The sequence below is a fragment of the Saccoglossus kowalevskii genome, chromosome 16, assembly GCF_978046115.1.
Source record: "Saccoglossus kowalevskii chromosome 16, keSacKowa6.1, whole genome shotgun sequence".
NCBI lineage: Eukaryota > Metazoa > Hemichordata > Enteropneusta > Harrimaniidae > Saccoglossus > Saccoglossus kowalevskii.
Window position 1 is genome coordinate 4,056,198 of NC_140656.1, and position 144,179 is coordinate 4,200,376.

Below are 144,179 nucleotides of genomic sequence, written 5' to 3' on the forward strand. Positions count from 1 at the left end.
ACAGACATCTGAAAAAATTGACAACAAACTGCTTACAAAGTTGTGAAAAGCGACTGCGAAGTTGCTAGTTTTATTCGGGATTGTTAACGTGAAATAATATAAACAAGTCCCATACTTAAAAACTCAAATATATGAACAAATATCTCTTAAAGTCCTGTTAAATTACCGTAGTGTTAGTCCAAGTATGTGGAGGTCATAGGTCAATTCTTGAAAGTACTTGTGCGAGCGATTTTGAAACATCAAAAAAACATGAAATAGCCAATAATTTGGCTTAATTTTAAATATTCCAGGCAGCTGTGTGGTTAGATGAACGGGACATATTTAAAGTAAAGCACAATCCGACGTGGTGAGTACTTGCATGGGAGACTCCCTGAGTAAACGAGATGTTAATTTTTTTGTTTTTGTTTCATTACGCACATGGAAAAGATCTAATGCAATGTTCCTTTACTATTTCTTTCTGTGATGTCAAACATTTATAGTACAAAATCGTGCAATTTTCGTAACTTTTTTAATGAATGGGAAGTTTTCAAATCCCTTCTAGTTTTCTATAACATGTTGTTTATTCTGTCGGAACGTAGTGTGATTTAAGCTGTTAACGCAACGTGCAAAGTTGTTCAAAGTTATTGCAAAGTTGTGGAAAGTTATTGCAAAGTTGGTAGATGTATTTGTATATATGAGCTGAGTTGTTTGCATATAAAACGGTGCCGGTGTAAAGTCGACAAATTTAATAAAAGTCAATTGAAAGCAGCCTATAGATGTTCGCATCAGTTGACTGTGAAATGTTAGAAAACAGCGTGCAAAGTTGGAAGAAAACGAAGGAAATGTTGGCGGAGTTGTTTGTATGTTTAGCCTATGTCATTATCATGACAGCCTCGCAGTTAAATTCGTAAATATTAAGTAAATGTTCCGAGAATGCCATATATATAACCAGACTATCACAACAGACATCTGAAAAAAATGACAACAAACTGCTTACAAAGTTGTGAAAAGCGACTGCGAAGTTGCTAGTTTTATTCGGGATTGTTATTGTGAAATAATATAAACAAGTCCCATACTTAAAAATTCAAATATATGAACAAATATCTCATAAAGTCCTGTTAAATTACCGTAGTGTTAGTCCAAGTATGTAGAGGTCATAGGTCAATTCTTGAAAGTATTTGTGCGAGCGATTTTGAAACATCAAAAAAACATGAAATAGCCAATAATTTGGCTTAATTTTAAATATTCCAGGCAGCTGTGTGGTTAGATGAACGGGACATATTTAAAGTAAAGCACAATCGGGCGTGGTGTGTACTTGCATGGGAGACTCCCTGAGTAAAGGAGATGTTAATTTTTTTGTTTTTGTTTCATTACGCACATGGAAAAGATATAATGCAATGTTCCTTTACTATTTCTTTCTGTGATGTCAAACATTTATAGTACAAAATCGTGGAATTGTGGTAACTTTTTTAATCAATGGCAAGTTTTCAAATCCCTTCTAGTTTTCAATAACAAGTTGTTTATTCTGTCGGAACGTAGTGTGATTTAAGCTGTTAACGCAACGTGCAAAGTTGTTCAAAGTTATTGCAAAGTTGTGGAAAGTTATTGCAAAGTTGGTAGATGTATTTGTATATATGACCTGAGTTGTTTGCATATAAAACGGTGCCGGTGTAAAGTCGACAAATTTAATAAAAGTCAATTGAAAGCAGCCTATAGATGTTCGCATCAGTTGACTGTGAAATGTTAGACAACAGCGTGCAAAGTTGGAAAAAAACGAAGGAAATGTTGGCGGAGTTGTTTGTATGTTTAGCCTATGTCATTATCATGACTGCCCCGCAGTTAAATTCGTAAATATTAATAAATGTTCCGAGAATGCCATATATATAACCAGACTATCACAACAGACATCTGAAAAAATTGACAACAAACTGCTTACAAAGTTGTGAAAAGCGACTGCGAAGTTGCTAGTTTTATTCGGGATTGTTAACGTGAAATAATATAAACAAGTCCCATACTTAAAAATTCAAATATATGAACAAATATCTCTTAAAGTCCTGTTAAATTACCGTAGTGTTAGTCCAAGTATGTGGAGGTCATAGGTCAATTCTTGAAAGTACTTGTGCGAGCGATTTTGAAACATCAAAAAAACATGAAATAGCCAATAATTTGGCTTAATTTTAAATATTCCAGGCAGCTGTGTGGTTAGATGAACGGGACATATTTAAAGTAAAGCACAATCCGACGTGGTGAGTACTTGCATGGGAGACTCCCTGAGTAAACGAGATGTTAATTTTTTTGTTTTTGTTTCATTACGCACATGGAAAAGATCTAATGCAATGTTCCTTTACTATTTCTTTCTGTGATGTCAAACATTTATAGTACAAAATCGTGCAATTTTCGTAACTTTTTTAATGAATGGGAAGTTTTCAAATCCCTTCTAGTTTTCTATAACATGTTGTTTATTCTGTCGGAACGTAGTGTGATTTAAGCTGTTAACGCAACGTGCAAAGTTGTTCAAAGTTATTGCAAAGTTGTGGAAAGTTATTGCAAAGTTGGTAGATGTATTTGTATATATGAGCTGAGTTGTTTGCATATAAAACGGTGCCGGTGTAAAGTCGACAAATTTAATAAAAGTCAATTGAAAGCAGCCTATAGATGTTCGCATCAGTTGACTGTGAAATGTTAGAAAACAGCGTGCAAAGTTGGAAGAAAACGAAGGAAATGTTGGCGGAGTTGTTTGTATGTTTAGCCTATGTCATTATCATGACAGCCTCGCAGTTAAATTCGTAAATATTAAGTAAATGTTCCGAGAATGCCATATATATAACCAGACTATCACAACAGACATCTGAAAAAAATGACAACAAACTGCTTACAAAGTTGTGAAAAGCGACTGCGAAGTTGCTAGTTTTATTCGGGATTGTTATTGTGAAATAATATAAACAAGTCCCATACTTAAAAATTCAAATATATGAACAAATATCTCATAAAGTCCTGTTAAATTACCGTAGTGTTAGTCCAAGTATGTAGAGGTCATAGGTCAATTCTTGAAAGTATTTGTGCGAGCGATTTTGAAACATCAAAAAAACATGAAATAGCCAATAATTTGGCTTAATTTTAAATATTCCAGGCAGCTGTGTGGTTAGATGAACGGGACATATTTAAAGTAAAGCACAATCGGGCGTGGTGTGTACTTGCATGGGAGACTCCCTGAGTAAAGGAGATGTTAATTTTTTTGTTTTTGTTTCATTACGCACATGGAAAAGATATAATGCAATGTTCCTTTACTATTTCTTTCTGTGATGTCAAACATTTATAGTACAAAATCGTGGAATTGTGGTAACTTTTTTAATCAATGGCAAGTTTTCAAATCCCTTCTAGTTTTCAATAACAAGTTGTTTATTCTGTCGGAACGTAGTGTGATTTAAGCTGTTAACGCAACGTGCAAAGTTGTTCAAAGTTATTGCAAAGTTGTGGAAAGTTATTGCAAAGTTGGTAGATGTATTTGTATATATGACCTGAGTTGTTTGCATATAAAACGGTGCCGGTGTAAAGTCGACAAATTTAATAAAAGTCAATTGAAAGCAGCCTATAGATGTTCGCATCAGTTGACTGTGAAATGTTAGACAACAGCGTGCAAAGTTGGAAAAAAACGAAGGAAATGTTGGCGGAGTTGTTTGTATGTTTAGCCTATGTCATTATCATGACTGCCCCGCAGTTAAATTCGTAAATATTAAGTAAATGTTCCGAGAATGCCATATATATAACCAGACTATCACAACAGACATCTGAAAAAATTGACAACAAACTGCTTACAAAGTTGTGAAAAGCGACTGCGAAGTTGCTAGTTTTATTCGGGATTGTTAACGTGAAATAATATAAACAAGTCCCATACTTAAAAATTCAAATATATGAACAAATATCTCATAAAGTCCTGTTAAATTACCGTAGTGTTAGTCCAAGTATGTGGAGGTCATAGGTCAATTCTTGAAAGTACTTGTGCGAGCGATTTTGAAACATCAAAAAAACATGAAATAGCCAATAATTTGGCTTAATTTTAAATATTCCAGGCAGCTGTGTGGTTAGATGAACGGGACATATTTAAAGTAAAGCACAATCGGACGTGGTGAGTACTTGCATGGGAGACTCCCTGAGTAAACGAGATGTTAATTTTTTTGTTTTTGTTTCATTACGCACATGGAAAAGATCTAATGCAATGTTCCTTTACTATTTCTTTCTGTGATGTCAAACATTTATAGTACAAAATCGTGGAATTGTGGTAACTTTTTTAATGAATGGGAAGTTTTCAAATCCCTTCTAGTTTTCTATAACATGTTGTTTATTCTGTCGGAACGTAGTGTGATTTAAGCTGTTAACGCAACGTGCAAAGTTGTTCAAAGTTATTGCAAAGTTGTGGAAAGTTATTGCAAAGTTGGTAGATGTATTTGTATATATGACCTGAGTTGTTTGCATATAAAACGGTGCCGGTGTAAAGTCGACAAATTTAATAAAAGTCAATTGAAAGCAGCCTATAGATGTTCGCATCAGTTGACTGTGAAATGTTAGAAAACAGCGTGCAAAGTTGGAAAAAAACGAAGGAAATGTTGGCGGAGTTGTTTGTATGTTTAGCCTATGTCATTATCATGACAGCCCCGCAGTTAAATTCGTAAATATTAAGTAAATGTTCCGAGAATGCCATGTATATAACCAGACTATCACAACAGACATCTGAAAAAATTGACAACAAACTGTTTACAAAGTTGTGAAAAGCGACTTCGAAGTTGCTAGTTTTATTCGGGATTGTTAACGTGAAATAATATAAACAAGTCCCATACTTAAAAATTCAACTGTATGAACAAATATCTCATAAAGTCCTGTTAAATTACCGTAGTGTTAGTCCAAGTATGTGGAGGTCATAGGTCAATTCTTGAAAGAACTTGTGCGAGCGATTTTGAAACATCAAAAAAACATGAAATAGCCAATAATTTGGCTTAATTTTAAATATTCCAGGCAGCTGTGTGGTTAGATGAACGGGACATATTTAAAGTAAAGCACAATCGGACGTGGTGAGTACTTGCATGGGAGACTCCCTGAGTAAACGAGATGTTAATTTTTTTGTTTTTGTTTCATTACGCACATGGAAAAGATCTAATGCAATGTTCCTTTACTATTTCTTTCTGTGATGTCAAACATTTATAGTACAAAATCGTGGAATTGTGGTAACTTTTTTAATCAATGGGAAGTTTTCAAATCCCTTCTAGTTTTCTATAACATGTTGTTTATTCTGTCGGAACGTAGTGTGATTTAAGCTGTTAACGCAACGTGCAAAGTTGTTCAAAGTTATTGCAAAGTTGTGGAAAGTTATTGCAAAGTTGGTAGATGTATTTGTATATATGACCTGAGTTGTTTGCATATAAAACGGTGCCGGTGTAAAGTCGACAAATTTAATAAAAGTCAATTGAAAGCAGCCTATAGATGTTCGCATCAGTTGACTGTGAAATGTTAGAAAACAGCGTGCAAAGTTGGAAAAAAACGAAGGAAATGTTGGCGGAGTTGTTTGTATGTTTAGCCTATGTCATTATCATGACAGCCCCACAGTTAAATTCGTAAATATTAAGTAAATGTTCCGAGAATGCCATGTATATAACCAGACTATCACAACAGACATCTGAAAAAATTGACAACAAACTGTTTACAAAGTTGTGAAAAGCGACTTCGAAGTTGCTAGTTTTATTCGGGATTGTTAACGTGAAATAATATAAACAAGTCCCATACTTAAAAATTCAACTGTATGAACAAATATCTCATAAAGTCCTGTTAAATTACCGTAGTGTTAGTCCAAGTATGTGGAGGTCATAGGTCAATTCTTGAAAGAACTTGTGCGAGCGATTTTGAAACAACAAAAAAACATGAAATAGCCAATAATTTGGCTTAATTTTAAATATTCCAGGCAGCTGTGTGGTTAGATGAACGGGACATATTTAAAGTAAAGCACAATCGGACGTGGTGAGTACTTGCATGGGAGACTCCCTGAGTAAACGAGATGTTAATTTTTTTGTTTTTGTTTCATTACGCATAAGGAAAAGATCTAATGCAATGTTCCTTTACTATTTCTTTCTGTGATGTCAAACATTTATAGTACAAAATCGTGGAATTGTGGTAACTTTTTTAATGAATGGGAAGTTTTCAAATCCCTTCTAGTTTTCTATAACATGTTGTTTATTCTGTCGGAACGTAGTGTGATTTAAGCTGTTAACGCAACGTGCAAAGTTGTTCAAAGTTATTGCAAAGTTGTGGAAAGTTATTGCAAAGTTGGTAGATGTATTTGTATATATGACCTGAGTTGTTTGCATATAAAACGGTGCCGGTGTAAAGTCGACAAATTTAATAAAAGTCAATTGAAAGCAGCCTATAGATGTTCGCATCAGTTGACTGTGAAATGTTAGAAAACAGCGTGCAAAGTTGGAAAAAAACGAAGGAAATGTTGGCGGAGTTGTTTGTATGTTTAGCCTATGTCATTATCATGACAGCCCCGCAGTTAAATTCGTAAATATTAAGTAAATGTTCCGAGAATGCCATGTATATAACCAGACTATCACAACAGACATCTGAAAAAATTGACAACAAACTGTTTACAAAGTTGTGAAAAGCGACTTCGAAGTTGCTAGTTTTATTCGGGATTGTTAACGTGAAATAATATAAACAAGTCCCATACTTAAAAATTCAACTGTATGAACAAATATCTCATAAAGTCCTGTTAAATTACCGTAGTGTTAGTCCAAGTATGTGGAGGTCATAGGTCAATTCTTGAAAGAACTTGTGCGAGCGATTTTGAAACATCAAAAAAACATGAAATAGCCAATAATTTGGCTTAATTTTAAATATTCCAGGCAGCTGTGTGGTTAGATGAACGGGACATATTTAAAGTAAAGCACAATCGGACGTGGTGAGTACTTGCATGGGAGACTCCCTGAGTAAACGAGATGTTAATTTTTTTGTTTTTGTTTCATTACACACATGGAAAAGATCTAATGCAATGTTCCTTTACTATTTCTTTCTGTGATGTCAAACATTTATAGTACAAAATCGTGGAATTGTGGTAACTTTTTTAATGAATGGGAAGTTTTCAAATCCCTTCTAGTTTTCTATAACATGTTGTTTATTCTGTCGGAACGTAGTGTGATTTAAGCTGTTAACGCAACGTGCAAAGTTGTTCAAAGTTATTGCAAAGTTGTGGAAAGTTATTGCAAAGTTGGTAGATGTATTTGTATATATGACCTGAGTTGTTTGCATATAAAACGGTGCCGGTGTAAAGTCGACAAATTTAATAAAAGTCAATTGAAAGCAGCCTATAGATGTTCGCATCAGTTGACTGTGAAATGTTAGAAAACAGCGTGCAAAGTTGGAAAAAAACGAAGGAAATGTTGGCGGAGTTGTTTGTATGTTTAGCCTATGTCATTATCATGACAGCCCCGCAGTTAAATTCGTAAATATTAAGTAAATGTTCCGAGAATGCCATGTATATAACCAGACTATCACAACAGACATCTGAAAAAATTGACAACAAACTGTTTACAAAGTTGTGAAAAGCGACTTCGAAGTTGCTAGTTTTATTCGGGATTGTTAACGTGAAATAATATAAACAAGTCCCATACTCAAAAATTCAACTGTATAAACAAATATCTCATAAAGTCCTGTTAAATTACCGTAGTGTTAGTCCAAGTATGTGGAGGTCATAGGTCAATTCTTGAAAGAACTTGTGCGAGCGATTTTGAAACATCAAAAAAACATGAAATAGCCAATAATTTGGCTTAATTTTAAATATTCCAGGCAGCTGTGTGGTTAGATGAACGGGACATATTTAAAGTAAAGCACAATCGGACGTGGTGAGTACTTGCATGGGAGACTCCCTGAGTAAACGAGATGTTAATTTTTTTGTTTTTGTTTCATTACACACATGGAAAAGATCTAATGCAATGTTCCTTTACTATTTCTTTCTGTGATGTCAAACATTTATAGTACAAAATCGTGGAATTGTGGTAACTTTTTTAATGAATGGGAAGTTTTCAAATCCCTTCTAGTTTTCTATAACATGTTGTTTATTCTGTCGGAACGTAGTGTGATTTAAGCTGTTAACGCAACGTGCAAAGTTGTTCAAAGTTATTGCAAAGTTGTGGAAAGTTATTGCAAAGTTGGTAGATGTATTTGTATATATGACCTGAGTTGTTTGCATATAAAACGGTGCCGGTGTAAAGTCGACAAATTTAATAAAAGTCAATTGAAAGCAGCCTATAGATGTTCGCATCAGTTGACTGTGAAATGTTAGAAAACAGCGTGCAAAGTTGGAAAAAAACGAAGGAAATGTTGGCGGAGTTGTTTGTATGTTTAGCCTATGTCATTATCATGACAGCCCCGCAGTTAAATTCGTAAATATTAAGTAAATGTTCCGAGAATGCCATGTATATAACCAGACTATCACAACAGACATCTGAAAAAATTGACAACAAACTGTTTACAAAGTTGTGAAAAGCGACTTCGAAGTTGCTAGTTTTATTCGGGATTGTTAACGTGAAATAATATAAACAAGTCCCATACTTAAAAATTCAACTGTATGAACAAATATCTCATAAAGTCCTGTTAAATTACCGTAGTGTTAGTCCAAGTATGTGGAGGTCATAGGTCAATTCTTGAAAGAACTTGTGCGAGCGATTTTGAAACATCAAAAAAACATGAAATAGCCAATAATTTGGCTTAATTTTAAATATTCCAGGCAGCTGTGTGGTTAGATGAACGGGACATATTTAAAGTAAAGCACAATCGGACGTGGTGAGTACTTGCATGGGAGACTCCCTGAGTAAACGAGATGTTAATTTTTTTGTTTTTGTTTCATTACACACATGGAAATGATCTAATGCAATGTTCCTTTACTATTTCTTTCTGTGATGTCAAACATTTATAGTACAAAATCGTGCAATTTTCGTAACTTTTTTAATGAATGGGAAGTTTTCAAATCCCTTCTAGTTTTCTATAACATGTTGTTTATTCTGTCGGAACGTAGTGTGATTTAAGCTGTTAACGCAACGTGCAAAGTTGTTCAAAGTTATTGCAAAGTTGTGGAAAGTTATTGCAAAGTTGGTAGATGTATTTGTATATATGACCTGAGTTGTTTGCATTTAAAACGGTGCCGGTGTAAAGTCGACAAATTTAATGAAAGTCAATTGAAAGCAGCCTATAGATGTTCGCATCAGTTGACTGTGAAATGTTAGAAAACAGCGTGCAGAGTTGGAAAAAAACGAAGGAAATGTTGGCGGAGTTGTTTGTATGTTTAGCCTATGTCATTATCATGACAGCCCCGCAGTTAAATTCGTAAATATTAAGTAAATGTTCCGAGAATGCCATGTATATAACCAGACTATCACAACAGACATCTGAAAAAATTGACAACAAACTGCTTACAAAGTTGTGATAAGCGACTTCGAAGTTCCTAGTTTTATTCGGGATTGTTAACGTGAAATAATATAAACAAGTCCCATACTTAAAAATCCAACTATATGAACAAATATCTCATAAAGTCCTGTTAAATTACCGTAGTGTTAGTCCAAGTATGTGGAGGTCATAGGTCAATTCTTGAAAGTACTTGTGCGAGCGATTTTGAAACATCAAAAAAACATGAAATAGCCAATAATTTGGCTTAATTTTAAATATTCCAGGCAGCTGTGTGGTTAGATGAACGGGACATATTTAAAGTAAAGCACAATCGGGCGTGGTGTGTACTTACATGGGAGACTCCCTGAGTAAAGGAGATGTTAATTTTTTTGTTTTTGTTTCATTACGCACATGGAAAATATCTAATGCAATGTTCCTTTACTATTTCTTTCTGTGATGTCAAACATTTATAGTACAAAATCGTGCAATTGTGGTAACTTTTTTAATCAATGGGAAGTTTTCAAATCCCTTCTAGTTTTCAATAACAAGTTGTTTGTTCTGTCGGAACGTAGTGTGATTTAAGCTGTTAACGCAACGTGCAAAGTTGTTCAAAGTTATTGCAAAGTTGTGGAAAGTTATTGCAAAGTTGGTAGATGTATTTGTATATATGACCTGAGTTGTTTGCATATAAAACGGTGCCGGTGTAAAGTCGACAAATTTAATAAAAGTCAATTGAAAGCAGCCTATAGATGTTCGCGTCAGTTGACTGTGAAATGTTAGAAAACAGCGTGCAAAGTTGGAAAAAAACGAAGGAAATGTTGGCGGAGTTGTTTGTATGTTTAGCCTATGTCATTATCATGACTGCCCCGCAGTTAAATTCGTAAATATTAAGTAAATGTTCCGAGAATGCCATATATATAACCGGACTATCACAACAGACATCTGAAAAAATTGACAACAAACTGCTTACAAAGTTGTGAAAAGCGACTGCGAAGTTGCTAGTTTTATTCGGGATTGTTAACGTGAAATAATATAAACAAGTCCCATACTTAAAAATTCAAATATATGAACAAATATCTCATAAAGTCCTGTTAAATTACCGTAGTGTTAGTCCAAGTATGTAGAGGTCATAGGTCAATTCTTGAAAGTACTTGTGCGAGCGATTTTGAAACATCAAAAAACATGAAATAGCCAATAATTTGGCTTAATTTTAAATATTCCATGCAACTGTGTGGTTAGATGAACGGGACATATTTAAAGTAAAGCACAATCGGGCGTGGTGAGTACTTGCATGGGAGGCTCCCTGAGTAAAGGAGCTGTTATTTTTTTTTGTTTCATTACGCTCATGGAAAATATCTAAGGCAACGTTCCTTTACTATTTCTTACTGTGATGTCAAACATTTATAGTACAAAATCGTGCAATTTTCGTAACTTTTTTAATGAATAGGAAGTTTTCAAATCCCTTCTAGTTTTCTATAACATGTTGTTTATTCTGTCGGAACGTAGTGTGATTTAAGCTGTTAACGCAACGTGCAAAGTTGTTCAAAGTTATTGCAAAGTTGTGGAAAGTTAATGCAAAGTTGGTAGATGTATTTGTATATATGACCTGAGTTGTTTGCATATAAAACGGTGCCGGTGTAAAGTCGACAAATTTAATAAAAGTCAATTGAAAGCAGCCTATAGATGTTCGCATCAGTTGACTGTGAAATGTTAGAAAACAGCGTGCAAAGTTGGAAAAAAACGAAGGAAATGTTGGCGGAGTTGTTTGTATGTTTAGCCTATGTCATTATCATGACTGCCCCGCAGTTAAATTCGTAAATATTAAGTAAATGTTCCGAGAATGCCATAATATAACCAGACTATCACAACAGACATCTGAAAAAATTGACAACAAACTGCTTACAAAGTTGTGAAAAGCGACTGCGAAGTTGCTAGTTTTATTCGGGATTGTTAACGTGAAATAATATAAACAAGTCCCATACTTAAAAATTCAATTATATGAACAAATATATCATAAAGTCCAGTTAAATTACCGTAGTGTTAGTCCAAGTATGTAGAGGTCATAGGTCAATTCTTGAAAGTACTTGTGCGAGCGATTTTGAAACATCAAAAAAACATGAAATAGCCAATAATTTGGCTTAATTCTAAATATTCCAGGCAGCTGTGTGGTTAGATGAACGGGACATATTTAAAGTAAAGCACAATCGGGCGTGGTGAGTACTTGCATGGGAGACTCCTTGAGTAAACGAGCTGTTACTTTTTTTTGTTTCATTAGGCTCATGGAAAATATCTAAGGCAACGTTCCTTTACTATTTCTTACTGTGATGTCAAACATTTATAGTACAAAATCGTGCAATTTTCGTAACTTTTTTAATGAATAGGAAGTTTTCAAATCCCTTCTAGTTTTCTATAACATGTTGTTTATTCTGTCGGAACCTAGTGTGATTTAAGCTGTTAACGCAACGTGCAAAGTTGTTCAAAGTTATTGCAAAGTTGTGGAAAGTTAATGCAAAGTTGGTAGATGTATTTGTATATATGACCTGAGTTGTTTGCATATAAAACGGTGCCGGTGTAAAGTCGACAAATTTAATAAAAGTCAATTGAAAGCAGCCTATAGATGTTCGCATCAGTTGACTGTGAAATGTTAGAAAACAGCGTGCAAAGTTGGAAAAAAACGAAGGAAATGTTGGCGGAGTTGTTTGTATGTTTAGCCTATGTCATTATCATGACTGCCCCGCAGTTAAATTCGTAAATATTAAGTAAATGTTCCGAGAATGCCATAATATAACCAGACTATCACAACAGACATCTGAAAAAATTGACAACAAACTGCTTACAAAGTTGTGAAAAGCGACTGCGAAGTTGCTAGTTTTATTCGGGATTGTTAACGTGAAATAATATAAACAAGTCCCATACTTAAAAATTCAATTATATGAACAAATATATCATAAAGTCCAGTTAAATTACCGTAGTGTTAGTCCAAGTATGTAGAGGTCATAGGTCAATTCTTGAAAGTACTTGTGCGAGCGATTTTGAAACATCAAAAAAACATGAAATAGCCAATAATTTGGCTTAATTCTAAATATTCCAGGCAGCTGTGTGGTTAGATGAACGGGACATATTTAAAGTAAAGCACAATCGGGCGTGGTGAGTACTTGCATGGGAGACTCCTTGAGTAAACGAGCTGTTACTTTTTTTGTTTCATTAGGCTCATGGAAAATATCTAAGGCAACGTTCCTTTACTATTTCTTACTGTGATGTCAAACATTTATAGTACAAAATCGTGCAATTTTCGTAACTTTTTTAATGAATGGGAAGTTTTCAAATCCTTTCTAGTTTTCTATAACATGTTGTTTATTCTGTTGGAACGTAGTGTGATTTAAGCTGTTAACACAATGTGCAAAGTTGTTCAAAGTTATTGCAAAGTTGGTAGATGTATTTGTATATATGACCTGAGTTGTTTGCATATAAAACGGTGCCGGTGTAAAGTCGACAAATTTAATAAAAGTCAATTGAAAGCAGCCTATAGATGTTCGCATCAGTTGACTGTGAAATGTTAGAAAACAGCGTGCAAAGTTGGAAAAAAACGAAGGAAATGTTGGCGGAGTTATTTGTATGTTTAGCCTATGTCATTATCATGACAGCCCCGCAGTTAAATTCGTAAATATTAAGTAAATGTTCCGAGAATGCCATGTATATAACCAGACTATCACAACAGATATCTGAAAAAATTGACAACAAACTGCTTACAAAGTTGTGAAAAGCGACTTCGAAGTTGCTAGTTTTATTCGGGATTGTTAACGTGAAATAATATAAACAAGTCCCATACTTAAAAATTCAACTATATGAACAAATATCTTATAAAGTCCTGTTAAATTACCGTAGTGTTAGTCCAAGTATGTGGAGGTCATAGGTCAATTCTTGAAAGTACTTGTGCGAGCGATTTTGAAACATCAAAAAAACATGAAATAGCCAATAATTTGGCTTAATTTTAAATATTCCAGGCAGCTGTGTGGTTAGATGAACGGGACATATTTAAAGTAAAGCACAATCGGACGTGGTGAGTACTTGCATGGGAGACTCCCTGAGTAAACGAGATGTTAATTTTTTTGTTTTTGTTTCATTACGCACATGGAAAAGATCTAATGCAATGTTCCTTTACTATTTCTTTCTGTGATGTCAAACATTTATAGTACAAAATCGTGCAATTTTCGTAACTTTTTTAATGAATGGGAAGTTTTCAAATCCCTTCTAGTTTTCTATAACATGTTGTTTATTCTGTCGGAACGTAGTGTGATTTAAGCTGTTAACGCAACGTGCAAAGTTGTTCAAAGTTATTGCAAAGTTGTGGAAAGTTATTGCAAAGCTGGTAGATGTATTTGTATATATGACCTGAGTTGTTTGCATATAAAACGGTGCCGGTGTAAAGTCGACAAATTTCATTAAATTCAATTGAAAGCAGCCTATAGATGTTCGCATCAGTTGACTGTGAAATGTTAGAAAACAGCGTGCAAAGTTGGAAAAAAACGAAGGAAATGTTGGCGGAGTTGTTTGTATGTTTAGCCTATGTCATTATCATGACAGCCCCGCAGTTAAATTCGTAAATATTAAGTAAATGTTCCGAGAATGCCATGTATATAACCAGACTATCACAACAGACATCTGAAAAAATTGACAACAAACTGCTTACAAAGTTGTGAAAAGCGACTTCGAAGTTCCTAGTTTTATTCGGGATTGTTAACGTGAAATAATATAAACAAGTCCCATACTTAAAAATTAAACTATATGAACAAATATCTCATAAAGTCCTGTTAAATTACCGTAGTGTTAGTCCAAGTATGTGGAGGTCATAGGTCAATTCTTGAAAGTACTTGTGCGAGCGATTTTGAAACATCAAAAAAACATGAAATAGCCAATAATTTGGCTTAATTTTAAATATTCCAGGCAGCTGTGTGGTTAGATGAACGGGACATATTTAAAGTAAAGCACAATCGGGCGTGGTGTGTACTTGCATGGGAGACTCCCTGAGTAAAGGAGATGTTAATTTTTTTGTTTTTGTTTCATTACGCACATGGAAAAGATCTAATGCAATGTTACTTTACTATTTCTTTCTGTGATGTCAAACATTTATAGTACAAAATCGTGGAATTGTGGTAACTTTTTTAATCAATGGGAAGTTTTCAAATCCCTTCTAGTTTTCTATAACATGTTGTTTATTCTGTCGGAACGTAGTGTGATTTAAGCTGTTAACGCAACGTGCAAAGTTGTTCAAAGTTATTGCAAAGTTGTGGAAAGTTATTGCAAAGTTGGTAGATGTATTTGTATATATGACCTGAGTTGTTTGCATATAAAACGGTGCCGGTGTAAAGTCGACAAATTTAATAAAAGTCAATTGAAAGCAGCCTATAGATGTTCGCATCAGTTGACTGTGAAATGTTAGAAAACAGCGTGCAAAGTTGGAAAAAAACGAAGGAAATGTTGGCGGAGTTGTTTGTATGTTTAGCCTATGTCATTATCATGACTGCCCCGCAGTTAAATTCGTAAATATTAAGTAAATGTTCCGAGAATGCCATGTATATAACCAGACTATCACAACAGATATCTGAAAAAATTGACAACAAACTGCTTACAAAGTTGTGAAAAGCGACTTCGAAGTTACTAGTTTTATTCGGGATTGTTAACGTGAAATAATATAAACAAGTCCCATACTTAAAAATTCAACTATATGAACAAATATCTCATAAAGTCCTGTTAAATTACCGTAGTGTTAGTCCAAGTATGTGGAGGTCATATGTCAATTCTCGAAAGTACTTGTGTGAGCGATTTTGAAACATCAAAAAAACATGAAATAGCCAATAATTTGGCTTAATTTTAAATATTCCAGGCAGCTGTGTGGTTAGATGAACGGGACATATTTAAAGTAAAGCACAATCGGACGTGGTGAGTACTTGCATGGGAGACTCCCTGAGTAAACGAGATGTTAATTTTTTTGTTTTTGTTTCATTACGCACATGGAAAAGATCTAATGCAATGTTCCTTTACTATTTCTTTCTGTGATGTCAAACATTTATAGTACAAAATCGTGCAATTTTCGTAACTTTTTAATGAATGGGAAGTTTTCAAATCCCTTCTAGTTTTCTATAACATGTTGTTTATTCTATCGGAACGTAGTGTGATTTAAGCTGTTAACGCAACGTGCAAAGTTGTTCAAAGTTATTGCAAAGTTGTGGAAAGTTAATGCAAAGTTGGTAGATGTATTTGTATATATGACCTGAGTTGTTTGCATATAAAACGGTGCCGGTGTAAAGTCGACAAATTTAATAAAAGTCAATTGAAAGCAGCCTATAGATGTTCGCATCAGTTGACTGTGAAATGTTAGAAAACAGCGTGCAAAGTTGGAAAAAAACGAAGGAAATGTTGGCGGAGTTGTTTGTATGTTTAGCCTATGTCATTATCATGACTGCCCCGCAGTTAAATTCGTAAATATTAAGTAAATGTTCCGAGAATGCCATAATATAACCAGACTATCACAACAGACATCTGAAAAAATTGACAACAAACTGCTTACAAAGTTGTGAAAAGCGACTGCGAAGTTGCTAGTTTTATTCGGGATTGTTAACGTGAAATAATATAAACAAGTCCCATACTTAAAAATTCAATTATATGAACAAATATATCATAAAGTCCAGTTAAATTACCGTAGTGTTAGTCCAAGTATGTAGAGGTCATAGGTCAATTCTTGAAAGTACTTGTGCGAGCGATTTTGAAACATCAAAAAAACATGAAATAGCCAATAATTTGGCTTAATTCTAAATATTCCAGGCAGCTGTGTGGTTAGATGAACGGGACATATTTAAAGTAAAGCACAATCGGGCGTGGTGAGTACTTGCATGGGAGACTCCTTGAGTAAACGAGCTGTTACTTTTTTTTGTTTCATTAGGCTCATGGAAAATATCTAAGGCAACGTTCCTTTACTATTTCTTACTGTGATGTCAAACATTTATAGTACAAAATCGTGCAATTTTCGTAACTTTTTTAATGAATAGGAAGTTTTCAAATCCCTTCTAGTTTTCTATAACATGTTGTTTATTCTGTCGGAACCTAGTGTGATTTAAGCTGTTAACGCAACGTGCAAAGTTGTTCAAAGTTATTGCAAAGTTGTGGAAAGTTAATGCAAAGTTGGTAGATGTATTTGTATATATGACCTGAGTTGTTTGCATATAAAACGGTGCCGGTGTAAAGTCGACAAATTTAATAAAAGTCAATTGAAAGCAGCCTATAGATGTTCGCATCAGTTGACTGTGAAATGTTAGAAAACAGCGTGCAAAGTTGGAAAAAAACGAAGGAAATGTTGGCGGAGTTGTTTGTATGTTTAGCCTATATCATTATCATGACTGCCCCGCAGTTAAATTCGTAAATATTAAGTAAATGTTCCGAGAATGCCATAATATAACCAGACTATCACAACAGACATCTGAAAAAATTGACAACAAACTGCTTACAAAGTTGTGAAAAGCGACTGCGAAGTTGCTAGTTTTATTCGGGATTGTTAACGTGAAATAATATAAACAAGTCCCATACTTAAAAATTCAATTATATGAACAAATATATCATAAAGTCCAGTTAAATTACCGTAGTGTTAGTCCAAGTATGTAGAGGTCATAGGTCAATTCTTGAAAGTACTTGTGCGAGCGATTTTGAAACATCAAAAAAACATGAAATAGCCAATAATTTGGCTTAATTCTAAATATTCCAGGCAGCTGTGTGGTTAGATGAACGGGACATATTTAAAGTAAAGCACAATCGGGCGTGGTGAGTACTTGCATGGGAGACTCCTTGAGTAAACGAGCTGTTACTTTTTTTGTTTCATTAGGCTCATGGAAAATATCTAAGGCAACGTTCCTTTACTATTTCTTACTGTGATGTCAAACATTTATAGTACAAAATCGTGCAATTTTCGTAACTTTTTTAATGAATGGGAAGTTTTCAAATCCTTTCTAGTTTTCTATAACATGTTGTTTATTCTGTCGGAACGTAGTGTGATTTAAGCTGTTAACACAATGTGCAAAGTTGTTCAAAGTTATTGCAAAGTTGGTAGATGTATTTGTATATATGACCTGAGTTGTTTGCATATAAAACGGTGCCGGTGTAAAGTCGACAAATTTAATAAAAGTCAATTGAAAGCAGCCTATAGATGTTCGCATCAGTTGACTGTGAAATGTTAGAAAACAGCGTGCAAAGTTGGAAAAAAACGAAGGAAATGTTGGCGGAGTTATTTGTATGTTTAGCCTATGTCATTATCATGACAGCCCCGCAGTTAAATTCGTAAATATTAAGTAAATGTTCCGAGAATGCCATGTATATAACCAGACTATCACAACAGATATCTGAAAAAATTGACAACAAACTGCTTACAAAGTTGTGAAAAGCGACTTCGAAGTTGCTAGTTTTATTCGGGATTGTTAACGTGAAATAATATAAACAAGTCCCATACTTAAAAATTCAACTATATGAACAAATATCTCATAAAGTCCTGTTAAATTACCGTAGTGTTAGTCCAAGTATGTGGAGGTCATAGGTCAATTCTTGAAAGTACTTGTGCGAGCGATTTTGAAACATCAAAAAAACATGAAATAGCCAATAATTTGGCTTAATTTTAAATATTCCAGGCAGCTGTGTGGTTAGATGAACGGGACATATTTAAAGTAAAGCACAATCGGACGTGGTGAGTACTTGCATGGGAGACTCCCTGAGTAAACGAGATGTTAATTTTTTTGTTTTTGTTTCATTACGCACATGGAAAAGATCTAATGCAATGTTCCTTTACTATTTCTTTCTGTGATGTCAAACATTTATAGTACAAAATCGTGCAATTTTCGTAACTTTTTTAATGAATGGGAAGTTTTCAAATCCCTTCTAGTTTTCTATAACATGTTGTTTATTCTGTCGGAACGTAGTGTGATTTAAGCTGTTAACGCAACGTGCAAAGTTGTTCAAAGTTATTGCAAAGTTGTGGAAAGTTATTGCAAAGCTGGTAGATGTATTTGTATATATGACCTGAGTTGTTTGCATATAAAACGGTGCCGGTGTAAAGTCGACAAATTTCATTAAATTCAATTGAAAGCAGCCTATAGATGTTCGCATCAGTTGACTGTGAAATGTTAGAAAACAGCGTGCAAAGTTGGAAAAAAACGAAGGAAATGTTGGCGGAGTTGTTTGTATGTTTAGCCTATGTCATTATCATGACAGCCCCGCAGTTAAATTCGTAAATATTAAGTAAATGTTCCGAGAATGCCATGTATATAACCAGACTATCACAACAGACATCTGAAAAAATTGACAACAAACTGCTTACAAAGTTGTGAAAAGCGACTTCGAAGTTCCTAGTTTTATTCGGGATTGTTAACGTGAAATAATATAAACAAGTCCCATACTTAAAAATTAAACTATATGAACAAATATCTCATAAAGTCCTGTTAAATTACCGTAGTGTTAGTCCAAGTATGTGGAGGTCATAGGTCAATTCTTGAAAGTACTTGTGCGAGCGATTTTGAAACATCAAAAAAACATGAAATAGCCAATAATTTGGCTTAATTTTAAATATTCCAGGCAGCTGTGTGGTTAGATGAACGGGACATATTTAAAGTAAAGCACAATCGGGCGTGGTGTGTACTTGCATGGGAGACTCCCTGAGTAAAGGAGATGTTAATTTTTTTGTTTTTGTTTCATTACGCACATGGAAAAGATCTAATGCAATGTTACTTTACTATTTCTTTCTGTGATGTCAAACATTTATAGTACAAAATCGTGGAATTGTGGTAACTTTTTTAATCAATGGGAAGTTTTCAAATCCCTTCTAGTTTTCTATAACATGTTGTTTATTCTGTCGGAACGTAGTGTGATTTAAGCTGTTAACGCAACGTGCAAAGTTGTTCAAAGTTATTGCAAAGTTGTGGAAAGTTATTGCAAAGTTGGTAGATGTATTTGTATATATGACCTGAGTTGTTTGCATATAAAACGGTGCCGGTGTAAAGTCGACAAATTTAATAAAAGTCAATTGAAAGCAGCCTATAGATGTTCGCATCAGTTGACTGTGAAATGTTAGAAAACAGCGTGCAAAGTTGGAAAAAAACGAAGGAAATGTTGGCGGAGTTGTTTGTATGTTTAGCCTATGTCATTATCATGACTGCCCCGCAGTTAAATTCGTAAATATTAAGTAAATGTTCCGAGAATGCCATGTATATAACCAGACTATCACAACAGATATCTGAAAAAATTGACAACAAACTGCTTACAAAGTTGTGAAAAGCGACTTCGAAGTTACTAGTTTTATTCGGGATTGTTAACGTGAAATAATATAAACAAGTCCCATACTTAAAAATTCAACTATATGAACAAATATCTCATAAAGTCCTGTTAAATTACCGTAGTGTTAGTCCAAGTATGTGGAGGTCATATGTCAATTCTCGAAAGTACTTGTGTGAGCGATTTTGAAACATCAAAAAAACATGAAATAGCCAATAATTTGGCTTAATTTTAAATATTCCAGGCAGCTGTGTGGTTAGATGAACGGGACATATTTAAAGTAAAGCACAATCGGACGTGGTGAGTACTTGCATGGGAGACTCCCTGAGTAAACGAGATGTTAATTTTTTTGTTTTTGTTTCATTACGCACATGGAAAAGATCTAATGCAATGTTCCTTTACTATTTCTTTCTGTGATGTCAAACATTTATAGTACAAAATCGTGCAATTTTCGTAACTTTTTAATGAATGGGAAGTTTTCAAATCCCTTCTAGTTTTCTATAACATGTTGTTTATTCTATCGGAACGTAGTGTGATTTAAGCTGTTAACGCAACGTGCAAAGTTGTTCAAAGTTATTGCAAAGTTGTGGAAAGTTATTGCAAAGTTGGTAGATGTATTTGTATATATGACCTGAGTTGTTTGCATATAAAACGGTGCCGGTGTAAAGTCGACAAATTTAATAAAAGTCAATTGAAAGCAGCCTATAGATGTTCGCATCAGTTGACTGTGAAATGTTAGAAAACAGCGTGCAAAGTTGGAAAAAAACGAAGGAAATGTTGGCGGAGTTGTTTGTATGTTTAGCCTATGTCATTATCATGACTGCCCCGCAGTTAAATTCGTAAATATTAAGTAAATGTTCCGAGAATGCCATATATATATCCAGACTATCACAACAGACATCTGAAAAAATTGACAACAAACTGCTTACAATGTTGTGAAAAGCGACTGCGAAGTTGCTAGTTTTATTCGGGATTGTTAACGTGAAATAATATAAACAAGTCCCATACTTAAAAATTCAAATATATGAACAAATATCTCATAAAGTCCTGTTAAATTACCGTAGTGTTAGTCCAAGTATGTAGAGGTCATAGGTCAATTCTTGAAAGTACATGTGCGAGCGATTTTGAAACATCAAAAAAACATGAAATAGCCAATAATTTGGCTTAATTCTAAATATTCCAGGCAGCTGTGTAGTTAGATGAACGGGACATATTTAAAGTAAAGCACAATCGGGCGTGGTGAGTACTTGCATGGGAGACTCCTTGAGTAAACGAGCTGTTATTTTTTTTTGTTTCATTACGCTCATGGAAAATATCTAAGGCAACGTTCCTTTACTATTTCTTACTGTGATGTCAAACATTTATAGTACAAAATCGTGCAATTTTGGTAACTTTTTTAATGAATGGGAAGTTTTCAAATCCCTTCTAGTTTTCTATAACATGTTGTTTATTCTGTCGGAACGTAGTGTGATTTAAGCTGTTAACGCAACGTGCAAAGTTGTTCAAAGTTATTGCAAAGTTGTGGAAAGTTATTGCAAAGTTGGTAGATGTATTTGTATATATGACCTGAGTTGTTTGCATATAAAACGGTGCCGGTGTAAAGTCGACAAATTTAATAAAATTCAATTGAAAACAGCCTATATATGTTCGCATCAGTTGACTGTGAAATGTTAGAAAACAGCGTGCAAAGTTGGAAAAAAACGAAGGAAATGTTGGCGGAGTTGTTTGTATGTTTAGCCTATGTCATTATCATGACAGCCCCGCAGTTAAATTCGTAAATATTAAGTAAATGTTCCGAGAATGCCATGTATATAACCAGACTATCACAACAGATATCTGAAAAAATTGACAACAAACTGCTTACAAAGTTGTGAAAAGCGACTTCGAAGTTGCTAGTTTTATTCGGGATTGTTAACGTGAAATAATATAAACAAGTCCCATACTTAAAAATTCAACTATATGAACAAATATCTCATAAAGTCCTGTTAAATTACCGTAGTGTTAGTCCAAGTATGTGGAGGTCATTGATCAATTCTTGAAAGTACTTGTGCGAGCGATTTTGAAACATCAAAAAACATGAAATAGCCAATAATTTGGCTTAATTTTAAATATTCCAGGCAGCTGTGTGGTTAGATGAACGGGACATATTTAAAGTAAAGCACAATCGGACGTGGTGAGTACTTGCATGGGAGACTCCCTGAGTAAACGAGATGTTAATTTTTTTGTTTTTGTTTCATTACGCACATGGAAAAGATCTAATGCAATGTTCCTTTACTATTTCTTTCTGTGATGTCAAACATTTATAGTACAAAATCGTGCAATTTTCGTAACTTTTTTAATGAATGGGAAGTTTTCAAATCCCTTCTAGTTTTCTATAACATGTTGTTTATTCTGTCGGAACGTAGTGTGATTTAAGCTGTTAACGCAACGTGCAAAGTTGTTCAAAGTTATTGCAAAGTTGTGGAAAGTTATTGCAAAGTTGGTAGATGTATTTGTATATATGACCTGAGTTGTTTGCATATAAAACGGTGCCGGTGTAAAGTCGACAAATTTAATAAAAGTCAATTGAAAGCAGCCTATAGATGTTCGCATCAGTTGACTGTGAAATGTTAGAAAACAGCGTGCACACTTGGAAAAAACGAAGGAAATGTTGGCGGAGTTGTTTGTATGTTTAGCCTATGTCATTATCATGACAGCCCCGCAGTTAAATTCGTAAATATTAAGTAAATGTTCCGAGAATGCCATGTATATAACCAGACTATCACAACAGATATCTGAAAAAATTGACAACAAACTGCTTACAAAGTTGTGAAAAGCGACTTCGAAGTTGCTAGTTTTATTCGGGATTGTTAACGTGAAATAATATAAACAAGTCCCATACTTAAAAATTCAACTATATGAACAAATATCTCATAAAGTCCTGTTAAATTACCGTAGTGTTAATCCAAGTATGTAGAGGTCATAGGTCAATTCTTGAAAGTACTTGTGCGAGCGATTTTGAAACATCAAAAAAACATGAAATAGCCAATAATTTGGCTTAATTTTAAATATTCTAGGCAGCTGTGTGGTTAGATGAACGGGACATATTTAAAGTAAAGCACAATCGGGCGTGGTGTGTACTTGCATGGGAGACTCACTGAGTAAAGGAGATGTTAATGTTTTTGTTTTTGTTTCATTACGCACATGGAAAAGAACTAATGCAATGTTCCTTACTATTTCTTTCTGTGATGTCAAACATTTATAATACAAAATCGTGGAATTGTGGTAACTTTTTTAATCAATGGGAAGTTTTCAAATCCCTTCTAGTTTTCAATAACAAGTTGTTTATTCTGTCGGAACGTAGTGTGATTTAAGCTGTTAACGCAACGTGCAAAGTTGTTCAAAGTTATTGCAAAGTTGTGGAAAGTTATTGCAAAGTTGGTAGATGTATTTGTATATATGACCTGAGTTGTTTGCATATAAAACGGTGCCGGTGTAAAGTCGACAAATTTAATAAAAGTCAATTGAAAGCAGCCTATAGATGTTCGCATCAGTTGACTGTGAAATGTTAGAAAACAGCGTGCAAAGTTGGAAAAAAACGAAGGAAATGTTGGCGGAGTTGTTTGTATGTTTAGCCTATGTCATTATCATGACAGCCCCGCAGTTAAATTCGTAAATATTAAGTAAATGTTCCGAGAATGCCATGTATATAACCAGACTATCATAACAGACATCTGAAAAAATTGACAACAAACTGCTTACAAAGTTGTGAAAAGCGACTTCGAAGTTCCTAGTTTTATTCGGGATTGTTAACGTAAAATAATATAAACAAGTCCCATACTTAAAAATTCAAATATATGAACAAATATCTCATAAAGTCCTGTTAAATTACCGTAGTGTTAGTCCAAGTATGTGGAGGTCATAGGTCAATTCTCGAAAGTACTTGTGTGAGCGATTTTGAAACATCAAAAAAACATGAAATAGCCAATAATTTGGCTTAATTCTAAATATTCCAGGCAGCTGTGTGGTTAGATGAACGGGACATATTTAAAGTAAAGCACAATCGGGCGTGGTGAGTACTTGCATGGGAGACTCCTTGAGTAAACGAGCTGTTATTTTTTTTTTGTTTCATTACGCTCATGGAAAATAGCTAAGGCAACGTTCCTTTACTATTTCTTACTGTGATGTCAAACATTTATAGTACAAAGTCGTGCAATTTTCGTAACTTTTTTAATGAATGGGAAGTTTTCAAATCCCTTCTAGTTTTCTATAACATGTTGTTTATTCTGTCGGAACGTAGTGTGATTTAAGCTGTTAACGCAACGTGCAAAGTTGTGGAAAGTTAATGCAAAGTTGGTAGATGTATTTGTATATATGACCTGAGTTGTTTGCATATAAAACGGTGCCGGTGTAAAGTCGACAAATTTAATAAAAGTCAATTGAAAGCAGTCTATAGATGTTCGCATAAGTTGACTGTGAAATGTTAGAAAACAGCGTGCAAAGTTGGAAAAAAATGAAGGAAATGTTGGCGGAGTTATTTGTATGTTTAGCCTATGTCATTATCATGACAGCCCCGCAGTTAAATTCGTAAATATTAAGTAAATGTTCCGAGAATGCCATGTATATAACCAGACTATCACAACAGATATCTGAAAAAATTGACAACAAACTGCTTACAAAGTTGTGAAAAGCGACTTCGAAGTTGCTAGTTTTATTCGGGATTGTTAACGTGAAATAATATGAACAAGTCCCATACTTAAAAATTCAACTATATGAACAAATATCTCATAAAGTCCTGTTAAATTACCGTAGTGTTAATCCAAGTATGTAGAGGTCATAGGTAAATTCTTGAAAGTACTTGTGCGAGCGATTTTGAAACATCAAAAAAACATGAAATAGCCAATAATTTGGCTTAATTTTAAATATTCTAGGCAGCTGTGTGGTTAGATGAACGGGACATATTTAAAGTAAAGCACAATCGGGCGTGGTGTGTACTTGCATGGGAGACTCACTGAGTAAAGGAGATGTTAATGTTTTTGTTTTTGTTTCATTACGCACATGGAAAAGAACTAATGCAATGTTCCTTACTATTTCTTTCTGTGATGTCAAACATTTATAATACAAAATCGTGGAATTGTGGTAACTTTTTTAATCAATGGGAAGTTTTCAAATCCCTTCTAGTTTTCAATAACAAGTTGTTTATTCTGTCGGAACGTAGTGTGATTTAAGCTGTTAACGCAACGTGCAAAGTTGTTCAAAGTTATTGCAAAGTTGTGGAAAGTTATTGCAAAGTTGGTAGATGTATTTGTATATATGACCTGAGTTATTTGCATATAAAACGGTGCCGGTGTAAAGTCGACAAATTTAATAAAAGTCAATTGAAAGCAGCCTATAGATGTTCGCATCAGTTGACTGTGAAATGTTAGAAAACAGCGTGCACACTTGGAAAAAACGAAGGAAATGTTGGCGGAGTTGTTTGTATGTTTAGCCTATGTCATTATCATGACAGCCCCGCAGTTAAATTCGTAAATATTAAGTAAATGTTCCGAGAATGCCATGTATATAACCAGACTATCACAACAGATATCTGAAAAAATTGACAACAAACTGCTTACAAAGTTGTGAAAAGCGACTCCGAAGTTGCTAGTTTTATTCGGGATTGTTAACGTGAAATAATATAAACAAGTCCCATACTTAAAAATTCAACTATATGAACAAATATCTCATAAAGTCCTGTTAAATTACCGTAGTGTTAGTCCAAGTATGTGGAGGTCATAGGTCAATTCTTGAAAGTACTTGTGCGAGCGATTTTGAAACATCAAAAAAACATGAAATAGCCAATAATTTGGCTTAATTTTAAATATTCCAGGCAGCTGTGTGGTTAGATGAACGGGACATATTTAAAGTAAAGCACAATCGGGCGTGGTGTGTACTTGCATGGGAGACTCCCTGAGTAAAGGAGATGTTAATTTTTTTGTTTTTGTTTCATTACGCACATGGAAAAGATCTAATGCAATGTTACTTTACTATTTCTTTCTGTGATGTCAAACATTTATAGTACAAAATCGTGGAATTGTGGTAACTTTTTTAATCAATGGGAAGTTTTCAAATCCCTTCTAGTTTTCAATAAAAGTTGTTTATTCTGTCGGAACGTAGTGTGATTTAAGCTGTTAACGCAACGTGCAAAGTTGTTCAAAGTTATTGCAAAGTTGTGGAAAGTTATTGCAAAGTTGGTAGATGTATTTGTATATATGACCTGAGTTGTTTGCATATAAAACGGTGCCGGTGTAAAGTCGACAAATTTAATAAAAGTCAATTAAAAGCAGCCTATAGATGTTCGCATCAGTTTACTGTGAAATGTTAGAAAACAGCGTGCAAAGTTGGAAAAAAACGAAGGAAATGTTGGCGGAGTTGTTTGTATGTTTAGCCTATGTCATTATCATGACAGCCCCGCAGTTAAATTCGTAAATATTAAGTAAATGTTCCGAGAATGCCATGTATATAACTAGACTATCACAACAGATATCTGAAAAAATTGACAACAAACTGCTTACAAAGTTGTGAAAAGCGACTTCGAAGTTGCTAGTTTTATTCGGGATTGTTAACGTGAAATAATATAAACAAGTCCCATACTTTAAAAATTCAACTATATGAACAAATATCTCATAAAGTCCTGTTAAATTACCGTAGTGTTAGTCCAAGTATGTGGAGGTCATAGGTCAGTTCTTGAAAGTACTTGTGCGAGCGATTTTGAAACATCAAAAAAACATGAAATAGCCAATAATTTGGCTTAATTTTAAATATTCCGGGCAGCTGTGTGGTTAGATGAACGGGACATATTTAAAATAAAGCACAATCGGACGTGGTGAGTACTTGCATGGGAGACTCCCTGAGTAAACGAGATGTTAATTTTTTTGTTTTTGTTTCATTACGCACATGGAAAAGATCTAATGCAATGTTCCTTTACTATTTCTTTCTGTGATATCAAACATTTATAGTACAAAATCGTGCAATTTTTGTAACTTTTTTAATGAATGGGAAGTTTTCAAATCCCTTCTAGTTTTCTATAACATGTTGTTTATTCTGTCGGAACGTTGTGTGATTTAAGCTTTTAACGCAACGTGCAAAGTTGTTCAAAGTTATTGCAAAGTTGTGGAAAGTTATTGCAAAGTTGGTAGATGTATTTGTATATATGACCTGAGTTGTTTGCATATAAAACGGTGCCGGTGTAAAGTCGACAAATTTAATAAAAGTCAATTGAAAGCAGCCTATAGATGTTCGCATCAGTTGACTGTGAAATGTTAGAAAACAGCGTGCAAAGTTGGAAAAAAACGAAGGAAATGTTGGCGGAGTTGTTTGTATGTTTAGCCTATGTCATTATCATGACAGCCCCGCAGTTAAATTCGTAAATATTAAGTAAATGTTCCGAGAATGCCATGTATATAACCAGACTATCACAACAGACATCTGAAAAAATTGACAACAAACTGCTTACAAAGTTGTGAAAAGCGACTTCGAAGTTGCTAGTTTTATTCGGGATTGTTAACGTGAAATAATATAAACAAGTCCCATACTTAAAAATTCAACTATATGAACAAATATCTCATAAAGTCCTGTTAAATTACCGTAGTGTTAGTCCAAGTATGTGGAGGTCATACGTCAATTCTTGAAAGTACTTGTGCGAGCGATTTTGAAACATCAAAAAAACATGAAATAGCCAATAATTTGGCTTAATTTTAAATATTCCATGCAGCTGTGTGGTTAGATGAACGGGACATATTTAAAGTAAAGCACAATCGGGCGTGGTGGGTACTTGCATGGGAGACTCCCTGAGTAAAGGAGCTGTTATTTTTTTTTGTTTCATTACGCTCATGGAAAATATCTAAGGCAACGTTCCTTTACTATTTCTTACTGTGATGTCAAACATTTATAGTACAAAATCGTGCAATTGTGGTAACTTTTTTAATCAATGGGAAGTTTTCAAATCCCTTCTAGTTTTCAATAACAAGTTGTTTATTCTGTCGGAACGTAGTGTGATTTAAGCTGTTAACGCAACGTGCAAAGTTGTTCAAAGTTATTGCAAAGTTGTGGAAAGTTATTGCAAAGTTGGTAGATGTATTTGTATATATGACCTGAGTTGTTTGCATATAAAACGGTGCCGGTGTAAAGTCGACAAATTTAATAAAAGTCAATTGAAAGCAGCCTATAGATGTTCGCATCAGTTGACTGTGAAATGTTAGAAAACAGCGGGCAAAGTTGGAAAAAAATGAAGGAAATGTTGGCGGAGTTGTTTGTATGTTTAGCCTATGTCATTATCATGACTGCCCCGCAGTTAAATTCGTAAATATTCAGTAAATGTTCCGTGAATGCCATGTATATAACCAGACTATCACAACAGACATCTGAAAAAATTGACAACAAACTGCTTACAAAGTTATGAAAAGCGACTGCGAAGTTGCTAGTTTTATTCGGGATTGTTAACGTGAAATAATATAAACAAGTCCCATACTTAATAATTCAAATATATGAACAAATATCTCATGAAGTCCTGTTAAATTACCGTAGTGTTAGTCCAAGTATGTAGAGGTCATAGGTCAATTCTTGAAAGTACTTGTGCGAGCGATTTTGAAACATCAAAAAAACATGAAATAGCCAATAATTTGGCTTAATTTTAAATATTCCAGGCAGCTGTGTGGTTAGATGAACGGTACATATTTAAAGTAAAGCACAATCGGGCGTGGTGAGTACTTGCATGGGAGACTCACTGAGTAAACGAGATGTTACATTTTTGTTTTTGTTTCATTACGCTCATGGAAAATATCTAAGGCAACGTTCCTTTACTATTTCTTACTGTGATGTCAAACATTTATAGTACAAAATCGTGCAATTTTCGTAACTTTTTTAATGAATGGGAAGTTTTCAAATCCTTTCTAGTTTTCTATAACAAGTTGTTTATTCTGTCGGAACGTTGTGTGATTTAAGCTGTTAACGCAACGTGCAAAGTTGTTCAAAGTTATTGCAAAGTTGTGGAAAGTTATTGCAAAGTTGGTAGATGTATTTGTATATATGACCTGAGTTGTTTGCATATAAAACGGTGCCGGTGTAAAGTCGACAAATTTAATAAAAGTCAATTGAAAGCAGCCTATAGATGTTCGCATCAGTTGACTGTGAAATGTTAGAAAACAGCGTGCAAAGTTGGAAAAAAACGAAGGAAATGTTGGCGGAGTTGTTTGCATGTTTAGCCTATGTCATTATCATGACAGCCCCGCAGTTAAATTCGTAAATATTAAGTAAATGTTCCGAGAATGCCATGTATATAACCAGACTATCACAACAGACATCTGAAAAAATTGACAACAAACTGCTTACAAAGTTGTGAAAAGCGACTTCGAAGTTCCTAGTTTTATTCGGGATTGTTAACGTGAAATAATATAAACAAGTCCCATACTTACAAATTCAACTATATGAACAAATATCTCATAAAGTCCTGTTAAATTACCGTAGTGTTAGTCCAAGTATGTGGAGGTCATACGTCAATTCTTGAAAGTACTTGTGCGAGCGATTTTGAAACATCAAAAAAACATGAAATAGCCAATAATTTGGCTTAATTTTAAATATTCCATGCAGCTGTGTGGTTAGATGAACGGGACATATTTAAAGTAAAGCACAATCGGGCGTGGTGGGTACTTGCATGGGAGACTCCCTGAGTAAAGGAGCTGTTATTTTTTTTTGTTTCATTACGCTCATGGAAAATATCTAAGGCAACGTTCCTTTACTATTTCTTACTGTGATGTCAAACATTTATAGTACAAAATCGTGCAATTGTGGTAACTTTTTTAATCAATGGGAAGTTTTCAAATCCCTTCTAGTTTTCAATAACAAGTTGTTTATTCTGTCGGAACGTAGTGTGATTTAAGCTGTTAACGCAACGTGCAAAGTTGTTCAAAGTTATTGCAAAGTTGTGGAAAGTTATTGCAAAGTTGGTAGATGTATTTGTATATATGACCTGAGTTGTTTGCATATAAAACGGTGCCGGTGTAAAGTCGACAAATTTAATAAAAGTCAATTGAAAGCAGCCTATAGATGTTCGCATCAGTTGACTGTGAAATGTTAGAAAACAGCGGGCAAAGTTGGAAAAAAATGAAGGAAATGTTGGCGGAGTTGTTTGTATGTTTAGCCTATGTCATTATCATGACTGCCCCGCAGTTAAATTCGTAAATATTCAGTAAATGTTCCGTGAATGCCATGTATATAACCAGACTATCACAACAGACATCTGAAAAAATTGACAACAAACTGCTTCCAAAGTTATGAAAAGCGACTGCGAAGTTGCTAGTTTTATTCGGGATTGTTAACGTGAAATAATATAAACAAGTCCCATACTTAATAATTCAAATATATGAACAAATATCTCATAAAGTCCTGTTAAATTACCGTAGTGTTAGTCCAAGTATGTAGAGGTCATAGGTCAATTCTTGAAAGTACTTGTGCGAGCGATTTTGAAACATCAAAAAAACATGAAATAGCCAATAATTTGGCTTAATTTAAAATATTCCAGGCAGCTGTGTGGTTAGATGAACGGTACATATTTAAAGTAAAGCACAATCGGGCGTGGTGAGTACTTGCATGGGAGACTCACTGAGTAAACGAGATGTTACATTTTTGTTTTTGTTTCATTACGCTCATGGAAAATATCTAAGGCAACGTTCCTTTACTATTTCTTACTGTGATGTCAAACATTTATAGTACAAAATCGTGCAATTTTCGTAACTTTTTTAATGAATGGGAAGTTTTCAAATCCTTTCTAGTTTTCTATAACATGTTGTTTATTCTGTCGGAACGTAGTGTGATTTAAGCTGTTAACGCAACGTGCAAAGTTGTTCAAAGTTATTGCAAAGTTGTGGAAAGTTATTGCAAAGTTGGTAGATGTATTTGTATATATGACCTCAGTTATTTGCATATAAAACGGTGCCGGTGTAAAGTCGACAAATTTAATAAAAGTCAATTGAAAGCAGCCTATAGATGTTCGCATCAGTTGACTGAGAAATGTTAGAAAACAGCGTGCAAAGTTGGAAAAAAACGAAGGAAATGTTGGCGGAGTTGTTTGTATGTTTAGCCTATGTCATTATCATGACAGCCCCGCAGTTAAATTCGTAAATATTAAGTAAATGTTCCGAGAATGCCATGTATATAACCAGACTATCACAACAGATATCTGAAAAAATTGACAACAAACTGCTTACAAAGTTGTGAAAAGCGACTTCGAAGTTGCTAGTTTTATTCGGGATTGTTAACGTGAAATAATATAAACAAGTCCCAAACTTAAAAATTCAACTATATGAACAAATATCTCATAAAGTCCTGTTAAATTACCGTAGTGTTAGTCCAAGTATGTGGAGGTCATAGGTCAATTCTTGAAAGAACTTGTGCGAGCGATTTTGAAACATCAAAAAAACATGAAATAGCCAATAATTTGGCTTAATTTTAAATATTCCAGGCAGCTGTGTGGTTAGATGAACGGGACATATTTAAAGTAAAGCACAATCGGGCGTGGTGTGTACTTGCATGGGAGACTCCCTGAGTAAAGGAGATGTTAATGTTTTTGTTTTTGTTTCATTACGCACATGGAAAAGATCTAATGCAATGTTACTTTACTATTTCTTTCTGTGATGTCAAACATTTATAATACAAAATCGTGGAATTGTGGTAACTTTTTTAATCAATGGGAAGTTTTCAAATCCCTTCTAGTTTTCAATAACAAGTTGTTTATTCTGTCGGAACGTTGTGTGATTTAAGCTTTTAACGCAACGTGCAAAGTTGTTCAAAGTTATTGCAAAGTTGTGGAAAGTTATTGCAAAGTTGGTAGATGTATTTGTATATATGACCTGAGTTGTTTGCATATAAAACGGTGCCGGTGTAAAGTCGACAAATTTAATAAAAGTCAATTGAAAGCAGCCTATGGATGTTCGCATCAGTTGACTGTGAAATGTTAGAAAACAGCGTGCAAAGTTGGAAAAAAACGAAGGAAATGTTGGCGGAGTTGTTTGTATGTTTAGCCTATGTCATTATCATGACAGCCCCGCAGTTAAATTCGTAAATATTAAGTAAATGTTCCGAGAATGCCATGTATATAACCAGACTATCACAACAGACATCTGAAAAAATTGACAACAAACTGCTTACAAAGTTGTGAAAAGCGACTTCGAAGTTCCTAGTTTTATTCGGGATTGTTAACGTGAAATAATATAAACAAGTCCCATACTTAAAAATTCAACTATATGAACAAATATCTCATAAAGTCCTGTTAAATTACCGTAGTGTTAGTCCAAGTATGTGGAGGTCATAGGTCAATTCTTGAAAGTACTTGTGCGAGCTATTTTGAAACATCAAAAAAACATGAAATAGCCAATATTTTGGCTTAATTTTAAATATTCCATGCAGCTGTGTGGTTAGATGAACGGGACATATTTAAAGTAAAGCACAATCGGGCGTGGTGAGTACTTGCATGGGAGACTCCCTGAGTAAAGGAGCTGTTATTTTTTTTTGTTTCATTACGCTCATGGAAAATATCTAAGGCAACGTTCCTTTACTATTTCTTACTGTGATGTCAAACATTTATAGTACAAAATCGTGCAATTGTGGTAACTTTTTTAATCAATGGGAAGTTTTCAAATCCCTTCTAGTTTTCAATAACAAGTTGTTTATTCTGTCGGAACGTAGTGCGATTTAAGCTGTTAACGCAACGTGCAAAGTTGTTCAAAGTTATTGCAAAGTTGTGGAAAGTTATTGCAAAGTTGGTAGATGTATTTGTATATATGACCTGAGTTGTTTGCATATAAAACGGTGCCGGTGTAAAGTCGACAAATTTAATAAAAGTCAATTGAAAGCAGCCTATAGATGTTCGCATCAGTTGACTGTGAAATGTTAGAAAACAGCGTGCAAAGTTGGAAAAAAACGAAGGAAATGTTGGCGGAGTTGTTTGTATGTTTAGCCTATGTCATTATCATGACTGCCCCGCAGTTAAATTCGTAAATATTCAGTAAATGTTCCGTGAATGCCATGTATATAACCAGACTATCACAACAGACATCTGAAAAAATTGACAACAAACTGCTTACAAAGTTATGAAAAGCGACTGCGAAGTTGCTAGTTTTATTCGGGATTGTTAACGTGAAATAATATAAACAAGTCCCATACTTAAAAATTCAAATATATGAACAAATATCTCATAAAGTCCTGTTAAATTACCGTAGTGTTAGTCCAAGTATGTAGAGGTCATAGGTCAATTCTTGAAAGTACTTGTGCGAGCGATTTTGAAACATCAAAAAAACATGAAATAGCCAATAATTTGGCTTAATTTTAAATATTCCAGGCAGCTGTGTGGTTAGATGAACGGTACATATTTAAAGTAAAGCACAATCGGGCGTGGTGAGTACTTGCATGGGAGACTCACTTGAGTAAACGAGATGTTACATTTTTGTTTTTGTTTCATTACGCTCATGGAAAATATCTAAGGCAACGTTCCTTTACTATTTCTTACTGTGATGTCAAACATTTATAGTACAAAATCGTGGAATTGTGGTAACTTTTTTAATCAATGGGAAGTTTTCAAATCCCTTCTAGTTTTCAATAACAAGTTGTTTATTCTGTCGGAACGTAGTGTGATTTAAGCTGTTAACGCAACGTGCAAAGTTGTTCAAAGTTATTGCAAAGTTGTGGAAAGTTATTGCAAAGTTGGTAGATTTATTTGTATATATGACCTGAGTTGTTTGCATATAAAACGGTGCCGGTGTAAAGTCGACAAATTTAATAAAAGTCAATTGAAAGCAGCCTATAGATGTTCGCATCAGTTTACTGTGAAATGTTAGAAAACAGCGTGCAAAGTTGGAAAAAAACGAAGGAAATGTTGGCGGAGTTGTTTGTATGTTTAGCCTATGTCATTATCATGACAGCCCCGCAGTTAAATTCGTAAATATTAAGTAAATGTTCCGAGAATGCCATGTATATAACCAGACTATCACAACAGATATCTGAAAAAATTGACAACAAACTGCTTTACAAAGTTGTGAAAAGCGACTTCGAAGTTGCTAGTTTTATTCGGGATTGTTAACGTGAAATAATATAAACAAGTCCCATACTTAAAAATTCAACTATATGAACAAATATCTCACAAAGTCCTGTTAAATTACCGTAGTGTTAGTCCAAGTATGTGGAGGTCATAGGTCAATTCTTGAAAGTACTTGTGCGAGCGATTTTGAAACATCAAAAAAACATGAAATAGCCAATAATTTGGCTTAATTTTAAATATTCCAGGCAGCTGTGTGGTTAGATGAACGGGACATATTTAAAGTAAAGCACAATCGGGCGTGGTGAGTACTTGCATGGGAGACTCCCTGAGTAAACGAGCTGTTATTTTTTTGTTTTTGTTTCATTACGCTCATGGAAAATATCTAAGGCAACGTTCCTTTACTATTTCTTACTGTGATGTCAAACATTTATAGTACAAAATCGTGCAATTTTCGTAACTTTTTTAATGAATGGGAAGTTTTCAAATCCCTTCTAGTTTTCTATAACATGTTGTTTATTCTGTCGGAACGTAGTGTGATTTAAGCTGTTAACGCAACGTGCAAAGTTGTTCAAAGTTATTGCAAAGTTGTGGAAAGTTATTGCAAAGTTGGTAGATGTATTTGTATATATGACCTGAGTTGTTTGCATATAAAACGGTGCCGGTGTAAAGTCGACAAATTTAATAAAAGTCAATTGAAAGCAGCCTATAGATGTTCGCATCAGTTGACTGTGAAATGTTAGAAAACAGAGTGCACAGTTGGAAAAAAACGAAGGAAATGTTGGCGGAGTTGTTTGTATGTTTAGCCTATGTCATTATCATGACAACCCCGCAGTTAAATTCGTAAATATTAAGTAAATGTTCCGAGAATGCCATGTATATAACCAGACTATCACAACAGATATCTGAAAAAATTGACAACAAACTGCTTACAAAGTTGTGAAAAGCGACTTCGAAGTTGCTAGTTTTATTCGGGATTGTTAACGTGAAATAATATAAACAAGTCCCATACTTAAAAATTCAACTATATGAACAAATATCTCATAAAGTCCTGTTAAATTACCGTAGTGTTCATCCAAGTATGTAGAGGTCAAAGGTCAATTCTTGAAAGTACTTGTGCGAGCGATTTTGAAACATCAAAAAAACATGAAATAGCCAATAATTTGGCTTAATTTTAAATATTCTAGGCAGCTGTGTGGTTAGATGAACGGGACATATTTAAAATAAAGCACAATCGGGCGTGGTGTGTACTTGCATGGGAGACTCACTGAGTAAAGGAGATGTTAATTTTTTTGTTTTTGTTTCATTACGCACATGGAAAAGATCTAATGCAATGTTCCTTACTATTTCTTTCTGTCATGTCAAACATTTATAGTACGAAATCGTGCAATTTTCGTAACTTTTTTAATGAATGAGAAGTTTTCAAATCCTTTCTAGTTTTCTATAACATGTTGTTTATTCTGTCGGAACGTAGTGTGATTTAAGCTGTTAACGCAACGTGCAAAGTTGTTCAAAGTTATTGCAAAGTTGTGGAAAGTTATTGCAAAGTTGGTAGATGTATTTGTATCTATGACCTGAGTTATTTGCATATAAAACGGTGCCGGTGTAAAGTCGACAAATTTAATAAAAGTCAATTGAAAGCAGCCTATAGATGTTCGCATCAGTTGACTGTGAAATGTTAGAAAACAGCGTGCAAAGTTGGAAAAAAACGAAGGAAATGTTGGCGGAGTTGTTTGTATGTTTAGCCGATGTCATTATCATGACAGCCCCGCAGTTAAATTCGTAAATATTAAGTAAATGTTCCGAGAATGCCATGTATATAACCAGACTATCACAACAGATATCTGAAAAAATTGACAACAAACTGCTTACAAAGTTGTGAAAAGCGACTTCGAAGTTGCTAGTTTTATTCGGGATTGTTAACGTGAAATAATATAAACAAGTCCCATACTTAAAAATTCAACTATATGAACAAATATCTCATAAAGTCCTGTTAAATTACCGTAGTGTTAGTCCAAGTATGTGGAGGTCATAGGTCAATTCTTGAAAGTACTTGTGCGAGCGATTTTGAAACATCAAAAAAACATGAAATAGCCAATAATTTGGCTTAATTTTAAATATTCTAGGCAGCTGTATGGTTAGATGAACGGGACATATTTAAAGTAAAGCACAGTCGGACGTGGTGAGTACTTGCATGGGAGACTCCCTGAGTAAACGAGCTGTTATTTTTTTGTTTTTGTTTCATTACGATCATGGAAAATATCTAAGGCAATGTTCCTTTACTATTTCTTACTGTGATGTCAAACATTTATAGTACAAAATCGTGCAATTTTCGTAACTTTTTTAATGAATGGGAAGTTTTCAAATCCCTTCTAGTTTTCTATAACATGTTGTTTATTCTGTCGGAACGTAGTGTGATTTAAGCTGTTAACGCAACGTGCAAAGTTGTTCAAAGTTATTGCAAAGTTGTGGAAAGTTATTGCAAAGTTGGTAGATGTATTTGTATATATGACCTGAGTTGTTTGCATATAAAACGGTGCCGGTGTAAAGTCGACAAATTTAATAAAAGTCAATTGAAAGCAGCCTATAGATGTTCGCATAAGTTGACTGTGAAATGTTAGAAAACAGCGTGCAAAGTTGGAAAAAAACGAAGGAAATGTTGGAGGAGTCGTTTGTATGTTTAGCCTATGTCATTATCATGACAGCCCCGCAGTTAAATTCGTAAATATTAAGTAAATGTTCCGAGAATGCCATATATATAACCAGACTATCACAACAGACATCTGAAAAAATTGACAACAAACTGCTTACAAAGTTGTGAAAAGCGACTGCGAAGTTGCTAGTTTTATTCGGGATTGTTACCGTGAAATAATATAAACAAGTCCCATACTTAAAAATTCAAATATATGTACAAATATCTCATAAAGTCCTGTTAAATTACCGTAGTGTTAGTCCAAGTATGTAGAGGTCATAGGTCAATTCTTGAAAGTACTTGTGCGAGCGATTTTGAAACATCAAAAAACATGAAATAGCCGCTAATTTGGCTTAATTTTAATTATTCCAGGCAACTGTGTGGTTAGATGAACGGGACAAATTTAAAGTAAAGCACAATCGGGCGTGGTGAGTACTTGCATGGGAGACGCCCTGAGTAAACGAGCTGTTATTTTTTTGTTTTTGTTTCATTACGCTCATGGAAAATATCTAAGGCAACGTTCCTTTACTATTTCTTACTGTGATGTCAAACATTTATAGTACAAAATCGTGCAATTTTCGTAACTTTTTTAATGAATGGGAAGTTTTCAAATCCCTTCTAGTTTTCTATAACATGTTGTTTATTCTGTCGGAACGTAGTGTGATTTAAGCTGTTAACGCAACGTGCAAAGTTGTTCAAAGTTATTGCAAAGTTGTAGAAAGTTATTGCAAAGTTGGTAGATGTATTTGTATATATGACCTGAGTTGTTTGCATATAAAACGGTGCCGGTGTAAAGTCGACAAATTTAATAAAAGTCAATTGAAAGCAGCCTATAGATGTTCGCATCAGTTGACTGTGAAATGTTAGAAAACAGCGTGCAAAGTTGGAAAAAAACGAAGGAAATGTTGGCGGAGTTGTTTGTATGTTTAGCCTATGTCATTATCATGACAGCCCCGCAGTTAAATTCGTAAATATTAATTAAATGTTCCGAGAATGCCATATATATAACCAGACTATCACAACATACATCTGAAAAAATTGACAACAAACTGCTTACAAAGTTGTGAAAAGCGACTGCGAAGTTGCTAGTTTTATTCGGGATTGTTAACGTGAAATAATATAAACAAGTCCCATACTTAAAAATTCAAGTATATGAACAAATATCTCGTAAAGTTCTGTTAAATTACCGTAGTGTTAGTCCAAGTATGTAGAGGTCATAGGTCAATTCTTGAAAGTACTTGTGCGAGCGATTTTGAAACATCAAAAAAACATGAAATAGCCAATAATTTGGCCTAATTTTAAATATTCCAGGCAGCTGTGTGGTTAGATGAACGGGACATATTTAAAGTAAAGCACAATCGGGCGTGGTGAGTACTTGCATGGGAGACTCCCTGAGTAAACGAGCTGTTATTTTTTTGTTTTTGTTTCATTATGCTCATGGAAAATATCTAAGGCAACGTTCCTTTACTATTTCTTACTGTGATGTCAAACATTTATAGTACAAAATCGTGCAATTTTCGTAACTTTTTTAATGAATGGGAAGTTTTCAAATCCCTTCTAGTTTTCTATAACATATTGTTTATTCTGTCGGAACGTAGTGTGATTTAAGCTGTTAACGCAACGTGCAAAGTTGTTCAAAGTTATTGCAAAGTTGTAGAAAGTTATTGCAAAGTTGGTAGATGTATTTGTATATATGACCTGAGTTGTTTGCATATAAAACGGTGCCGGTGTAAAGTCGACAAATTTAATAAAAGTCAATTGAAAGCAGCCTATAGATGTTCGCATCAGTTGACTGTGAAATGTTAGAAAACAGCGTGCAAAGTTGGAAAAAAACGAAGGAAATGTTGGCGGAGTTGTTTGTATGTTTAGCCTATGTCATTATCATGACAGCCCCGCAGTTAAATTCGTAAATATTAATTAAATGTTCCGAGAATGCCATATATATAACCAGACTATCACAACAGACATCTGAAAAAATTGACAACAAACTGCTTACAAAGTTGTGAAAAGCGACTGCGAAGTTGCTAGTTTTATTCGGGATTGTTAACGTGAAATAATATAAACAAGTCCCATACTTAAAAATTCAAGTATATGAACAAATATCTCGTAAAGTTCTGTTAAATTACCGTAGTGTTAGTCCAAGTATGTAGAGGTCATAGGTCAATTCTTGAAAGTACTTGTGCGAGCGATTTTGAAACATCAAAAAAACATGAAATAGCCAATAATTTGGCATAATTTTAAATATTCCAGGCAGCTGTGTGGTTAGATGAACGGGATATATTTAAAGTAAAGCACAATCGGGCGTGGTGAGTACTTGCATGGGAGACGCCCTGAGTAAACGAGCTGTTATTTTTTTGTTTTTGTTTCATTACGCTCATGGAAAATATCTAAGGCAACGTTCCTTTACTATTTCTTACTGTGATGTCAAACATTTATAGTACAAAATCGTGCAATTTTCGTAACTTTTTTAATGAATGGGAAGTTTTCAAATCCCTTCTAGTTTTCTATAACATGTTGTTTATTCTGTCGGAACGTAGTGTGATTTAAGCTGTTAACGCAACGTGCAAAGTTGTTCAAAGTTATTGCAAAGTTGTAGAAAGTTATTGCAAAGTTGGTAGATGTATTTGTATATATGACCTGAGTTGTTTGCATATAAAACGGTGCCGGTGTAAAGTCGACAAATTTAATAAAAGTCAATTGAAAGCAGCCTATAGATGTTCGCATCAGTTGACTGTGAAATGTTAGAAAACAGCGTGCAAAGTTGGAAAAAAACGAAGGAAATGTTGGCGGAGTTGTTTGTATGTTTAGCCTATGTCATTATCATGACAGCCCCGCAGTTAAATTCGTAAATATTAATTAAATGTTCCGAGAATGCCATATATATAACCAGACTATCACAACAGACATCTGAAAAAATTGACAACAAACTGCTTACAAAGTTGTGAAAAGCGACTGCGAAGTTGCTAGTTTTATTCGGGATTGTTAACGTGAAATAATATAAACAAGTCCCATACTTAAAAATTCAAGTATATGAACAAATATCTCGTAAAGTTCTGTTAAATTACCGTAGTGTTAGTCCAAGTATGTAGAGGTCATAGGTCAATTCTTGAAAGTACTTGTGCGAGCGATTTTGAAACATCAAAAAAACATGAAATAGCCAATAATTTGGCTTAATTTTAAATATTCCAGGCAGCTGTGTGGTTAGATGAACGGGACATATTTAAAGTAAAGCACAATCGGGCGTGGTGAGTACTTGCATGGGAGACTTCCTGAGTAAACGAGCTGTTATTTTTTTGTTTTTGTTTCATTATGCTCATGGAAAATATCTAAGGCAACGTTCCTTTACTATTTCTTACTGTGATGTCAAACATTTATAGTACAAAATCGTGCAATTTTCGTAACTTTTTTAATGAATGGGAAGTTTTCAAATCCCTTCTAGTTTTCTATAACATATTGTTTATTCTGTCGGAACGTAGTGTGATTTAAGCTGTTAACGCAACGTGCAAAGTTGTTCAAAGTTATTGCAAAGTTGTAGAAAGTTATTGCAAAGTTGGTAGATGTATTTGTATATATGACCTGAGTTGTTTGCATATAAAACGGTGCCGGTGTAAAGTCGACAAATTTAATAAAAGTCAATTGAAAGCAGCCTATAGATGTTCGCATCAGTTGACTGTGAAATGTTAGAAAACAGCGTGCAAAGTTGGAAAAAAACGAAGGAAATGTTGGCGGAGTTGTTTGTATGTTTAGCCTATGTCATTATCATGACAGCCCCGCAGTTAAATTCGTAAATATTAATTAAATGTTCCGAGAATGCCATATATATAACCAGACTATCACAACAGACATCTGAAAAAATTGACAACAAACTGCTTACAAAGTTGTGAAAAGCGACTGCGAAGTTGCTAGTTTTATTCGGGATTGTTAACGTGAAATAATATAAACAAGTCCCATACTTAAAAATTCAAGTATATGAACAAATATCTCGTAAAGTTCTGTTAAATTACCGTAGTGTTAGTCCAAGTATGTAGAGGTCATAGGTCAATTCTTGAAAGTACTTGTGCGAGCGATTTTGAAACATCAAAAAAACATGAAATAGCCAATAATTTGGCATAATTTTAAATATTCCAGGCAGCTGTGTGGTTAGATGAACGGGATATATTTAAAGTAAAGCACAATCGGGCGTGGTGAGTACTTGCATGGGAGACGCCCTGAGTAAACGAGCTGTTATTTTTTTGTTTTTGTTTCATTACGCTCATGGAAAATATCTAAGGCAACGTTCCTTTACTATTTCTTACTGTGATGTCAAACATTTATAGTACAAAATCGTGCAATTTTCGTAACTTTTTTAATGAATGGGAAGTTTTCAAATCCCTTCTAGTTTTCTATAACATGTTGTTTATTCTGTCGGAACGTAGTGTGATTTAAGCTGTTAACGCAACGTGCAAAGTTGTTCAAAGTTATTGCAAAGTTGTAGAAAGTTATTGCAAAGTTGGTAGATGTATTTGTATATATGACCTGAGTTGTTTGCATATAAAACGGTGCCGGTGTAAAGTCGACAAATTTAATAAAAGTCAATTGAAAGCAGCCTATAGATGTTCGCATCAGTTGACTGTGAAATGTTAGAAAACAGCGTGCAAAGTTGGAAAAAAACGAAGGAAATGTTGGCGGAGTTGTTTGTATGTTTAGCCTATGTCATTATCATGACAGCCCCGCAGTTAAATTCGTAAATATTAATTAAATGTTCCGAGAATGCCATATATATAACCAGACTATCACAACAGACATCTGAAAAAATTGACAACAAACTGCTTACAAAGTTGTGAAAAGCGACTGCGAAGTTGCTAGTTTTATTCGGGATTGTTAACGTGAAATAATATAAACAAGTCCCATACTTAAAAATTCAAGTATATGAACAAATATCTCGTAAAGTTCTGTTAAATTACCGTAGTGTTAGTCCAAGTATGTAGAGGTCATAGGTCAATTCTTGAAAGTACTTGTGCGAGCGATTTTGAAACATCAAAAAAACATGAAATAGCCAATAATTTGGCTTAATTTTAAATATTCCAGGCAGCTGTGTGGTTAGATGAACGGGACATATTTAAAGTAAAGCACAATCGGGCGTGGTGAGTACTTGCATGGGAGACTCCCTGAGTAAACGAGCTGTTATTTTTTTGTTTTTGTTTCATTATGCTCATGGAAAATATCTAAGGCAACGTTCCTTTACTATTTCTTACTGTGATGTCAAACATTTATAGTACAAAATCGTGCAATTTTCGTAACTTTTTTAATGAATGGGAAGTTTTCAAATCCCTTCTAGTTTTCTATAACATATTGTTTATTCTGTCGGAACGTAGTGTGATTTAAGCTGTTAACGCAACGTGCAAAGTTGTTCAAAGTTATTGCAAAGTTGTAGAAAGTTATTGCAAAGTTGGTAGATGTATTTGTATATATGACCTGAGTTGTTTGCATATAAAACGGTGCCGGTGTAAAGTCGACAAATTTAATAAAAGTCAATTGAAAGCAGCCTATAGATGTTCGCATCAGTTGACTGTGAAATGTTAGAAAACAGCGTGCAAAGTTGGAAAAAAACGAAGGAAATGTTGGCGGAGTTGTTTGTATGTTTAGCCTATGTCATTATCATGACAGCCCCGCAGTTAAATTCGTAAATATTAATTAAATGTTCCGAGAATGCCATATATATAACCAGACTATCACAACAGACATCTGAAAAAATTGACAACAAACTGCTTACAAAGTTGTGAAAAGCGACTGCGAAGTTGCTAGTTTTATTCGGGATTGTTAACGTGAAATAATATAAACAAGTCCCATACTTAAAAATTCAAGTATATGAACAAATATCTCGTAAAGTTCTGTTAAATTACCGTAGTGTTAGTCCAAGTATGTAGAGGTCATAGGTCAATTCTTGAAAGTACTTGTGCGAGCGATTTTGAAACATCAAAAAAACATGAAATAGCCAATAATTTGGCATAATTTTAAATATTCCAGGCAGCTGTGTGGTTAGATGAACGGGATATATTTAAAGTAAAGCACAATCGGGCGTGGTGAGTACTTGCATGGGAGACGCCCTGAGTAAACGAGCTGTTATTTTTTTGTTTTTGTTTCATTACGCTCATGGAAAATATCTAAGGCAACGTTCCTTTACTATTTCTTACTGTGATGTCAAACATTTATAGTACAAAATCGTGCAATTTTCGTAACTTTTTTAATGAATGGGAAGTTTTCAAATCCCTTCTAGTTTTCTATAACATGTTGTTTATTCTGTCGGAACGTAGTGTGATTTAAGCTGTTAACGCAACGTGCAAAGTTGTTCAAAGTTATTGCAAAGTTGTAGAAAGTTATTGCAAAGTTGGTAGATGTATTTGTATATATGACCTGAGTTGTTTGCATATAAAACGGTGCCGGTGTAAAGTCGACAAATTTAATAAAAGTCAATTGAAAGCAGCCTATAGATGTTCGCATCAGTTGACTGTGAAATGTTAGAAAACAGCGTGCAAAGTTGGAAAAAAACGAAGGAAATGTTGGCGGAGTTGTTTGTATGTTTAGCCTATGTCATTATCATGACAGCCCCGCAGTTAAATTCGTAAATATTAATTAAATGTTCCGAGAATGCCATATATATAACCAGACTATCACAACAGACATCTGAAAAAATTGACAACAAACTGCTTACAAAGTTGTGAAAAGCGACTGCGAAGTTGCTAGTTTTATTCGGGATTGTTAACGTGAAATAATATAAACAAGTCCCATACTTAAAAATTCAAGTATATGAACAAATATCTCGTAAAGTTCTGTTAAATTACCGTAGTGTTAGTCCAAGTATGTAGAGGTCATAGGTCAATTCTTGAAAGTACTTGTGCGAGCGATTTTGAAACATCAAAAAAACATGAAATAGCCAATAATTTGGCTTAATTTTAAATATTCCAGGCAGCTGTGTGGTTAGATGAACGGGACATATTTAAAGTAAAGCACAATCGGGCGTGGTGAGTACTTGCATGGGAGACTCCCTGAGTAAACGAGCTGTTATTTTTTTGTTTTTGTTTCATTATGCTCATGGAAAATATCTAAGGCAACGTTCCTTTACTATTTCTTACTGTGATGTCAAACATTTATAGTACAAAATCGTGCAATTTTCGTAACTTTTTTAATGAATGGGAAGTTTTCAAATCCCTTCTAGTTTTCTATAACATATTGTTTATTCTGTCGGAACGTAGTGTGATTTAAGCTGTTAACGCAACGTGCAAAGTTGTTCAAAGTTATTGCAAAGTTGTAGAAAGTTATTGCAAAGTTGGTAGATGTATTTGTATATATGACCTGAGTTGTTTGCATATAAAACGGTGCCGGTGTAAAGTCGACAAATTTAATAAAAGTCAATTGAAAGCAGCCTATAGATGTTCGCATCAGTTGACTGTGAAATGTTAGAAAACAGCGTGCAAAGTTGGAAAAAAACGAAGGAAATGTTGGCGGAGTTGTTTGTATGTTTAGCCTATGTCATTATCATGACAGCCCCGCAGTTAAATTCGTAAATATTAATTAAATGTTCCGAGAATGCCATATATATAACCAGACTATCACAACAGACATCTGAAAAAATTGACAACAAACTGCTTACAAAGTTGTGAAAAGCGACTGCGAAGTTGCTAGTTTTATTCGGGATTGTTAACGTGAAATAATATAAACAAGTCCCATACTTAAAAATTCAAGTATATGAACAAATATCTCGTAAAGTTCTGTTAAATTACCGTAGTGTTAGTCCAAGTATGTAGAGGTCATAGGTCAATTCTTGAAAGTACTTGTGCGAGCGATTTTGAAACATCAAAAAAACATGAAATAGCCAATAATTTGGCATAATTTTAAATATTCCAGGCAGCTGTGTGGTTAGATGAACGGGATATATTTAAAGTAAAGCACAATCGGGCGTGGTGAGTACTTGCATGGGAGACGCCCTGAGTAAACGAGCTGTTATTTTTTTGTTTTTGTTTCATTACGCTCATGGAAAATATCTAAGGCAACGTTCCTTTACTATTTCTTACTGTGATGTCAAACATTTATAGTACAAAATCGTGCAATTTTCGTAACTTTTTTAATGAATGGGAAGTTTTCAAATCCCTTCTAGTTTTCTATAACATGTTGTTTATTCTGTCGGAACGTAGTGTGATTTAAGCTGTTAACGCAACGTGCAAAGTTGTTCAAAGTTATTGCAAAGTTGTAGAAAGTTATTGCAAAGTTGGTAGATGTATTTGTATATATGACCTGAGTTGTTTGCATATAAAACGGTGCCGGTGTAAAGTCGACAAATTTAATAAAAGTCAATTGAAAGCAGCCTATAGATGTTCGCATCAGTTGACTGTGAAATGTTAGAAAACAGCGTGCAAAGTTGGAAAAAAACGAAGGAAATGTTGGCGGAGTTGTTTGTATGTTTAGCCTATGTCATTATCATGACAGCCCCGCAGTTAAATTCGTAAATATTAATTAAATGTTCCGAGAATGCCATATATATAACCAGACTAGCACAACAGACATCTGAAAAAATTGACAACAAACTGCTTACAAAGTTGTGAAAAGCGACTGCGAAGTTGCTAGTTTTATTCGGGATTGTTAACGTGAAATAATATAAACAAGTCCCATACTTAAAAATTCAAGTATATGAACAAATATCTCGTAAAGTTCTGTTAAATTACCGTAGTGTTAGTCCAAGTATGTAGAGGTCATAGGTCAATTCTTGAAAGTACTTGTGCGAGCGATTTTGAAACATCAAAAAAACATGAAATAGCCAATAATTTGGCTTAATTTTAAATATTCCAGGCAGCTGTGTGGTTAGATGAACGGGATATATTTAAAGTAAAGCACAATCGGGCGTGGTGAGTACTTGCATGGGAGACGCCCTGAGTAAACGAGCTGTTATTTTTTTGTTTTTGTTTCATTACGCTCATGGAAAATATCTAAGGCAACGTTCCTTTACTATTTCTTACTGTGATGTCAAACATTTATAGTACAAAATCGTGCAATTTTCGTAACTTTTTTAATGAATGGGAAGTTTTCAAATCCCTTCTAGTTTTCTATAACATGTTGTTTATTCTGTCGGAACGTAGTGTGATTTAAGCTGTTAACGCAACGTGCAAAGTTGTTCAAAGTTATTGCAAAGTTGTAGAAAGTTATTGCAAAGTTGGTAGATGTATTTGTATATATGACCTGAGTTGTTTGCATATAAAACGGTGCCGGTGTAAAGTCGACAAATTTAATAAAAGTCAATTGAAAGCAGCCTATAGATGTTCGCATCAGTTGACTGTGAAATGTTAGAAAACAGCGTGCAAAGTTGGAAAAAAAACGAAGGAAATGTTGGCGGAGTTGTTTGTATGTTTAGCCTATGTCATTATCATGACAGCCCCGCAGTTAAATTCGTAAATATTAATTAAATGTTCCGAGAATGCCATATATATAACCAGACTATCACAACAGACATCTGAAAAAATTGACAACAAACTGCTTACAAAGTTGTGAAAAGCGACTGCGAAGTTGCTAGTTTTATTCGGGATTGTTAACGTGAAATAATATAAACAAGTCCCATACTTAAAAATTCAAGTATATGAACAAATATCTCGTAAAGTTCTGTTAAATTACCGTAGTGTTAGTCCAAGTATGTAGAGGTCATAGGTCAATTCTTGAAAGTACTTGTGCGAGCGATTTTGAAACATCAAAAAAACATGAAATAGCCAATAATTTGGCTTAATTTTAAATATTCCAGGCAGCTGTGTGGTTAGATGAACGGGACATATTTAAAGTAAAGCACAATCGGGCGTGGTGAGTACTTGCATGGGAGACTCCCTGAGTAAACGAGCTGTTATTTTTTTGTTTTTGTTTCATTATGCTCATGGAAAATATCTAAGGCAACGTTCCTTTACTATTTCTTACTGTGATGTCAAACATTTATAGTACAAAATCGTGCAATTTTCGTAACTTTTTTAATGAATGGGAAGTTTTCAAATCCCTTCTAGTTTTCTATAACATATTGTTTATTCTGTCGGAACGTAGTGTGATTTAAGCTGTTAACGCAACGTGCAAAGTTGTTCAAAGTTATTGCAAAGTTGTAGAAAGTTATTGCAAAGTTGGTAGATGTATTTGTATATATGACCTGAGTTGTTTGCATATAAAACGGTGCCGGTGTAAAGTCGACAAATTTAATAAAAGTCAATTGAAAGCAGCCTATAGATGTTCGCATCAGTTGACTGTGAAATGTTAGAAAACAGCGTGCAAAGTTGGAAAAAAACGAAGGAAATGTTGGCGGAGTTGTTTGTATGTTTAGCCTATGTCATTATCATGACAGCCCCGCAGTTAAATTCGTAAATATTAATTAAATGTTCCGAGAATGCCATATATATAACCAGACTATCACAACAGACATCTGAAAAAATTGACAACAAACTGCTTACAAAGTTGTGAAAAGCGACTGCGAAGTTGCTAGTTTTATTCGGGATTGTTAACGTGAAATAATATAAACAAGTCCCATACTTAAAAATTCAAGTATATGAACAAATATCTCGTAAAGTTCTGTTAAATTACCGTAGTGTTAGTCCAAGTATGTAGAGGTCATAGGTCAATTCTTGAAAGTACTTGTGCGAGCGATTTTGAAACATCAAAAAAACATGAAATAGCCAATAATTTGGCATAATTTTAAATATTCCAGGCAGCTGTGTGGTTAGATGAACGGGATATATTTAAAGTAAAGCACAATCGGGCGTGGTGAGTACTTGCATGGGAGACGCCCTGAGTAAACGAGCTGTTATTTTTTTGTTTTTGTTTCATTACGCTCATGGAAAATATCTAAGGCAACGTTCCTTTACTATTTCTTACTGTGATGTCAAACATTTATAGTACAAAATCGTGCAATTTTCGTAACTTTTTTAATGAATGGGAAGTTTTCAAATCCCTTCTAGTTTTCTATAACATGTTGTTTATTCTGTCGGAACGTAGTGTGATTTAAGCTGTTAACGCAACGTGCAAAGTTGTTCAAAGTTATTGCAAAGTTGTAGAAAGTTATTGCAAAGTTGGTAGATGTATTTGTATATATGACCTGAGTTGTTTGCATATAAAACGGTGCCGGTGTAAAGTCGACAAATTTAATAAAAGTCAATTGAAAGCAGCCTATAGATGTTCGCATCAGTTGACTGTGAAATGTTAGAAAACAGCGTGCAAAGTTGGAAAAAAACGAAGGAAATGTTGGCGGAGTTGTTTGTATGTTTAGCCTATGTCATTATCATGACAGCCCCGCAGTTAAATTCGTAAATATTAATTAAATGTTCCGAGAATGCCATATATATAACCAGACTAGCACAACAGACATCTGAAAAAATTGACAACAAACTGCTTACAAAGTTGTGAAAAGCGACTGCGAAGTTGCTAGTTTTATTCGGGATTGTTAACGTGAAATAATATAAACAAGTCCCATACTTAAAAATTCAAGTATATGAACAAATATCTCGTAAAGTTCTGTTAAATTACCGTAGTGTTAGTCCAAGTATGTAGAGGTCATAGGTCAATTCTTGAAAGTACTTGTGCGAGCGATTTTGAAACATCAAAAAAACATGAAATAGCCAATAATTTGGCTTAATTTTAAATATTCCAGGCAGCTGTGTGGTTAGATGAACGGGATATATTTAAAGTAAAGCACAATCGGGCGTGGTGAGTACTTGCATGGGAGACGCCCTGAGTAAACGAGCTGTTATTTTTTTGTTTTTGTTTCATTACGCTCATGGAAAATATCTAAGGCAACGTTCCTTTACTATTTCTTACTGTGATGTCAAACATTTATAGTACAAAATCGTGCAATTTTCGTAACTTTTTTAATGAATGGGAAGTTTTCAAATCCCTTCTAGTTTTCTATAACATGTTGTTTATTCTGTCGGAACGTAATGTGATTTAAGCTGTTAACGCAACGTGCAAAGTTGTTCAAAGTTATTGCAAAGTTGTAGAAAGTTATTGCAAAGTTGGTAGATGTATTTGTATATATGACCTGAGTTGTTTGCATATAAAACGGTGCCGGTGTAAAGTCGACAAATTTAATAAAAGTCAATTGAAAGCAGCCTATAGATGTTCGCATCAGTTGACTGTGAAATGTTAGAAAACAGCGTGCAAAGTTGGAAAAAAACGAAGGAAATGTTGGCGGAGTTGTTTGTATGTTTAGCCTATGTCATTATCATGACAGCCCCGCAGTTAAATTCGTAAATATTAATTAAATGTTCCGAGAATGCCATATATATAACCAGACTATCACAACAGACATCTGAAAAAATTGACAACAAACTGCTTACAAAGTTGCGAAAAGCGACTGCGAAGTTGCTAGTTTTATTCGGGATTGTTAACGTGAAATAATATAAACAAGTCCCATACTTAAAAATTCAAGTATATGAACAAATATCTCGTAAAGTTCTGTTAAATTACCGTAGTGTTAGTCCAAGTATGTAGAGGTCATAGGTCAATTCTTGAAAGTACTTGTGCGAGCGATTTTGAAACATCAAAAAAACATGAAATAGCCAATAATTTGGCTTAATTTTAAATATTCCAGGCAGCTGTGTGGTTAGATGAACGGGACATATTTAAAGTAAAGCACAATCGGGCGTGGTGAGTACTTGCATGGGAGACTCCCTGAGTAAACGAGCTGTTATTTTTTTGTTTTTGTTTCATTATGCTCATGGAAAATATCTAAGGCAACGTTCCTTTACTATTTCTTACTGTGATGTCAAACATTTATAGTACAAAATCGTGCAATTTTCGTAACTTTTTTAATGAATGGGAAGTTTTCAAATCCCTTCTAGTTTTCTATAACATATTGTTTATTCTGTCGGAACGTAGTGTGATTTAAGCTGTTAACGCAACGTGCAAAGTTGTTCAAAGTTATTGCAAAGTTGTGGAAAGTTATTGCAAAGTTGGTAGATGTATTTGTATATATGACCTGAGTTGTTTGCATATAAAACGGTGCCGGTGTAAAGTCGACAAATTTAATAAAAGTCAATTGAAAGCAGCCTATAGATGTTCGCATCAGTTGACTGTGAAATGTTAGAAAACAGCGTGCAAAGTTGGAAAAAAACGAAGGAAATGTTGGCGGAGTTGTATGTATGTTTAGCCTATGTCATTATCATGACTGCCCCGCAGTTAAATTCGTAAATATTAAGTAAATGTTCCGAGAATGCCATATATATAACCAGACTATCACAACAGACATCTGAAAAAATTGACAACAAACTGCTTACAAAGTTGTGAAAAGCGACTGCGAAGTTGCTAGTTTTATTCGGGATTGTTAACGTGAAATAATATAAACAAGTCCCATACTTAAAAATTCAACTATATGAACAAATATCTCATAAAGTCCTGTTAAATTACCGTAGTGTTAGTCCAAGTATGTAGAGGTCATAGGTCAATTCTTGAAAGTACTTGTGCGAGCGATTTTGAAACATCAAAAAAACATGAAATAGCCAATAATTTGGCATAATTTTAAATATTCCAGGCAGCTGTGTGGTTAGATGAACGGGATATATTTAAAGTAAAGCACAATCGGGCGTGGTGAGTACTTGCATGGGAGACGCCCTGAGTAAACGAGCTGTTATTTTTTTGTTTTTGTTTCATTACGCTCATGGAAAATATCTAAGGCAACGTTCCTTTACTATTTCTTACTGTGATGTCAAACATTTATAGTACAAAATCGTGCAATTTTCGTAACTTTTTTAATGAATGGGAAGTTTTCAAATCCCTTCTAGTTTTCTATAACATGTTGTTTATTCTGTCGGAACGTAGTGTGATTTAAGCTGTTAACGCAACGTGCAAAGTTGTTCAAAGTTATTGCAAAGTTGTAGAAAGTTATTGCAAAGTTGGTAGATGTATTTGTATATATGACCTGAGTTGTTTGCATATAAAACGGTGCCGGTGTAAAGTCGACAAATTTAATAAAAGTCAATTGAAAGCAGCCTATAGATGTTCGCATCAGTTGTCTGTGAAATGTTAGAAAACAGCGTGCAAAGTTGGAAAAAAACGAAGGAAATGTTGGCGGAGTTGTTTGTATGTTTAGCCTATGTCATTATCATGACAGCCCCGCAGTTAAATTCGTAAATATTAATTAAATGTTCCGAGAATGCCATATATATAACCAGACTATCACAACAGACATCTGAAAAAATTGACAACAAACTGCTTACAAAGTTGTGAAAAGCGACTGCGAAGTTGCTAGTTTTATTCGGGATTGTTAACGTGAAATAATATAAACAAGTCCCATACTTAAAAATTCAAGTATATGAACAAATATCTCGTAAAGTTCTGTTAAATTACCGTAGTGTTAGTCCAAGTATGTAGAGGTCATAGGTCAATTCTTGAAAGTACTTGTGCGAGCGATTTTGAAACATCAAAAAAACATGAAATAGCCAATAATTTGGCTTAATTTTAAATATTCCAGGCAGCTGTGTGGTTAGATGAACCGGACATATTTAAAGTAAAGCACAATCGGGCGTGGTGAGTACTTGCATGGGAGACTCCCTGAGTAAACGAGCTGTTATTTTTTTGTTTTTGTTTCATTATGCTCATGGAAAATATCTAAGGCAACGTTCCTTTACTATTTCTTACTGTGATGTCAAACATTTATAGTACAAAATCGTGCAATTTTCGTAACTTTTTTAATGAATGGGAAGTTTTCAAATCCCTTCTAGTTTTCTATAACATATTGTTTATTCTGTCGGAACGTAGTGTGATTTAAGCTGTTAACGCAACGTGCAAAGTTGTTCAAAGTTATTGCAAAGTTGTGGAAAGTTATTGCAAAGTTGGTAGATGTATTTGTATATATGACCTGAGTTGTTTGCATATAAAACGGTGCCGGTGTAAAGTCGACAAATTTAATAAAAGTCAATTGAAAGCAGCCTATAGATGTTCGCATCAGTTGACTGTGAAATGTTAGAAAACAGCGTGCAAAGTTGGAAAAAAACGAAGGAAATGTTGGCGGAGTTGTATGTATGTTTAGCCAATGTCATTATCATGACTGCCCCGCAGTTAAATTCGTAAATATTAAGTAAATGTTCCGAGAATGCCATATATATAACCAGACTATCACAACAGACATCTGAAAAAATTGACAACAAACTGCTTACAAAGTTGTGAAAAGCGACTGCGAAGTTGCTAGTTTTATTCGGTATTGTTAACGTGAAATAATATAAACAAGTCCCATACTTAAAAATTCAACTATATGAACAAATATCTCATAAAGTCCTGTTAAATTACCGTAGTGTTAGTCCAAGTATGTAGAGGTCATAGGTCAATTCTTGAAAGTACTTGTGCGAGCGATTTTGAAACATCAAAAAAACATGAAATAGCCAATAATTTGGCTTAATTTTAAATATTCAAGGCAGCTGTGTGGTTAGATGAACGGACATATTTAAAGTAAAGCACAATCGGGCGTGGTGAGTACTTTCATGGGAGACTCCCTGAGTAAACGAGCTGTTATTTTTTTGTTTTTGTTTCATTACGCTCATGGAAAATATCTAAGGCAACGTTCCTTTACTATTTCTTACTGTGATGTCAAACATTTATAGTACAAAATCGTGCAATTTCCGTAACTTTTTTAATGAATGGGAAGTTTTCAAACCCCTTCTAGTTTTCTATAACATATTGTTTATTCTGTCGGAACGTAGTGTGATTTAAGCTGTTAACGCAACATGCAAAGTTGTTCAAAGTTATTGCAAAGTTGTGGAAAGTTATTGCAAAGTTGGTAGATGTATTTGTATATATGACCCGAGTTGCTTGCATATAAAACGGTGCCGGTGTAAAGTCGACAAATTTAATAAAAGTCAATTGAAAGCAGCCTATAGATGTTCCCATCAGTTGACTGTGAAATGTTAGAAAATAGCGTGCAAAGTTGGTAAAAAACGAAGGAAATGTTGGCGGAGTTGTTTGTATGTTTAGCCTATGTCATTATCATGACAGCCCCGCAGTTAAATTCGTAAATATTAATTAAATGTTCCGAGAATGCCATATATATAACCAGACTATCACAACAGACATCTGAAAAAATTGACAACAAACTGCTTACAAAGTTGTGAAAAGCGACTGCGAAGTTGCTAGTTTTATTCGGGATTGTTAACGTGAAATAATATAAACAAGTCCCATACTTAAAAATTCAAATATATGAACAAATATCTCATAAAGTCCTGTTAAATTACCGTAGTGTTAGTCCAAGTATGTAGAGGTCATATGTCAATTCTTGAAAGTACTTGTGCGAGCGATTTTGAAACATCAAAAAAACATGAAATAGCCAATAATTTGGCATAATTTTAAATATTCCAGGCAGCTGTGTGGTTAGATGAACGGGACATATTTAAAGTAAAGCACAATCGGGCGTGGTGAGTACTTGCATGGGAGACTCCCTGAGTAAACGAGCTGTTATTTTTTTGTTTTTGTTTCATTACGCTCATGGAAAATATCTAAGGCAACGTTCCTTTACTATTTCTTACTGTGATGTCAAACATTTATAGTACAAAATCGTGCAATTTTCGTAACTTTTTTAATGAATGGGAAGTTTTCAAATCCCTTCTAGTTTTCTATAACATATTGTTTATTCTGTCGGAACGTAGTGTGATTTAAGCTGTTAACGCAACGTGCAAAGTTGTTCAAAGTTATTGCAAAGTTGTGGAAAGTTATTGCAAAGTTGGTAGATGTATTTGTATATATGACCTGAGTTGTTTGCATATAAAACGGTGCCGGTGTAAAGTCGACAAATTTAATAAAAGTCAATTGAAAGCAGCCTATAGATGTTCGCATCAGTTGACTGTGAAATGTTACAAAACAGCGTGCAAAGTTGGAAAAAAACGAAGGAAATGTTGGCGGAGTTGTATGTATGTTTAGCCTATGTCATTATCATGACTGCCCCGCAGTTAAATTCGTAAATATTAAGTAAATGTTCCGAGAATGCCATATATATATAACCAGACTATCACAACAGACATCTGAAAAAATTGACAACAAACTGCTTACAAAGTTGTGAAAAGCGACTGCGAAGTTGCTAGTTTTATTCGGGATTGTTAACGTGAAATAATATAAACAAGTCCCATACTTAAAAATTCAACTATATGAACAAATATCTCATAAAGTCCTGTTAAATTACCGTAGTGTTAGTCCAAGTATGTAGAGGTCATAGGTCAATTCTTGAAAGTACTTGTGCGAGCGATTTTGAAACATCAAAAAAACATGAAATAGCCAATAATTTGGCTTAATTTTAAATATTCAAGGCAGCTGTGTGGTTAGATGAACGGACATATTTAAAGTAAAGCACAATCGGGCGTGGTGAGTACTTTCATGGGAGACTCCCTGAGTAAACGAGCTGTTATTTTTTTTTTTTGTTTCATTACGCTCATGGAAAATATCTAAGGCAACGTTCCTTTACTATTTCTTACTGTGATGTCAAACATTTATAGTACAAAATCGTGCAATTTCCGTAACTTTTTTAATGAATGGGAAGTTTTCAAATCCCTTCTAGTTTTCTATAACATATTGTTTATTCTGTCGGAACGTAGTGTGATTTAAGCTGTTAACGCAACATGCAAAGTTGTTCAAAGTTATTGCAAAGTTGTGGAAAGTTATTGCAAAGTTGGTAGATGTATTTGTATATATGACCTGAGTTGTTTGCATATAAAACGGTGCCGGTGTAAAGTCGACAAATTTAATAAAAGTCAATTGAAAGCAGCCTATAGATGTTCCCATCAGTTGACTGTGAAATGTTAGAAAATAGCGTGCAAAGTTGGTAAAAAACGAAGGAAATGTTGGCGGAGTTGTTTGTATGTTTAGCCTATGTCATTATCATGACAGCCCCGCAGTTAAATTCGTAAATATTAATTAAATGTTCCGAGAATGCCATATATATAACCAGACTATCACAACAGACATCTGAAAAAATTGACAACAAACTGCTTACAAAGTTGTGAAAAGCGACTGCGAAGTTGCTAGTTTTATTCGGGATTGTTAACGTGAAATAATATAAACAAGTCCCATACTTAAAAATTCAAATATATGAACAAATATCTTATAAAGTCCTGTTAAATTACCGTAGTGTTAGTCCAAGTATGTAGAGGTCATATGTCAATTCTTGAAAGTACTTGTGCGAGCGATTTTGAAACATCAAAAAAACATGAAATAGCCAATAATTTGGCATAATTTTAAATATTCCAGGCAGCTGTGTGGTTAGATGAACGGGACATATTTAAAGTAAAGCACAATCGGGCGTGGTGAGTACTTGCATGGGAGACTCCCTGAGTAAACGAGCTGTTATTTTTTTGTTTTTGTTTCATTACGCTCATGGAAAATATCTAAGGCAACGTTCCTTTACTATTTCTTACTGTGATGTCAAACATTTATAGTACAAAATCGTGCAATTTTCGTAACTTTTTTAATGAATGGGAAGTTTTCAAATCCCTTCTAGTTTTCTATAACATATTGTTTATTCTGTCGGAACGTAGTGTGATTTAAGCTGTTAACGCAACGTGCAAAGTTGTTCAAAGTTATTGCAAAGTTGTGGAAAGTTATTGCAAAGTTGGTAGATGTATTTGTATATATGACCTGAGTTGTTTGCATATAAAACGGTGCCGGTGTAAAGTCGACAAATTTAATAAAAGTCAATTGAAAGCAGCCTATAGATGTTCGCATCAGTTGACTGTGAAATGTTACAAAACAGCGTGCAAAGTTGGAAAAAAACGAAGGAAATGTTGGCGGAGTTGTATGTATGTTTAGCCTATGTCATTATCATGACTGCCCCGCAGTTAAATTCGTAAATATTAAGTAAATGTTCCGAGAATGCCATATATATATAACCAGACTATCACAACAGACATCTGAAAAAATTGACAACAAACTGCTTACAAAGTTGTGAAAAGCGACTGCGAAGTTGCTAGTTTTATTCGGGATTGTTAACGTGAAATAATATAAACAAGTCCCATACTTAAAAATTCAACTATATGAACAAATATCTCATAAAGTCCTGTTAAATTACCGTAGTGTTAGTCCAAGTATGTAGAGGTCATAGGTCAATTCTTGAAAGTACTTGTGCGAGCGATTTTGAAACATCAAAAAAACATGAAATAGCCAATAATTTGGCTTAATTTTAAATATTCAAGGCAGCTGTGTGGTTAGATGAACGGACATATTTAAAGTAAAGCACAATCGGGCGTGGTGAGTACTTTCATGGGAGACTCCCTGAGTAAACGAGCTGTTATTTTTTTTTTTGTTTCATTACGCTCATGGAAAATATCTAAGGCAACGTTCCTTTACTATTTCTTACTGTGATGTCAAACATTTATAGTACAAAATCGTGCAATTTCCGTAACTTTTTTAATGAATGGGAAGTTTTCAAATCCCTTCTAGTTTTCTGTAACATATTGTTTATTCTGTCGGAACGTAGTGTGATTTAAGCTGTTAACGCAACATGCAAAGTTGTTCAAAGTTATTGCAAAGTTGTGGAAAGTTATTGCAAAGTTGGTAGATGTATTTGTATATATGACCTGAGTTGTTTGCATATAAAACGGTGCCGGTGTAAAGTCGACAAATTTAATAAAAGTCAATTGAAAGCAGCCTATAGATGTTCCCATCAGTTGACTGTGAAATGTTAGAAAATAGCGTGCAAAGTTGGTAAAAAACGAAGGAAATGTTGGCGGAGTTGTTTGTATGTTTAGCCTATGTCATTATCATGACAGCCCCGCAGTTAAATTCGTAAATATTAATTAAATGTTCCGAGAATGCCATATATATAACCAGACTATCACAACAGACATCTGAGAAAATTGACAACAAACTGCTTACAAAGTTGTGAAAAGCGACTGCGAAGTTGCTAGTTTTATTCGGGATTGTTAACGTGAAATAATATAAACAAGTCCCATACTTAAAAATTCAAATATATGAACAAATATCTCATAAAGTCCTGTTAAATTACCGTAGTGTTAGTCCAAGTATGTAGAGGTCATATGTCAATTCTTGAAAGTACTTGTGCGAGCGATTTTGAAACATCAAAAAAACATGAAATAGCCAATAATTTGGCATAATTTTAAATATTCCAGGCAGCTGTGTGGTTAGATGAACGGGACATATTTAAAGTAAAGCACAATCGGGCGTGGTGAGTACTTGCATGGGAGACTCCCTGAGTAAACGAGCTGTTATTTTTTTGTTTTTGTTTCATTACGCTCATGGAAAATATCTAAGGCAACGTTCCTTTACTATTTCTTACTGTGATGTCAAACATTTATAGTACAAAATCGTGCAATTTCCGTAACTTTTTTAATGAATGGGAAGTTTTCAAATCCCTTCTAGTTTTCTATAACATATTGTTTATTCTGTCGGAACGTAGTGTGATTTAAGCTGTTAACGCAACATGCAAAGTTGTTCAAAGTTATTGCAAAGTTGTGGAAAGTTATTGCAAAGTTGGTAGATGTATTTGTATATGTGACCTGAGTTGTTTGCATATAAAACGGTGCCGGTGTAAAGTCGACAAATTTAATAAAAGTCAATTGAAAGCAGCCTATAGATGTTCCCATCAGTTTACTGTGAAATGTTAGAAAATAGCGTGCAAAGTTGGTAAAAAACGAAGGAAATGTTGGCGGAGTTGTTTGTATGTTTAGCCTATGTCATTATCATGACAGCCCCGCAGTTAAATTCGTAAATATTAATTAAATGTTCCGAGAATGCCATAAATATAACCAGACTATCACAACAGACATCTGAAAAAATTGACAACAAACTGCTTACAAAGTTGTGAAAAGCGACTGCGAAGTTGCTAGTTTTATTCGGGATTGTTAACGTGAAATAATATAAACAAGTCCCATACTTAAAAATTCAAATATATGAACAAATATCTCATAAAGTCCTGTTAAATTACCGTAGTGTTAGTCCAACTATGTAGAGGTCATAGGTCAATTCTTGAAAGTACTTGTGCGAGCGATTTTGAAACATCAAAAAAACATGAAATAGCCAATAATTTGGCATAATTTTAAATATTCCAGGCAGCTGTGTGGTTAGATGAACGGGACATATTTAAAGTAAAGCACAATCGGGCGTGGTGAGTACTTGCATGGGAGACTCCCTGAGTAAAAGAGCTGTTATTTTTTTGTTTTTGTTTCATTACGCTCATGGAAAATATCTAAGGCAACGTTCCTTTACTATTTCTTACTGTGATGTCAAACATTTATAGTACAAAATCGTGCAATTTCCGTAACTTTTTTAATGAATGGGAAGTTTTCAAATCCCTTCTAGTTTTCTATAACATATTGTTTATTCTGTCGGAACGTAGTGTGATTTAAGCTGTTAACGCAACATGCAAAGTTGTTCAAAGTTATTGCAAAGTTGTGGAAAGTTATTGCAAAGTTGGTAGATGTATTTGTATATATGACCTGAGTTGTTTGCATATAAAACGGTGCCGGTGTAAAGTCGACAAATTTAATAAAAGTCAATTGAAAGCAGCCTATAGATGTTCCCATCAGTTGACTGTGAAATGTTAGAAAATAGCGTGCAAAGTTGGTAAAAAACGAAGGAAATGTTGGCGGAGTTGTTTGTATGTTTAGCCTATGTCATTATCATGACAGCCCCGCAGTTAAATTCGTAAATATTAATTAAATGTTCCGAGAATGCCATATATATAACCAGACTATCACAACAGACATCTGAAAAAATTGACAACAAACTGCTTACAAAGTTGTGAAAAGCGACTGCGAAGTTGCTAGTTTTATTCGGGATTGTTAACGTGAAATAATATAAACAAGTCCCATACTTAAAAATTCAAATATATGAACAAATATCTCATAAAGTCCTGTTAAATTACCGTAGTGTTAGTCCAACTATGTAGAGGTCATAGGTCAATTCTTGAAAGTACTTGTGCGAGCGATTTTGAAACATCAAAAAAACATGAAATAGCCAATAATTTGGCATAATTTTAAATATTCCAGGCAGCTGTGTGGTTAGATGAACGGGACATATTTAAAGTAAAGCACAATCGGGCGTGGTGAGTACTTGCATGGGAGACTCCCTGAGTAAACGAGCTGTTATTTTTTGTTTTTGTTTCATTACGCTCATGGAAAATATCTAAGGCAACGTTCCTTTACTATTTCTTACTGTGATGTCAAACATTTATAGTACAAAATCGTGCAATTTTCGTAACTTTTTTAATGAATGGGAAGTTTTCAAATCCCTTCTAGTTTTCTATAACATATTGTTTATTCTGTCGGAACGTAGTGTGATTTAAGCTGTTAACGCAACGTGCAAAGTTGTTCAAAGTTATTGCAAAGTTGTGGAAAGTTATTGCAAAGTTGGTAGATGTATTTGTATATATGACCTGAGTTGTTTGCATATAAAACGGTGCCGGTGTAAAGTCGACAAATTTAATAAAAGTCAATTGAAAGCAGCCTATAGATGTTCGCATCAGTTGACTGTGAAATGTTACAAAACAGCGTGCAAAGTTGGAAAAAAACGAAGGAAATGTTGGCGGAGTTGTATGTATGTTTACCCTATGTCATTATCATGACTGCCCCGCAGTTAAATTCGTAAATATTAAGTAAATGTTCCGAGAATGCCATATATATATAACCAGACTATCACAACAGACATCTGAAAAAATTGACAACAAACTGCTTACAAAGTTGTGAAAAGCGACTGCGAAGTTGCTAGTTTTATTCGGGATTGTTAACGTGAAATAATATAAACAAGTCCCATACTTAAATATTCAAATATATGAACAAATATCTCATAAAGTCCTGTTAAATTACCGTAGTGTTAGTCCAAGTATGTAGAGGTCATAGGTCAATTCTTGAAAGTACTTGTGCGAGCGATTTTGAAACATCAAAAAAACATGAAATAGCCAATAATTTGGCTTAATTTTAAATATTCAAGGCAGCTGTGTGGTTAGATGAACGGACATATTTAAAGTAAAGCACAATCGGGCGTGGTGAGTACTTGCATGGGAGACTCCCAGAGTAAAAGAGCTGTTATTTTTTTGTTTTTGTTTCATTACGCTCATGGAAAATATCTAAGGCAACGTTCCTTTACTATTTCTTACTGTGATGTCAAACATTTATAGTACAAAATCGTGCAATTTCCGTAACTTTTTTAATGAATGGGAAGTTTTCAAATCCCTTCTAGTTTTCTATAACATATTGTTTATTCTGTCGGAACGTAGTGTGATTTAAGCTGTTAACGCAACATGCAAAGTTGTTCAAAGTTATTGCAAAGTTGTGGAAAGTTATTGCAAAGTTGGTAGATGTATTTGTATATATGACCTGAGTTGTTTGCATATAAAACGGTGCCGGTGTAAAGTCGACAAATTTAATAAAAGTCAATTGAAAGCAGCCTATAGATGTTCGCATCAGTTGACTGTGAAATGTTAGAAAATAGCGTGCAAAGTTGGTAAAAAACGAAGGAAATGTTGGCGGAGTTGTTTGTATGTTTAGCCTATGTCATTATCATGACAGCCCCGCAGTTAAATTCGTAAATATTAATTAAATGTTCCGAGAATGCCATATATATAACCAGACTATCACAACAGACATCTGAAAAAATTGACAACAAACTGCTTACAAAGTTGTGAAAAGCGACTGCGAAGTTGCTAGTTTTATTCGGGATTGTTAATCGTGAAATAATATAAACAAGTCCCATACTTAAAAATTCAAATATATGAACAAATATCTCATAAAGTCCTGTTAAATTACCGTAGTGTTAGTCCAAGTATGTAGAGGTCATAGGTCAATTCTTGAAAGTACTTGTGCGAGCGATTTTGAAACATCAAAAAAACATGAAATAGCCAATAATTTGGCATAATTTTAAATATTCCAGGCAGCTGTGTGGTTAGATGAACGGGACATATTTAAAGTAAAGCACAATCGGGCGTGGTGAGTACTTGCATGGGAGACTCCCTGCGTAACCGAGCTGTTATTTTTTTGTTTTTGTTTCATTACGCTCATGGAAAATATCTAAGGCAATGTTCCTTTACTATTTCTTACTGTGATGTCAAACTATTATAGAACAAAATCGTGCAATTTTCGTAACTTTTTTAATGAATGGGAAGTTTTCAAATCCCTTCTAGTTTTATATAACATGTTGTTTATTCTGTCGGAACGTAGTGTGATTTATGCTGTTAACGCAACGTGCAAAGTTGTTCAAAGTTATTGCAAAGTTGTGGAAAGTTATTGCAAAGTTGGTAGATGTATTTGTATATATGACCTGAGTTGTTTGCATATAAAACGGTGCCGGTGTAAAGTCGACAAATTTAATAAAAGTCAATTGAAAGCAGCCTATAGATGTTCGCATCAGTTGACTGTGAAATGTTAGAAAACAGCGTGCAAAGTTGGAAAAAAACGAAGGAAATGTTGGCGGAGTTGTTTGTATGTTTAGCCTATGTCATTATCATGACTGCCCCGCAGTTAAATTCGTAAATATTAAGTAAATGTTCCGAGAATGCCATATATATAACCAGACTATCACAACAGACATCTGAACAAATTGACAACAAACTGCTTACAAAGTTGTGAAAAGCGACTGCGAAGTTGCTAGTTTTATTCGGGATTGTTAACGTGAAATAATATAAACAAGTCCCATACTTAAAAATTCAAATATATGAACAAATATCTCATAAAGTCCTGTTAAATTACCGTAGTGTTAGTCCAAGTATGTAGAGGTCATAGGTCAATTCTTGAAAGTACTTGTGCGAGCGATTTTGAAACATCAAAAAAACATGAAATAGCCAATAATTTGGCATAATTTTAAATATTCCAGGCAGCTGTGTGGTTAGATGAACGGGACATATTTAAAGTAAAGCACAATCGGGCGTGGTGAGTACTTGCATGGGAGACTCCCTGCGTAACCGAGCTGTTATTTTTTTGTTTTTGTTTCATTACGCTCATGGAAAATATCTAAGGCAATGTTCCTTTACTATTTCTTACTGTGATGTCAAACTATTATAGAACAAAATCGTGCAATTTTCGTAACTTTTTTAATGAATGGGAAGTTTTCAAATCCCTTCTAGTTTTATATAACATGTTGTTTATTCTGTCGGAACGTAGTGTGATTTATGCTGTTAACGCAACGTGCAAAGTTGTTCAAAGTTATTGCAAAGTTGTGGAAAGTTATTGCAAAGTTGGTAGATGTATTTGTATATATGACCTGAGTTGTTTGCATATAAAACGGTGCCGGTGTAAAGTCGACAAATTTAATAAAAGTCAATTGAAAGCAGCCTATAGATGTTCGCATCAGTTGACTGTGAAATGTTAGAAAACAGCGTGCAAAGTTGGAAAAAAACGAAGGAAATGTTGGCGGAGTTGTTTGTATGTTTAGCCTATGTCATTATCATGACTGCCCCGCAGTTAAATTCGTAAATATTAAGTAAATGTTCCGAGAATGCCATATATATAACCAGACTATCACAACAGACATCTGAAAAAATTGACAACAAACTGCTTACAAAGTTGTGAAAAGCGACTGCGAAGTTGCTAGTTTTATTCGGGATTGTTAACGTGAAATAATATAAACAAGTCCCATACTTAAAAATTCAAATATATGAACAAATATCTCATAAAGTCCTGTTAAATTACCGTAGTGTTAGTCCAAGTATGTAGAGGTCATAGGTCAATTCTTGAAAGTACTTGTGCGAGCGATTTTGAAACATCAAAAAAACATGAAATAGCCAATAATTTGGCTTAATTTTAAATATTCCAGGCAGCTGTGTGGTTAGATGAACGGGACATATTTAAAGTAAAGCACAATTGGGCGTGGTGAGTACTTGCATGGGAGACTCCCTGAGTAAACGAGCTGTTACATTTTTGTTTTTGTTTCATTACGCTCATGGAAAATATCTAAGGCAACGTTCCTTTACTATTTCTTACTGTGATGTCAAACATTTATAGTACAAAATCGTGCAATTTTCGTAACTTTTTTAATGAATGGGAAGTTTTCAAATCCCTTCTAGTTTTCTATAACATGTTGTTTATTCTGTCGGAACGTAGTGTGATTTAAGCTGTTAACGCAACGTGCAAAGTTGTGGAAAGTTATTGCAAAGTTGTGGAATGTTATTGCAAAGTTGGTAGATGTATTTGTATATATGACCTGAGTTGTTTGCATATAAAACGGTGCCGGTGTAAAATCGACAAATTTAATAAAAGTCAATTGAAAGCAGCCTATAAATGTTCGCATCAGTTGACTGTGAAATGTTAGAAAACAGCGTGCAAAGTTGGAAAAAAACGAAGGAAATGTTGGCGGAGTTGTATGTATGTTTAGCCTATGTCATTATCATGACTGCCCCGCAGTTACATTCGTAAATATTAAGTAAATGTTCCGATAATGCCATATATATAACCAGACTATCACAACAGACATCTGAAAAAATTGACAACAAACTGCTTACAAAGTTGTGAAAAGCGACTGCGAAGTTGCTAGTTTTATTCGGGATTGTTAACGTGAAATAATATAAACAAGTCCCATACTTAAAAATTCAAATATATGAACAAATATCTCATAAAGTCCTGTTAAATTACCGTAGTGTTAGTCCAAGTATGTTGAGGTCATAGGTCAATTCTTGAAAGTACTTGTGCGAGCGATTTTGAAACATCAAAAAAACATGAAATAGCCAATAATTTGGCTTAATTTTAAATATTCCAGGCAGCTGTGTGGTTAGATGAACGGGACATATTTAAAGTAAAGCACAATCGGGCGTGGTGAGTACTTGCATGGGAGACTCCCTGAGTAAACGAGCTGTTATTTTTTTGTTTTTGTTTCATTACGCTCATGGAAAATATCTAAGGCAATGTTCCTTTACTATTTCTTACTGTGATGTCAAACTATTATAGTACAAAATCGTGCAATTTTCGTAACTTTTTTAATGAATGGGAAGTTTTCAAATCCCTTCTAGTTTTATATAACATGTTGTTTATTCTGTCGGAACGTAGTGTGATTTATGCTGTTAACGCAACGTGCAAAGTTGTTCAAAGTTATTGCAAAGTTGTGGAAAGTTATTGCAAAGTTGGTAGATGTATTTGTATATATGACCTGAGTTGTTTGCATATAAAACGGTGCCGGTGTAAAGTCGACAAATTTAATAAAACTCAATTGAAAGCAGCCTATAGATGTTCGCATCAGTTGACTGTGAAATGTTAGAAAACAGCGTGCAAAGTTGGAAAAAAACGAAGGAAATGTTGGCGGAGTTGTTTGTATGTTTAGCCTATGTCATTATCATGACTGCCCCGCAGTTAAATTCGTAAATATTAAGTAAATGTTCCGAGAATGCCATATATATAACCAGACTATCACAACAGACATCTGAAAAAATTGACAACAAACTGCTTACAAAGTTGTGAAAAGCGACTGCGAAGTTGCTAGTTTTATTCGGGATTGTTAACGTGAAATAATATAAACAAGTCCCATACTTAAATATTCAAATATATGAACAAATATCTCATAAAGTCCTGTTAAACTACCGTAGTGTTAGTCCAAGTATGTAGAGGTCATAGGTCAATTCTTGAAAGTACTTGTGCGAGCGATTTTGAAACATCAAAAAAACATGAAATAGCCAATAATTTGGCTTAATATTAATTATTCCAGGCAGCTGTGTGGTTAGATGAACGAGACATATTTAAAGTAAAGCACAATTGGGCTTGGTGAGTACTTGCATGGGAGACTCCATGAGTAAACGAGCTGTTATTATTTTGTTTTTGTTTCATTACGCTCATGGAAAATATCTAAGGCAATGTTCCTTTACTATTTCTTACTGTGATGTCAAACTATTATAGTACAAAATCGTGCAATTTTCGTAACTTTTTTAATGAATGGGAAGTTTTCAAATCCCTTCGAGTTTTCTATAACATGTTGTTTATTCTGTCGGAACGTAGTGTGATTTAAGCTGTTAACGCAACGAGCAAAGTTGTTCAAAGTTATTGCAAAGTTGTGGAAAGTTATTGCAAAGTTGGTAGACGTATTTGTATATATGACCTGAGTTGTCTGCATATAAAACGGTGCTGGTGTAAAGTCGACAAATTTAATAAAAGTCAATTGAAAGCAGCCTATAGATGTTCGCATCAGTTGACTGTGAAATGTTAGAAAACAGCGTGCAAAGTTGGAAAAAAACGAAGGAAATGTTGGCGGAGTTGTTTGTATGTTTAGCCTATGTCATTATCATGACTGCCCCGCAGTTAAATTCGCAAATATTAAGTAAATGTTCCCAGAATGCCATATATATAACCAGACTATCACAACAGACATCTGAAAAAATTGACAAACTGCTTACAAAGTTGTGAAAAGCGACTGCGAAGTTGCTAGTTTTATTCGGGATTGTTAACGTGAAATAATATAAACAAGTCCCATACTTAAAAATTCAAATATATGAACAAATATCTCATAAAGTCCTGTTAAATTACCGTAGTGTTAGTCCAAGTATGTAGAGGTCATAGGTCAATTCTTGAAAGTACTTGTGCGAGCGATTTTGAAACATCAAAAAAACATGAAATAGCCAATAATTTGGCTTAATTTTAAATATTCCAGGCAACTGTGTGGTTAGATGAACGGGACATATTTAAAGTAAAGCACAATCGGGCGTGGTGAGTACTTGCATGGGAGACTCCCTGAGTAAACGAGCTGTTACATTTTTGTTTTTGTTTCATTACGCTCATGGAAAATATCTAAGGCAACGTTCCTTTACTATTTCTTACTGTGATGTCAAACATTTATAGTACAAAATCGTGCAATTTTCGTAACTTTTTTAATGAATGGGAAGTTTTCAAATCCCTTCTAGTTTTCTATAACATGTTGTTTATTCTGTCGGAACGTAGTGTGATTTAAGCTGTTAACGCAACGAGCAAAGTTGTTCAAAGTTATTGCAAAGTTGTGGAAAGTTATTGCAAAGTTGGTAGACGTATTTGTATATATGACCTGAGTTGTCTGCATATAAAACGGTGCTGGTGTAAAGTCGACAAATTTAATAAAAGTCAATTGAAAGCAGCCTATAGATGTTCGCATCAGTTGACTGTGAAATGTTAGAAAACAGCGTGCAAAGTTGGAAAAAAACGAAGGAAATGTTGGCGGAGTTGTTTGTATGTTTAGCCTATGTCATTATCATGACTGCCCCGCAGTTAAATTCGCAAATATTAAGTAAATGTTCCCAGAATGCCATATATATAACCAGACTATCACAACAGACATCTGAAAAAATTGACAAACTGCTTACAAAGTTGTGAAAAGCGACTGCGAAGTTGCTAGTTTTATTCGGGATTGTTAACGTGAAATAATATAAACAAGTCCCATACTTAAAAATTCAAATATATGAACAAATATCTCATAAAGTCCTGTTAAATTACCGTAGTGTTAGTCCAAGTATGTAGAGGTCATAGGTCAATTCTTGAAAGTACTTGTGCGAGCGATTTTGAAACATCAAAAAAACATGAAATAGCCAATAATTTGGCTTAATTTTAAATATTCCAGGCAACTGTGTGGTTAGATGAACGGGACATATTTAAAGTAAAGCACAATCGGGCGTGGTGAGTACTTGCATGGGAGACTCCCTGAGTAAACGAGCTGTTACATTTTTGTTTTTGTTTCATTACGCTCATGGAAAATATCTAAGGCAACGTTCCTTTACTATTTCTTACTGTGATGTCAAACATTTATAGTACAAAATCGTGCAATTTTCGTAACTTTTTTAATGAATGGGAAGTTTTCAAATCCCTTCTAGTTTTCTATAACATGTTGTTTATTCTGTCGGAACGTAGTGTGATTTAAGCTGTTAACGCAACGTGCAAAGTTGTTCAAAGTTATTGCAAAGTTGTGGAAAGTTATTGCAAAGTTGGTAGATGTATTTGTATATATGACCTGAGTTGTTTGCATATAAAACGGTGCCGGTGTAAAGTCGACAAATTTAATAAAAGTCAATTGAAAGCAGCCTATAAATGTTCGCATCAGTTGACTGTGAAATGTTAGAAAACAGCGTGCAAAGTTGGAAAAAAACGAAGGAAATGTTGGCGGAGTTGTATGTATGTTTAGCCTATGTCATTATCATGACTGCCCCGCAGTTAAATTCGTAAATATTAAGTAAATGTTCCGAGAATGCCATATATATAACCAGACTATCACAACAGACATCTGAAAAAATTGACAACAAACTGCTTACAAAGTTGTGAAAAGCGACTGCGAAGTTGCTAGTTTTATTCGGGATTGTTAACGTGAAATAATATAAACAAGTCCCATACTTAAACATTCAAATATATGAACAAATATCTCATAAAGTCCTGTTAAATTACCGTAGTGTTAGTCCAAGTATGTAGAGGTCATAGGTCAATTCTTGAAAGTACTTGTGCGAGCGATTTTGAAACATCAAAAAAACATGAAATAGCCAATAATTTGGCTTAATATTAATTATTCCAGGCAGCTGTGTGGTTAGATGAACGAGACACATTTAAAGTAAAGCACAATTGGGCTTGGTGAGTACTTGCATGGGAGACTCCATGAGTAAACGAGCTGTTATTTTTTTGTTTTTGTTTCATTACGCTCATGGAAAATATCTAAGGCAACGTTCCTTTACTATTTCTTACTGTGATGTCAAACTATTATAGTACAAAATCGTGCAATTTTCGTAACTTTTTTAATGAATGGGAAGTTTTCAAATCCCTTCTAGTTTTCTATAAGATGTTGTTTATTCTGTCGGAACGTAGTGTGATTTAAGCTGCTAACGCAACGTGCAAAGTTGTTCAAAGTTATTGCAAAGTTGTGGAAAGTTATTGCAAAGTTGGTAGATGTATTTGTATATATGACCTGAGTTGTTTGCATATAAAACGGTGCCGGTGTAAAGTCGACAAATTTAATAAAAGTCAATTGAAAGCAGCCTATAGATGTTCGCATCAGTTGACTGTGAAATGTTAGAAAACAGCGTGCAAAGTTGGAAAAAAACGAAGGAAATGTTGGCGGAGTTGTTTGTATGTTTAGCCTATGTCATTATCATGACTGCCCCGCAGTTAAATTCGTAAATATTAAGTAAATGTTCCGAGAATGCCATATATATAACCAGACTATCACAACAGACATCTGAAAAAATTGACAACAAACTGCTTACAAAGTTGTGAAAAGCGACTGCGAAGTTGCTAGTTTTATTCGGGATTGTTAACGTGAAATAATATAAACAAGTCCCATACTTAAATATTCAAATATATGAACAAATATCTCATAAAGTCCTGTTAAATTACCGTAGTGTTAGTCCAAGTATGTAGAGGTCATAGGTCAATTCTTGAAAGTACTTGTGCGAGCGATTTTGAAACATGAAAAAACATGAAATAGCCAATAATTTGGCTTAATATTAATTATTCCAGGCAGCTGTGTGGTTAGATGAACGAGACATATTTAAAGTAAAGCACAATTGGGCTTGGTGAGTACTTGCATGGGAGACTCCATGAGTAAACGAGCTGTTATTTTTTTGTTTTTGTTTCATTACACTCATGGAAAATATCTAAGGCAACGTTCCTCTACTATTTCTTACTGTGATGTCAAACTATTATAGTACAAAATCGTGCAATTTTCGTAACTTTTTTAATGAATGGGAAGTTTTCAAATCCCTTCGAGTTTTCTATAACATGTTGTTTATTCTGTCGGAACGTAGTGTGATTTAAGCTGTTAACGCAACGTGCAAAGTTGTTCAAAGTTATTGCAAAGTTGTGGAAAGTTATTGCAAAGTTGGTAGACGTATTTGTATATATGACCTGAGTTGTCTGCATATAAAACGGTGCCGGTGTAAAGTCGACAAATTTAATAAAAGTCAATTGAAAGCAGCCTATAGATGTTCGCATCAGTTGACTGTGAAATGTTAGAAAACAGCGTGCAAAGTTGGAAAAAAACGAAGGAAATGTTGGCGGAGTTGTTTGTATGTTTAGCCTATGTCATTATCATGACTGCCCCGCAGTTAAATTCGTAAATATTAAGTAAATGTTCCGAGAATGCCATATATATAACCAGACTATCACAACAGACATCTGAAAAAATTGACAAACTGCTTACAAAGTTGTGAAAAGCGACTGCGAAGTTGCTAGTTTTATTCGGGATTGTTAACGTGAAATAATATAAACAAGTTCCATACTTAAAAATTCAAATATATGAACAAATATCTCATAAAGTCATGTTAAATTACCGTAGTGTTAGTCCAAGTATGTAGAGGTCATAGGTCAATTCTTGAAAGTACTTGTGCGAGCGATTTTGAAACATCAAAAAAACATGAAATAGCCAATAATTTGGCTTAATTTTAAATATTCCAAGCAGCTGTGTGGTTAGATGAATGGGACATATTTAAAGTAAAGCACAATCGGGCGTGGTGAGGACTTGCATGGGAGACTCCCTGAGTAAACGAGCTGTTATTTTTTTTGTTTTTGTTTCATTACGCTCATGGAAAATATCTAAGGCAACGTTCCTTTACTATTTCTTACTGTGATGTCAAACTATTATAGTACAAAATCGTTCAATTTTCGTAACTTTTTTAATGAATGGGAAGTTTTCAAATCCCTTCTAGTTTTCTATAACATGTTGTTTATTCTGTCGGAACGTAGTGTGATTTAAGCTGTTAACGCAACGTGCAAAGTTGTTCAAAGTTATTGCAAAGTTGTGGAAAGTTATTGCAAAGTTGGTAGATGTATTTGTATATATGACCTGAGTTGTTTGCATATAAAACGGTGCCGGTGTAAAGTCGACAAATTTAATAAAAGTCAATTGAAAGCAGCCTATAGATGTTCGCATCAGTTGACTGTGAAATGTTAGAAAACAGCGTGCAAAGTTGGAAAAAAACGAAGGAAATGTTGGCGGAGTTGTTTGTATGTTTAGCCTATGTCATTATCATGACAGCCCCGCAGTTAAATTCGTAAATATTAAGTAAATGTCCCGAGAATGCCATGTATATAACCAGACTATCACAACAGACATCTGAAAAAATTGACAACAAACTGCTTACAAAGTTGTGAAAAGCGACTTCGAAGGTGCTAGTTTTATTCAGGATTGTTAACGTGAAATAATATAAACAAGTCCCATACTTAAAAATTCAACTATATGAACAAATATCTCATAAAGTCCTGTTAAATTACCGTAGTGTTAGTCCAAGTATGTGGAGGTCATAGGTCAATTCTTGAAAGTACTTGTGCGAGCGATTTTGAAACATCAAAAAAACATGAAATAGCCAATAATTTGGCTTAATTTTAAATATTCCAGGCAGCTGTGTGGTTAGATGAACGGGACATATTTAAAGTAAAGCACAATCGGGCGTGGTGAGTACTTGCATGGGAGACTCCCTGAGTAAACGAGCTGTTATTTTTTTGTTTTTGTTTCATTACGCTCATGGAAAATATCTAAGGCAACGTTCCTTTACTATTTCTTACTGTGATGTCAAACATTTATAGTACAAAATCGTGCAATTTTCGTAATTTTTTTAATGAATGGGAAGTTTTCAAATCCCTTCTAGTTTTCTATAACATGTTGTTTATTCAGTCGGAACGTAGTGTGATTTAAGCTGTTAACGCAACGTGCAAAGTTGTTCAAAGTTATTGCAAAGTTGTGGAAAGTTATTGCCAAGTTGGTAGATGTATTTGTATATATGACCTGAGTTGTTTGCATATAAAACGGTGCCGGTGTAAAGTCGACAAATTTAATAAAAGTCAATTGAAAGCAGCCTATAGATGTTCGCATCAGTTGACTGTGAAATGTAAGAAAACAGCGTGCAAAGTTGCAAAAAAACAAAGGAAATGTTGGCGGAGTTGTTTGTATGTTTACCCTATGTCATTATCATGACTGCCCCGCAGTTAAATTCGTAAATATTAAGTAAATGTTCCGAGAATGCCATATATATAACCAGACTATCACAACAGGCATCTGAAAAAATTGACAACAAACTGCTTACAAAGTTGTGAAAAGCGACTGCGAAGTTGCTAGTTTTATTCGGGATTGTTAACGTGAAATAATATAAACAAGTCCCATACTTAAAAATTCAAATATATGAACAAATATCTCATAAAGTCCTGTTAAATTACCGAAGTGTTAGTCCAAGTATGTAGAGGTCATAGGTCAATTCTTGAAAGTACTTGTGCGAGCGATTTTGAAACATCAAAAAAACATGAAATTGCCAATAATTTGGCTTAATTTTAAATATTCCAGGCAGCTGTGTGGTTAGATGAACGGGACATATTTAAAGTAAAGCACAATCGGGCGTGGTGAGTACTTGCATGGGAGACTCCTTGAGTAAACGAGCTGTTAGTTTTTTGTTTTTGTTTCATTACGCTCATGGAAAATATCTAAGGCAACGTTCCTTTACTATTTCTTACTGTGATGTCAAACATTTATAGTACAAAATCGTGCAATTTTCGTAACTTTTTTAATGAATGGGAAGTTTTCAAATCCCTTCTAGTTTTCTATAACATGTTGTTTATTCTGTCGGAACGTAGTGTGATTTAAGCTGTTAACGCAACGTGCAAAGTTGTTCAAAGTTATTGCAAAGTTGTGGAAAGTTATTGCAAAGTTGGTAGATGTATTTGTATATATGACCTGAGTTGTTTGCATATAAAACGGTGCCGGTGTAAAGTCGACAAATTTAATAAAAGTCAATTGAAAGCAGCCTATAGATGTTCGCATCAGTTGACTGTGAAATGTTAGAAAACAGCGTGCAAAGTTGGAAAAAAACGAAGGAAATGTTGGCGGAGTTGTTTGTATGTTTAGCCTATGTCATTATCATGACAGCCCCGCAGTTAAATTCGTAAATATTAAGTAAATGTCCCGAGAATGCCATGTATATAACCAGACTATCACAACAGACATCTGAAAAAAATTGACAACAAACTGCTTACAAAGTTGTGAAAAGCGACTTTGAAGGTGCTAGTTTTATTCAGGATTGTTAACGTGAAATAATATAAACAAGTCCCATACTTAAAAATTCAACTATATGAACAAATATCTCATAAAGTCCTGTTAAATTACCGTAGTGTTAGTCCAAGTATGTGGAGGTCATAGGTCAATTCTTGAAAGTACTTGTGCGAGCGATTTTGAAACATCAAAAAAACATGAAATAGCCAATAATTTGGCTTAATTTTAAATATTCCAGGCAGCTGTGTGGTTAGATGAACGGGACATATTTAAAGTAAAGCACAATCGGGCGTGGTGAGTACTTGCATGGGAGACTCCCTGAGTAAACGAGCTGTTATTTTTTTGTTTTTGTTTCATTACGCTCATGGAAAATATCTAAGGCAACGTTCCTTTACTATTTCTTACTGTGATGTCAAACATTTATAGTACAAAATCGTGCAATTTTCGTAATTTTTTTAATGAATGGGAAGTTTTCAAATCCCTTCTAGTTTTCTATAACATGTTGTTTATTCAGTCGGAACGTAGTGTGATTTAAGCTGTTAACGCAACGTGCAAAGTTGTTCAAAGTTATTGCAAAGTTGTGGAAAGTTATTGCAAAGTTGGTAGATGTATTTGTATATATGACCTGAGTTGTTTGCATATAAAACGGTGCCGGTGTAAAGTCGACAAATTTAATAAAAGTCAATTGAAAGCAGCCTATAGATGTTCGCATCAGTTGACTGTGAAATGTAAGAAAACAGCGTGCAAAGTTGCAAAAAAACAAAGGAAATGTTGGCGTAGTTGTTTGTATGTTTACCCTATGTCATTATCATGACTGCCCCGCAGTTAAATTCGTAAATATTAAGTAAATGTTCCGAGAATGCCATATATATAACCAGACTATCACAACAGACATCTGAAAAAATTGACAACAAACTGCTTACAAAGTTGTGAAAAGCGACTGCGAAGTTGCTAGTTTTATTCGGGATTGTTAACGTGAAATAATATAAACAAGTCCCATACTTAAAAATTCAAATATATGAACAAATATCTCATAAAGTCCTGTTAAATTACCGAAGTGTTAGTCCAAGTATGTAGAGGTCATAGGTCAATTCTTGAAAGTACTTGTGCGAGCGATTTTGAAACATCAAAAAAACATGAAATTGCCAATAATTTGGCTTAATTTTAAATATTCCAGGCAGCTGTGTGGTTAGATGAACGAGACATATTTAAAGTAAAGCACAATCGGGCTTGGTGAGTACTTGCATGAGAGACTCCCTGAGTAAACGAGCTGTTATTTTTTTGTTTTTGTTTCATTACGCTCATGGAAAATATCTAAGGCAACGTTCCTTTACTATTTCTTACTGTGATGTCAAACTATTATAGTACAAAATCGTGCAATTTTCGTAACTTTTTTAATGAATGGGAAGTTTTCAAATCCCTTCTAGTTTTCTATAACATGTTGTTTATTCTGTCGGAACGTAGTGTGATTTAAGCTGTTAACGCAACGTGCAAAGTTGTTCAAAGTTATTGCAAAGTTGTGGAAAGTTATTGCAAAGTTGGTAGATGTATTTGTACATATGACCTGAGTTGTTTGCATATAAAACGGTGCCGGTGTAAAGTCGACAAATTTAATAAATGTCAATTGAAAGCAGCCTATAGATGTTCGCATCAGTTGACTGTGAAATGTTAGAAAACAGCGTGCAAAGTTGGAAAAAAACGAAGGAAATGTTGGCGGAGTTGTTTGTATGTTTAGCCTATGTCATTATCATGACAGCCCCGCAGTTAAATTCGTAAATATTAAGTAAATGTTCCGAGAATGCCATATATATAACCAGACTATCACAACAGACATCTGAAAAAATTGACAACAAACTGCTTACAAAGTTGTGAAAAGCGACTGCGAAGTTGCTAGTTTTATTCGGGATTGTTTACGTGAAATAATATAAACAAGTCCCATACTTAAAACTTCAAATATATGTACAAATATCTCATAAAGTCCTGTTAAATTACCGTAGTGTTAGTCCAAGTATGTAGAGGTCATAGGTCAATTCTTGAAAGTACTTGTGCGAGCGATTTTGAAACATCAAAAAATCATGAAATAGCCAATTATTTGGCTTAATTTTAAATATTCCAGGCTGCTGTGTGGTTAGATGAACGAGACATATTTAAAGTAAAGCACAATCGGGCTTGGTGAGTACTTGCATGGGAGACTCCCTGAGTAAACGAGCTGTTATTTTTTTGTTTTTGTTTCATTACGCTCATGGAAAATATCTAAGGCAACGTTCCTTTACTATTTCTAACTGTGATGTAAAACTATTATAGTACAAAATCGTGCAATTTTCGTAACTTTTTTAATGAATGGGAAGTTTTCAAATCCCTTCTAGTTTTCTATAACATGTTGTTTATTCTGTCGGAACGTAGTGTGATTTAAGCTGTTAACGCAACGTGCAAAGTTGTTCAAAGTTATTGCAAAGTTGTGGAAAGTTATTGCAAAGTTGGTAGATGTATTTGTATATATGACCTGAGTTGTTTGCATATAAAACGGTGCCGGTGTAAAGTCGACAAATTTAATTAAAGTCAATTGAAAGCAGCTTATAGATGTTCGCATCAGTTGACTGTGAAATGTTAGAAAACAGCGTGCAAAGTTGGAAAAAAACGAAGGAAATGTTGGCGGAGTTGTTTGTATGTTTAGCCTATGTCATTATCATGACAGCCCCGCAGTTAAATTCGTAAATATTAAGTAAATGTTCCGAGAATGCCATATATATAACCAGACTATCACAACAGACATCTGAAAAAATTGACAACAAACTGCTTACAAAGTTGAGAAAAGCGACTGCGAAGTTGCTAGTTTTATTCGGGATTGTTAACGTGAAATAATATAAACAAGTCCCATACTTAAAAATTCAAATATATGAACAAATATCTCATAAAGTCCTGTTAAATTACCGTAGTGTTAGTCCAAGTATGTAGAGGTCATAGGTCAATACTTGAAAGTACTTGTGCGAGCGATTTTGAAACATCAAAAAAACATGAAATAGTAAATTATTTGGCTTAATTTTAAATATTCCAGGCAGCTGTGTGGTTAGATGAACGAGACATATTTAAAGTAAAGCACAATCGGGCTTGGTGAGTACTTGCATGAGAGACTCCCTGAGTAAACGAGCTGTTATTTTTTTGTTTTTGTTTCATTACGCTCATGGAAAATATCTAAGGCAACGTTCCTTTACTATTTCTTACTGTGATGTCAAACTATTATAGTACAAAATCGTGCAATTTTCGTAACTTTTTTAATGAATGGGAAGTTTTCAAATCCCTTCTAGTTTTCTATAACATGTTGTTAATTCTGTCGGAACGTAGTGTAATTTAAGCTGTTAACGCAACGTGCAAAGTTGTTCAAAGTTATTGCAAAGTTGTGGAAAGTTATTGCAAAGATGGTAGATGTATTTGTATATATGACCTGAGTTGTTTGCATATAAAACGGTGCCGGTGTAAAGTCGACAAATTTAATAAATGTCAATTGAAAGCAGCCTATAGATGTTCGCATCAGTTGACTGTGAAATGTTAGAAAACAGCGTGCAAAGTTGGAAAAAAACGAAGGAAATGTTGGCGGAGTTGTTTGTATGTTTAGCCTATGTCATTATCATGACAGCCCCGCAGTTAAATTCGTAAATATTAAGTAAATGTTCCGAGAATGCCATATATATAACCAGACTATCACAACAGACATCTGAAAAAATTGACAACAAACTGCTTACAAAGTTGTGAAAAGCGACTGCGAAGTTGCTAGTTTTATTCGGGATTGTTTACGTGAAATAATATAAACAAGTCCCATACTTAAAACTTCAAATATATGTACAAATATCTCATAAAGTCCTGTTAAATTACCGTAGTGTTAGTCCAAGTATGTAGAGGTCATAGGTCAATTCTTGAAAGTACTTGTGCGAGCGATTTTGAAACATCAAAAAATCATGAAATAGCCAATTATTTGGCTTAATTTTAAATATTCCAGGTAGCTGTGTGGTTAGATGAACGAGACATATTTAAAGTAAAGCACAATCGGGCTTGGTGAGTACTTGCATGGGAGACTCCCTGAGTAAACGAGCTGTTATTTTTTTGTTTTTGTTTCATTACGCTCATGGAAAATATCTAAGGCAACGTTCCTTTACTATTTCTAACTGTGATGTCAAACTATTATAGTACAAAATCGTGCAATTTTCGTAACTTTTTTAATGAATGGGAAGTTTTCAAATCCCTTCTAGTTTTCTATAACATGTTGTTTATTCTGTCGGAACGTAGTGTGATTTAAGCTGTTAACGCAACGTGCAAAGTTGTTCAAAGTTATTGCAAAGTTGTGGAAAGTTATTGCAAAGTTGGTAGATGTATTTGTATATATGACCTGAGTTGTTTGCATATAAAACGGTGCCAGTGTAAAGTCGACAAATTTAATAAAAGTCAATTGAAAGCAGCCTATAGATGTTCGCATCAGTTGACTGTGAAATGTTAGAAAACAGCGTGCAAAGTTGGAAAAAAACGAAGGAAATGTTGGCGGAGTTGTTTGTATGTTTAGCCTATGTCATTATCATGACAGCCCCGCAGTTAAATTCGTAAATATTAAGTAAATGTTCTGAGAATGCCATATATATAACCAGACTATCACAACAGACATCTGAAAAGATTGACAACAAACTGCTTACAAAGTTGAGAAAAGCGACTGCGAAGTTGCTAGTTTTATTCGGGATTGTTAACGTGAAATAATATAAACAAGTCCCACACTTAAAAATTCAAATATATGAACAAATATCTCATAAAGTCCTGTTAAATTACCGTAGTGTTAGTCCTTGTATGTAGAGGTCATAGGTCAATTCTTGAAAGTACTTGTGCGAGCGATTTTGAAACATCAAAAAAACATGAAATAGCCAATAATTTGGCTTAATTTTAAATATTCCAGGCAGCTGTGTGCTTAAATGAACGGGACATAATTAAAGTAAAGCACAATCGGGCGTGGTGAGTACTTGCATGGGAAACTCCCTGAGTAAACGAGCTGTTATTTTTTTGTTTTTGTTTCATTACGCTCATGGAAAATATCTAAGGCAACGTTCCTTTACTATTTCTTACTGTGATGTCAAACATTTAGAGTACAAAATCGTGCAATTTTCGTAACTTTTTTAATGAATGGGAAGTTTTCAAATCCCTTCTAGTTTTCTATAACATGTTGTTTATTCTGTCGGAACGTAGTGTGATTTAAGCTGTTAACGCAACGTGCAAAGTTGTTCAAAGTTATTGCAAAGTTGTGGAAAGTTATTGCAAAGTTGGTAGATGTATTTGTATATATGACCTGAGTTGTTTGCATATAAAACGGTGCCGGTGTAAAGTCGACAAATTTAATAAAAGTCAATTGAAAGTAGCCTATAGATGTTCGCATCAGTTGACTGTGAAATGTTAGAAAACAGCGGGCAAAGTTGGAAAAAAACGAAGGAAATGTTGGCGGAGTTGTTTGTATGTTTAGCCTATGTCATTATCATGACAGCCCCGCAGTTAAATTCGTAAATATTAAGTAAATGTTCCGAGAATGCCATATATATAACCAGACTATCACAACAGACATCTGAAAAAATTGACAACAAACTGCTTACAAAGTTGTGAAAAGCGACTGCGAAGTTGCTAGTTTTATTCGGGATTGTTAACGTGAAATAATATAAACAAGTCCCATACTTAAAAATTCAAATATATGAACAAATATCTCATAAAGTCCTGTTAAATTACCGTAGTGTTAGTCCAAGTATGTAGAGGTCATAGGTCAATTCTTGAAAGTACTTGTGCGAGCGATTTTGAAACATCAAAAAAACATGAAATAGCCAATTATTTGGCTTAATTTTAAATATTCCAGGCAGCTGTGTGGTTAGATGAACGAGACATATTTAAAGTAAAGCACAATCGGGCTTGGTGAGTACTTACATGGGAGACTCCCTGAGTAAACGAGCTGTTATTTTTTTGTTTTTGTTTCATTACGCTCATGGAAAATATCTAAGGCAACGTTCCTTTACTATTTCTAACTGTGATGTCAAACTATTATAGTACAAAATCGTGCAATTTTCGTAACTTTTTTAATGAATGGGAAGTTTTCAAATCCCTTCTAGTTTTCTATAACATGTTGTTTATTCTGTCGGAACGTAGTGTGATTTAAGCTGTTAACGCAACGTGCAAAGTTGTTCAAAGTTATTGCAAAGTTGTGGAAAGTTATTGCAAAGTTGGTAGATGTATTTGTATATATGAACTGAGTTGTTTGCATATAAAACGGTGCCGGTGTAAAGTCGACAAATTTAATAAAAGTCAATTGAAAGCAGCCTATAGATGTTCGCATCAGTTGACTGTGAAATGTTAGAAAACAGCGTGCAAAGTTGGAAAAAAACGAAGGAAATGTTGGCGGAGTTGTTTGTATGTTTAGCCTATGTCATTATCATGACAGCCCCGCAGTTAAATTCGTAAATATTAAGTAAATGTACCGAGAATGCCATATATATAACCAGACTATCACAACAGACATCTGAAAAAATTGACAACAAACTGCTTACAAAGTTGTGAAAACAGACTGCGAAGTTGTTAGTTTTATTCGGGATTGTTAACGTGAAATAATATAAACAAGTCCCATACTTAAAAATTCAAATATATGTACAAATATCTCATAAAGTCCTGTTAAATTACCGTAGTGTTAGTCCAAGTATGTAGAGGTCATAGGTCAATTCTTGAAAGTACTTGTGCGAGCGATTTTGAAACATCAAAAAAACATGAAATAGCCAATAATTTGGCTTAATTTTAAATATTCCAGGCAGCTGTGTGCTTAAATGAACGGGACATAATTAAAGTAAAGCACAATCGGGCGTGGTGAGTACTTGCATGGGAAACTCCCTGAGTAAACGAGCTGTTATTTTTTTGTTTTTGTTTCATTACGCTCATGGAAAATATCTAAGGCAACGTTCCTTTACTATTTCTTACTGTGATGTCAAACATTTATAGTACAAAATCGTGCAATTTTCGTAACTTTTTTAATGAATGGGAAGTTTTCAAATCCCTTCTAGTTTTCTATAACATGTTGTTTATTCTGTCGGAACGTAGTGTGATTTAAGCTGTTAACGCAACGTGCAAAGTTGTTCAAAGTTATTGCAAAGTTGTGGAAAGTTATTGCAAAGTTGGTAGATGTATTTGTATATATGACCTGAGTTGTTTGCATATAAAACGGTGCCGGTGTAAAGTCGACAAATTTAATAAATGTCAATTGAAAGCAGCCTATAGATGTTCGCATCAGTTGACTGTGAAATGTTTGAAAACAGCGTGCAAAGTTTGAAAAAAACGAAGGAAATGTTGGCGGAGTTGTTTGTATGTTTAGCCTATGTCATTATCATGACAGCCCCGCAGTTAAATTCGTAAATATTAAGTAAATGTTCCGAGAATGCTATATATATAACCAGACTATCACAACAGACATCTGAAAAAATTGACAACAAACTGCTTACAAAGTTGTGAAAAGCGACTGCGAAGTTGCTAGTTTTATTCGGGATTGTTAACGTGAAATAATATAAACAAGTCCCATACTTAAAAAGTCAAATATATGAACAAATATCTCATAAAGTCCTGTTAAATTACCGAAGTGTTAGTCCAAGTATGTAGAGGTCATAGGTCAATTCTTGAAAGTACTTGTGCGAGCGATTTTGAAATATCAAAAAAACATGAAATAGCCAATAATTTGGCTTAATTTTAAATATTCCAGGCAGCTGTGTGGTTAGATGAACGAGACATATTTAAAGTAAAGCACAATCGGGCTTGGTGAGTACTTGCATGGGAGACTCCCTGAGTAAACGAACTGTTATTTTTTTGTTTTTGTTTCATTACGCTCATGGAAAATATCTAAGGCAACGTTCCTTTACTATTTCTTACTGTGATGTCAAACTATTATAGTACAAAATCGTGCAATTTTCGTAACTTTTTTTAATGAATGGGAAGTTTTCAAATCCCTTCTAGTTTTCTATAACATGTTGTTTATTCTGTCGGAACGTAGTGTGATTTAAGCTGTTAACGCAACGTGCAAAGTTGTTCAAAGTTATTGCAAAGTTGTGGAAAGTTATTGCAAAGTTGGTAGATGTATTTGTATATATGACCTGAGTTGTTTGCATATAAAACGGTGCCGGTGTAAAGTCGACAAATTTAATAAAAGTCAATTGAAAGCAGCCTATAGATGTTCGCATCAGTTGACTGTGAAATGTTAGAAAACAGCGTGCAAAGTTGGAAAAAAACGAAGGAAATGTTGGCGGAGTTGTTTGTATGTTTAGCCTATGTCATTATCATGACAGCCCCGCAGTTAAATTCGTAAATATTAAGTAAATGTTCCGAGAATGCCATATATATAACCAGACTATCACAACAGACATCTGAAAAAATTGACAACAAACTGCTTACAAAGTTGTGAAAAGCGACTGCGAAGTTGCTAGTTTTATTCGGGATTGTTTACGTGAAATAATATAAACAAGTCCCATACTTAAAACTTCAAATATATGTACAAATATCTCATAAAGTCCTGTTAAATTACCGTAGTGTTAGTCCAAGTATGTAGAGGTCATAGGTCAATTCTTGAAAGTACTTGTGCGAGCGATTTTGAAACATCAAAAAAACATGAAATAGCCAATTATTTGGCTTAATTTTAAATATTCCAGGCAGCTGTGTGGTTAGATGAACGAGACATATTTAAAGTAAAGTACAATCGGGCTTGGTGAGTACTTGCATGGGAGACTCCCTGAGTAAACGAGCTGTTATTTTTTTGTTTTTGTTTCATTACGCTCATGGAAAATATCTAAGGCAACGTTCCTTTACTATTTCTTACTGTGATGTCAAACATTTAGAGTACAAAATCGTGCAATTTTCGTAACTTTTTTAATGAATGGGAAGTTTTCAAATCCCTTCTAGTTTTCTATAACATGTTGTTTATTCTGTCGGAACGTAGTGTGATTTAAGCTGTTAACGCAACGTGCAAAGTTGTTCAAAGTTATTGCAAAGTTGTGGAAAGTTATTGCAAAGTTGGTAGATGTATTTGTATATATGACCTGAGTTGTTTGCATATAAAACGGTGCCGGTGTAAAGTCGACAAATTTAATAAAAGTCAATTGAAAGTAGCCTATAGATGTTCGCATCAGTTGACTGTGAAATGTTAGAAAACAGCGGGCAAAGTTGGAAAAAAACGAAGGAAATGTTGGCGGAGTTGTTTGTATGTTTAGCCTATGTCATTATCATGACAGCCCCGCAGTTAAATTCGTAAATATTAAGTAAATGTTCCGAGAATGCCATATATATAACCAGACTATCACAACAGACATCTGAAAAAATTGACAACAAACTGCTTACAAAGTTGTGAAAAGCGACTGCGAAGTTGCTAGTTTTATTCGGGATTGTTAACGTGAAATAATATAAACAAGTCCCATACTTAAAAATTCAAATATATGAACAAATATCTCATAAAGTCCTGTTAAATTACCGTAGTGTTAGTCCAAGTATGTAGAGGTCATAGGTCAATTCTTGAAAGTACTTGTGCGAGCGATTTTGAAACATCAAAAAAACATGAAATAGCCAATTATTTGGCTTAATTTTAAATATTCCAGGCAGCTGTGTGGTTAGATGAACGAGACATATTTAAAGTAAAGCACAATCGGGCTTGGTGAGTACTTACATGGGAGACTCCCTGAGTAAACGAGCTGTTATTTTTTTGTTTTTGTTTCATTACGCTCATGGAAAATATCTAAGGCAACGTTCCTTTACTATTTCTAACTGTGATGTCAAACTATTATAGTACAAAATCGTGCAATTTTCGTAACTTTTTTAATGAATGGGAAGTTTTCAAATCCCTTCTAGTTTTCTATAACATGTTGTTTATTCTGTCGGAACGTAGTGTGATTTAAGCTGTTAACGCAACGTGCAAAGTTGTTCAAAGTTATTGCAAAGTTGTGGAAAGTTATTGCAAAGTTGGTAGATGTATTTGTATATATGAACTGAGTTGTTTGCATATAAAACGGTGCCGGTGTAAAGTCGACAAATTTAATAAAAGTCAATTGAAAGCAGCCTATAGATGTTCGCATCAGTTGACTGTGAAATGTTAGAAAACAGCGTGCAAAGTTGGAAAAAAACGAAGGAAATGTTGGCGGAGTTGTTTGTATGTTTAGCCTATGTCATTATCATGACAGCCCCGCAGTTAAATTCGTAAATATTAAGTAAATGTACCGAGAATGCCATATATATAACCAGACTATCACAACAGACATCTGAAAAAATTGACAACAAACTGCTTACAAAGTTGTGAAAACAGACTGCGAAGTTGTTAGTTTTATTCGGGATTGTTAACGTGAAATAATATAAACAAGTCCCATACTTAAAAATTCAAATATATGTACAAATATCTCATAAAGTCCTGTTAAATTACCGTAGTGTTAGTCCAAGTATGTAGAGGTCATAGGTCAATTCTTGAAAGTACTTGTGCGAGCGATTTTGAAACATCAAAAAAACATGAAATAGCCAATAATTTGGCTTAATTTTAAATATTCCAGGCAGCTGTGTGCTTAAATGAACGGGACATAATTAAAGTAAAGCACAATCGGGCGTGGTGAGTACTTGCATGGGAAACTCCCTGAGTAAACGAGCTGTTATTTTTTTGTTTTTGTTTCATTACGCTCATGGAAAATATCTAAGGCAACGTTCCTTTACTATTTCTTACTGTGATGTCAAACATTTATAGTACAAAATCGTGCAATTTTCGTAACTTTTTTAATGAATGGGAAGTTTTCAAATCCCTTCTAGTTTTCTATAACATGTTGTTTATTCTGTCGGAACGTAGTGTGATTTAAGCTGTTAACGCAACGTGCAAAGTTGTTCAAAGTTATTGCAAAGTTGTGGAAAGTTATTGCAAAGTTGGTAGATGTATTTGTATATATGACCTGAGTTGTTTGCATATAAAACGGTGCCGGTGTAAAGTCGACAAATTTAATAAATGTCAATTGAAAGCAGCCTATAGATGTTCGCATCAGTTGACTGTGAAATGTTTGAAAACAGCGTGCAAAGTTGGAAAAAAACGAAGGAAATGTTGGCGGAGTTGTTTGTATGTTTAGCCTATGTCATTATCATGACAGCCCCGCAGTTAAATTCGTAAATATTAAGTAAATGTTCCGAGAATGCTATATATATAACCAGACTATCACAACAGACATCTGAAAAAATTGACAACAAACTGCTTACAAAGTTGTGAAAAGCGACTGCGAAGTTGCTAGTTTTATTCGGGATTGTTAACGTGAAATAATATAAACAAGTCCCATACTTAAAAAGTCAAATATATGAACAAATATCTCATAAAGTCCTGTTAAATTACCGAAGTGTTAGTCCAAGTATGTAGAGGTCATAGGTCAATTCTTGAAAGTACTTGTGCGAGCGATTTTGAAATATCAAAAAAACATGAAATAGCCAATAATTTGGCTTAATTTTAAATATTCCAGGCAGCTGTGTGGTTAGATGAACGAGACATATTTAAAGTAAAGCACAATCGGGCTTGGTGAGTACTTGCATGGGAGACTCCCTGAGTAAACGAACTGTTATTTTTTTGTTTTTGTTTCATTACGCTCATGGAAAATATCTAAGGCAACGTTCCTTTACTATTTCTTACTGTGATGTCAAACTATTATAGTACAAAATCGTGCAATTTTCGTAACTTTTTTTAATGAATGGGAAGTTTTCAAATCCCTTCTAGTTTTCTATAACATGTTGTTTATTCTGTCGGAACGTAGTGTGATTTAAGCTGTTAACGCAACGTGCAAAGTTGTTCAAAGTTATTGCAAAGTTGTGGAAAGTTATTGCAAAGTTGGTAGATGTATTTGTATATATGACCTGAGTTGTTTGCATATAAAACGGTGCCGGTGTAAAGTCGACAAATTTAATAAAAGTCAATTGAAAGCAGCCTATAGATGTTCGCATCAGTTGACTGTGAAATGTTAGAAAACAGCGTGCAAAGTTGGAAAAAAACGAAGGAAATGTTGGCGGAGTTGTTTGTATGTTTAGCCTATGTCATTATCATGACAGCCCCGCAGTTAAATTCGTAAATATTAAGTAAATGTTCCGAGAATGCCATATATATAACCAGACTATCACAACAGACATCTGAAAAAATTGACAACAAACTGCTTACAAAGTTGTGAAAAGCGACTGCGAAGTTGCTAGTTTTATTCGGGATTGTTTACGTGAAATAATATAAACAAGTCCCATACTTAAAACTTCAAATATATGTACAAATATCTCATAAAGTCCTGTTAAATTACCGTAGTGTTAGTCCAAGTATGTAGAGGTCATAGGTCAATTCTTGAAAGTACTTGTGCGAGCGATTTTGAAACATCAAAAAAACATGAAATAGCCAATTATTTGGCTTAATTTTAAATATTCCAGGCAGCTGTGTGGTTAGATGAACGAGACATATTTAAAGTAAAGCACAATCGGGCTTGGTGAGTACTTGCATGGGAGACTCCCTGAGTAAACGAGCTGTTATTTTTTTGTTTTTGTTTCATTACGCTCATGGAAAATATCTAAGGCAACGTTCCTTTACTATTTCTTACTGTGATGTCAAACTATTATAGTACAAAATCGTGCAATTTTCGTAACTTTTTTTAATGAATGGGAAGTTTTCAAATCCCTTCTAGTTTTCTATAACATGTTGTTTATTCTGTCGGAACGTAGTGTGATTTAAGCTGTTAACGCAACGTGCAAAGTTGTTCAAAGTTATTGCAAAGTTGTGGAAAGTTATTGCAAAGTTGGTAGATGTATTTGTATATATGACCTGAGTTGTTTGCATATAAAACGGTGCCGGTGTAAAGTCGACAAATTTAATAAAAGTCAATTGAAAGCAGCCTATAGATGTTCGCATCAGTTGACTGTGAAATGTTAGAAAACAGCGTGCAAAGTTGGAAAAAAACGAAGGAAATGTTGGCGGAGTTGTTTGTATGTTTAGCCTATGTCATTATCATGACTGCCCCGCAGTTAAATTCGTAAATATTAAGTAAATGTTCCGAGAATGCCATATATATAACCAGACTATCACAACAGACATCTGAAAAAATTGACAACAAACTGCTTACAAAGTTGTGAAAAGCGACTGCGAAGTTGCTAGTTTTATTCGGGATTGTTAACGTGAAATAATATAAACAAGTCCCATACTTAAAAATTCAAATATATGAACAAATATCTCATAAAGTCCTGTTAAATTACCGTAGTGTTAGTCCAAGTATGTAGAGGTCATAGGTCAATTCTTGAAAGTACTTGTGCGAGCGATTTTGAAACATCAAAAAAACATGAAATAGCCAATAATTTGGCTTAATTTTAAATATTCCAGGCAGCTGTGTGGTTAGATGAACGGGACATATTTAAAGTAAAGCACAATCGGGCGTGGTGAGTACTTGCATGGGAGACTCCCTGAGTAAACGAGCTGTTATTTTTTTGTTTTTGTTTCATTACGCTCATGGAAAATATCTAAGGCAACGTTCCTTTACTATTTCTTACTGTGATGTCAAACATTTATTGTACAAAATCGTGCAATTTTCGTAACTTTTTTAATGAATGGGAAGTTTTCAAATCCCTTCTAGTTTTCTATAACATATTGTTTAATTTGTTGGAACGTGGTATGGTTTAAGCTGTTAACGCAACGTGCAAAGTTGTTCAAAGTTATTGCAAAGTTGTGGAAAGTTATTGCAAAGTTGGTAGATGTATTTGTATATATGACCTGAGTTGTTTGCATATAAAACGGTGCCGGTGTAAAGTCGACAAATTTAATAAAAGTCAATTGAAAGCAGCCTATAGATGTTCGCATCAGTTGACTGTGAAATGTTAGAAAACAGCGTACAAAGATGGACAAAAACGAAGGAAATGTTGGCGGAGTTGTTTGTATGTTTAGCCTATGTCATTATCATGACAGCCCCGCAGTTAAATTCGTAAATATTAATTAAATGTTCCGAGAATGCCATATATATAACCAGACTATCACAACAGACATCTGAAAAAATTGACAAGAAGCTGCTTACAAAGTTGTGAAAAGCGACTGCGAAGTTGCTAGTTTTATTCGGGATTGTTAACGTGAAATAATATAAACTAGTCCCATACTTAAAAATTCAAGTATATGAACAAATATCTCGTAAAGTTCTGTTAAATTACCGTAGTGTTAGTCCAAGTATGTAGAGGTCATAGGTCAATTCTTGAAAGTACTTGTGCGAGCGATTTTGAAATATCAAAAAAACATGAAATAGCCAATAATTTGGCTTAATTTTAAATATTCCAGGCAGCTGTGTGGTTAGATGAACGAGACATATTTAAAGTAAAGCACAATCGGGCTTGGTGAGTACTTGCATGGGAGACTCCCTGAGTAAACGAGCTGTTATTTTTTTGTTTTTGTTTCATTACGCTCATGGAAAATATCTAAGGCAACGTTCCTTTACTATTTCTTACTGTGATGTCAAACTATTATAGTACAAAATCGTGCAATTTTCGTAACTTTTTTTAATGAATGGGAAGTTTTCAAATCCCTTCTAGTTTTCTATAACATGTTGTTTATTCTGTCGGAACGTAGTGTGATTTAAGCTGTTAACGCAACGTGCAAAGTTGTTCAAAGTTATTGCAAAGTTGTGGAAAGTTATTGCAAAGTTGGTAGATGTATTTGTATATATGACCTGAGTTGTTTGCATATAAAACGGTGCCGGTGTAAAGTCGACAAATTTAATAAAAGTCAATTGAAAGCAGCCTATAGATGTTCGCATCAGTTGACTGTGAAATGTTAGAAAACAGCGTGCAAAGTTGGAAAAAAACGAAGGAAATGTTGGGGGAGTTGTTTGTATGTTTAGCCTATGTCATTATCATGACAGCCCCGCAGTTAAATTCGTAAATATTAAGTAAATGTTCCGAGAATGCCATATATATAACCAGACTATCACAACAGACATCTGAAAAAATTGACAACAAACTGCTTACAAAGTTGTGAAAAGCGACTGCGAAGTTGCTAGTTTTATTCGGGATTGTTTACGTGAAATAATATAAACAAGTCCCATACTTAAACATTCAAATATATGTACAAATATCTCATAAAGTCCTGTTAAATTACCGTAGTGTTAGTCCAAGTATGTAGAGGTCATAGGTCAATTCTTGAAAGTACTTGTGCGAGCGATTTTGAAACATCAAAAAAGCATGAAATAGCCAATAATTTGGCTTAATTTTAAATATTCCAGGCAGCTGTGTGGTTAGATGAACGGGACATATTTAAAGTAAAGCACAATCGGGCGTGGTGAGTACTTGCATGGGAGACTCCCTGAGTAAACGAGCTGTTATTTTTTTGTTTTTGTTTCATTACGCTCATGGAAAATATCTAAGGCAACGTTCCTTCACTATTTCTTACTGTGATGTCAAACTATTATAGTACAAAATGGTGCAATTTTCGTAACTTTTTTAATGAATGGGAAGTTTTCAAATCCCTTCTAGTTTTCTACAACATGTTGTTTATTCTGTCGGAACGTAGTGTGATTTAAGCTGTTAACGCAACGTGCAAAGTTGTTCAAAGTTATTGCAAAGTTGTGGAAAGTTATTGCAAAGTTGGTAGATGTATTTGTATATATGACCTGAGTTGTTTGCATATAAAACGGTGCCGGTGTAAAGTCGACAAATTTAATAAAAGTCAATTGAAAGCAGCCTATAGATGTTCGCATCAGTTGACTGTGAAATGTTAGAAAACAGCGTGCAAAGTTGGAAAAAAACGAAGGAAATGTTGGCGGAGTTGTTTGTATGTTTAGCCTATGTCATTATCATGACAGCCCCGCAGTTAAATTCGTAAATATTAAGTAAATGTTCCGAGAATGCCATATATATAACCAGACTATCACAACAGACATCTGAAAAAATTGACAACAAACTGCTTACAAAGTTGTGAAAAGCGACTGCGAAGTTGCTAGTTTTATTCGGGATTATTTACGTGAAATAATATAAACAAGTCCCATACTTAAAACTTCAAATATATGTACAAATATCTCATAAAGTCCTGTTAAATTACCGTAGTGTTAGTCCAAGTATGTAGAGGTCATAGGTCAATTCTTGAAAGTACTTGTGCGAGCGATTTTGAAACATCAAAAAAACGTGAAATAGCCAATTATTTGGCTTAATTTTAAATATTCCAGGCAGCTGTGTGGTTAGATGAACGAGACATATTTAAAGTAAAGCACAATCGGGCTTGGTGAGTACTTGCATGGGAGACTCCCTGAGTAAACGAGCTGTTATTTTTTTGTTTTTGTTTCATTACGCTCATGGAAAATATCTAAGGCAACGTTCCTTTACTATTTCTTACTGTGATGTCAAACTATTATAGTACAAAATGGTGCAATTTTCGTAACTTTTTTTAATGAATGGGAAGTTTTCAAATCCCTTCTAGTTTTCTATAACATGTTGTTTATTCTGTCGGAACGTAGTGTGATTTAAGCTGTTAACGCAACGTGCAAAGTTGTTCAAAGTTATTGCAAAGTTGTGGAAAGTTATTGCAAAGTTGGTAGATGTATTTGTATATATGACCTGAGTTGTTTGCATATAAAACGGTGCCGGTGTAAAGTCGACAAATTTAATAAAAGTCAATTGAAAGCAGCCTATAGATGTTCGCATCAGTTGACTGTGAAATGTTAGAAAACAGCGTGCAAAGTTGGAAAAAAACGAAGGAAATGTTGGCGGAGTTGTTTGCATGTTTAGCCTATGTCATTATCATGACAGCCCCGCAGTTAAATTCGTAAATATTAAGTAAATGTTCCGAGAATGCCATATATATAACCAGACTATCACAACAGACATCTGAAAAAATTGACAACAAACTGCTTACAAAGTTGTGAAAAGCGACTGCGAAGTTGCTAGTTTTATTCGGGATTGTTTACGTGAAATAATATAAACAAGTCCCATACTTAAAACTTCAAATATATGTACAAATATCTCATAAAGTCCTGTTAAATTACCGTAGTGTTAGTCCAAGTATGTAGAGGTCATAGGTCAATTCTTGAAAGTACTTGTGCGAGCGATTTTGAAACATCAAAAAAACGTGAAATAGCCAATTATTTGGCTTAATTTTAAATATTCCAGGCAGCTGTGTGGTTAGATGAACGAGACATATTTAAAGTAAAGCACAATCGGGCTTGGTGAGTACTTGCATGGGAGACTCCCTGAGTAAACGAGCTGTTATTTTTTTGTTTTTGTTTCATTACGCTCATGGAAAATATCTAAGGCAACGTTCCTTTACTATTTCTTACTGTGATGTCAAACTATTATAGTACAAAATGGTGCAATTTTCGTAACTTTTTTTAATGAATGGGAAGTTTTCAAATCCCTTCTAGTTTTCTATAACATGTTGTTTATTCTGTCGGAACGTAGTGTGATTTAAGCTGTTAACGCAACGTGCAAAGTTGTTCAAAGTTATTGCAAAGTTGTGGAAAGTTATTGCAAAGTTGGTAGATGTATTTGTATATATGACCTGAGTTGTTTGCATATAAAACGGTGCCGGTGTAAAGTCGACAAATTTAATAAAAGTCAATTGAAAGCAGCCTATAGATGTTCGCATCAGTTGACTGTGAAATCTTAGAAAACAGCGTGCAAAGTTGGAAAAAAACGAAGGAAATGTTGGCGGAGTTGTTTGCATGTTTAGCCTATGTCATTATCATGACAGCCCCGCAGTTAAATTCGTAAATATTAAGTAAATGTTCCGAGAATGCCATATATATAACCAGACTATCACAACAGACATCTGAAAAAATTGACAACAAACTGCTTACAAAGTTGTGAAAAGCGACTGCGAAGTTGCTAGTTTTATTCGGGATTGTTTACGTGAAATAATATAAACAAGTCCCATACTTAAAACTTCAAATATATGTACAAATATCTCATAAAGTCCTGTTAAATTACCGTAGTGTTAGTCCAAGTATGTAGAGGTCATAGGTCAATTCTTGAAAGTACTTGTGCGAGCGATTTTGAAACATCAAAAAAACATGAAATAGCCAATTATTTGGCTTAATTTTAAATATTCCAGGCAGCTGTGTGGTTAGATGAACGAGACATATTTAAAGTAAAGCACAATCGGGCTTGGTGAGTACTTGCATGGGAGACTCCCTGAGTAAACGAGCTGTTATTTTTTTGTTTTTGTTTCATTACGCTCATGGAAAATATCTAAGGCAACGTTCCTTTACTATTTCTTACTGTGATGTCAAACTATTATAGTACAAAATCGTGCAATTTTCGTAACTTTTTTTAATGAATGGGAAGTTTTCAAATCCCTTCTAGTTTTCTATAACATGTTGTTTATTCTGTCGGAACGTAGTGTGATTTAAGCTGTTAACGCAACGTGCAAAGTTGTTCAAAGTTATTGCAAAGTTGTGGAAAGTTATTGCAAAGTTGGTAGATGTATTTGTATATATGACCTGAGTTGTTTGCATATAAAACGGTGCCGGTGTAAAGTCGACAAATTTAATAAAAGTCAATTGAAAGCAGCCTATAGATGTTCGCATCAGTTGACTGTGAAATGTTAGAAAACAGCGTGCAAAGTTGGAAAAAAACGAAGGAAATGTTGGCGGAGTTGTTTGTATGTTTAGCCTATGTCATTATCATGACAGCCCCGCAGTTAAATTCGTAAATATTAAGTAAATGTTCCGAGAATGCCATATATATAACCAGACTATCACAACAGACATCTGAAAAAATTGACAACAAACTGCTTACAAAGTTGTGAAAAGCGACTGCGAAGTTGCTAGTTTTATTCGGGATTGTTTACGTGAAATAATATAAACAAGTCCCATACTTAAAACTTCAAATATATGTACAAATATCTCATAAAGTCCTGTTAAATTACCGTAGTGTTAGTCCGAGTATGTAGAGGTCATAGGTCAATTCTTGAAAGTACTTGTGCGAGCGATTTTGAAACATCAAAAAAACATGAAATAGCCAATTATTTGGCTTAATTTTAAATATTCCAGGCAGCTGTGTGGTTAGATGAACGAGACATATTTAAAGTAAAGCACAATCGGGCTTGGTGAGTACTTGCATGGGAGACTCCCTGAGTAAACGAGCTGTTATTTTTTTGTTTTTGTTTCATTACGCTCATGGAAAATATCTAAGGCAACGTTCCTTTACTATTTCTTACTGTGATGTCAAACTATTATAGTACAAAATCGTGCAATTTTCGTAACTTTTTTTAATGAATGGGAAGTTTTCAAATCCCTTCTAGTTTTCTATAACATGTTGTTTATTCTGTCGGAACGTAGTGTGATTTAAGCTGTTAACGCAACGTGCAAAGTTGTTCAAAGTTATTGCAAAGTTGTGGAAAGTTATTGCAAAGTTGGTAGATGTATTTGTATATATGACCTGAGTTGTTTGCATATAAAACGGTGCCGGTGTAAAGTCGACAAATTTAATAAAAGTCAATTGAAAGCAGCCTATAGATGTTCGCATCAGTTGACTGTGAAATGTTAGAAAACAGCGTGCAAAGTTGGAAAAAAACGAAGGAAATGTTGGCGGAGTTGTTTGTATGTTTAGCCTATGTCATTATCATGACTGCCCCGCAGTTAAATTCGTAAATATTAAGTAAATGTTCCGAGAATGCCATATATATAACCAGACTATCACAACATACATCTGAAAAAATTGACAACAAACTGCTTACAAAGTTGTGAAAAGCGACTGCGAAGTTGCTAGTTTTATTCGGGATTGTTTACGTGAAATAATATAAACAAGTCCCATACTTAAAACTTCAAATATATGTACAAATATCTCATAAAGTCCTGTTAAATTACCGTAGTGTTAGTCCAAGTATGTAGAGGTCATAGGTCAATTCTTGAAAGTACTTGTGCGAGCGATTTTGAAACATCAAAAAAACATGAAATAGCCAATTATTTGGCTTAATTTTAAATATTCCAGGCAGCTGTGTGGTTAGATGAACGAGACATATTTAAAGTAAAGCACAATCGGGCTTGGTGAGTACTTGCATGGGAGACTCCCTGAGTAAACGAGCTGTTATTTTTTTGTTTTTGTTTCATTACGCTCATGGAAAATATCTAAGGCAACGTTCCTTTACTATTTCTTACTGTGATGTCAAACTATTATAGTACAAAATGGTGCAATTTTCGTAACTTTTTTTAATGAATGGGAAGTTTTCAAATCCCTTCTAATTTTCTATAACATGTTGTTTATTCTGTCGGAACGTAGTGTGATTTAAGCTGTTAACGCAACGTGCAAAGTTGTTCAAAGTTATTGCAAAGTTGTGGAAAGTTATTGCAAAGTTGGTAGATGTATTTGTATATATGACCTGAGTTGTTTGCATATAAAACGGTGCCGGTGTAAAGTCGACAAATTTAATAAAAGTCAATTGAAAGCAGCCTATAGATGTTCGCATCAGTTGACTGTGAAATGTTAGAAAACAGCGTGCAAAGTTGGAAAAAAACGAAGGAAATGTTGGCGGAGTTGTTTGTATGTTTAGCCTATGTCATTATCATGACAGCCCCGCAGTTAAATTCGTAAATATTAAGTAAATGTTCCGAGAATGCCATATATATAACCAGACTATCACAACAGACATCTGAAAAAATTGACAACAAACTGCTTACAAAGTTGTGAAAAGCGACTGCGAAGTTGCTAGTTTTATTCGGGATTGTTTACGTGAAATAATATAAACAAGTCCCATACTTAAAACTTCAAATATATGTACAAATATCTCATAAAGTCCTGTTAAATTACCGTAGTGTTAGTCCAAGTATGTAGAGGTCATAGGTCAATTCTTGAAAGTACTTGTGCGAGCGATATTGAAACATCAAAAAAACATGAAATAGCCAATTATTTGGCTTAATTTTAAATATTCCAGGCAGCTGTGTGGTTAGATGAACGAGACATATTTAAAGTAAAGCACAATCGGGCTTGGTGAGTACTTGCATGGGAGACTCCCTGAGTAAACGAGCTGTTATTTTTTTGTTTTTGTTTCATTACGCTCATGGAAAATATCTAAGGCAACGTTCCTTTACTATTTCTTACTGTGATGTCAAACTATTATAGTACAAAATGGTGCAATTTTCGTAACTTTTTTTAATGAATGGGAAGTTTTCAAATCCCTTCTAGTTTTCTATAACATGTTGTTTATTCTGTCGGAACGTAGTGTGATTTAAGCTGTTAACGCAACGTGCAAAGTTGTTCAAAGTTATTGCAAAGTTGTGGAAAGTTATTGCAAAGTTGGTAGATGTATTTGTATATATGACCTGAGTTGTTTGCATATAAAACGGTGCCGGTGTAAAGTCGACAAATTTAATAAAAGTCAATTGAAAGCAGCCTATAGATGTTCGCATCAGTTGACTGTGAAATGTTAGAAAACAGCGTGCAAAGTTGGAAAAAAACGAAGGAAATGTTGGCGGAGTTGTTTGCATGTTTAGCCTATGTCATTATCATGACAGCCCCGCAGTTAAATTCGTAAATATTAAGTAAATGTTCCGAGAATGCCATATATATAACCAGACTATCACAACAGACATCTGAAAAAATTGACAACAAACTGCTTACAAAGTTGTGAAAAGCGACTGCGAAGTTGCTAGTTTTATTCGGGATTGTTTACGTGAAATAATATAAACAAGTCCCATACTTAAAACTTCAAATATATGTACAAATATCTCATAAAGTCCTGTTAAATTACCGTAGTGTTAGTCCAAGTATGTAGAGGTCATAGGTCAATTCTTGAAAGTACTTGTGCGAGCGATTTTGAAACATCAAAAAAACGTGAAATAGCCAATTATTTGGCTTAATTTTAAATATTCCAGGCAGCTGTGTGGTTAGATGAACGAGACATATTTAAAGTAAAGCACAATCGGGCTTGGTGAGTACTTGCATGGGAGACTCCCTGAGTAAACGAGCTGTTATTTTTTTGTTTTTGTTTCATTACGCTCATGGAAAATATCTAAGGCAACGTTCCTTTACTATTTCTTACTGTGATGTCAAACTATTATAGTACAAAATGGTGCAATTTTCGTAACTTTTTTTAATGAATGGGAAGTTTTCAAATCCCTTCTAGTTTTCTATAACATGTTGTTTATTCTGTCGGAACGTAGTGTGATTTAAGCTGTTAACGCAACGTGCAAAGTTGTTCAAAGTTATTGCAAAGTTGTGGAAAGTTATTGCAAAGTTGGTAGATGTATTTGTATATATGACCTGAGTTGTTTGCATATAAAACGGTGCCGGTGTAAAGTCGACAAATTTAATAAAAGTCAATTGAAAGCAGCCTATAGATGTTCGCATCAGTTGACTGTGAAATCTTAGAAAACAGCGTGCAAAGTTGGAAAAAAACGAAGGAAATGTTGGCGGAGTTGTTTGCATGTTTAGCCTATGTCATTATCATGACAGCCCCGCAGTTAAATTCGTAAATATTAAGTAAATGTTCCGAGAATGCCATATATATAACCAGACTATCACAACAGACATCTGAAAAAATTGACAACAAACTGCTTACAAAGTTGTGAAAAGCGACTGCGAAGTTGCTAGTTTTATTCGGGATTGTTTACGTGAAATAATATAAACAAGTCCCATACTTAAAACTTCAAATATATGTACAAATATCTCATAAAGTCCTGTTAAATTACCGTAGTGTTAGTCCAAGTATGTAGAGGTCATAGGTCAATTCTTGAAAGTACTTGTGCGAGCGATTTTGAAACATCAAAAAAACATGAAATAGCCAATTATTTGGCTTAATTTTAAATATTCCAGGCAGCTGTGTGGTTAGATGAACGAGACATATTTAAAGTAAAGCACAATCGGGCTTGGTGAGTACTTGCATGGGAGACTCCCTGAGTAAACGAGCTGTTATTTTTTTGTTTTTGTTTCATTACGCTCATGGAAAATATCTAAGGCAACGTTCCTTTACTATTTCTTACTGTGATGTCAAACTATTATAGTACAAAATCGTGCAATTTTCGTAACTTTTTTTAATGAATGGGAAGTTTTCAAATCCCTTCTAGTTTTCTATAACATGTTGTTTATTCTGTCGGAACGTAGTGTGATTTAAGCTGTTAACGCAACGTGCAAAGTTGTTCAAAGTTATTGCAAAGTTGTGGAAAGTTATTGCAAAGTTGGTAGATGTATTTGTATATATGACCTGAGTTGTTTGCATATAAAACGGTGCCGGTGTAAAGTCGACAAATTTAATAAAAGTCAATTGAAAGCAGCCTATAGATGTTCGCATCAGTTGACTGTGAAATGTTAGAAAACAGCGTGCAAAGTTGGAAAAAAACGAAGGAAATGTTGGCGGAGTTGTTTGTATGTTTAGCCTATGTCATTATCATGACAGCCCCGCAGTTAAATTCGTAAATATTAAGTAAATGTTCCGAGAATGCCATATATATAACCAGACTATCACAACAGACATCTGAAAAAATTGACAACAAACTGCTTACAAAGTTGTGAAAAGCGACTGCGAAGTTGCTAGTTTTATTCGGGATTGTTTACGTGAAATAATATAAACAAGTCCCATACTTAAAACTTCAAATATATGTACAAATATCTCATAAAGTCCTGTTAAATTACCGTAGTGTTAGTCCGAGTATGTAGAGGTCATAGGTCAATTCTTGAAAGTACTTGTGCGAGCGATTTTGAAACATCAAAAAAACATGAAATAGCCAATTATTTGGCTTAATTTTAAATATTCCAGGCAGCTGTGTGGTTAGATGAACGAGACATATTTAAAGTAAAGCACAATCGGGCTTGGTGAGTACTTGCATGGGAGACTCCCTGAGTAAACGAGCTGTTATTTTTTTGTTTTTGTTTCATTACGCTCATGGAAAATATCTAAGGCAACGTTCCTTTACTATTTCTTACTGTGATGTCAAACTATTATAGTACAAAATCGTGCAATTTTCGTAACTTTTTTTAATGAATGGGAAGTTTTCAAATCCCTTCTAGTTTTCTATAACATGTTGTTTATTCTGTCGGAACGTAGTGTGATTTAAGCTGTTAACGCAACGTGCAAAGTTGTTCAAAGTTATTGCAAAGTTGTGGAAAGTTATTGCAAAGTTGGTAGATGTATTTGTATATATGACCTGAGTTGTTTGCATATAAAACGGTGCCGGTGTAAAGTCGACAAATTTAATAAAAGTCAATTGAAAGCAGCCTATAGATGTTCGCATCAGTTGACTGTGAAATGTTAGAAAACAGCGTGCAAAGTTGGAAAAAAACGAAGGAAATGTTGGCGGAGTTGTTTGTATGTTTAGCCTATGTCATTATCATGACTGCCCCGCAGTTAAATTCGTAAATATTAAGTAAATGTTCCGAGAATGCCATATATATAACCAGACTATCACAACATACATCTGAAAAAATTGACAACAAACTGCTTACAAAGTTGTGAAAAGCGACTGCGAAGTTGCTAGTTTTATTCGGGATTGTTTACGTGAAATAATATAAACAAGTCCCATACTTAAAACTTCAAATATATGTACAAATATCTCATAAAGTCCTGTTAAATTACCGTAGTGTTAGTCCAAGTATGTAGAGGTCATAGGTCAATTCTTGAAAGTACTTGTGCGAGCGATTTTGAAACATCAAAAAAACATGAAATAGCCAATTATTTGGCTTAATTTTAAATATTCCAGGCAGCTGTGTGGTTAGATGAACGAGACATATTTAAAGTAAAGCACAATCGGGCTTGGTGAGTACTTGCATGGGAGACTCCCTGAGTAAACGAGCTGTTATTTTTTTGTTTTTGTTTCATTACGCTCATGGAAAATATCTAAGGCAACGTTCCTTTACTATTTCTTACTGTGATGTCAAACTATTATAGTACAAAATGGTGCAATTTTCGTAACTTTTTTTAATGAATGGGAAGTTTTCAAATCCCTTCTAATTTTCTATAACATGTTGTTTATTCTGTCGGAACGTAGTGTGATTTAAGCTGTTAACGCAACGTGCAAAGTTGTTCAAAGTTATTGCAAAGTTGTGGAAAGTTATTGCAAAGTTGGTAGATGTATTTGTATATATGACCTGAGTTGTTTGCATATAAAACGGTGCCGGTGTAAAGTCGACAAATTTAATAAAAGTCAATTGAAAGCAGCCTATAGATGTTCGCATCAGTTGACTGTGAAATGTTAGAAAACAGCGTGCAAAGTTGGAAAAAAACGAAGGAAATGTTGGCGGAGTTGTTTGTATGTTTAGCCTATGTCATTATCATGACAGCCCCGCAGTTAAATTCGTAAATATTAAGTAAATGTTCCGAGAATGCCATATATATAACCAGACTATCACAACAGACATCTGAAAAAATTGACAACAAACTGCTTACAAAGTTGTGAAAAGCGACTGCGAAGTTGCTAGTTTTATTCGGGATTGTTTACGTGAAATAATATAAACAAGTCCCATACTTAAAACTTCAAATATATGTACAAATATCTCATAAAGTCCTGTTAAATTACCGTAGTGTTAGTCCAAGTATGTAGAGGTCATAGGTCAATTCTTGAAAGTACTTGTGCGAGCGATATTGAAACATCAAAAAAACATGAAATAGCCAATTATTTGGCTTAATTTTAAATATTCCAGGCAGCTGTGTGGTTAGATGAACGAGACATATTTAAAGTAAAGCACAATCGGGCTTGGTGAGTACTTGCATGGGAGACTCCCTGAGTAAACGAGCTGTTATTTTTTTGTTTTTGTTTCATTACGCTCATGGAAAATATCTAAGGCAACGTTCCTTTACTATTTCTTACTGTGATGTCAAACTATTATAGTACAAAATCGTGCAATTTTCGTAACTTTTTTTAATGAATGGGAAGTTTTCAAATCCCTTCTAGTTTTCTATAACATGTTGTTTATTCTGTCGGAACGTAGTGTGATTTAAGCTGTTAACGCAACGTGCAAAGTTGTTCAAAGTTATTGCAAAGTTGTGGAAAGTTATTGCAAAGTTGGTAGATGTATTTGTATATATGACCTGAGTTGTTTGCATATAAAACGGTGCCGGTGTAAAGTCGACAAATTTAATAAAAGTCAATTGAAAGCAGCCTATAGATGTTCGCATCAGTTGACTGTGAAATGTTAGAAAACAGCGTGCAAAGTTGGAAAAAAACGAAGGAAATGTTGACGGAGTTGTTTGTATGTTTAGCCTATGTCATTATCATGACAGCCCCGCAGTTAAATTCGTAAATATTAAGTAAATGTTCCGAGAATGCCATATATATAACCAGACTATCACAACAGACATCTGAAAAAATTGACAACAAACTGCTTACAAAGTTGTGAAAAGCGACTGCGAAGTTGCTAGTTTTATTCGGGATTGTTTACGTGAAATAATATAAACAAGTCCCATACTTAAAACTTCAAATATATGTACAAATATCTCATAAAGTCCTGTTAAATTACCGTAGTGTTAGTCCAAGTATGTAGAGGTCATAGGTCAATTCTTGAAAGTACTTGTGCGAGCGATTTTGAAACATCAAAAAAACATGAAATAGCCAATTATTTGGCTTAATTTTAAATATTCCAGGCAGCTGTGTGGTTAGATGAACGAGACATATTTAAAGTAAAGCACAATCGGGCTTGGTGAGTACTTGCATGGGAGACTCCCTGAGTAAACGAGCTGTTATTTTTTTGTTTTTGTTTCATTACGCTCATGGAAAATATCTAAGGCAACGTTCCTTTACTATTTCTTACTGTGATGTCAAACTATTATAGTACAAAATGGTGCAATTTTCGTAACTTTTTTTAATGAATGGGAAGTTTTCAAATCCCTTCTAGTTTTCTATAACATGTTGTTTATTCTGTCGGAACGTAGTGTGATTTAAGCTGTTAACGCAACGTGCAAAGTTGTTCAAAGTTATTGCAAAGTTGTGGAAAGTTATTGCAAAGTTGGTAGATGTATTTGTATATATGACCTGAGTTGTTTGCATATAAAACGGTGCCGGTGTAAAGTCGACAAATTTAATAAAAGTCAATTGAAAGCAGCCTATAGATGTTCGCATCAGTTGACTGTGAAATGTTAGAAAACAGCGTGCAAAGTTGGAAAAAAACGAAGGAAATGTTGGCGGAGTTGTTTGTATGTTTAGCCTATGTCATTATCATGACAGCCCCGCAGTTAAATTCGTAAATATTAAGTAAATGTTCCGAGAATGCCATATATATAACCAGACTATCACAACAGACATCTGAAAAAATTGACAACAAACTGCTTACAAAGTTGTGAAAAGCGACTGCGAAGTTGCTAGTTTTATTCGGGATTGTTTACGTGAAATAATATAAACAAGTCCCATACTTAAAACTTCAAATATATGTACAAATATCTCATAAAGTCCTGTTAAATTACCGTAGTGTTAGTCCGAGTATGTAGAGGTCATAGGTCAATTCTTGAAAGTACTTGTGCGAGCGATTTTGAAACATCAAAAAAACATGAAATAGCCAATTATTTGGCTTAATTTTAAATATTCCAGGCAGCTGTGTGGTTAGATGAACGAGACATATTTAAAGTAAAGCACAATCGGGCTTGGTGAGTACTTGCATGGGAGACTCCCTGAGTAAACGAGCTGTTATTTTTTTGTTTTTGTTTCATTACGCTCATGGAAAATGTCTAAGGCAACGTTCCTTTACTATTTCTTACTGTGATGTCAAACTATTATAGTACAAAATCGTGCAATTTTCGTAACTTTTTTTAATGAATGGGAAGTTTTCAAATCCCTTCTAGTTTTCTATAACATGTTGTTTATTCTGTCGGAACGTAGTGTGATTTAAGCTGTTAACGCAACGTGCAAAGTTGTTCAAAGTTATTGCAAAGTTGTGGAAAGTTATTGCAAAGTTGGTAGATGTATTTGTATATATGACCTGAGTTGTTTGCATATAAAACGGTGCCGGTGTAAAGTCGACAAATTTAATAAAAGTCAATTGAAAGCAGCCTATAGATGTTCGCATCAGTTGACTGTGAAATGTTAGAAAACAGCGTGCAAAGTTGGAAAAAAACGAAGGAAATGTTGGCGGAGTTGTTTGTATGTTTAGCCTATGTCATTATCATGACTGCCCCGCAGTTAAATTCGTAAATATTAAGTAAATGTTCCGAGAATGCCATATATATAACCAGACTATCACAACATACATCTGAAAAAATTGACAACAAACTGCTTACAAAGTTGTGAAAAGCGACTGCGAAGTTGCTAGTTTTATTCGGGATTGTTTACGTGAAATAATATAAACAAGTCCCATACTTAAAACTTCAAATATATGTACAAATATCTCATAAAGTCCTGTTAAATTACCGTAGTGTTAGTCCAAGTATGTAGAGGTCATAGGTCAATTCTTGAAAGTACTTGTGCGAGCGATTTTGAAACATCAAAAAAACATGAAATAGCCAATTATTTGGCTTAATTTTAAATATTCCAGGCAGCTGTGTGGTTAGATGAACGAGACATATTTAAAGTAAAGCACAATCGGGCTTGGTGAGTACTTGCATGGGAGACTCCCTGAGTAAACGAGCTGTTATTTTTTTGTTTTTGTTTCATTACGCTCATGGAAAATATCTAAGGCAACGTTCCTTTACTATTTCTTACTGTGATGTCAAACTATTATAGTACAAAATCGTGCAATTTTCGTAACTTTTTTTAATGAATGGGAAGTTTTCAAATCCCTTCTAGTTTTCTATAACATGTTGTTTATTCTGTCGGAACGTAGTGTGATTTAAGCTGTTAACGCAACGTGCAAAGTTGTTCAAAGTTATTGCAAAGTTGTGGAAAGTTATTGCAAAGTTGGTAGATGTATTTGTATATATGACCTGAGTTGTTTGCATATAAAACGGTGCCGGTGTAAAGTCGACAAATTTAATAAAAGTCAATTGAAAGCAGCCTATAGATGTTCGCATCAGTTGACTGTGAAATGTTAGAAAACAGCGTGCAAAGTTGGAAAAAAACGAAGGAAATGTTGGCGGAGTTGTTTGTATGTTTAGCCTTTGTCATTATCATGACTGCCCCGCAGTTAAATTCGTAAATATTAAGTAAATGTTCCGAGAATGCCATATATATAACCAGACTATCACAACAGACATCTGAAAAAATTGACAACAAACTGCTTACAAAGTTGTGAAAAGCGACTGCGAAGTTGCTAGTTTTATTCGGGATTGTTTACGTGAAATAATATAAACAAGTCCCATACTTAAAACTTCAAATATATGTACAAATATCTCATAAAGTCCTGTTAAATTACCGTAGTGTTAGTCCAAGTATGTAGAGGTCATAGGTCAATTCTTGAAAGTACTTGTGCGAGCGATTTTGAAACATCAAAAAAACATGAAATAGCCAATTATTTGGCTTAATTTTAAATATTCCAGGCAGCTGTGTGGTTAGATGAACGAGACATATTTAAAGTAAAGCACAATCGGGCTTGGTGAGTACTTGCATGGGAGACTCCCTGAGTAAACGAGCTGTTATTTTTTTGTTTTTGTTTCATTACGCTCATGGAAAATATCTAAGGCAACGTTCCTTTACTATTTCTTACTGTGATGTCAAACTATTATAGTACAAAATCGTGCAATTTTCGTAACTTTTTTTAATGAATGGGAAGTTTTCAAATCCCTTCTAGTTTTCTATAACATGTTGTTTATTCTGTCGGAACGTAGTGTGATTTAAGCTGTTAACGCAACGTGCAAAGTTGTTCAAAGTTATTGCAAAGTTGTGGAAAGTTATTGCAAAGTTGGTAGATGTATTTGTATATATGACCTGAGTTGTTTGCATATAAAACGGTGTCGGTGTAAAGTCGACAAATTTAATAAAAGTCAATTGAAAGCAGCCTATAGATGTTCGCATCAGTTGACTGTGAAATGTTAGAAAACAGCGTGCAAAGTTGGAAAAAAACGAAGGAAATGTTGGCGGAGTTGTTTGTATGTTTAGCCTATGTCATTATCATGACTGCCCCGCAATTAAATTCGTAAATATTAAGTAAATGTTCCGAGAATGCCATATATATAACCAGACTATCACAACAGACATCTGAAAAAATTGACAACAAACTGCTTACAAAGTTGTGAAAAGCGACTGCGAAGTTGCTAGTTTTATTCGGGATTGTTAACGTGAAATAATATAAACAAGTCCCATACTTAAAAATTCAAATATATGAACAAATATCTCATAAAGTCCTGTTAAATTACCGTAGTGTTAGTCCAAGTAGGTAGAGGTCATAGGTCAATTCTTGAAAGTACTTGTGCGAGCGTTTTTGAAACATCAAAAAAACATGAAATAGCCAATAATTTGGCTTAATTTTAAATATTCCAGGCAGCTGTGTGGTTAGATGAACGAGACATATTTAAAGTAAAGCACAATCGGGCTTGGTGAGTACTTGCATGGGAGACTCCCTGAGTAAACGAGCTGTTATTTTTTTGTTTTTGTTTCATTACGCTCATGGAAAATATCTAAGGCAACGTTCCTTTACTATTTCTTACTGTGATGTCAAACTATTATAGTACAAAATCGTGCAATTTTCGTAACTTTTTTTAATGAATGGGAAGTTTTCAAATCCCTTCTAGTTTTCTATAACATGTTGTTTATTCTGTCGGAACGTAGTGTGATTTAAGCTGTTAACGCAACGTGCAAAGTTGTTCAAAGTTATTGCAAAGTTGTGGAAAGTTATTGCAAAGTTGGTAGATATATTTGTATATATGACCTGAGTTGTTTGCATATAAAACGGTGCCGGTGTAAAGTCGACAAATTTAATAAAAGTCAATTGAAAGCAGCCTATAGATGTTCGCATCAGTTGACTGTGAAATGTTAGAAAACAGCGTGCAAAGTTGGAAAAAAACGAAGGAAATGTTGGCGGAGTTGTTTGTATGTTTAGCCTATGTCATTATCATGACAGCCCCGCAGTTAAATTCGTAAATATTAAGTAAATGTTCCGAGAATGCCATATATATAACCAGACTATCACAACAGACATCTGAAAAAATTGACAACAAACTGCTTACAAAGTTGTGAAAAGCGACTGCGAAGTTGCTAGTTTTATTCGGGATTGTTTACGTGAAATAATATAAACAAGTCCCATACTTAAAACTTCAAATATATGTACAAATATCTCATAAAGTCCTGTTAAATTACCGTAGTGTTAGTCCAAGTATGTAGAGGTCATAGGTCAATTCTTGAAAGTACTTGTGCGAGCGATTTTGAAACATCAAAAAAACATGAAATAGCCAATTATTTGGCTTAATTTTAAATATTCCAGGCAGCTGTGTGGTTAGATGAACGAGACATATTTAAAGTAAAGCACAATCGGGCTTGGTGAGTACTTGCATGGGAGACTCCCTGAGTAAACGAGCTGTTATTTTTTGTTTTTGTTTCATTACGCTCATGGAAAATATCTAAGGCAACGTTCCTTTACTATTTCTTACTGTGATGTCAAACTATTATAGTACAAAATCGTGCAATTTTCGTAACGTTTTTTAATGAATGGGAAGTTTTCAAATCCCTTCTAGTTTTCTATAACATGTTGTTTATTCTGTCGGAACGTAGTGTGATTTAAGCTGTTAACGCAACGTGCAAAGTTGTTCAAAGTTATTGCAAAGTTGTGGAAAGTTATTGCAAAGTTGGTAGATGTATTTGTATATATGACCTGAGTTGTTTGCATATAAAACGGTGCCGGTGTAAAGTCGACAAATTTAATAAAAGTCAATTGAAAGCAGCCTATAGATGTTCGCATCAGTTGACTGTGAAATGTTAGAAAACAGCGTGCAAAGTTGGAAAAAAACGAAGGAAATGTTGGCGGAGTTGTTTGTATGTTTAGCCTATGTCATTATCATGACAGCCCCGCAGTTAAATTCGTAAATATTAAGTAAATGTTCCGAGAATGCCATATATATAACCAGACTATCACAACAGACATCTGAAAAAATTGACAACAAACTGCTTACAAAGTTGTGAAAAGCGACTGCGAAGTTGCTAGTTTTATTCGGGATTGTTTACGTGAAATAATATAAACAAGTCCCATACTTAAAAATGCAAATATATGTACAAATATCTCATAAAGTCCTGTTAAATTACCGTAGTGTTAGTCCAAGTATGTAGAGGTCATAGGTCAATTCTTGAAAGTACTTGTGCGAGCGATTTTGAAACATCAAAAAAACATGAAATAGCCAATGATTTGGCTTAAATATAAATATTCCAGGCAGCTGTGTGGTTAGATGAACGGGACATATTTAAAGTAAAGCACAATTGGGCGTGGTGAGTACTTACATGGGAGACTCCCTGAGTAAACGAGCTGTTATTTTTTTGTTTTTGTTTCATTACGCTCATGGAAAATATCTAAGGCAACGTTCCTTTACTATTTCTTACTGTGATGTCAAACTATTATAGTACAAAATCGTGCAATTTTCGTAACTTTTTTTAATGAATGGGAAGTTTTCAAATCCCTTCTAGTTTTCTATAACATGTTGTTTATTCTGTCGGAACGTAGTGTGATTTAAGCTGTTAACGCAACGTGCAAAGTTGTTCAAAGTTATTGCAAAGTTGTGGAAAGTTATTGCAAAGTTGGTAGATGTATTTGTATATATGACCTGAGTTGTTTGCATATAAAACGGTGTCGGTGTAAAGTCGACAAATTTAATAAAAGTCAATTGAAAGCAGCCTATAGATGTTCGCATCAGTTGACTGTGAAATGTTAGAAAACAGCGTGCAAAGTTGGAAAAAAACGAAGGAAATGTTGGCGGAGTTGTTTGTATGTTTAGCCTATGTCATTATCATGACAGCCCCGCAGTTAAATTCGTAAATATTAAGTAAATGTTCCGAGAATGCCATATATATAACCAGACTATCACAACAGACATCTGAAAAAATTGACAACAAACTGCTTACAAAGTTGTGAAAAGCGACTGCGAAGTTGCTAGTTTTATTCGGGATTGTTTACGTGAAATAATATAAACAAGTCCCATACTTAAAAATGCAAATATATGTACAAATATCTCATAAAGTCCTGTTAAATTACCGTAGTGTTAGTCCAAGTATGTAGAGGTCATAGGTCAATTCTTGAAAGTACATGTGCGAGCGATTTTGAAACATCAAAAAAACATGAAATAGCCAATGATTTGGCTTAAATATAAATATTCCAGGCAGCTGTGTGGTTAGATGAACGGGACATATTTAAAGTAAAGCACAATCGGGCGTGGTGAGTACTTACATGGGAGACTCCCTGAGTAAACGAGCTGTTATTTTTTTGTTTTTGTTTCATTACGCTCATGGAAAATATCTAAGGCAACGTTCCTTTACTATTTCTTACTGTGATGTCAAACTATTATAGTACAAAATCGTGCAATTTTCGTAACTTTTTTAATGAATGGGATGTTTTCAAATCCTTTCTAGTTTTCTATAACATGTTGTTTATTCTGTCGGAACGTAGTGTGATTTAAGCTGTTAACGCAACGTGCAAAGTTGTTCAAAGTTATTGCAAAGTTGTGGAAAGTTATTGCAAAGTTGGTAGATGTATTTGTATATATGACCTGAGTTGTTTGCATATAAAACGGTGCCGGTGTAAAGTCGACAAATTTAATAAAAGTCAATTGAAAGCAGCCTATAGATGTTCGCATCAGTTGACTGTGAAATGTTAGAAAACAGTGTGCAAAGTTGGAAAAAAACGAAGGAAATGTTGGCGGAGTTGTTTGTATGTTTAGCCTATGTCATTATCATGACTGCCCCGCAGTTAAATTCGTAAATATTAAGTAAATGTTCCGAGAATGCCATATATATAACCAGACTATCACAACAGACATCTGAAAAAATTGACAACAAACTGCTTACAAAGTTGTGAAAAGCGACTGCGAAGTTGCTAGTTTTATTCGGGATTGTTAACGTGAAATAATATAAACAAGTCCCATACTTAAAAATTCAAATATATGAACAAATATCTCATAAAGTCCTGTTAAATTACCGTAGTGTTAGTCCAAGTAGGTAGAGGTCATAGGTCAATTCTTGAAAGTACTTGTGCGAGCGTTTTTGAAACATCAAAAAAACATGAAATAGCCAATAATTTGGCTTAATTTTAAATATTCCAGGCAGCTGTGTGGTTAGATGAACGAGACATATTTAAAGTAAAGCACAATCGGGCTTGGTGAGTACTTGCATGGGAGACTCCCTGAGTAAACGAGCTGTTATTTTTTTGTTTTTGTTTCATTACGCTCATGGAAAATATCTAAGGCAACGTTCCTTTACTATTTCTTACTGTGATGTCAAACTATTATAGTACAAAATCGTGCAATTTTCGTAACTTTTTTAATGAATGGGAAGTTTTCAAATCCCTTCTAGTTTTCTATAACATGTTGTTTATTCTGTCGGAACGTAGTGTGATTTAAGCTGTTAACGCAACGTGCAAAGTTGTTCAAAGTTATTGCAAAGTTGTGGAAAGTTATTGCAAAGTTGGTAGATGTATTTGTATATATGACCTGAGTTGTTTGCATATAAAACGGTGCCGGTGTAAAGTCGACAAATTTAATAAAAGTCAATTGAAAGCAGCCTATAGATGTTCGCATCAGTTGACTGTGAAATGTTAGAAAACAGCGTGCAAAGTTGGAAAAAAACGAAGGAAATGTTGGCGGAGTTGTTTGTATGTTTAGCCTATGTCATTATCATGACTGCCCCGCAGTTAAATTCGTAAATATTAAGTAAATGTTCCGAGAATGCCATATATATAACCAGACTATCACAACAGACATCTGAAAAAATTGACAACAAACTGCTTACAAAGTTGTGAAAAGCGACTGCGAAGTTGCTAGTTTTATTCGGGATTGTTAACGTGAAATAATATAAACAAGTCCCATACTTAAAAATTCAAATATATGAACAAATATCTCATAAAGTCCTGTTAAATTACCGTAGTGTTAGTCCAAGTAGGTAGAGGTCATAGGTCAATTCTTGAAAGTACTTGTGCGAGCGTTTTTGAAACATCAAAAAAACATGAAATAGCCAATAATTTGGCTTAATTTTAAATATTCCAGGCAGCTGTGTGGTTAGATGAACGAGACATATTTAAAGTAAAGCACAATCGGGCTTGGTGAGTACTTGCATGGGAGACTCCCTGAGTAAACGAGCTGTTATTTTTTTGTTTTTGTTTCATTACGCTCATGGAAAATATCTAAGGCAACGTTCCTTTACTATTTCTTACTGTGATGTCAAACTATTATAGTACAAAATCGTGCAATTTTCGTAACTTTTTTAATGAATGGGAAGTTTTCAAATCCCTTCTAGTTTTCTATAACATGTTGTTTATTCTGTCGGAACGTAGTGTGATTTAAGCTGTTAACGCAACGTGCAAAGTTGTTCAAAGTTATTGCAAAGTTGTGGAAAGTTATTGCAAAGTTGGTAGATGTATTTGTATATATGACCTGAGTTGTTTGCATATAAAACGGTGCCGGTGTAAAGTCGACAAATTTAATAAAAGTCAATTGAAAGCAGCCTATAGATGTTCGCATCAGTTGACTGTGAAATGTTAGAAAACAGCGTGCAAAGTTGGAAAAAAACGAAGGAAATGTTGGCGGAGTTGTTTGTATGTTTAGCCTATGTCATTATCATGACAGCCCCGCAGTTAAATTCGTAAATATTAAGTAAATGTTCCGAGAATGCCATATATATAACCAGACTATCACAACAGACATCTGAAAAAATTGACAACAACTGCTTACAAAGTTGTGAAAAGCGACTGCGAAGTTGCTAGTTTTATTCAGGATTGTTTACGTGAAATAATATAAACAAGTCCCATACTTAAAAATTCAAATATATGTACAAATATCTCATAAAGTCCTGTTAAATTACCGTAGTGTTTGTCCAAGTATGTAGAGGTCATAGGTCAATTCTTGAAAGTACTTGTGCGAGCGATTTTGAAGCATCAAAAAAACATGAAATAGCCAATAATTTGGCTTAATTTTAAATATTCCAGGCAGCTGTGTGGTTAGATGAACGGGACATATTTAAAGTAAAGCACAATCGGGCGTGGTGAGTACTTGCATGGGAGACTCCCTGAGTAAACGAGCTGTTATTTTTTTGTTTTTGTTTCATTACGCTCATGGAAAATATCTAAGGCAACGTTCCTTTACAATTTCTTACTGTGATGTCAAACTATTATAGTACAAAATGGTGCAATTTTCGTAACTTTTTAAATGAATGGGAAGTTTTCAAATCCCTTCTAGTTTTCTATAACATGTTGTTTATTCTATCGGAACGTAGTGTGATTTAAGCTGTTAACGCAACGTGCAAAGTTGTTCAAAGTTATTGCAAAGTTGTGGAAAGTTATTGCAAAGTTGGTAGATGTATTTGTATATATGACCTGAGTTGTTTGCATATAAAACGGTGCCGGTGTAAAGTCGACAAATTTAATAAAAGTCAATTGAAAGCAGCCTATAGATGTTCGCATCAGTTGACTGTGAAATGTTAGAAAACAGCGTGCAAAGTTGGAAAAAAACGAAGGAAATGTTGGCGGAGTTGTTTGTATGTTTAGCCTATGTCATTATCATGACAGCCCCGCAGTTAAATTCGTAAATATTAAGTAAATGTTCCGAGAATGCCATATATATAACCAGACTATCACAACAGACATCTGAAAAAATTGACAACAAACTGCTTACAAAGTTGTGAAAAGCGACTGCGAAGTTGCTAGTTTTATTCGGGATTGTTTACGTGAAATAATATAAACAAGTCCCATACTTAAACATTCAAATATATGTACAAATATCTCATAAAGTCCTGTTAAATTACCGTAGTGTTAGTCCAAGTATGTAGAGGTCATAGGTCAATTCTTGAAAGTACTTGTGCGAGCGATTTTGAAACATCAAAAAAACATGAAATAGCCAATAATTTGGCTTAATTATAAATATTCCAGGCAGCTGTGTGGTTAGATGAACGGGACATATTTAAAGTAAAGCACAATCGGGTGTGGTGAGTACTTGCATGGGAGACTCCCTGAGTAAACGAGCTGTTATTTTTTTGTTTTTGTTTCATTACGCTCATGGAAAATATCTAAGGCAACGTTCCTTTACTATTTCTTACTGTGATGTCAAACTATTATAGTACAAAATCGTGCAATTTTCGTAACTTTTTTAATGAATGGGAAGTTTTCAAATCCCTTCTAGTTTTCTATAACATGTTGTTTATTCTGTCGGAACGTAGTGTGATTTAAGCTGTTAACGCAACGTGCAAAGTTGTTCAAAGTTATTGCAAAGTTGTGGAAAGTTATTGCAAAGTTGGTAGATGTATTTGTATATATGACCTGAGTTGTTTGCATATAAAACGGTGCCGGTGTAAAGTCGACAAATTTAATAAAAGTCAATTGAAAGCAGCCTATAGATGTTCGCATCAGTTGACTGTGAAATGTTAGAAAACAGCGTGCAAAGTTGGAAACAAACGAAGGAAATGTTGGCGGAGTTGTTTGTATGTTTAGCCTATGTCATTATCATGACAGCCCCGCAGTTAAATTCGTAAATATTAAGTAAATGTTCCGAGAATGCCATATATATAACCAGACTATCACAACAGACATCTGAAAAAATTGACAACAACTGCTTACAAAGTTGTGAAAAGCGACTGCGAAGTTGCTAGTTTTATTCGGGATTGTTTACGTGAAATAATATAAACAAGTCCCATACTTAAAAATTCAAATATATGTACAAATATCTCATAAAGTCCTGTTAAATTACCGTAGTGTTTGTCCAAGTATGTAGAGGTCATAGGTCAATTCTTGAAAGTACTTGTGCGAGCGATTTTGAAGCATCAAAAAAACATGAAATAGCCAATAATTTGGCTTAATTTTAAATATTCCAGGCAGCTGTGTGGTTAGATGAACGGGACATATTTAAAGTAAAGCACAATCGGGCGTGGTGAGTACTTGCATGGGAGACTCCCTGAGTAAACGAGCTGTTATTTTTTTGTTTTTGTTTCATTACGCTCATGGAAAATATCTAAGGCAACGTTCCTTTACTATTTCTTACTGTGATGTCAAACTATTATAGTACAAAATGGTGCAATTTTCGTAACTTTTTAAATGAATGGGAAGTTTTCAAATCCCTTCTAGTTTTCTATAACATGTTGTTTATTCTATCGGAACGTAGTGTGATTTAAGCTGTTAACGCAACGTGCAAAGTTGTTCAAAGTTATTGCAAAGTTGTGGAAAGTTATTGCAAAGTTGGTAGATGTATTTGTATATATGACCTGAGTTGTTTGCATATAAAACGGTGCCGGTGTAAAGTCGACAAATTTAATAAAAGTCAATTGAAAGCAGCCTATAGATGTTCGCATCAGTTGACTGTGAAATGTTAGAAAACAGCGTGCAAAGTTGGAAAAAAACGAAGGAAATGTTGGCGGAGTTGTTTGTATGTTTAGCCTATGTCATTATCATGACAGCCCCGCAGTTAAATTCGTAAATATTAAGTAAATGTTCCGAGAATGCCATATATATAACCAGACTATCACAACAGACATCTGAAAAAATTGACAACAAACTGCTTACAAAGTTGTGAAAAGCGACTGCGAAGTTGCTAGTTTTATTCGGGATTGTTAACGTGAAATAATATAAACAAGTCCCATACTTAAAAATTCAAATATATGAACAAATATCTCATAAAGTCCTGTTAAATTACCGTAGTGTTAGTCCAAGTATGTAGAGGTCATAGGTCAATTCTTGAAAGTACTTGTGCGAGCGATTTTGAAACATCAAAAAAACATGAAATAGCCAATAATTTGGCTTAATTTTAAATATTCCAGGCAGCTGTGTGGTTAAATGAACGGGACATATTTAAAGTAAAGCACAGTCGGGCGTGGTGAGTACTTGCATGGGAGACTCCCTGAGTAAACGAGCTGTTATTTTTTTGTTTTTGTTTCATTACGCTCATGGAAAATATCTAAGGCAACGTTCCTTTACTATTTCTAACTGTGATGTCAAACTATTATAGTACAAAATGGTGCAATTTTCGTAACTTTTTTAATGAATGGGAAGTTTTCAAATCCCTTCTAGTTTTCTATAACATGTTGTTTATTCTATCGGAACGTAGTGTGATTTAAGCTGTTAACGCAATGTGCAAAGTTGTTCAAAGTTATTGCAAAGTTGTGGAAAGTTATTGCAAAGTTGGTAGATGTATTTGTATATATGACCTGAGTTGTTTGCATATAAAACGGTGCCGGTGTAAAGTCGACAAATTTAATAAAAGTCAATTGAAAGCAGCCTATAGATGTTCGCATCAGTTGACTGTGAAATGTTAGAAAACAGCGTGCAAAGTTGGAAAAAAACGAAGGAAATGTTGGCGGAGTTGTTTGTATGTTTAGCCTATGTCATTATCATGACAGCCCCGCAGTTAAATTCGTAAATATTAAGTAAATGTTCCGAGAATGCCATATATATAACCAGACTATCACAACAGACATCTGAAAAAATTGACAACAAACTGCTTACAAAGTTGTGAAAAGCGACTGCGAAGTTGCTAGTTTTATTCGGGATTGTTTACGTGAAATAATATAAACAAGTCCCATACTTAAACATTCAAATATATGTACAAATATCTCATAAAGTCCTGTTAAATTACCGTAGTGTTAGTCCAAGTATGTAGAGGTCATAGGTCAATTCTTGAAAGTACTTGTGCGAGCGATTTTGAAACATCAAAAAAACATGAAATAGCCAATAATTTGGCTTAATTATAAATATTCCAGGCAGCTGTGTGGTTAGATGAACGGGACATATTTAAAGTAAAGCACAATCGGGTGTGGTGAGTACTTGCATGGGAGACTCCCTGAGTAAACGAGCTGTTATTTTTTTGTTTTTGTTTCATTACGCTCATGGAAAATATCTAAGGCAACGTTCCTTTACTATTTCTTACTGTGATGTCAAACTATTATAGTACAAAATCGTGCAATTTTCGTAACTTTTTTAATGAATGGGAAGTTTTCAAATCCCTTCTAGTTTTCTATAACATGTTGTTTATTCTGTCGGAACGTAGTGTGATTTAAGCTGTTAACGCAACGTGCAAAGTTGTTCAAAGTTATTGCAAAGTTGTGGAAAGTTATTGCAAAGTTGGTAGATGTATTTGTATATATGACCTGAGTTGTTTGCATATAAAACGGTGCCGGTGTAAAGTCGACAAATTTAATAAAAGTCAATTGAAAGCAGCCTATAGATGTTCGCATCAGTTGACTGTGAAATGTTAGAAAACAGCGTGCAAAGTTGGAAAAAAACGAAGGAAATGTTGGCGGAGTTGTTTGTATGTTTAGCCTATGTCATTATCATGACTGCCCCGCAGTTAAATTCGTAAATATTAAGTAAATGTTCCGAGAATGCCATATATATAACCAGACTATCACAACAGACATCTGAAAAAATTGACAACAAACTGCTTACAAAGTTGTGAAAAGCGACTGCGAAGTTGCTAGTTTTATTCGGGATTGTTTACGTGAAATAATATAAACAAGTCCCATACTTAAACATTCAAATATATGTACAAATATCTCATAAAGTCCTGTTAAATTACCGTAGTGTTAGTCCAAGTATGTAGAGGTCATAGGTCAATTCTTGAAAGTACTTGTGCGAGCGATTTTGAAACATCAAAAAAACATGAAATAGCCAATAATTTGGCTTAATTATAAATATTCCAGGCAGCTGTGTGGTTAGATGAACGGGACATATTTAAAGTAAAGCACAATCGGGTGTGGTGAGTACTTGCATGGGAGACTCCCTGAGTAAACGAGCTGTTATTTTTTTGTTTTTGTTTCATTACGCTCATGGAAAATATCTAAGGCAACGTTCCTTTACTATTTCTTACTGTGATGTCAAACTATTATAGTACAAAATCGTGCAATTTTCGTAACTTTTTTAATGAATGGGAAGTTTTCAAATCCCTTCTAGTTTTCTATAACATGTTGTTTATTCTGTCGGAACGTAGTGTGATTTAAGCTGTTAACGCAACGTGCAAAGTTGTTCAAAGTTATTGCAAAGTTGTGGAAAGTTATTGCAAAGTTGGTAGATGTATTTGTATATATGACCTGAGTTGTTTGCATATAAAACGGTGCCGGTGTAAAGTCGACAAATTTAATAAAAGTCAATTGAAAGCAGCCTATAGATGTTCGCATCAGTTGACTGTGAAATGTTAGAAAACAGCGTGCAAAGTTGGAAAAAAACGAAGGAAATGTTGGCGGAGTTGTTTGTATGTTTAGCCTATGTCATTATCATGACAGCCCCGCAGTTAAATTCGTAAATATTAAGTAAATGTTCCGAGAATGCCATATATATAACCAGACTATCACAACAGACATCTGAAAAAATTGACAACAACTGCTTACAAAGTTGTGAAAAGCGACTGCGAAGTTGCTAGTTTTATTCGGGATTGTTTACGTGAAATAATATAAACAAGTCCCATACTTAAAAATTCAAATATATGTACAAATATCTCATAAAGTCCTGTTAAATTACCGTAGTGTTTGTCCAAGTATGTAGAGGTCATAGGTCAATTCTTGAAAGTACTTGTGCGAGCGATTTTGAAGCATCAAAAAAACATGAAATAGCCAATAATTTGGCTTAATTTTAAATATTCCAGGCAGCTGTGTGGTTAGATGAACGGGACATATTTAAAGTAAAGCACAATCGGCCGTGGTGAGTACTTGCATGGGAGACTCCCTGAGTAAACGAGCTGTTATTTTTTTGTTTTTGTTTCATTACGCTCATGGAAAATATCTAAGGCAACGTTCCTTTACTATTTCTTACTGTGATGTCAAACTATTATAGTACAAAATGGTGCAATTTTCGTAACTTTTTAAATGAATGGGAAGTTTTCAAATCCCTTCTAGTTTTCTATAACATGTTGTTTATTCTATCGGAACGTAGTGTGATTTAAGCTGTTAACGCAACGTGCAAAGTTGTTCAAAGTTATTGCAAAGTTGTGGAAAGTTATTGCAAAGTTGGTAGATGTATTTGTATATATGACCTGAGTTGTTTGCATATAAAACGGTGCCGGTGTAAAGTCGACAAATTTAATAAAAGTCAATTGAAAGCAGCCTATAGATGTTCGCATCAGTTGACTGTGAAATGTTAGAAAACAGCGTGCAAAGTTGGAAAAAAACGAAGGAAATGTTGGCGGAGTTGTTTGTATGTTTAGCCTATGTCATTATCATGACTGCCCCGCAGTTAAATTCGTAAATATTAAGTAAATGTTCCGAGAATGCCATATATATAACCAGACTATCACAACAGACATCTGAAAAAATTGACAACAAACTGCTTACAAAGTTGTGAAAAGCGACTGCGAAGTTGCTAGTTTTATTCGGGATTGTTTACGTGAAATAATATAAACAAGTCCCATACTTAAACATTCAAATATATGTACAAATATCTCATAAAGTCCTGTTAAATTACCGTAGTGTTAGTCCAAGTATGTAGAGGTCATAGGTCAATTCTTGAAAGTACTTGTGCGAGCGATTTTGAAACATCAAAAAAACATGAAATAGCCAATAATTTGGCTTAATTATAAATATTCCAGGCAGCTGTGTGGTTAGATGAACGGGACATATTTAAAGTAAAGCACAATCGGGTGTGGTGAGTACTTGCATGGGAGACTCCCTGAGTAAACGAGCTGTTATTTTTTTGTTTTTGTTTCATTACGCTCATGGAAAATATCTAAGGCAACGTTCCTTTACTATTTCTTACTGTGATGTCAAACTATTATAGTACAAAATCGTGCAATTTTCGTAACTTTTTTAATGAATGGGAAGTTTTCAAATCCCTTCTAGTTTTCTATAACATGTTGTTTATTCTGTCGGAACGTAGTGTGATTTAAGCTGTTAACGCAACGTGCAAAGTTGTTCAAAGTTATTGCAAAGTTGTGGAAAGTTATTGCAAAGTTGGTAGATGTATTTGTATATATGACCTGAGTTGTTTGCATATAAAACGGTGCCGGTGTAAAGTCGACAAATTTAATAAAAGTCAATTGAAAGCAGCCTATAGATGTTCGCATCAGTTGACTGTGAAATGTTAGAAAACAGCGTGCAAAGTTGGAAAAAAACGAAGGAAATGTTGGCGGAGTTGTTTGTATGTTTAGCCTATGTCATTATCATGACAGCCCCGCAGTTAAATTCGTAAATATTAAGTAAATGTTCCGAGAATGCCATATATATAACCAGACTATCACAACAGACATCTGAAAAAATTGACAACAACTGCTTACAAAGTTGTGAAAAGCGACTGCGAAGTTGCTAGTTTTATTCGGGATTGTTTACGTGAAATAATATAAACAAGTCCCATACTTAAAAATTCAAATATATGTACAAATATCTCATAAAGTCCTGTTAAATTACCGTAGTGTTTGTCCAAGTATGTAGAGGTCATAGGTCAATTCTTGAAAGTACTTGTGCGAGCGATTTTGAAGCATCAAAAAAACATGAAATAGCCAATAATTTGGCTTAATTTTAAATATTCCAGGCAGCTGTGTGGTTAGATGAACGGGACATATTTAAAGTAAAGCACAATCGGCCGTGGTGAGTACTTGCATGGGAGACTCCCTGAGTAAACGAGCTGTTATTTTTTTGTTTTTGTTTCATTACGCTCATGGAAAATATCTAAGGCAACGTTCCTTTACTATTTCTTACTGTGATGTCAAACTATTATAGTACAAAATGGTGCAATTTTCGTAACTTTTTAAATGAATGGGAAGTTTTCAAATCCCTTCTAGTTTTCTATAACATGTTGTTTATTCTATCGGAACGTAGTGTGATTTAAGCTGTTAACGCAACGTGCAAAGTTGTTCAAAGTTATTGCAAAGTTGTGGAAAGTTATTGCAAAGTTGGTAGATGTATTTGTATATATGACCTGAGTTGTTTGCATATAAAACGGTGCCGGTGTAAAGTCGACAAATTTAATAAAAGTCAATTGAAAGCAGCCTATAGATGTTCGCATCAGTTGACTGTGAAATGTTAGAAAACAGCGTGCAAAGTTGGAAAAAAACGAAGGAAATGTTGGCGGAGTTGTTTGTATGTTTAGCCTATGTCATTATCATGACTGCCCCGCAGTTAAATTCGTAAATATTAAGTAAATGTTCCGAGAATGCCATATATATAACCAGACTATCACAACAGACATCTGAAAAAATTGACAACAAACTGCTTACAAAGTTGTGAAAAGCGACTGCGAAGTTGCTAGTTTTATTCGGGATTGTTTACGTGAAATAATATAAACAAGTCCCATACTTAAACATTCAAATATATGTACAAATATCTCATAAAGTCCTGTTAAATTACCGTAGTGTTAGTCCAAGTATGTAGAGGTCATAGGTCAATTCTTGAAAGTACTTGTGCGAGCGATTTTGAAACATCAAAAAAACATGAAATAGCCAATAATTTGGCTTAATTATAAATATTCCAGGCAGCTGTGTGGTTAGATGAACGGGACATATTTAAAGTAAAGCACAATCGGGTGTGGTGAGTACTTGCATGGGAGACTCCCTGAGTAAACGAGCTGTTATTTTTTTGTTTTTGTTTCATTACGCTCATGGAAAATATCTAAGGCAACGTTCCTTTACTATTTCTTACTGTGATGTCAAACTATTATAGTACAAAATCGTGCAATTTTCGTAACTTTTTTAATGAATGGGAAGTTTTCAAATCCCTTCTAGTTTTCTATAACATGTTGTTTATTCTGTCGGAACGTAGTGTGATTTAAGCTGTTAACGCAACGTGCAAAGTTGTTCAAAGTTATTGCAAAGTTGTGGAAAGTTATTGCAAAGTTGGTAGATGTATTTGTATATATGACCTGAGTTGTTTGCATATAAAACGGTGCCGGTGTAAAGTCGACAAATTTAATAAAAGTCAATTGAAAGCAGCCTATAGATGTTCGCATCAGTTGACTGTGAAATGTTAGAAAACAGCGTGCAAAGTTGGAAAAAAACGAAGGAAATGTTGGCGGAGTTGTTTGTATGTTTAGCCTATGTCATTATCATGACAGCCCCGCAGTTAAATTCGTAAATATTAAGTAAATGTTCCGAGAATGCCATATATATAACCAGACTATCACAACAGACATCTGAAAAAATTGACAACAACTGCTTACAAAGTTGTGAAAAGCGACTGCGAAGTTGCTAGTTTTATTCGGGATTGTTTACGTGAAATAATATAAACAAGTCCCATACTTAAAAATTCAAATATATGTACAAATATCTCATAAAGTCCTGTTAAATTACCGTAGTGTTTGTCCAAGTATGTAGAGGTCATAGGTCAATTCTTGAAAGTACTTGTGCGAGCGATTTTGAAGCATCAAAAAAACATGAAATAGCCAATAATTTGGCTTAATTTTAAATATTCCAGGCAGCTGTGTGGTTAGATGAACGGGACATATTTAAAGTAAAGCACAATCGGCCGTGGTGAGTACTTGCATGGGAGACTCCCTGAGTAAACGAGCTGTTATTTTTTTGTTTTTGTTTCATTACGCTCATGGAAAATATCTAAGGCAACGTTCCTTTACTATTTCTTACTGTGATGTCAAACTATTATAGTACAAAATGGTGCAATTTTCGTAACTTTTTAAATGAATGGGAAGTTTTCAAATCCCTTCTAGTTTTCTATAACATGTTGTTTATTCTATCGGAACGTAGTGTGATTTAAGCTGTTAACGCAACGTGCAAAGTTGTTCAAAGTTATTGCAAAGTTGTGGAAAGTTATTGCAAAGTTGGTAGATGTATTTGTATATATGACCTGAGTTGTTTGCATATAAAACGGTGCCGGTGTAAAGTCGACAAATTTAATAAAAGTCAATTGAAAGCAGCCTATAGATGTTCGCATCAGTTGACTGTGAAATGTTAGAAAACAGCGTGCAAAGTTGGAAAAAAACGAAGGAAATGTTGGCGGAGTTGTTTGTATGTTTAGCCTATGTCATTATCATGACTGCCCCGCAGTTAAATTCGTAAATATTAAGTAAATGTTCCGAGAATGCCATATATATAACCAGACTATCACAACAGACATCTGAAAAAATTGACAACAAACTGCTTACAAAGTTGTGAAAAGCGACTGCGAAGTTGCTAGTTTTATTCGGGATTGTTTACGTGAAATAATATAAACAAGTCCCATACTTAAACATTCAAATATATGTACAAATATCTCATAAAGTCCTGTTAAATTACCGTAGTGTTAGTCCAAGTATGTAGAGGTCATAGGTCAATTCTTGAAAGTACTTGTGCGAGCGATTTTGAAACATCAAAAAAACATGAAATAGCCAATAATTTGGCTTAATTATAAATATTCCAGGCAGCTGTGTGGTTAGATGAACGGGACATATTTAAAGTAAAGCACAATCGGGTGTGGTGAGTACTTGCATGGGAGACTCCCTGAGTAAACGAGCTGTTATTTTTTTGTTTTTGTTTCATTACGCTCATGGAAAATATCTAAGGCAACGTTCCTTTACTATTTCTTACTGTGATGTCAAACTATTATAGTACAAAATCGTGCAATTTTCGTAACTTTTTTAATGAATGGGAAGTTTTCAAATCCCTTCTAGTTTTCTATAACATGTTGTTTATTCTGTCGGAACGTAGTGTGATTTAAGCTGTTAACGCAACGTGCAAAGTTGTTCAAAGTTATTGCAAAGTTGTGGAAAGTTATTGCAAAGTTGGTAGATGTATTTGTATATATGACCTGAGTTGTTTGCATATAAAACGGTGCCGGTGTAAAGTCGACAAATTTAATAAAAGTCAATTGAAAGCAGCCTATAGATGTTCGCATCAGTTGACTGTGAAATGTTAGAAAACAGCGTGCAAAGTTGGAAAAAAACGAAGGAAATGTTGGCGGAGTTGTTTGTATGTTTAGCCTATGTCATTATCATGACAGCCCCGCAGTTAAATTCGTAAATATTAAGTAAATGTTCCGAGAATGCCATATATATAACCAGACTATCACAACAGACATCTGAAAAAATTGACAACAACTGCTTACAAAGTTGTGAAAAGCGACTGCGAAGTTGCTAGTTTTATTCGGGATTGTTTACGTGAAATAATATAAACAAGTCCCATACTTAAAAATTCAAATATATGTACAAATATCTCATAAAGTCCTGTTAAATTACCGTAGTGTTTGTCCAAGTATGTAGAGGTCATAGGTCAATTCTTGAAAGTACTTGTGCGAGCGATTTTGAAGCATCAAAAAAACATGAAATAGCCAATAATTTGGCTTAATTTTAAATATTCCAGGCAGCTGTGTGGTTAGATGAACGGGACATATTTAAAGTAAAGCACAATCGGGCGTGGTGAGTACTTGCATGGGAGACTCCCTGAGTAAACGAGCTGTTATTTTTTTGTTTTTGTTTCATTACGCTCATGGAAAATATCTAAGGCAACGTTCCTTTACTATTTCTTACTGTGATGTCAAACTATTATAGTACAAAATGGTGCAATTTTCGTAACTTTTTAAATGAATGGGAAGTTTTCAAATCCCTTCTAGTTTTCTATAACATGTTGTTTATTCTATCGGAACGTAGTGTGATTTAAGCTGTTAACGCAACGTGCAAAGTTGTTCAAAGTTATTGCAAAGTTGTGGAAAGTTATTGCAAAGTTGGTAGATGTATTTGTATATATGACCTGAGTTGTTTGCATATAAAACGGTGCCGGTGTAAAGTCGACAAATTTAATAAAAGTCAATTGAAAGCAGCCTATAGATGTTCGCATCAGTTGACTGTGAAATGTTAGAAAACAGCGTGCAAAGTTGGAAAAAAACGAAGGAAATGTTGGCGGAGTTGTTTGTATGTTTAGCCTATGTCATTATCATGACAGCCCCGCAGTTAAATTCGTAAATATTAAGTAAATGTTCCGAGAATGCCATATATATAACCAGACTATCACAACAGACATCTGAAAAAATTGACAACAAACTGCTTACAAAGTTGTGAAAAGCGACTGCGAAGTTGCTAGTTTTATTCGGGATTGTTAACGTGAAATAATATAAACAAGTCCCATACTTAAAAATTCAAATATATGAACAAATATCTCATAAAGTCCTGTTAAATTACCGTAGTGTTAGTCCAAGTATGTAGAGGTCATAGGTCAATTCTTGAAAGTACTTGTGCGAGCGATTTTGAAACATCAAAAAAACATGAAATAGCCAATAATTTGGCTTAATTTTAAATATTCCAGGCAGCTGTGTGGTTAAATGAACGGGACATATTTAAAGTAAAGCACAGTCGGGCGTGGTGAGTACTTGCATGGGAGACTCCCTGAGTAAACGAGCTGTTATTTTTTTGTTTTTGTTTCATTACGCTCATGGAAAATATCTAAGGCAACGTTCCTTTACTATTTCTTACTGTGATGTCAAACTATTATAGTACAAAATGGTGCAATTTTCGTAACTTTTTTAATGAATGGGAAGTTTTCAAATCCCTTCTAGTTTTCTATAACATGTTGTTTATTCTATCGGAACGTAGTGTGATTTAAGCTGTTAACGCAATGTGCAAAGTTGTTCAAAGTTATTGCAAAGTTGTGGAAAGTTATTGCAAAGTTGGTAGATGTATTTGTATATATGACCTGAGTTGTTTGCATATAAAACGGTGCCGGTGTAAAGTCGACAAATTTAATAAAAGTCAATTGAAAGCAGCCTATAGATGTTCGCATCAGTTGACTGTGAAATGTTAGAAAACAGCGTGCAAAGTTGGAAAAAAACGAAGGAAATGTTGGCGGAGTTGTTTGTATGTTTAGCCTATGTCATTATCATGACAGCCCCGCAGTTAAATTCGTAAATATTAAGTAAATGTTCCGAGAATGCCATATATATAACCAGACTATCACAACAGACATCTGAAAAAAATGACAACAAACTGCTTACAAAGTTGTGAAAAGCGACTGCGAAGTTGCTAGTTTTATTCGGGATTGTTTACGTGAAATAATATAAACAAGTCCCATACTTAAAACTTCAAATATATGTACAAATATCTCATAAAGTCCTGTTAAATTACCATAGTGTTAGTCCAAGTATGTAGAGGTCATAGGTCAATTCTTGAAAGTACTTGTGCGAGCGATTTTGAAACATCAAAAAAACATGAAATAGGCAATAATTTGGCTTAATTTTAATTATTCCAGGCAGCTGTGTGGTTAGATGAACGGGACATATTTAAAGTAAAGCACAATCGGGCGTGGTGAGTACTTGCTTGGGAGACTCCCTGAGTAAACGAGCTGTTATTTTTTTTGTTTTTGTTTCATTACGCTCATGGAAAATATCTAAGGCAACGTTCCTTTACTATTTCTTACTGTGATGTCAAACTATTATAGTACAAAATGGTGCAATTTTCGTAACTTTTTTAATGAATGGGAAGTTTTCAAATCCCTTCTAGTTTTCTATAACATGTTGTTTATTCTGTCGGAACGTAGTGTGATTTAAGCTGTTAACGCAACGTGCAAAGTTGTTCAAAGTTATTGCAAAGTTGTGGAAAGTTATTGCAAAGTTGGTAGATGTATTTGTATATATGACCTGAGTTGTTTACATATAAAACGGTGCCGGTGTAAAGTCGACAAATTTAATAAAAGTCAATTGAAAGCAGCCTATAGATGTTCGCATCAGTTGACTGTGAAATGTTAGAAAACAGCGTGCAAAGTTGGAAAAAAACGAAGGAAATGTTGGCGGAGTTGTTTGTATGTTTAGCCTATGTCATTATCATGACAGCCCCGCAGTTAAATTCGTAAATATTAAGTAAATGTTCCGAGAATGCCATATATATAACCAGACTATCACAACAGACATCTGAAAAAATTGACAACAAACTGCTTACAAAGTTGTGAAAAGCGATTGCGAAGTTGCTAGTTTTATTCGGGATTGTTTACGTGAAATAATATAAACAAGTCCCATACTTAAAACTTCAAATATATGTACAAATATCTCATAAAGTCCTGTTAAATTACCGTAGTGTTAGTCCAAGTATGTAGAGGTCATAGGTCAATTCTTGAAAGTACTTGTGCGAGCGATTTTGAAACATCAAAAAAACATGAAATAGCCAATTATTTGGCTTAATTTTAAATATTCCACGCAGCTGTGTGGTTAGATGAACGAGACATATTTAAAGTAAAGCACAATCGGGATTGGTGAGTACTTGCACGGGAGACTCCCTGAGTAAACGAGCTGTTATTTTTTTGTTTTTGTTTCATTACGCTCATGGAAAATATCTAAGGCAACGTTCCTTTACTATTTCTTACTGTGATGTCAAACTATTATAGTACAAAATCGTGCAATTTTCGTAACTTTTTTTAATGAATGGGAAGTTTTCAAATCCCTTCTAGTTTTCTATAACATGTTGTTTATTCTGTCGGAACGTAGTGTGATTTAAGCTGTTAACGCAACGTGCAAAGTTGTTCAAAGTTATTGCAAAGTTGTGGGAAGTTATTGCAAAGTTGGTAGATGTATTTGTATATATGACCTGAGTTGTTTGCATATAAAACGGTGCCGGTGTAAAGTCGACAAATTTAATAAAAGTCAATTGAAAGCAGCCTATAGATGTTCGCATCAGTTGACTGTGAAATGTTAGAAAACAGCGTGCAAAGTTGGAAAAAAACGAAGGAAATGTTGGCGGAGTTGTTTGTATGTTTAGCCTATGTCATTATCATGACAGCCCCGCAGTTAAATTCGTAAATATTAAGTAAATGTTCCGAGAATGCCATATATATAACCAGACTATCACAACAGACATCTGAAAAAATTGACAACAAACTGCTTACAAAGTTGTGAAAAGCGACTGCGAAGTTGCTAGTTTTATTCGGGATTGTTTACGTGAAATAATATAAACAAGTCCCATACTTAAAACTTCAAATATATGTACAAATATCTCATAAAGTCCTGTTAAATTACCGTAGTGTTAGTCCAAGTATGTAGAGGTCATAGGTCAATTCTTGAAAGTACTTGTGCGAGCGATTTTGAAACATCAAAAAAACATGAAATAGCCAATAATTTGGGTTAATTTTAAATATTCCAGGCAGCTGTGTGGTTAGATGAACGAGACATATTTAAAGTAAAGTACAATCGGGCTTGGTGAGTACTTGCATGGGAGACTCCCTGAGTAAACGAGCTGTTATTTTTTTGTTTTTGTTTCATTACGCTCATGGAAAATATCTAAGGCAACGTTCCTTTACTATTTCTTACTGTGATGTCAAACTATTATAGTACAAAATCGTGCAATTTTCGTAACTTTTTTTAATGAATGGGAAGTTTTCAAATCCCTTCTAGTTTTCTATAACATGTTGTTTATTCTGTCGGAACGTAGTGTGATTTAAGCTGTTAACGCAACGTGCAAAGTTGTTCAAAGTTATTGCAAAGTTGTGGAAAGTTATTGCAAAGTTGGTAGATGTATTTGTATATATGATCTGAGTTGTTTGCATATAAAACGGTGCCGGTGTAAAGTCGACAAATTTAATAAAAGTCAATTGAAAGCAGCCTATAGATGTTCGCATCAGTTGACTGTGAAATGTTAGAAAACAGCGTGCAAAGTTGGAAAAAAACGAAGGAAATGTTGGCGGAGTTGTTTGTATGTTTAGCCTATGTCATTATCATGACAGCCCCGCAGTTAAATTCGTAAATATTAAGTAAATGTTCCGAGAATGCCATATATATAACCAGACTATCACAACAGACATCTGAAAAAATTGACAACAAACTACTTACAAAGTTGTGAAAAGCGACTGCGAAGTTGCTAGTTTTATTCGGGATTGTTTACGTGAAATAATATAAACAAGTCCCATACTTAAAAATTCAAATATATGTACAAATATCTCATAAAGTCCTGTTAAATTACCGTAGTGTTAGTCCAAGTATGTAGAGGTCATAGGTCAATTCTTGAAAGTACTTGTGCGAGCGATTTTGAAACATCAAAAAAACATGAAATAGCCAATAATTTGGCTTAATTATAAATATTCCAGGCAGCTGTGTGGTTAGATGAACGGGACATATTTAAAGTAAAGCACAATCGGGTGTGGTGAGTACTTGCATGGGAGACTCCCTGAGTAAACGAGCTGTTATTTTTTTGTTTTTGTTTCATTACGCTCATGGAAAATATCTAAGGCAACGTTCCTTTACTATTTCTTACTGTGATGTCAAACTATTATAGTACAAAATCGTGCAATTTTCGTAACTTTTTTTAATGAATGGGAAGTTTTCAAATCCCTTCTAGTTTTCTATAACATGTTGTTTATTCTGTCGGAACGTAGTGTGATTTAAGCTGTTAACGCAACGTGCAAAGTTGTTCAAAGTTATTGCAAAGTTGTGGAAAGTTATTGCAAAGTTGGTAGATGTATTTGTATATATGACCTGAGTTGTTTGCATATAAAACGGTGCCGGTGTAAAGTCGACAAATTTAATAAAAGTCAATTGAAAGCAGCCTATAGATGTTCGCATCAGTTGACTGTGAAATGTTAGAAAACAGCGTGCAAAGTTGGAAAAAAACGAAGGAAATGTTGGCGGAGTTGTTTGTATGTTTAGCCTATGTCATTATCATGACAGCCCCGCAGTTAAATTCGTAAATATTAAGTAAATGTTCCGAGAATGCCATATATATAACCAGACTATCACAACAGACATCTGAAAAAATTGACAACAAACTGCTTACAAAGTTGTGAAAAGCGACTGCGAAGTTGCTAGTTTTATTCGGGATTGTTAACGTGAAATAATATAAACAAGTCCCATACTTAAAAATTCAAATATATGAACAAATATCTCATAAAGTCCTGTTAAATTACCGTAGTGTTAGTCCAAGTATGTAGAGGTCATAGGTCAATTCTTGAAAGTACTTGTGCGAGCGATTTTGAAACATCAAAAAAACATGAAATAGCCAATAATTTGGCTTAATTTTAAATATTCCAGGCAGCTGTGTGGTTAAATGAACGGGACATATTTAAAGTAAAGCACAGTCGGGCGTGGTGAGTACTTGCATGGGAGACTCCCTGAGTAAACGAGCTGTTATTTTTTTGTTTTTGTTTCATTACGCTCATGGAAAATATCTAAGGCAACGTTCCTTTACTATTTCTTACTGTGATGTCAAACTATTATAGTACAAAATGGTGCAATTTTCGTAACTTTTTTAATGAATGGGAAGTTTTCAAATCCCTTCTAGTTTTCTATAACATGTTGTTTATTCTATCGGAACGTAGTGTGATTTAAGCTGTTAACGCAATGTGCAAAGTTGTTCAAAGTTATTGCAAAGTTGTGGAAAGTTATTGCAAAGTTGGTAGATGTATTTGTATATATGACCTGAGTTGTTTGCATATAAAACGGTGCCGGTGTAAAGTCGACAAATTTAATAAAAGTCAATTGAAAGCAGCCTATAGATGTTCGCATCAGTTGACTGTGAAATGTTAGAAAACAGCGTGCAAAGTTGGAAAAAAACGAAGGAAATGTTGGCGGAGTTGTTTGTATGTTTAGCCTATGTCATTATCATGACAGCCCCGCAGTTAAATTCGTAAATATTAAGTAAATGTTCCGAGAATGCCATATATATAACCAGACTATCACAACAGACATCTGAAAAAATTGACAACAAACTGCTTACAAAGTTGTGAAAAGCGATTGCGAAGTTGCTAGTTTTATTCGGGATTGTTTACGTGAAATAATATAAACAAGTCCCATACTTAAAACTTCAAATATATGTACAAATATCTCATAAAGTCCTGTTAAATTACCGTAGTGTTAGTCCAAGTATGTAGAGGTCATAGGTCAATTCTTGAAAGTACTTGTGCGAGCGATTTTGAAACATCAAAAAAACATGAAATAGCCAATTATTTGGCTTAATTTTAAATATTCCACGCAGCTGTGTGGTTAGATGAACGAGACATATTTAAAGTAAAGCACAATCGGGATTGGTGAGTACTTGCACGGGAGACTCCCTGAGTAAACGAGCTGTTATTTTTTTGTTTTTGTTTCATTACGCTCATGGAAAATATCTAAGGCAACGTTCCTTTACTATTTCTTACTGTGATGTCAAACTATTATAGTACAAAATCGTGCAATTTTCGTAACTTTTTTTAATGAATGGGAAGTTTTCAAATCCCTTCTAGTTTTCTATAACATGTTGTTTATTCTGTCGGAACGTAGTGTGATTTAAGCTGTTAACGCAACGTGCAAAGTTGTTCAAAGTTATTGCAAAGTTGTGGGAAGTTATTGCAAAGTTGGTAGATGTATTTGTATATATGACCTGAGTTGTTTGCATATAAAACGGTGCCGGTGTAAAGTCGACAAATTTAATAAAAGTCAATTGAAAGCAGCCTATAGATGTTCGCATCAGTTGACTGTGAAATGTTAGAAAACAGCGTGCAAAGTTGGAAAAAAACGAAGGAAATGTTGGCGGAGTTGTTTGTATGTTTAGCCTATGTCATTATCATGACAGCCCCGCAGTTAAATTCGTAAATATTAAGTAAATGTTCCGAGAATGCCATATATATAACCAGACTATCACAACAGACATCTGAAAAAATTGACAACAAACTGCTTACAAAGTTGTGAAAAGCGACTGCGAAGTTGCTAGTTTTATTCGGGATTGTTTACGTGAAATAATATAAACAAGTCCCATACTTAAAACTTCAAATATATGTACAAATATCTCATAAAGTCCTGTTAAATTACCGTAGTGTTAGTCCAAGTATGTAGAGGTCATAGGTCAATTCTTGAAAGTACTTGTGCGAGCGATTTTGAAACATCAAAAAAACATGAAATAGCCAATAATTTGGGTTAATTTTAAATATTCCAGGCAGCTGTGTGGTTAGATGAACGAGACATATTTAAAGTAAAGCACAATCGGGCTTGGTGAGTACTTGCATGGGAGACTCCCTGAGTAAACGAGCTGTTATTTTTTTGTTTTTGTTTCATTACGCTCATGGAAAATATCTAAGGCAACGTTCCTTTACTATTTCTTACTGTGATGTCAAACTATTATAGTACAAAATCGTGCAATTTTCGTAACTTTTTTTAATGAATGGGAAGTTTTCAAATCCCTTCTAGTTTTCTATAACATGTTGTTTATTCTGTCGGAACGTAGTGTGATTTAAGCTGTTAACGCAACGTGCAAAGTTGTTCAAAGTTATTGCAAAGTTGTGGAAAGTTATTGCAAAGTTGGTAGATGTATTTGTATATATGATCTGAGTTGTTTGCATATAAAACGGTGCCGGTGTAAAGTCGACAAATTTAATAAAAGTCAATTGAAAGCAGCCTATAGATGTTCGCATCAGTTGACTGTGAAATGTTAGAAAACAGCGTGCAAAGTTGGAAAAAAACGAAGGAAATGTTGGCGGAGTTGTTTGTATGTTTAGCCTATGTCATTATCATGACAGCCCCGCAGTTAAATTCGTAAATATTAAGTAAATGTTCCGAGAATGCCATATATATAACCAGACTATCACAACAGACATCTGAAAAAATTGACAACAAACTACTTACAAAGTTGTGAAAAGCGACTGCGAAGTTGCTAGTTTTATTCGGGATTGTTTACGTGAAATAATATAAACAAGTCCCATACTTAAAAATTCAAATATATGTACAAATATCTCATAAAGTCCTGTTAAATTACCGTAGTGTTAGTCCAAGTATGTAGAGGTCATAGGTCAATTCTTGAAAGTACTTGTGCGAGCGATTTTGAAACATCAAAAAAACATGAAATAGCCAATAATTTGGCTTAATTATAAATATTCCAGGCAGCTGTGTGGTTAGATGAACGGGACATATTTAAAGTAAAGCACAATCGGGTGTGGTGAGTACTTGCATGGGAGACTCCCTGAGTAAACGAGCTGTTATTTTTTTGTTTTTGTTTCATTACGCTCATGGAAAATATCTAAGGCAACGTTCCTTTACTATTTCTTACTGTGATGTCAAACTATTATAGTACAAAATCGTGCAATTTTCGTAACTTTTTTTAATGAATGGGAAGTTTTCAAATCCCTTCTAGTTTTCTATAACATGTTGTTTATTCTGTCGGAACGTAGTGTGATTTAAGCTGTTAACGCAACGTGCAAAGTTGTTCAAAGTTATTGCAAAGTTGTGGAAAGTTATTGCAAAGTTGGTAGATGTATTTGTATATATGACCTGAGTTGTTTGCATATAAAACGGTGCCGGTGTAAAGTCGACAAATTTAATAAAAGTCAATTGAAAGCAGCCTATAGATGTTCGCATCAGTTGACTGTGAAATGTTAGAAAACAGCGTGCAAAGTTGGAAAAAAACGAAGGAAATGTTGGCGGAGTTGTTTGTATGTTTAGCCTATGTCATTATCATGACAGCCCCGCAGTTAAATTCGTAAATATTAAGTAAATGTTCCGAGAATGCCATATATATAACCAGACTATCACAACAGACATCTGAAAAAATTGACAACAAACTGCTTACAAAGTTGTGAAAAGCGACTGCGAAGTTGCTAGTTTTATTCGGGATTGTTAACGTGAAATAATATAAACAAGTCCCATACTTAAAAATTCAAATATATGAACAAATATCTCATAAAGTCCTGTTAAATTACCGTAGTGTTAGTCCAAGTATGTAGAGGTCATAGGTCAATTCTTGAAAGTACTTGTGCGAGCGATTTTGAAACATCAAAAAAACATGAAATAGCCAATAATTTGGCTTAATTTTAAATATTCCAGGCAGCTGTGTGGTTAAATGAACGGGACATATTTAAAGTAAAGCACAGTCGGGCGTGGTGAGTACTTGCATGGGAGACTCCCTGAGTAAACGAGCTGTTATTTTTTTGTTTTTGTTTCATTACGCTCATGGAAAATATCTAAGGCAACGTTCCTTTACTATTTCTTACTGTGATGTCAAACTATTATAGTACAAAATGGTGCAATTTTCGTAACTTTTTTAATGAATGGGAAGTTTTCAAATCCCTTCTAGTTTTCTATAACATGTTGTTTATTCTATCGGAACGTAGTGTGATTTAAGCTGTTAACGCAATGTGCAAAGTTGTTCAAAGTTATTGCAAAGTTGTGGAAAGTTATTGCAAAGTTGGTAGATGTATTTGTATATATGACCTGAGTTGTTTGCATATAAAACGGTGCCGGTGTAAAGTCGACAAATTTAATAAAAGTCAATTGAAAGCAGCCTATAGATGTTCGCATCAGTTGACTGTGAAATGTTAGAAAACAGCGTGCAAAGTTGGAAAAAAACGAAGGAAATGTTGGCGGAGTTGTTTGTATGTTTAGCCTATGTCATTATCATGACAGCCCCGCAGTTAAATTCGTAAATATTAAGTAAATGTTCCGAGAATGCCATATATATAACCAGACTATCACAACAGACATCTGAAAAAAATGACAACAAACTGCTTACAAAGTTGTGAAAAGCGACTGCGAAGTTGCTAGTTTTATTCGGGATTGTTTACGTGAAATAATATAAACAAGTCCCATACTTAAAACTTCAAATATATGTACAAATATCTCATAAAGTCCTGTTAAATTACCATAGTGTTAGTCCAAGTATGTAGAGGTCATAGGTCAATTCTTGAAAGTACTTGTGCGAGCGATTTTGAAACATCAAAAAAACATGAAATAGGCAATAATTTGGCTTAATTTTAATTATTCCAGGCAGCTGTGTGGTTAGATGAACGGGACATATTTAAAGTAAAGCACAATCGGGCGTGGTGAGTACTTGCTTGGGAGACTCCCTGAGTAAACGAGCTGTTATTTTTTTTGTTTTTGTTTCATTACGCTCATGGAAAATATCTAAGGCAACGTTCCTTTACTATTTCTTACTGTGATGTCAAACTATTATAGTACAAAATGGTGCAATTTTCGTAACTTTTTTAATGAATGGGAAGTTTTCAAATCCCTTCTAGTTTTCTATAACATGTTGTTTATTCTGTCGGAACGTAGTGTGATTTAAGCTGTTAACGCAACGTGCAAAGTTGTTCAAAGTTATTGCAAAGTTGTGGAAAGTTATTGCAAAGTTGGTAGATGTATTTGTATATATGACCTGAGTTGTTTACATATAAAACGGTGCCGGTGTAAAGTCGACAAATTTAATAAAAGTCAATTGAAAGCAGCCTATAGATGTTCGCATCAGTTGACTGTGAAATGTTAGAAAACAGCGTGCAAAGTTGGAAAAAAACGAAGGAAATGTTGGCGGAGTTGTTTGTATGTTTAGCCTATGTCATTATCATGACAGCCCCGCAGTTAAATTCGTAAATATTAAGTAAATGTTCCGAGAATGCCATATATATAACCAGACTATCACAACAGACATCTGAAAAAATTGACAACAAACTGCTTACAAAGTTGTGAAAAGCGATTGCGAAGTTGCTAGTTTTATTCGGGATTGTTTACGTGAAATAATATAAACAAGTCCCATACTTAAAACTTCAAATATATGTACAAATATCTCATAAAGTCCTGTTAAATTACCGTAGTGTTAGTCCAAGTATGTAGAGGTCATAGGTCAATTCTTGAAAGTACTTGTGCGAGCGATTTTGAAACATCAAAAAAACATGAAATAGCCAATTATTTGGCTTAATTTTAAATATTCCACGCAGCTGTGTGGTTAGATGAACGAGACATATTTAAAGTAAAGCACAATCGGGCTTGGTGAGTACTTGCATGGGAGACTCCCTGAGTAAACGAGCTGTTATTTTTTTGTTTTTGTTTCATTACGCTCATGGAAAATATCTAAGGCAACGTTCCTTTACTATTTCTTACTGTGATGTCAAACTATTATAGTACAAAATCGTGCAAGTTTCGTAACTTTTTTTAATGAATGGGAAGTTTTCAAATCCCTTCTAGTTTTCTATAACATGTTGTTTATTCTGTCGGAACGTAGTGTGATTTAAGCTGTTAACGCAACGTGCAAAGTTGTTCAAAGTTATTGCAAAGTTGTGGGAAGTTATTGCAAAGTTGGTAGATGTATTTGTATATATGACCTGAGTTGTTTGCATATAAAACGGTGCCGGTGTAAAGTCGACAAATTTAATAAAAGTCAATTGAAAGCAGCCTATAGATGTTCGCATCAGTTGACTGTGAAATGTTAGAAAACAGCGTGCAAAGTTGGAAAAAAACGAAGGAAATGTTGGCGGAGTTGTTTGTATGTTTAGCCTATGTCATTATCATGACAGCCCCGCAGTTAAATTCGTAAATATTAAGTAAATGTTCCGAGAATGCCATATATATAACCAGACTATCACAACAGACATCTGAAAAAATTGACAACAAACTGCTTACAAAGTTGTGAAAAGCGACTGCGAAGTTGCTAGTTTTATTCGGGATTGTTTACGTGAAATAATATAAACAAGTCCCATACTTAAAACTTCAAATATATGTACAAATATCTCATAAAGTCCTGTTAAATTACCGCAGTGTTAGTCCAAGTATGTAGAGGTCATAGGTCAATTCTTGAAAGTACTTGTGCGAGCGATTTTGAAACATCAAAAAAACATGAAATAGCCAATAATTTGGGTTAATTTTAAATATTCCAGGCAGCTGTGTGGTTAGATGAACGAGACATATTTAAAGTAAAGCACAATCGGGCTTGGTGAGTACTTGCATGGGAGACTCCCTGAGTAAACGAGCTGTTATTTTTTTGTTTTTGTTTCATTACGCTCATGGAAAATATCTAAGGCAACGTTCCTTTACTATTTCTTACTGTGATGTCAAACTATTATAGTACAAAATCGTGCAATTTTCGTAACTTTTTTTAATGAATGGGAAGTTTTCAAATCCCTTCTAGTTTTCTATAACATGTTGTTTATTCTGTCGGAACGTAGTGTGATTTAAGCTGTTAACGCAACGTGCAAAGTTGTTCAAAGTTATTGCAAAGTTGTGGAAAGTTATTGCAAAGTTGGTAGATGTATTTGTATATATGATCTGAGTTGTTTGCATATAAAACGGTGCCGGTGTAAAGTCGACAAATTTAATAAAAGTCAATTGAAAGCAGCCTATAGATGTTCGCATCAGTTGACTGTGAAATGTTAGAAAACAGCGTGCAAAGTTGGAAAAAAACGAAGGAAATGTTGGCGGAGTTGTTTGTATGTTTAGCCTATGTCATTATCATGACAGCCCCGCAGTTAAATTCGTAAATATTAAGTAAATGTTCCGAGAATGCCATATATATAACCAGACTATCACAACAGACATCTGAAAAAAATGACAACAAACTGCTTACAAAGTTGTGAAAAGCGACTGCGAAGTTGCTAGTTTTATTCGGGATTGTTTACGTGAAATAATATAAACAAGTCCCATACTTAAACATTCAAATATATGTACAAATATCTCATAAAGTCCTGTTAAATTACCGTAGTTTTAGTCCAAGTATGTAGAGGTCATAGGTCAATTCTTGAAAGTACTTGTGCGAGCGATTTTGAAACATCAAAAAAACATGAAATAGCCAATAATTTGGCTTAATTATAAATATTCCAGGCAGCTGTGTGGTTAGATGAACGGGACATATTTAAAGTAAAGCACAATCGGGTGTGGTGAGTACTTGCATGGGAGACTCCCTGAGTAAACGAGCTGTTATTTTTTTGTTTTTGTTTCATTACGCTCATGGAAAATATCTAAGGCAACGTTCCTTTACTATTTCTTACTGTGATGTCAAACTATTATAGTACAAAATCGTGCAATTTTCGTAACTTTTTTTAATGAATGGGAAGTTTTCAAATCCCTTCTAGTTTTCTATAACATGTTGTTTATTCTGTCGGAACGTAGTGTGATTTAAGCTGTTAACGCAACGTGCAAAGTTGTTCAAAGTTATTGCAAAGTTGTGGAAAGTTATTGCAAAGTTGGTAGATGTATTTGTATATATGATCTGAGTTGTTTGCATATAAAACGGTGCCGGTGTAAAGTCGACAAATTTAATAAAAGTCAATTGAAAGCAGCCTATAGATGTTCGCATCAGTTGACTGTGAAATGTTAGAAAACAGCGTGCAAAGTTGGAAAAAAACGAAGGAAATGTTGGCGGAGTTGTTTGTATGTTTAGCCTATGTCATTATCATGACAGCCCCGCAGTTAAATTCGTAAATATTAAGTAAATGTTCCGAGAATGCCATATATATAACCAGACTATCACAACAGACATCTGAAAAAAATGACAACAAACTGCTTACAAAGTTGTGAAAAGCGACTGCGAAGTTGCTAGTTTTATTCGGGATTGTTTACGTGAAATAATATAAACAAGTCCCATACTTAAACATTCAAATATATGTACAAATATCTCATAAAGTCCTGTTAAATTACCGTAGTGTTAGTCCAAGTATGTAGAGGTCATAGGTCAATTCTTGAAAGTACTTGTGCGAGCGATTTTGAAACATCAAAAAAACATGAAATAGCCAATAATTTGGCTTAATTATAAATATTCCAGGCAGCTGTGTGGTTAGATGAACGGGACATATTTAAAGTAAAGCACAATCGGGTGTGGTGAGTACTTGCATGGGAGACTCCCTGAGTAAACGAGCTGTTATTTTTTTGTTTTTGTTTCATTACGCTCATGGAAAATATCTAAGGCAACGTTCCTTTACTATTTCTTACTGTGATGTCAAACTATTATAGTACAAAATCGTGCAATTTTCGTAACTTTTTTAATGAATGGGAAGTTTTCAAATCCCTTCTAGTTTTCTATAACATGTTGTTTATTCTGTCGGAACGTAGTGTGATTTAAGCTGTTAACGCAACGTGCAAAGTTGTTCAAAGTTATTGCAAAGTTGTGGAAAGTTATTGCAAAGTTGGTAGATGTATTTGTATATATGACCTGAGTTGTTTGCATATAAAACGGTGCCGGTGTAAAGTCGACAAATTTAATAAAAGTCAATTGAAAGCAGCCTATAGATGTTCGCATCAGTTGACTGTGAAATGTTAGAAAACAGCGTGCAAAGTTGGAAAAAAACGAAGGAAATGTTGGCGGAGTTGTTTGTATGTTTAGCCTATGTCATTATCATGACAGCCCCGCAGTTAAATTCGTAAATATTAAGTAAATGTTCCGAAAATGCCATATATATAACCAGACTATCACAACAGACATCTGAAAAAATTGACAACAAACTGCTTACAAAGTTGTGAAAAGCGACTGCGAAGTTGCTAGTTTTATTCGGGATTGTTTACGTGAAATAATATAAACAAGTCCCATACTTAAAAATTCAAATATATGTACAAATATCTCATAAAGTCCTGTTAAATTACCGTAGTGTTAGTCCAAGTATGTAGAGGTCATAGGTCAATTCTTGAAAGTACTTGTGCGAGCGATTTTGAAACATCAAAAAAACATGAAATAGCCAATAATTTGGCTTAATTTTAAATATTCCAGGCAGCTGTGTGGTTAGATGAACGGGACATATTTAAAGTAAAGCACAATCGGGCGTGGTGAGTACTTGCATGGGAGACTCCCTGAGTAAACGAGCTGTTATTTTTTTGTTTTTGTTTCATTACGCTCATGGAAAATATCTAAGGCAACGTTCCTTTACTATTTCTTACTGTGATGTCAAACTATTATAGTACAAAATCGTGCAATTTTCGTAACTTTTTTAATGAATGGGAAGTTTTCAAATCCCTTCTAGTTTTCTATAACATGTTGTTTATTCTGTCGGAACGTAGTGTGATTTAAGCTGTTAACGCAACGTGCAAAGTTGTTCAAAGTTATTGCAAAGTTGTGGAAAGTTATTGCAAAGTTGGTAGATGTATTTGTATATATGACCTGAGTTGTTTGCATATAAAACGGTGCCGGTGTAAAGTCGACAAATTTAATAAAAGTCAATTGAAAGCAGCCTATAGATGTTCGCATCAGTTGACTGTGAAATGTTAGAAAACAGCGTGCAAAGTTGGAAAAAAACGAAGGAAATGTTGGCGGAGTTGTTTGTATGTTTAGCCTATGTCATTATCATGACAGCCCCGCAGTTAAATTCGTAAATATTAAGTAAATGTTCCGAAAATGCCATATATATAACCAGTCTATCACAACAGACATCTGAAAAAATTGACAACAAACTGCTTACAAAGTTGTGAAAAGCGACTGCGAAGTTGCTAGTTTTATTCGGGATTGTTTACGTGAAATAATATAAACAAGTCCCATACTTAAAAATTCAAATATATGTACAAATATCTCATAAAGTCCTGTTAAATTACCGTAGTGTTAGTCCAAGTATGTAGAGGTCATAGGTCAATTCTTGAAAGTACTTGTGCGAGCGATTTTGAAACATCAAAAAAACATGAAATAGCCAATAATTTGGCTTAATTTTAAATATTCCAGGCAGCTGTGTGGTTAGATGAACGGGACATATTTAAAGTAAAGCACAATCGGGCGTGGTGAGTACTTGCATGGGAGACTCCCTGAGTAAACGAGCTGTTATTTTTTTGTTTTTGTTTCATTACGCTCATGGAAAATATCTAAGGCAACGTTCCTTTACTATTTCTTACTGTGATGTCAAACTATTGTAGTACAAAATCGTGCAATTTTCGTAACTTTTTTAATGAATGGGATGTTTTCAAATCCCTTCTAGTTTTCTATAACATGTTGTTTATTCTGTCGGAACGTAGTGTGATTTAAGCTGTTAACGCAACGTGCAAAGTTGTTCAAAGTTATTGCAAAGTTGTGGAAAGTTATTGCAAAGTTGGTAGATGTATTTGTATATATGACCTGAGTTGTTTGCATATAAAACGGTGCCGGTGTAAAGTCGACAAATTTAATAAAAGTCAATTGAAAGCAGCCTATAGATGTTCGCATCAGTTGACTGTGAAATGTTAGAAAACAGCGTGCAAAGTTGGAAAAAAACGAAGGAAATGTTGGCGGAGTTGTTTGTATGTTTAGCCTATGTCATTATCATGACAGCCCCGCAGTTAAATTCGTAAATATTAAGTAAATGTTCCGAGAATGCCATATATATAACCAGACTATCACAACAGACATCTGAAAAAAATGACAACAAACTGCTTACAAAGTTGTGAAAAGCGACTGCGAAGTTGCTAGTTTTATTCGGGATTGTTTACGTGAAATAATATAAACAAGTCCCATACTTAAACATTCAAATATATGTACAAATATCTCATAAAGTCCTGTTAAATTACCGTAGTGTTAGTCCAAGTATGTAGAGGTCATAGGTCAATTCTTGAAAGTACTTGTGCGAGCGATTTTGAAACATCAAAAAAGCATGAAATAGCCAATAATTTGACTTAATTTTAAATATTCCAGGCAGCTGTGTGGTTAGATGAACGAGACATATTTAAAGTAAAGCACAATCGGGCGTGGTGAGTACTTGCATGGGTGACTCCCTGAGTAAACGAGCTGTTATTTTTTTGTTTTTGTTTCATTACGCTCATGGAAAATATCTAAGGCAACGTTCCTTTACTATTTCTTACTGTGATGTCAAACTATTATAGTACAAAATCGTGCAATTTTCGTAACTTTTTTTAATGAATGGGAAGTTTTCAAATCCCTTCTAGTTTTCTATAACATGTTGTTTATTCTGTCGGAACGTAGTGTGATTTAAGCTGTTAACGCAACGTGCAAAGTTGTTCAAAGTTATTGCAAAGTTGTGGAAAGTTATTGCAAAGTTGGTAGATGTATTTGTATATATGACCTGAGTTGTTTGCATATAAAACGGTGCCGGTGTAAAGTCGACAAATTTAATAAAAGTCAATTGAAAGCAGCCTATAGATGTTCGCATCAGTTGACTGTGAAATGTTAGAAAACAGCGTGCAAAGTTGGAAAAAAACGAAGGAAATGTTGGCGGAGTTGTTTGTATGTTTAGCCTATGTCATTATCATGACAGCCCCGCAGTTAAATTCGTAAATATTAAGTAAATGTTCCGAGAATGCCATATATATATAACCAGACTATCACAACAGACATCTGAAAAAATTGACAACAAACTGCTTACAAAGTTGTGAAAAGCGACTGCGAAGTTGCTAGTTTTATTCGGGATTGTTTACGTGAAATAATATAAACAAGTCCCATACTTAAACATTCAAATATATGTACAAATATCTCATAAAGTCCTGTTAAATTACCGTAGTGTTAGTCCAAGTATGTAGAGGTCATAGGTCAATTCTTGAAAGTACTTGTGCGAGCGATTTTGAAACATCAAAAAAACATGAAATAGCCAATAATTTGGCTTAATTTTAAATATTCCAGGCAGCTGTGTGGTTAGATGAACGGGACATATTTAAAGTAAAGCACAATCGGGCGTGGTGAGTACTTGCATGGGAGACTCCCTGAGTAAACGAGCTGTTATTTTTTTGTTTTTGTTTCATTACGCTCATGGAAAATATCTAAGGCAACGTTCCTTTACTATTTCTTACTGTGATGTCAAACACTTATAGTACAAAATGGTGCAATTTTCGTAATTTTTTTTAATGAATGGGAAGTTTCCAAATCCCTTCTAGTTTTCTATAACATGTTGTTTATTCTGTCGGAACGTAGTGTGATTTAAGCTGTTAACGCAACGTGCAAAGTTGTTCAAAGTTATTGCAAAGTTGTGGAAAGTTATTGCAAAGTTGGTAGATGTATTTGTATATATGACCTGAGTTGTTTGCATATAAAACGGTGCCGGTGTAAAGTCGACAAATTTAATAAAAGTCAATTGAAAGCAGCCTATAGATGTTCGCATCAGTTGACTGTGAAATGTTAGAAAACAGCGTGCAAAGTTGGAAAAAAACGAAGGAAATGTTGGCGGAGTTGTTTGTATGTTTAGCCTATGTCATTATCATGACAGCCCCGCAGTTAAATTCGTAAATATTAAGTAAATGTTCCGAAAATGCCATATATATAACCAGACTATCACAACAGACATCTGAAAAAATTGACAACAAACTGCTTACAAAGTTGTGAAAAGCGACTGCGAAGTTGCTAGTTTTATTCGGGATTGTTTACGTGAAATAATATAAACAAGTCCCATACTTAAACATTCAAATATATGTACAAATATCTCATAAAGTCCTGTTAAATTACCGTAGTGTTAGTCCAAGTATGTAGAGGTCATAGGTCAATTCTTGAAAGTACTTGTGCGAGCGATTTTGAAACATCAAAAAAACATGAAATAGCCAATAATTTGGCTTAATTATAAATATTCCAGGCAGCTGTGTGGTTAGATGAACGGGACATATTTAAAGTAAAGCACAATCGGGCGTGGTGAGTACTTGCATGGGAGACTCCCTGAGTAAACGAGCTGTTATTTTTTTTTTTGTTTCATTACGCTCATGGAAAATATCTAAGGCAACGTTCCTTTACTATTTCTTACTGTGATGTCAAACTATTATAGTACAAAATCGTGCAATTTTCGTAACTTTTTTAATGAATGGGAAGTTTTCAAATCCCTTCTAGTTTTCTATAACATGTTGTTTATTCTGTCGGAACGTAGTGTGATTTAAGCTGTTAACGCAACGTGCAAAATTGTTCAAAGTTATTGCAAAGTTGTGGAAAGTTATTGCAAAGTTGGTAGATGTATTTGTATATATGACCTGAGTTGTTTGCATATAAAACGGTGCCGGTGTAAAGTCGACAAATTTAATAAAAGTCAATTGAAAGCAGCCTATAGATGTTCGCATCAGTTGACTGTGAAATGTTAGAAAACAGCGTGCAAAGTTGGAAAAAAACGAAGGAAATGTTGGCGGAGTTGTTTGTATGTTTAGCCTATGTCATTATCATGACAGCCCCGCAGTTAAATTCGTAAATATTAAGTAAATGTTCCGAAAATGCCATATATATAACCAGACTATCACAACAGACATCTGAAAAAATTGACAACAAACTGCTTACAAAGTTGTGAAAAGCGACTGCGAAGTTGCTAGTTTTATTCGGGATTGTTTACGTGAAATAATATAAACAAGTCCCATACTTAAAAATTCAAATATATGTACAAATATCTCATAAAGTCCTGTTAAATTACCGTAGTGTTAGTCCAAGTATGTAGAGGTCATAGGTCAATTCTTGAAAGTACTTGTGCGAGCGATTTTGAAACATAAAAAAAACATGAAATAGCCAATAATTTGGCTTAATTTTAAATATTCCAGGCAGCTGTGTGGTTAGATGAACGGGACATATTAAAAGTAAAGCACAATCGGGCGTGGTGAGTACTTGCATGGGAGACTCCCTGAGTAAACGAGCTGTTATTTTTTTGTTTTTGTTTCATTACGCTCATGGAAAATATCTAAGGCAACGTTCCTTTACTATTTCTTACTGTGATGTCAAACTATTATAGTACAAAATCGTGCAATTTTCGTAACTTTTTTAATGAATGGGATGTTTTCAAATCCTTTCTAGTTTTCTATAACATGTTGTTTATTCTGTCGGAACGTAGTGTGATTTAAGCTGTTAACGCAACGTGCAAAGTTGTTCAAAGTTATTGCAAAGTTGTGGAAAGTTATTGCAAAGTTGGTAGATGTATTTGTATATATGACCTGAGTTGTTTGCATATAAAACGGTGCCGGTGTAAAGTCGACAAATTTAATAAAAGTCAATTGAAAGCAGCCTATAGATGTTCGCATCAGTTGACTGTGAAATGTTAGAAAACAGCGTGCAAAGTTGGAAAAAAACGAAGGAAATGTTGGCGGAGTTGTTTGTATGTTTAGCCTATGTCATTATCATGACAGCCCCGCAGTTAAATTCGTAAATATTAAGTAAATGTTCCGAGAATGCCATATATATAACCAGACTATCACAACAGACATCTGAAAAAATTGACAACAAACTGCTTACAAAGTTGTGAAAAGCGACTGCGAAGTTGCTAGTTTTATTCGGGATTGTTTACGTGAAATAATATAAACAAGTCCCATACTTAAAAATTCAAATATATGTACAAATATCTCATAAAGTCCTGTTAAATTACCGTAGTGTTAGTCCAAGTATGTAGAGGTCATAGGTCAATTCTTGAAAGTACTTGTGCGAGCGATTTTGAAACATCAAAAAAACATGAAATAGCCAATAATTTAGCTTAATTTTAAATATTCCAGGCAGCTGTGTGGTTAGATGAACGGGACATATTTAAAGTAAAGCACAATCGGGCGTGGTGAGTACTTGCATGGGAGACTCCCTGAGTAAACGAGCTGTTATTTTTTTGTTTTTGTTTCATTACGCTCATGGAAAATATCTAAGGCAACGTTCCTTTACTATTTCTTACTGTGATGTCAAACTATTATAGTACAAAATCGTGCAATTTTCGTAACTTTTTTAATGAATGGGATGTTTTCAAATCCTTTCTAGTTTTCTATAACATGTTGTTTATTCTGTCGGAACGTAGTGTGATTTAAGCTGTTAACGCAACGTGCAAAGTTGTTCAAAGTTATTGCAAAGTTGTGGAAAGTTATTGCAAAGTTGGTAGATGTATTTGTATATATGACCTGAGTTGTTTGCATATAAAACGGTGCCGGTGTAAAGTCGACAAATTTAATAAAAGTCAATTGAAAGCAGCCTATAGATGTTCGCATCAGTTGACTGTGAAATGTTAGAAAACAGCGTGCAAAGTTGGAAAAAAACGAAGGAAATGTTGGCGGAGTTGTTTGTATGTTTAGCCTATGTCATTATCATGACTGCCCCGCAGTTAAATTCGTAAATATTAAGTAAATGTTCCGAGAATGCCATATATATAACCAGACTATCACAACAGACATCTGAAAAAATTGACAACAAACTGCTTACAAAGTTGTGAAAAGCGACTGCGAAGTTGCTAGTTTTATTCGGGATTGTTAACGTGAAATAATATAAACAAGTCCCATACTTAAATATTCAAATATATGAACAAATATCTCATAAAGTCCTGTTAAATTACCGTAGTGTTAGTCCAAGTAGGTAGAGGTCATAGGTCAATTCTTGAAAGTACTTGTGCGAGCGTTTTTGAAACATCAAAAAAACATGAAATAGCCAATAATTTGGCTTAATTTTAAATATTCCAGGCAGCTGTGTGGTTAGATGAACGAGACATATTTAAAGTAAAGCACAATCGGGCTTGGTGAGTACTTGCATGGGAGACTCCCTGAGTAAACGAGCTGTTATTTTTTTGTTTTTGTTTCATTACGCTCATGGAAAATATCTAAGGCAACGTTCCTTTACTATTTCTTACTGTGATGTCAAACTATTATAGTACAAAATCGTGCAATTTTCGTAACTTTTTTAATGAATGGGAAGTTTTCAAATCCCTTCTAGTTTTCTATAACATGTTGTTTATTCTGTCGGAACGTAGTGTGATTTAAGCTGTTAACGCAACGTGCAAAGTTGTTCAAAGTTATTGCAAAGTTGTGGAAAGTTATTGCAAAGTTGGTAGATGTATTTGTATATATGACCTGAGTTGTTTGCATATAAAACGGTGCCGGTGTAAAGTCGACAAATTTAATAAAAGTCAATTGAAAGCAGCCTATAGATGTTCGCATCAGTTGACTGTGAAATGTTAGAAAACAGCGTGCAAAGTTGGAAAAAAACGAAGGAAATGTTGGCGGAATTGTTTGTATGTTTAGCCTATGTCATTATCATGACAGCCCCGCAGTTAAATTCGTAAAAATTAAGTAAATGTTCCGAGAATGCCATATATATAACCAGACTATCACAACAGACATCTGAAAAAATTGACAACAACTGCTTACAAAGTTGTGAAAAGCGACTGCGAAGTTGCTAGTTTTATTCGGGATTGTTAACGTGAAATAATATAAACAAGTCCCATACTTAAAAATTCAAATATATGAACAAATATCTCATAAAGTCCTGTTAAATTACCGTAGTGTTAGTCCAAGTATGTAGAGGTCATAGGTCAATTCTTGAAAGTACTTGTGCGAGCGATTTTGAAACATCAAAAAAACATGAAATAGCCAATAATTTGGCTTAATTTTAAATATTCCAGGCAGCTGTGTGGTTAGATGAACGGGACATATTTAAAGTAAAGCACAATCGGGCGTGGTGAGTACTTGCATGGGAGACTCCCTGAGTAAACGAGCTGTTATTTTTTTGTTTTTGTTTCATTACGCTCATGGAAAATATCTAAGGCAACGTTCCTTTACTATTTCTTACTGTGATGTCAAACACTTATAGTACAAAATGGTGCAATTTTCGTAACTTTTTTTAATGAATGGGAAGTTTTCAAATCCCTTCTAGTTTTCTATAACATGTTGTTTATTCTGTCGGAACGTAGTGTGATTTAAGCTGTTAACGCAACGTGCAAAGTTTTTCAAAGTTATTGCAAAGTTGTGGAAAGTTATTGCAAAGTTGGTAGATGTATTTGTATATATGACCTGAGTTGTTTGCATATAAAACGGTGCCGGTGTATAGTCGACAAATTTAATAAAAGTCAATTGAAAGCAGCCTATAGATGTTCGCATCAGTTGACTGTGAAATGTTAGAAAACAGCGTGCAAAGTTGGAAAAAAACGAAGAAAATGTTGGCGGAGTTGTTTGTATGTTTAGCCTATGTCATTATCATGACAGCCCCGCAGTTAAATTCGTAAATATTAAGTAAATGTTCCGAGAATGCCATATATATAACCAGACTATCACAACAGACATCTGAAAAAATTGACAACAACTGCTTACAAAGTTGTGAAAAGCGACTGCGAAGTTGCTAGTTTTATTCGGGATTGTTAACGTGAAATAATATAAACAAGTCCCATACTTAAAAATTCAAATATATGAACAAATATCTCATAAAGTCCTGTTAAATTACCGTAGTGTTAGTCCAAGTATGTAGAGGTCATAGGTCAATTCTTGAAAGTACTTGTGCGAGCGATTTTGAAACATCAAAAAAACATGAAATAGCCAATAATTTGGCTTAGTTTTAAATATTCCAGGCAGCTGTGTGGTTAGATGAACGGGACATATTTAAAGTAAAGCACAATCGGGCGTGGTGAGTACTTGCATGGGAGACTCCCTGAGTAAACGAGCTGTTATTTTTTTGTTTTTGTTTCATTACGCTCATGGAAAATATCTAAGGCAACGTTCCTTTACTATTTCTTACTGTGATGTCAAACACTTATAGTACAAAATGGTGCAATTTTCGTAACTTTTTTTAATGAATGGGAAGTTTTCAAATCCCTTCTAGTTTTCTATAACATGTTGTTTATTCTGTCGGAACGTAGTGTAATTTAAGCTGTTAACGCAACGTGCAAAGTTGTTCAAAGTTATTGCAAAGTTGTGGAAAGTTATTGCAAAGTTGGTAGATGTATTTGTATATATGACCTGAGTTGTTTGCATATAAAACGGTGCCGGTGTATAGTCGACAAATTTAATAAAAGTCAATTGAAAGCAGCCTATAGATCTTCGCATCAGTTGACTGTGAAATGTTAGAAAACAGCGTGCAAAGTTGGAAAAAAACGAAGGAAATGTTGGCGGAGTTGTTTGTATGTTTAGCCTATGTCATTATCATGACAGCCCCGCAGTTAAATTCGTAAATATTAAGTAAATGTTCCGAGAATGCCATATATATAACCAGACTAACACAACAGACATCTGAAAAAATTGACAACAAACTGCTTACAAAGTTGTGAAAAGCGACTGCGAAGTTGCTAGTTTTATTCGGGATTGTTTACGTGAAATAATATAAACAAGTCCCATACTTAAAAATTCAAATATATGTACAAATATCTCATAAAGTCCTGTTAAATTACCGTAGTGTTAGTCCAAGTATGTAGAGGTCATAGGTCAATTCTTGAAAGTACTTGTGCGAGCGATTTTGAAACATCAAAAAAACATGAAATAGGCAATAATTTGGCTTAATTTTAAATATTCCAGGCAGCTGTGTGGTTAGATGAACGGGACATATTTAAAGTAAAGCACAATCGGGCGTGGTGAGTACTTGCATGGGAGACTCCCTGAGTAAACGAGCTGTTATTTTTTTGTTTTTGTTTCATTACGCTCATGGAAAATATCTAAGGCAACGTTCCTTTACTATTTCTTACTGTGATGTCAAACTATTATAGTACAAAATGGTGCAATTTTCGTAACTTTTTTAAATGAATGGGAAGTTTTCAAATCCCTTCTAGTTTTCTATAACATGTTGTTTATTCTGTCGGAACGTAGTGTGATTTAAGCTGTTAACGCAACGTGCAAAGTTGTTCAAAGTTATTGCAAAGTTGTGGAAAGTTATTGCAAAGTTGGTAGATGTATTTGTATATATGACCTGAGTTGTTTGCATATAAAACGGTGCCGGTGTAAAGTCGACAAATTTAATAAATGTTAATTGAAAGCAGCCTATAGATGTTCGCATCAGTTGACTGTGAAATGTTAGAAAACAGCGTGCAAAGTTGGAAAAAAACGAAGGAAATGTTGGCGGAGTTGTTTGTATGTTTAGCCTATGTCATTATCATGACAGCCCCGCAGTTAAATTCGTAAATATTAAGTAAATGTTCCGAGAATGCCATATATATAACCAGACTATCACAACAGACATCTGAAAAAATTGACAACAACTGCTTACAAAGTTGTGAAAAGCGACTGCGAAGTTGCTAGTTTTATTCGGGATTGTTTACGTGAAATAATATAAACAAGTCCCATACTTAAAAATTCAAATATATGTACAAATATCATAAAGTCCTGTTAAATTACCGTAGTGTTAGTCCAAGTATGTAGAGGTCATAGGTCAATTCTTGAAAGTACTTGTGCGAGCGATTTTGAAACATCAAAAAAACATGAAATAGCCAATAATTTGGCTTAATTTTAAATATTCCAGGCAGCTGTGTGGTTAGATGAACGTGACATATTTAAAGTAAAGCACAATCGGGCGTGGTGAGTACTTGCATGGGAGACTCCCTGAGTAAACGAGCTGTTATTTTTTTGTTTTTGTTTCATTACGCTCATGGAAAATATCTAAGGCAACGTTCCTTTACTATTTCTTACTGTGATGTCAAACACTTATAGTGCAAAATCGTGCAATTTTCGTAACTTTTTTAAATGAATGGGAAGTTTTCAAATCCCTTCTAGTTTTCTATAACATGTTGTTTATTCTGTCGGAACGTAGTGTGATTTA